Source organism: Marmota flaviventris, chromosome 2 (assembly GCF_047511675.1).
Source record: "Marmota flaviventris isolate mMarFla1 chromosome 2, mMarFla1.hap1, whole genome shotgun sequence".
NCBI lineage: Eukaryota > Metazoa > Chordata > Mammalia > Rodentia > Sciuridae > Marmota > Marmota flaviventris.
This window is the reverse complement of record NC_092499.1, coordinates 72615171-72736297: the sequence shown is the minus strand read 5'-3', so window position 1 is coordinate 72736297 and position 121127 is coordinate 72615171. Positions and strand designations below refer to the sequence as shown.

Genomic DNA, 121127 nt, shown 5'->3' with positions numbered 1-121127 from the left:
CTTCTATCCAAATTACACACTATATTAAGCCAGGCCTGAGACCAAATCCAAACTTATGCAGAAAAAGAAATTATAAGTTCATGTCATTGAAAGTTTTGTGGGTAGTCTTTGTTTCAGGCTCAGTAGACCAAGGTGTTTATCAGGGATTGGGATTGACCTTTATCCCTCAGATATTTCCCCTGTGATGGGGCAATGAGCATAGACAGATGACAACATCTAGCCGATTGATTTAGTTCAGAAGAAATAGAACTATCTTTGCTGAAAGCTCTGAGAAGGATGTCCTGGGAAGGATGTCCATCGGCCCAACTTAGGGTACCATATGCATTCTTTTACGGTGAAGGTGGTTTTATATTGTGGGAAAAGGTGACCAACTCATTCCAGTTTGCTGGGATTCTTCCAGTTTTATAAATGAAGGTCCTATGTCCCAGGGAACCCCTCAGTTCCAGGCAAGCAAGGAAGGTTGGTTACCCCAGATAAGTCCAGTCTTACTTTTTTTTTTTTATGAAAGATGAGTTCTCCACAGGAAAGAGTAATTTTGTTACAAGATAAAGAGATAAGAAGGGCTGAAGGAAAGGGGATATTCACTTTTCCCACCCATGTCATTTCCCTCTGGTATAAATGGTAAAAATCACCATCCTGCCCCCTTCCCTGCAGCCACACTGGGGCAGATTGTTTTCCAGATCAGGATGGGCCTAACTGAGTGGCACAGGCTACCAACCCAGAAAGCTTCATCCCCATGAAGCTCAACCAGGATCTGAGACTTCTCTTCAGGGTCCTTTGTACCTTCTTCAAGACCTTAACTGATCCTACTTTCTGGCCTTGATCTGACTCTCCCCTCTATAACCTAGCAGCTTTTTCTCTGGCTTTCATTCCTGGGTTCACCCTGGTTTCCGGCTTTTGTGTCTCACCTCATAGTTGCTTTGATCTGTCAGGTTCTATGACACCACTGCTGCTTCACACTTGCATCTGGCGGGATGTTCTCTCAGTAGGGTCTATCAACCATCTGCAGCTAAGGTTTGCCCAAGCTGCCCTGCTCATGCAGTTCACCACTGCCCCCACCAGGAGGAATTCAACATAGCTGTCCATCAGTATCCTTGCTAATTAGTACTCTTAGTCATAGATATTATTTCTCTTGACTTCACACACATGTACCATAATAATTCTGTCAAGTAATATCATGGTGGTAACTAAAGTAGTAAGGTCAGAACTGACAACTTCTGAAGACTATTTTTAAAAGTTCCGTTCTCTCATGTTCTCTCTCTCTCTCTCTCTCTCTCTCTCTCTCTCTCTCTCTCTCCTGTTATTGACACTCAATAAGAACAAACACATATGTGGTATTTTTCAGAATTTTAAAAAACTAATCTCTACCTCTACAACTTCAACAATGAAGAAATATTTTCATATATTTTAAATTATATCCCAATAACTAATGGAATGTCTTCTAAGACTTCAATTCTAAATTTGTTCACATTCAGTCATGAATATTACACTTATTTTTTTTTCTTTTCATGGACCAAATATTGTTCTAAACTAGTGGTTCTCAGTTTGTGGCTGGCAGCTTTCAGGTTTCATGAGAGCAAAGCCATTCTCATAATAACAGAGGTCATTTGCCTTTTTGCTCTGGTACTCTCATGAGTGCACTAGAAGCTTTAGAGGCTGCAGGATTTGAGATTTTTGAATAAGTTGACTGCAAAAGAGTAGTATGAGAATCCAAGATGTCATCTCTTAAGTGAAATATTAAAGTTTTAAAAGGTATAAATCGATGTCATGTTCTTCCCCAAAATTTTGTTCAGAAAATATGATTTTATAAGAATATGTTATTTGGGTCAACACATAACAAGTTTATTAAAGTGACCTTCTGCTTCAGCTTCCTGAGTAGATTATTTAAAACTAAATAATAAATATTTTAAATTTCTGAATTTTACCCATGAATACAGTAAATATCATTTGCTTGTGCTTACATAAACAAAAGCTTTTTGGGTTCCTCAATAATTTTTAAGAGAATGAAGGAGACCAAGAAGTTGTTATAATCAAAAGATTTTAATGGTAAAATTCTGAATTAAAAACACCTAGTAAGTGTGATTTGATATTGTAAAAAACTGGATAGATAGGGATATTCTACAAATTTGGAAAGAAATGTGAATTAGCATTTTTTTAAAAAACAATAAAATTGATATTTGAAACAGTTGCCAGTCATTCATTATAACTGTTCATCAAGGTTCTTCTCTCACAGTGTATACTTAAGTCCCTGTATTATGGTTGAAATAACACAATGTATGCTTAGCGACTCATGAAAGTAAAAACAACTGATGGAACAAAGTCTGTGACAAAATGAAACACTATTTTAAAATCCTTGAAGAAACGAGCTTTTATATTTCATTAAATGTAGCATCCAGTCGGAAAATTCTTAAGTGGATCCTAAATCTTGAGACATGCACAACAAGAATTGCAAATTATATAATCTCCATGGCTGAATAAGGGAAAAGCAAAAATTATAAGAATTAAAGAAATAAAGTGCATCAGGGGTAAGAACAAATGTCTACAACTGTAAAAAAGAAAAATCTCACATGCAATTTATTTTATCTTCTCCATTCTCTGCTCCACAACTTAGAAGGTGCTAATATCTTCTCCAGTTTACTTTCCCCTTTGAACTCAATCAAGGGACTGCTGAAATAAGTCTAAATGGAAAACACGATATGATTAAATTATTAAAAATAGTTTGATATGGGAAGGACTATTGTGATTTCTTTAAAATCATTTTTGTTCAGTTATCTTTTTAACTCAACCAACTTTGGTTGGTAAAAGGAAATCAGCAGTATTTCAGGGTTATTTCCTGGGTCACTGTCATGAGGAAGATGAATAATTGTTCTGTAATTTTAAAACTTAGGTTTGTTGAGTAAACAAGTGGCAAGAGTATTCTGAGACCTGAGGACAGAAGACAGATGGGACATCACCCAGTAGAGCAGAGAAGACTGAGGCTCAGAGGGACATGGTGAATCTTTCCCATTGATTTGATTATATGACATCTTACCTACTCTCATTGGTAGCTCTCTCCCGCTCTCTCAAACAAACCAAAGGACTCCCTGTCTGCTAATTAACTCAATTCATTTTGAATATTTTACTGTATCTTCTTAGATTATTGAAGTCATGCTAAGATGCCACATGGAAACCCGCTTATTTATCATCAGTCTCAAATCTCCACAAACTTACATAATTGGAATGGGGACAATGATACTTTTTGTTGGGCTAGAAGTTAAGAATATTGATAGAGGAAAGGAGGAAGAGAGAACTTTGACTTCAACTTTTAGTATTTATTATTAGAGAGAAAGCAAATTGGCCTTGAACAAAAGCAGAAGGAGCAGATTTGAGTTTTTTGCATTCGCTTCCACATATCAAAAAAAATCAGTCTATTAATTCCTGGATATTTGCCTTAGATTCCATAGCTTTAGGGTAGCTGTACATTTGATTAGAAATATCAAAATCTGTTTATTCAACTACTCTGTCAAAAGTTATGTCTAAGAAACACAAAAGCATCAAAACATTGGCTTATGCCTTCTGGCTTTTTATAAATATTTATGAAGAGAAAATACCTGACAAAATGGTTAAACTGCAGCAAAATGGGTCCAGAAGGGGGAAATAGAGTCTACTAATCATTCAACACATTGTCTCTCCAGAAGAGAGCTCCACATTTAGAGAAACTCTCAATTCAGTAGGACAATATTTCTTGGACACATAACAACACCAGTAAAATAACAGTATTTAAATATGTACATGTATGAACACGAAATTGGAGAGCCTGGACAAAAAACTGTCATGTGAGATGACCTGGTTATAAACCAAGATTGTGGGAACCTTCCTACAGTGGCAGAAATCCCTCTGATGGTTATCTAAGCATCACCCAGTCCTGAAGACATGCAGAATCCTTTTTCTTCTGAGACATTAAATGACAGTAGATTTGCCAACAAACTAACAAATGCCTAGGTTAATTCTATTAAAGTAGGTTTAGCTTAGAAATGTGTTGTTTTACTCTGAAATGGTAATTGGCATGTTTAAGAATAGTTGGAGTTACAGGCTAGGCACCACCATGCCTGACAATAACCATATATTTTGATTACATATTGATTTGAAAATATTATTAAAATCAATTTCACTTGTTTCTTTTTACTTTGGTTTATGGAACATTTAAAATTATCTCTATGGTCCACATTTCCTTCCTATTGAACAGCACTAATCTAGAATATGTACAAACATTTAAATATGGAGATTATTAATCTTCATTGAAGATCAAAAAACGATAAAGAAAACAGACTATAACATTTTAGATTTATGTCAGGCATAGGATGAATATATGCCAATAGGAACCTTTAAAATGAGAATGGAAGATTAATATATCTTTCAAATAAAGAGATCTCAGATGAGTTGAAATGTGATTTTATTTCAAGACAAAAAGTGAATTAAACAAACACTCATGGTCTCTGAGGTACACTGATTTAAAAACTTGCATAACTTTGATACAAAACCCACTGTAAGTGAATCTTCAAAGAATATATAAATATGTGTACAAGTGCAAAGACATGCGAGACATTCAAATTGCATATGTGCGTGTTAGCTTTTATTTTACATTACATATGTATGTGTTAGATTTTATTATGTGTTGCTAATGCTTTCAACAGCATGAGTGGATTTTTAATTTTTGATGTCATGGGTCTAAAGTTAGTTACAATTTAGTGCTGTGCTTGATGTTCATTTTGTATTTACATAGTTAAATTCTGCTTCTCAGGTGCTGGGTTTGCAGGTTGGCTAATGTAATGGATCATTCTGTCATGCTAGCACATTGTGACTGGGCACACCCAGCACTTGTCTCAGAGCTCTGTGTTTAATCACAGCGCAGCATCTCCTTCCTAAGGCTTTTTGTCAAGTGCACAGGTATACGCATTAGCCATGGTGTATACCGCAAGTATTTCTAGGGAGACTAGTTCCAGTTTCTAAAGACACTGTCATCTATGTATATGTGCTAAGAGGTAGATGTTTAGTAACAGTACAGAAAGCTTAACTTTTCCCAAAGGGAAAAGGAGAAAAGAGTTCTTTATTCTAACTAATGGAATATTTGGGGGTTGCTTTTTTTTTTTTTTGGAGCATCAATGTACATTCAAAATTTCAACATTTGAATTATACAAAAATCAAATTTAACCCAAATTACAGTCAGGCTTAAAGAGTCAAGCTTAAAGTAACTGGAAATAAGACACAAAGTATTTTTATAGATATAAAAACATTAGTTTTATTACTGAAAGATCATTGGGAAAGTATGACTATAAATCTATGGAGAAAGGCGCTCTAACATTCTGTATTCCCATCATACCTATGACAGCCCACAGGAGGAAAAGTTTGGATCTATGCAGGAGATTCACTTAGGCAAAATTGCTGCCTCCAACTTGTCTGGCACATAACAGATGAAAATAGGAGTGAATTCCAACATTTTCAGTCATGTAGTAAATTAGCTTCACCACATCAAGATACCTGGGTCAGTGAGGTATCACATTCATTGTTAACTTTCAAATATTTTACTGTAAAATTATTTTATTGTTAAAAATGCTACAGATGGGAAATAAATGATGATGAATATATAGAGCAAGGTAGTACTGATTTGGGACTCTGAGGAATAAAACTCACTCTACACACTGTGATGTAGGGTCACTAGAGTAGACATCTACTGTGTTTCCCTTTTCAGCATTCTATATTTCTGGTAGGAACACCTTAATTTTCCTTCATGGAATCTACCATCTTCCTCTACTGTAAGAGGGCCACCTCTTACAGTAAATGAGATTCTGGTGGGCCTGACCCCACCTTAGCCCAAGCCAATTGGAGCATTCTGTGGAGACCCAGACCCAAATTAAACCCTTTATCCTGAACCCTAGAATGTGTGTTGATGCTCCTGGGAAAAAAATCACCCTATTTTCATCAGTACCTGTAAGCTAGAAGAAGGTAAGCCTGGACAGCCTGGAAATAACTCTCTCCAAAGGGAAACCAATGAAAATTGACCAATATAATGGAGACACCAAGTCTTCACATTTTGTTTGAATGAATGTTGAATATGCAGCTTTGCCTAAAGTCTACTCCTGGGCACTGACCTGTTGCTTATGAAATTCAAAGGTTTCTTTAAAAAAATCTTTTTTTAGAAAACTTTTTCAAGTTCAGTTTTCTTTATTTAACATCAAAATTATTTCCCAGTTAATAAATAAACTCACTGATACACACATAAAAATATCATTCCCCCCAATTTGTTATATAGGCTAAAATTATACCACAGGTGTAAACTTCTTCTAGAAGTACCATGCTGTCGATTAGAGCACCTTACTGTTCAGCAATTTACTAGTTTGGGAAGAAAAAAATAGTGGAAAATTCATATTTTTATCAAAGAAACTTGCATTTTTTTTCTAAGGAAAATATAAAGATAAATTTATTTCTTCCTTTTTGAATCAGCTTCTGGTTAAACATTGATAATTAGCAAGGATATCTTAAAGAGGATTCATAACTAAAAGCATCTGGGGAATATTTTACAACATAAATTTATAAAGCCCCCTTTAGTATAATGAATGATATTCTTTGAGATAATATTCTTAGGATCTTAAAGTTCTGAAAGTTGCAATTGGCTTTTATTATTTATTTTTATTTATACATATTTGGTTAGTTCTTTCTAGTTATATATGATAATATAATGAATTTTGACATATTATATATATATATATATATATATATATATATATATATATATATGAAGTGTACTTCTCATTTTTCTGGTTGTACATGATGTAGAATTACATTGGTCATATATGCACATAGGATAATAATGTCTGATTCATTCTACTATCTTTCCTAATCCAATTTCCCCTCCTTCACTTCATTCCCCCTTGTCTAATCTAAATTACTTCTTTTTTCCCTACCCACCTCCTTATTGTGAGTTAGCACCCACATATCAGCAAAAACATTTGGCCTTTGGTGTTTGAGATTGGCTTGTTTCACTTACCATGGTATTCTCCAGTTCCATCCATTTACCAGCAAATGTCATCATTTCATTCTTCTTTATAGCTGAGTAATATTCCATTGTGTATATATCACATTTTCTTTATCCATTCATCTGTTGAAGGGCATCTACATTGGTTTCGTAGTTAGCTATTGTGACTTGAGCTACTGTAAACATTGATGTGGCTGCGTCACTTTAGTATGCTAACTTTAAGTCCTTGGGGGTATATGCCAAGGAGGAGGATAACTGTGTCAGATGGAGGTTCCATTTCAAGTTTTCTGAGGAATCTCAATATTGTTTTCCATAAGTGGTTGCACCAGTTGGCAGCAATGTGTGAGTGTACCTCTTTCCCCACACTCTTGCCAACATTTGTTGTTGCTTGCATTCTTGATAATAGCCATTTGACTGGAGTGAGATGGAATCTCAGTATAGTTTTAATTTGCATTTCTATAATTGCTAGAGATGTTGAACATTTTATCATGTATTTGTTGACCAATAGTATTTCTTCTTCTGTGGAGTGTCTGTTCAATTCCTTTGCTCACTTATTGATTGAATTATTTTTTATTGTGAAGTTTTTTGAGTTCTTTATATATCCTGGAGATTAATGCTCTATTTCAAGTACAGCTGGCAAAGATTTTCTCCCACTCTATAAGCTGTTTCTCTTCATGTCTGTGAGTGTTTCCTTTGCTGTGAAGAAGCTTTTTCATTTGATACAATCCCATTTATTGATTCTTGATTTTTACTTCTTGTGCTTTAGGAGTCTTGTTGAGGAAATCGGTTCCTAAGCTGACTTGACAGAGATTTGCACCTACTTTTTCTTCTAGTCGGCACAGGCTCTCGGGTCTAATGCCTAGGTCCTTAACCTACTTTGAGTTGACTTTTGCACAGGGTGAGAGATAGGGATTTAATTTCATTTTATTAAATATGGATTTCCAGTTTCCCCAGCACCATTTATTAAAGTGGCTCTCTTTCCTCCAATGTATATTTATGGTGCCTTCGTCTAGTACGAGAGAATTGTATTTATATGGGCTTGTCTCTGTACTTATATCCTGTACCATTGGTTTTCATGTCTGTTTTGGTGCTAATACCATCCTGCTTTTGTTACTATAGCTCTGCAGAATAATTTAAGATCTGGTATTGTGATGCCTCCTGCTTCACTTTTCTTGCTGAGGATTGCTTTGGCTAAACTTGGTCTCTTATTTTTCCAAACAAATTTCATGACTGCTTTTTCTATGTCTATGAAGAACATAATCAGAATCTTAATAGGAATTGCATTAAATCTACATAGCACTTTTGCTAGTTATGGCCATTTTGACAATGTTAATTCCGCCTCTCCAATAATATGGGAGGTCTTTCCATTTTCTGGTCTTCTTCAATTTCTTTCTTTAGTTTTCTGTAGTTTCATTGTAGATGATCCTGTAGTTTCATTGTAAGATTGAATCTCAGATAGTCTTTGGCTATTGTGAATGGGATAGTTTCCCTAATTTCTCTTTAGTAGTTTCATCACTGTTATATAGGAATGCAATTAATTTATGGGTGTTAATTTTATATGCTGCTACTTCACTGAATCCATTTATGAGTTCTAAAGGTATTCTGGTGGAATTTGGGGGGTCTTCTAATCATATCATCAGTAAATAGGGATAGCTTGAGTTCTTTTACTAATCATATCCCTTTAACTTTTTTCTTCTAATTGCTCTGTCTAGAGTTTCAAGGACAATGTTAAATAAAAGGGATGAAAGAGATAATCCCTGTCTTGTTTCAGTTTTAAGAAGGAATGCTTTCAATTTTTCTCCATTTATAATGATGTATAATGATATAGCTTTTACAAGGTTGAGGTATGTTCTTACTAGGCCTAATTTTTCTAGTGTTTTGAACATGAAGGGGTACTGTATTTTGTCAAATGCTTTTTCTGCATCTATTGAAATAATCATATGATTCTTATCTTGAAGTCTATTGATATGATGAATTACATTTATTGATTTCCATATGTTGAACCAACCTTGCATCCCTGGGATGAACCCCTCTTGATCATGGTGTACTATCTTTTTAATATGTTTTTGTAAGCAATTTGCCAGAATTTTATTGAGAATTTTTGTGTTTATGTTCATCCAGGTCATTGGTCTGAAATTTTCTTTCCTTGATGTGTGTTTGTCTGATTTTGGTATCAGGGTGATATTAGCTTCATAGAATGGGTTTGGAAGGGTTCCCTCCTTTTCTATTTCATAATTTTTTTTTTTTTTGGTGCTGGGGATCAAACCCAGGGCCTTGTGCATGCAAGGCAAGCACTCTACCAACTGAGCTAGATCCCCACCCCCTTATGGAATAATTTTAGGAGTTTTGATATTAATTTTTCTTTGAAAGTCTTGTAGAAATTGGATGAGAATCTATCTGGTTCTTTGGTTTTCCTTGGTTAGTAGGTTTTTGATGGTGTCTTCTATTTCATTGCTTGAAATTGATGTGTTTAAATGGTGTATGTCCTCCTGATTCGGTTTGGGTAGGTCATATGTTTCTAGAAATTTGTCAATGTCTTCAAGATTTTCTATTTTATTAGAGTATAAATTTTCAATATTATCTGATTATCATCTTTATTTCAGTAGTTTCCATCATGATATTTCCTTTTTCATCTTGAATATTAGTAATTTGAATTTTCTTTCTCTTTTTCTTCATTAGTGTTGCTAAGGGTTTATCAATTTTATTTATTTTTTCAAACAACCAACTTTTTGTTTTCTCAATTTTTTGAATTGTTTCTTTTGTTTCAATTTCATTTATTTCAGCTCTGATTTTAATTATTTCCTGTCTTCTACTGTTTTTGGTGTGATTTGTTGTTCTTTTTCTTAGACTTAGAGATGTAACATTAGGTTATTTATTTTGATATTTTCTATTCTTTTAATTAATGAGCTCAATGTAATGTATTTTTCTCTTAGAACTGCCTTCATAATCTCTCAGAGATTTTGATATGTTGTGTCACTATTCTCATTTACTTCTGTTTTTTTTTTTTATTTCATCCCTGATTTCTTTTGCTATCCATTGGTCATTTGATAGCATATTATTTAGTCTCCAAGTGTTAGAGTAGCTTCTATTTTTTATTTCCTTACTGATTTCTAATTCCATTCCAGTATGATCTGATACTGGAGGTATTATAATACTGCAAGGTATTATCTCTACTTTTTTTTTTTTTTTGCTAGAGTTGCTTTTTGGCCTAAGATATGGTCTATTTTAGAGAATGTGTATACCACTTAGAAGAAAGTGTATTCAATCATTGATGGATGAAATATTCTATATAAGTCTGTTAATTCTTCCTTCAGGCAGCTGGAGCCTCAAGGCTGGGTGGGGCACTGGTATCTCTTTCTACCTCCAGGGAGTTGCCTTTGAACCAAGGGCTGTCTGAGCCAATGAATTCTGCAGTATCACAGAATTCTCTTTGAGCAGAACATTTGCCAAGGCAAAAATCAGTCTCAGATTGGTGAGATTACACAAAGAGTTCTCCAAGGGGCACACCTCTGCTTAGAGATGTCTTAAACACACCCATAGTACATTCACGGCTTCACACAGTATAGGATTCTTGGTTGGCATCCATTTTTTTTTCAGAGTTTGGTATACATTGTTCCAAGACCTCCTAGCTTTGAGGGTCTGGATTGAGAAATCAGCTGAGATCCAAATTGGTTTTCCTCTAAATATAATCTCACATTTTTCTTTGGCAGCCTTTAAAATTTTAACCTTATTCTGTATGTTAGGTATTTTCATCATAATGTACCTTGGTGTGGGTCTATTGTAATTTTGTATACTTGGGGTCCTGTAAGCCTTCTGTGTTTGATTTTCTATTTCATTCATTTAGATTTGGGAAATTTTCTGATATTATTTCATTAAAAAGATTGTTCATTCCTCTGGTTTGTATCTCTATACTTTCATCTATCCTAATGAATCTTAAATTTGCTCTTTTCATGTTAACCCACATTTCTTGAAAGTTCTATTCATGGTCTGTTAATATCTTTTGTCCATGGCCATCTTATTTTCAAGATTATATATTTTGTCTTCATTGACTGAAACTGTCTTCCAAATGGTCTAATCTGTTGATCATGTTTTCCATTGAAATTTTAATTTGGTTTATTGATTCCTTAATATTAAGGATTTCTGCTTGATTTTTTTAAATTTCTATCTCTTTATTGAAGTGATTTTTCTTTCAGCTCCTTACTTTTCTGATTTCACTCCTCACATTGTCCTTTAGCTTGCAGATAAGTATAAATATGTACATTCTAAACTTCTTCTCTGACATTTCTTCCACTGTCATATCAATGGATTCTATTATTGGAGCATCTTGGTTTGTTTGGGGTGATTTGTTTCCTTGTTTTTTCATGTTGTTTGTGTGTCTGCCCAACTAGCAGTATGGAGGTGAGGCAGTACAGTTTCTACCCTGTAGATTTATTATTCCTGAAGGTTTCTAGAGACTTGCTGTTAAGGGGGAGACAAATAATAACAGCAATCAATGCAAACAATGTACAGCCTTAAGCCAAATAGCCCCTACTAAGATATCTACAATTTGTCTCAATAAACAGAAATGATATGTTCAGTTATTTCCTACAATAAAATGTAAGTTTGCAAAAGGGTTTATAATTTCAAGTGGTGGATAAAGAGAGAACACAAGTGTTGTAGGATGTGATGTTTATGAGGAAGGAGGAATAAAGATAGAAGTAAAAAATTAAAGAAATAATGAAAGGGAATTATAGAGATTGGCTATTATTGAGAGAAAAGGGAGAAAGAGAATCAATGGAAACAGATGAGAGAAAAAAAATATATATAAAGTAAACATTTTTAAAAATTAAAAAATAGAAATAAAAATAAAATACAAAACAAAACTGAAATATACTAATCAGATATCCTAGTCCTCAATATGCTGATGTGTGAAAAATAATTGATTTCAAAAATGGTAGAAATGTGAGAGAAAAAAATAAGAAAAAAAGATCTTGATGAAAAATTGAACAATTGTTACCATTGGAGTTCAAAAGCTTCCCTTATGTGGGGTTATGTGGGGTTATCTGGAGCATCATGTTTGCTCCACCCTTGGATGAGGTTTCTAGGGTGAGAGGGTTAATCCTCAGGGTGGAACTCCTGGAGGCTGGATCTAGGCTTACGTAAACTCCAGTCTCTTTATTGAATGCCAACTTGTCTGGAGATTTTAAATCAGTGCACCTCCTCCAGGGCCCACCAATTGTCAGTCCACACTGGAAGACTACACCCCGGGAATCTTCTTTGGCTTCCAGTCATGTGGCATAGGAGTCTGTTTTTAACTTACTATGTAGCCTGAAGACCATGATTCCTGGTCTCTGATTCCAATCTCTCCCACCACCTGCCCTTTTGAATTCTCAATCAGGCACTTCTCTCCTGGCCAGTATTGCAAGCAGCCAAATTGGAAGGGCAGGGGGAAGCCAGGTGGGTTTCCATGATGAGTATTCCCCTGTGTAAACCTCTTTCCATGCTTGATTTTTCTTCTGGTCACTTAGGCACATTCTCTTTCACACAGTGTGGGTTTGCCTGGTTTCTATTTTGAGCCAGGCTTGGGTCTGCCAGAAATTGGCTCCCCCAGCTGCCAGCCCCAACACCGCAGCTTCAAAATGGTTCTTTCTGCTGTCTTCCACATTCTTCCAGGATAGATAATGGCTTCTTTCCTGTACAAGAATATTGTGCAATGCACCTTACTGCTTAGTTGGGCAATGACTGTGATCTCTAAACCTTCTGTACTCTGACACATCTCAGTCCTCCTGAGAATGGAGGTTTCTTTAATTCCCTTATTGCTTTACTGCATTTTCAGAAGGACCATTCTAGCTTGTGCCTCCAGCTGCTGCCGCGGCTGGGGCCCTGGAAATTTCTTATTTTATTATATTCAGTCTCCTTAGTTTCTGATCTGTTTTGAGTGCCCACTGTATAGCACGCCACACACAAATTTTGTTCATTTACTCACCTTGCTGAAAAGCTACCTGTTTTCTTGGTTTCACAGCATCAAGCCACCAGGGAAGCAACCTCTCTATTTTGCCATCTTCCTCCACATGACAATTGATTTTAATAATCATGTTTACAAACTGTTGGTCTAGATGGTGGTGGTGATAATTCACATTGATAGTATTCATTCAATCATTTATTCATTAAGGTATTATTTATAGGTTTCTGTTTTGATAAGGGATGAATGATATATAGCCCCGCTTCATAAAGAGCCACAGCCTGACCCCATGGACTCTAAGAAGCATGAACCATGGTCTGGATGGGAAAGTTGGAAGGGAAAAAGGCTTACTTTGCTGCGATATTGAGAGAGGGTTCTGAAAAAGAAGGAACCGTTGAAAAGAAGTTGTAGGAATACACATCAAGAGAGGGTAGAGAAATTTGAGACCTAGAAACTAGTGGATGTGGATATAAAAATGAAATGTTTGTAAGGACTTGGAATATTCTGGAAATGATGAGTTTGATGTGAGTATAATATAAGCAATTCCTGCAAGGTGGGGTGAGGGGATGAGGAAAGCAAGAGAGATAATTAGGCTTATAATTTTGTGAAATACTAAAATGTGAGATATGTTCTTGTGTTCTTCCACTTGTATGTGCATCAACCCTAACTTACCCTTTAACCTTTTTCAAGAAGTCACATTCCTGCCAGACTTAAATCCCAAGTCAATCATTATTGAATTTCTGAACATACTATCAACATTTCCATCTCTCTTTCACTGTATTATGCTCATTTTGTTAAACCACACTTTGGTTAACACAACTTCCCAGTCCTCTGTGCTAGCATGTACACAGCTGAATGTCGATGGAGAATTCACAGCTATACTGCCTTGTCCCACCTTATACTGCTGATCACTAAACTCATGACACAGTATTGCTGCCTGTCAATTATACTCTATTGACCTAGTCCACTCACTCTCCCATTCTCCTGAACCATTAAATCATAATTTTACCTCTCTTTCGTCAAATCTCCAACTCCTCCTGCATCCTTACTCTCAGATCATCTTGCTTTCTTGGCTTTCACTGAAAAAAACTGAAGCCAGGAGAAAAGGATTTCCATGTATCACCACCATATATACCTGCCTAAAGAGTCCAGTGTGGCAAACCCTATGGTTCAGGTATCATCTTTGGCCTCAATTGCACCACCTAATGGTTTTCCCATATAAGGTATTCTTGGGTTTTCAGAAACTCAAATGGGCCCCCAGTCAGTCAGCAATGGCTACCTTCTCTATTTTCCCTGGGACAGGGCCACAGCTCATGGAGGGCGACCTGAACACTATACAAGGGCACTGACAGAGGCGGACTAGATACACCATGTCTCCATGCACACTAATTTTGTCTTCCAGGAGAGAAGTTCTCCTTTTGCTCAAAAGTGCTGTCCTTAAGTTGTACCTTCCCAGAAGAAATAGTTTTTCTAGTTTCTACAAAAGTATTTACAGGTTACTTTGAGCAAGTTACTTTTCCCTTCCTAAAAGTGCCTTTAATAATTTATTAGGGTTCCTACTACAAATTACCACAAACTAGGCAGCTTAAGACTGCAGAAATTTATTATTTCACAATTCTAGAAGCCAGATATCCAAAACAGGGTATTGGATAAGTTATGGTCTCTCTTGGTGGCTCTCAGGAAGAATCCTTTAGCTCCTCCTATATTCTGTTAGTGGTTGGCAATCCTTGGTGTTCTATGGCATGTAGCTACACCAATAAAATCTCTGCCTTTTGTTTTCACATGGCTTTCTTCCCTCTGTTGTGTCTGTGTTCTCACGTGGCCTTTCTATATGGACACCAGTTCTTGAATTTAGGGCCTATCCTAATCTAGTATCACCTCATCCTAAGAATTTTATATTTAAATCCTTTATTTACAAATAAGGCAACATTCTAAGGTCTCAGATGGACATAAATTTTGGTGGAGACACTATTCAACTTGTACAAAACATAATTTTCTCTTGGAGAAATACCTACTCCCTTTCTGTGCCCCCCACACAAAAACACACTGTTATGGGTCCTTCCACCAGATATTCCTTCTTCTTCATCCAGCATGATCAAGCATGTGACCTAACCTCAGCCAATCAATTTTATTTTCAATCACCTTGAATCTGGAAGCTAGTAATACATGGTTGGTTGAGAAAAAAAAAATGGAATCAATATAATTTTCCTCAATAGAATGAAAGCTCCAAGAAGGAGGGGATTTTTGTTTACTACTGTATGCTCATAATCTTATAATCTAAAATAATAAGTGACAAGTATTTATTGAGTAGTGGGATAGAGTACATAGGGAACTGTCTGAATGCAAGCCCTTTGAATCTTCAGCCATAAACAGTACTAATACTCATAAACTGACCATAGGGCTAGTCTGTTTCTGTAAAAGTCCAAAGAGTATATATAAATTTTGCAGGCAATACTGTTTCCATTTTGTAATTACTCAACTCTGCCATTTTAATGGAAAAATTAAAATTTGACTGTATTCTAATAAAAACTTACATTACAAAAACAGGTGGCAGGCTGGATTGGCTCAAAGGCCATAATTTGCCAACTCCTGCTCTAGACAAATAGGGTTATTTACACTTCTCTCCTTCTAATCCCTATCTTTCCTCCCCTAAAACTCAGTCATCAGAACCTCACTGAAAATGTCACCTTTTCCTGGAGAAAGTGTACAGAAGCTGCATCTACACTGAAAATAAAATTTGGTGTTTGCTGAATAAATGGGTTAGTTCACAATAACTTTGGGCCTCCAAAAATACAAAGTCTTACTAGGGCAACAGCCAGAGGAGAGGTATGCAGCACCAAACTGTAAAAGCTATGTCATGGACTGTGCCTTGCAAAGCCATGGGAGCTGGACCACCCAGAGTTTTGGAGGACTAACCCTTACCCCTGTGAGTCCAGAAGGCAGGGTACTGAGTCAAAGATTATTCTTGAGCTTGAAAATTTAAATATTTTCCCGTTGAGCTTAATACATATTACCTTTTTCTTGTTTCTTATTTTTCTCTTTCAGAATGATAATGTCTATCCTGTACCTTTTGTTTTGCTTGGATGATTTCTCAGGTTCACAGCCTAAGTGGAATTTGTCTTAAGATTAATCATGCCTTGAGTATCACTTAGGTCTAACTTGGTTGCTAATTAGATGAGACTCTTGACCTTTTTGAGCTGATGCTGGACTAAGTTAAGATTTGGGGGGTTATTGGAGTGGAATGACAGTATTCTGCATTTGAGAATGTTATGAATTAGGGAGAGTCAGGGGTGGAGTACACTGGTCTGAATGTTTGTTCTTCCTAAAATTTTTATTTTTGGAACTCTAACCTCCAACATGCTTAGAAGGTAAACACTTTTGGAGTGGATAAGATCATGAAGGCAAAACACTGAAGAGTGGGATTAGTGCTCTCCTAAAGGAGGTCCAAGGGAGCTCAGTCACCCCTTCCACAAGGTGAGGATATAGAAAGAAATCAGTACTCCTCCATCTTCCTGAGAGGAATTTCTCCAACATGGAAAATATCATTGAGTATTTGGGTTTTATAAATGCCAACCTTCATATTGCATTTAGTTTGCTTAAAGTGGAGAAAACAGAATGCTCTAGAGAAAAAAAGAGTTGTCTGCTACTTCTTGCTTACCTAAAGAAAATGGTCAGAAAAGCTGCTGTGGACATTTCAGAGGTCCAAAACAACAAATTGATCAAAATATAACATGGTTTATATAAAACTTACTTGATAAGCATACATTTGACCAATCTTTCCTTAACACTTGCTATGACAGCCACTAAACTAGATGCTGGAAATGCAAGGGTGAATGACGGTAGGTGGTTCCTACCCTCAAAAAGGGCAAGGTCTAGTAGTAGAGACAGGCATTATGCAAATATTTAGCAAAGATGAGGGTAAAAGAAATACAATATTTTTTTTTAAATCCATGGTACAAGAGAAACTTATGCCCCCCTCTCTTTCTTTCAGAACACTTTCCTTAGAAAATATGCAATTGTAAATTTTCTGTCCCATCAATATGTAAATCTTTTTAAAACCCAAGTTTCTCAGCAGCTTTACAACACAGGAATAACTTTAAAACAAATTTTTTGAAGTTGAATATAGACAAAATGCCTTTATTTTTGTACAGTGCTAAGGATCAAACCCAGTGCCTTACGTGTGCTAGGCAAATGTTCCGCCAAAACTTTTGATGACTTGGGAATCTCTTTGAAATGTATCATCAAGAAAACGGCACCCCCTCCCAGTTTCTGTGGGACAGTAGGACCCTAATTTGCAGGTGCCTGGTTCCTAAACTGTCTCTGGTCATGAAGATATAAGGTGTTTCTTTTCCTTTGGATAAAACCATTTCTCTAACATGTATGGACACCCCCAATTAGTAGGATGAACTTAATGCTCATCCTAAAGGTGTGACATTGGTACCTGTCAAGTTCTGTTACTTGAGGACTAGTTATTGTTTATTTTGAGAACATGTGTGCCATGGGTTGCATTTGCTTGGCTACATAAAAACCCAAGTTTTCTTTCTGTCCTTGCAATCTCCTTGGGGCCTTGCCTGTGATACATATCACGATCTAGTTTTATGCTCATTCAATAATAGAATTGTTTTATTTTACTTCTACCTATTTTCTGTGTAGACAGGAGATTTTATTTTCAATTATACTTCCCCGACAAGGCAAACAAGAATTCTCAAGTACTGTTGTTAGGAGGGAAATTCCAGATAGCCCTTCTGGAAAGTTATCAGATGGTACTTAGTGAAGTCAAGTATGTTTGTTTGGCCAATAATTCCATTCCTATTATACATTCTAGAGAAACTGTCCTTAATAATTACAAGGCTGTTAAGTGTTGTTTAGTCAACCTAAGTGCCCATCTCTAGAGAAACACCAAAAAAGACAAAACATGGTTGGTGTATATTAGGGAATATTATGCAGAATATAGAAACAATGAATTGGACATACATATATAAAAAGGACAGATCTTAAAATAGCATGGGATAAAAAAGAATAAGAATAAAAACTATATCATGATACAAGTTATGTAAATTAAAAATATACACGGGGCTAGGGATGTGGCTCAAGCGGTAGCGTGCTCGCCTGGCATGCGTGCGGCCCGGGTTCGATCCTCAGCACCACATACAAAGATGTTATGTCCACCGAAAACTGAAAAATAAATATTGAAATTCTCTCTCTTTAAAAAAATATATATACACAGAACCACTGTTTGATTTTTAACTGTAAAGGTACAACTAAAGGTTTATAAGGAACATTAGATTGGGGGTAAGGTATAGGGAAAAACTGGAGATAAAAGTAAGAGGAGGATCTTATATGGTACTAGGATGATAATGTGCTTGGCCCTGAAGAATACAATCAATTCTTTAAGCCTCAGGTATAAATTTCTTCCACATAAGATATGATCATCTCTCTAGTGAATTAAGACTAGTTAGCCTACTTAAATTGACTGTCCCTCAATGTGCTGCCTTGGGGCTAAATACACATATATTTGGGATATTAAAATAAGGTTAAATTGTATGATACGAAGGAAGTAGCTTTTAACAGTTTGGTACTTAAAAGTACCTTTTAAGAAAATCTTGTCCATTGATTATATACCAACAAACCTTGGATGAAGACTTACATTTTTTGATAGAATCATTAGAAATATCATTCAGTGGCCTGTTTAAGTGTGTTTCAGAATGACTGCTAACTTTTAAATGGCACTTAGTATATTCATTTCATTGGATCTTTATATTCATTGCTAGTCATTAACAGATGGGCCTCTGTTGATGTCTTAATAAGCACCATAAAATTATTTCTTCCACTGTCAAAGTAAATACTGAATTCTGCTTCACTTGTGATTTTTTCATAATATATTAAATTCAAATGTGAGATAGGGCAAATTTTTACAGATAATTTAATATAATAATTAGGTAGAAAGTACTCACATAAACATCAAAAATCTATAATAATGTAAAAATCAAATTAGCTAACAATTTTCCAGACTTCTGCATCTTCAGACTTTTGGTTCTCTGGAATTAAATTTAAGGGATTACAAAGCAGAATTTTAATTAGATATCTCCTCAGTTCTCTAACACTATGAATATTTTTTTTTTCATTTTGAGAAATAAATTTAACAACCAATTCATAAATTGTAAGCACACACAATAATAGTACGTTTTTACACTGTGATGTGGATATTGTTACAGAGAGCACACAAGTGGTTCCTGCCATTGAGCTCACAACACTAGTAAATGTGTGGTCTATGGAGAAATCCCTAATAATGCTGTTTGTCAAAAAATAAATTTTGAATGCCCCCCCCCCAAAAAAAAACACAACTAATCCATAAAGTTTTAATAAATTTGTAAATTCAAAATTTTCTTATTTGAGCCTGCAAAGCCACCTGTACCTTGTTAAATGATTCTTCAATCCAAGTGGTGATACAGTAAGCTTGAAACTCTTATTAGTAGCATTAGATCATCCCAATTGTTTTTGGATTAAGACAGCTTTACCAGCTGGGTGGCACATACCTATAATCCCCGAAGCTCTGGAGGCTAAAATAGGAAGATCATGAATTTGAAGCCAACTTCAGCAACTTAGCAAGGCCTTAAACAACTCAGTGAGACCCTGTCTCTAAAATAATATAAAAAAGGGTTGAGGGTGTGGCTCAGTGGTTAAGACTCCTGGATTCAATCCCTGGTACCAAAAAAAAAAAAAAAAAAAAAGATAGTTTTACCTCTAAATAAACAGATTTAACTTTATAAGGATTGGCCCTTCTCTCACTCAGCCAGCCTCAGGAGAGGAGCTGTGCCCAGCTACCTGCCTCACACCCGCACCACACCCCCCCCCCCCCGCCCCCCGCAAGGAACACTGAGCAGCTGTGATCCCTTCCTCACTGCACCAACCGTGACCCAGCATGAGTACTCCCTTCTGCTTCTGCACATCCCCTACCACTCAGGCCTTTCCCTCACAGTAGGCCTGGCACTGCCACTGCAAGGCACTTACTCTCTTTGCTATGACTTCATCATCAATTCTGAGCCCGCACCTGACCAACAGTGGTGTACAGTCCAAGGCCGGGTAGAGTAGAAGAATTTTCTCTCCTATGAATGTGGCATGGACAGGGTCAAATCCTTGAGTGCACAGGGAGAGAAAGTGAGTGCTACAATCACCTGAGAAGAGCAAAAACACCGTGCTGAGAGACATGGGGGATATGCTAAAACAGAAACTAGCTGATATTAAAGCAGAAAATTACATGGCCAGAGGTCTTCACTCACTGGAGGGCAGGATGTCTTGTCAGCATAAATCCAACAGCTCCTGGCAGTTTGGCTTCAATGGACAGACGTGGCTCCACTTTGACTCAGACAGCAGGTGTACAGAGGTTCATCCTGGGTCCAACTGGAAATGACAAGGAGGTGACCTTGTTCTTACACAAGACCTCAACGGGTGACTGTAAAACCTGGCTTCAGAAGTTCTTGGTGCAATGAGAGGCAGAGCTGGAGCCCACAGGACCTTTAATTGCCACCCTCGACAAAGCCTTTCAAGAATCCACAGCCATCACCCTTATTTCCTCAGCCCTGCTGTTGATCCTCACCTGTTTCATCCACCTAGGCCTCCAGACCTTCCTGACGGGTTAAAGATGCCTCCAAGAAGCTTCTGAAAATGTGAGTCAGTGAAATAACAGTCCTTACTGATCTTCTGCCAATGTACTACCTGCTACCATAGAGCAAATGAAGATGAAAACACAAATCCAGAGCCCTCCAGGATGTCAGTGAGACTTTGTCACTTAGCCTAGAGCTCGTCTGCTTATTCAGATCTAGTGAGGATTTATAAGACACTCTGTATTTCACTTCTAGGAATACCATGAGCCATAATCAACTTCTGCAAGAGTCCAACTATTATGATTGCTGCTTTCCCTCTATCATCCATTGCAGCAGCCACACTCAGCTTTGCTTTGCCTGTGTCAGTTTTCTTTTGTCCTTTACTGTTTAGGAAAATCACAACAGATTTCTAGACTTTAGCCTCTGCCACCCCAAGATCTGATGACCTCCATGAAGATCCTTTAACTTCAACTTTGAGCTCTTTATTCTGTTTTGTGATAGTCTAATTCTGCACTTTTTCTTAACATGTTTGACCATTTCCTTTGCTAATCTATGGAATCATACACTTAGCCTTTGACTGCTGGAACAAGAAATCTCAAAAAAGAGTTTTAATCTTGATTGTGTTATCAAATACTTCTCTGCACCTTGAGCTGACCTTTATTATAGTTTGGATCTGGAATGTCCCACAAAGATCCATGTGTTGACTATGATGCTATTGAGAGGTGATGAAAACTTAGGAATAGAGGTATTGAGTCATGTTTCGAAGGGCTCTTTGTGTCTCAGGCCCCTTCCCCATCTCTTTAAAAGAATAAATTATTTATCATTGTTACAATAAGGAACAATCTCTTCTGCTACAGCTCCTACTGCCATGATATTCTGCCTTACCTCAGGCCCAAAGGCAATGCAGTCAACCAAACTTGGACTAAAACTTCTGCAACAGTGAGCCAAAAATTAATTTTTCTTCCTTTAGTTTACTGGATTCAGATGTTTTTTGACTATGATGAAAAGCTATTATAACATTGATGGTGCAATATTGTCTATAAAATACAATGACAGACATAATTTATAACTTCAGGAACTCTTGTATGTTTTGTTGTATTTAAATAAACATGTTTTGTAAACAAATCTAAAAAAAAGGATTGGACTTGTCTAAGAGCATCTATGAATGAAATGAAGCCTTATTTCACTTAACTTGCTTGATTTTTTAGTGGCTTAATTTCTACTTTTGTTTTGTACAGACATAAAACCACATCATATAGCTACTTCAGATGAAGAAAAGGAGATCTGACAAAAATGGTCACTGTTTCTGTGTTCCTCCCATGGCTTTTAACTACAAGTATCCTTTGCTCAAATAAAATCTGGAATATGTGTACAGACAATTCTCTACTGTGGGCAGGGCCCTGGAGTTGTGGCTCAGTGGCAGAGCACTTGCCTAGCATGTGTGAGGCTCTGGGTTCGATTCTTAGCATCACATATAAATACACAAATAAAATAAAGGTCCATCAACATCTAAAAAACAAAACAAAAAAGAATTACTGTGGGCAAAGACTTTAATTCAGCAAGTTACCAGTGGTTATTAGTCTATAGCTATACAAAAACTTGGATTCAATTTTTGACAAAAATTCTTGAGCTTTACCTAGAAATAGTAACATTCTTAAAATAATTTGTTTACATAACAAAGAAAACCCTGCATCAGCTCTCTTCTGTCCTTTACTGTTTAGGAAAACCACAACAGATTTCTAGAAATATACAAGACAATATACTTTGACAATCTTTATATTATCATCCCAAAGCAGTGTGTTTCCTGAAATGAGAAAATTGATGTAGATAATTCATCTAATTGATTCATATACTTAAACTATTATCCTCTAATTAGTCTATTTTCTAAAAGGAACACTTTTCTAAACACAGGTCATGATGTTCAACTAGATTTTCAGAGGATAATAGTAAAAGTCAAACTATGAATCAGATTCTTTCTGGCATCAGTCTGAAATCCCTAAGCCACAAATATTTTTTTTTATTGGTTGTTCAAAACATTACAAAGCTCATGATATATCATCTTTCATACATTTGACTCAATTGGGTTATGAACTCCCATTTTTATCCCAAATACAAATTGCAGAATCACATCGGTTACACACTCACATTTTTACATAATGGCATATTAGTGACTGTTGTATTCTGCTACCTTTCCTTTCCCCTACTATCCCCCCTCCCCTCCCCTCCCATCATCCCTCTCTACCTCATCTGCTGTTGTTCAATTCTCTCCCTTGTTTGCCCCCCCTTTCCCCTCACATCCTCTTCTATGTAATTTTGTGTAACATTGAGGGTCTCCTACCAAGCCACAAATATTTTAAATAATTTATTCTAACCTATCAATGATGGAAATAATTTTATATGAAATAAAAATATAGAATGAAAATAAATCTACCTTTTTCTATGTGTTTGTGTTTACAGTATATATTACTGATAACAATGTTAACTGAATCTCAGTAAATGCGTATAATTCTTGATAGTTGTTAGATAAACACATAGTTCTAACAATTATTTTTCTTGATAGAGCCATTTAAAACTAGTCTGTTGAATAAGGAGGCCATCTGGTGAGAGAAAATAGCACTACAGACACTATTTTACATGAAGTGTATCCTCATATTCTACACAAACCCCCTGAACCTCAAAGGATAGAACGACGCTCTCCAAGAGAAACCTAACCCAAATCATCTAACGCATGCAATTAAAATTCTTCTGATAGCCGTGTTTTCAAAGAAGAAACAACAATTTTGATATATTTTTATTTAACCCAATGTATCAACAATTATTTCAACATGTAATCAATATAAAAATTATTAGCAAAATAGTTTACTTTTTTTCATACCGAGCTTTCAAAATACTATGCATATTTTATGAGCATACTTAAGTTCAGACTAGCCACATTTCAAGTGCTCAACAGCAACACATGGCTGTGGCAGTGGCTTACCTTACCAGACTGGGCGGATACACACAATGGGAAGAGAGCTGCATTACTTTGTCTTTCACTAAGGTCATTCATTCATTCCTCTGCACACTCAGAAAAGTCCCTCCCCTTGCCTCTTAAACTGTATTTTGCAAATGTTTTTTCTTGCCTCATGAACATTTTGGAAAACTTAAAAGGCACTTTAAGAGCCTGTCCGAGAACAAGACCCTGGGAAGGCTAAGTCATCTTCCACGGGCACCGGGGCTTTGGTTCATGGGCGTGGTCCTTCCATTCTGCTCGCTGGACGCATAGTAGCTTTGGGCGGTGGTCGCAGGCCGGGGAGAAAGGTCGCCCTTGAGAATCGGGGCGCCTACCAGCCGTCAGGCCGCCTTGTGACATCACAGCGCCATGGCTCTGGCTTCAACTCAGCAAGCCTCCATGCTTCCCTATGAGTCAAAAATTGTCAGCGTGAGAGAGTCGGGAATGGAGGCGGCAACGAGGTCCTCGCCACTTTGCCCGCAACCTGTTGCTTGCGGGGTCTTGGGAGCCAGCGAAGGCAGATGAAGAGATGCGCGGCGGTACCAAGAGACCCGCAAACTAGATGCTCCCTTTCTCAGGAGCACTAAAGGGTCTTCCGGGTGGTCCCTGCCTCTGCTGATTGGTTAGAGGTTGCCGCACGTGACACAGACACGCGCGGGCCGCTGTTTTCTCCGCCCCGTTTCACCCCTTCTCCAGCCAAGGTCTCTGCTGGTGGAGAGCGGGTTTCCTAGGCAACTGCAGCGGGCAGTCTGTACACACCAAGCCCGCAGCTAGAGACGGTGTCGCGTCTGCTATCACAAGAGAGGAATTGGGCAGTCGAAATAGCTCTGACCCGTCTCGGATTGCCCCGGAATCCCTCCTCTTTCGGGAATAAGGTGAGTGACTGTCACCTGGTGACACACCTGACGAAGGGGGCCCAGAGAGTCGGCTCCGCCCTCCTCCTCTCAGCCACTCCTGAAGGAAGACGCGAATGAAGCAACATTGAAATCTAGGGACCTCCCATCCCAAAACGGTGCATTGGAAATGATAACAATAATGAGAGATAGTGACGTGGTTTTAGAGACCGTCAGGGAGACTTAAAGGGAGGAAGGAAGACAGAGTGGCCCACAGTCACCTGTGCAGCTTTTTAAAGCTCCCAGTTAGGTCCAGGACGGGAAGAACCAAATTCTCATTGCCCAACCTAATACTGCTCATCTAGAGCGGAAAGAATTTATTTGAACCTTCAGTGATAATTGATGGATTCTAATCTCTTTATATACAAGGGAGGAAATGATTCAACCATATAGGATTTTCACTTTGCAGAAAAGAAATTTCGTTTTCTCAGAATTACTTCTTATGCAACTCTCATGACAGAAACTTGGTCCTCTATAGTGAGATTATTATTATACTCTGAATGGTCATGTAGAAGAAATTGTTAAAGTTATACAGTATAGGAACCTGTGGCATAGCAATTAATTCAAACCTCTTAACAAAAATTCACTGAACACCTAGCATGTGCCAGGCATTGTGATAGGTTCATAGTTTCTTCCTTCAATGAACATGTAACCTGGTATGGAGGAAAGACCTGAAAGCATCACAATACAGTGTGACAGGTGCTGTATTCAGAGCATGTGCCTACCTAAATCTGAGTCATAAGAAGAGTATGCTTATATTATGACCAGAGAGAACTGGTCTTCAGAGAAGATTCTTGATTAAAATTTGTAGGGGTGCATAGAATATGCTGTAGAGATAAAAAGACATTTTAGGAAGAGAAAACAATATGCAAAAGTACAGAACATCCCAGCCAAGGATAGAACTACACTTGTGGCTAGAGCTTGGGGTACTCTGTGGAGGTTGTGGTTAATGAGGAGCTTGAGAGTTAGGCAGGAGTCAGCTCATGGTGACTGTGAATAGCAGATTTACCTTTTAATGGTATAGAGTATGGACTGAAGGGCAGTGAGACAACAGGAAGGGCATCCAGTTAGGTGAAGTGAAGAGAGCCTAAACTAAATCAGAAGCAATTAAAATGGCACAGAAGAATGTATATACATTCATGAGGTATTTACATAAGAATTTAAAGAGTGACTAAACCTGGAGAAAAAGTTGAGGATAAGTTCCAGGTTTCTGACTTAGATGATAAGAGGGGTATCGTTTATCCAGAGAAGGCATACATTAGGAGAAACATAGGAATTGGAAAATATAATTAGCCAGTATTGGACAAACTGGTTACTGCTTATAACACATATAGATGGAGTTTTCCATGTAGGCAGTCAAATTTGTGTCCCAGGAAAAAAGACAATAAATATTAGTAATTTTTCACTTAGAACAAAACAATCGATTTGAAAAGTAGGTTTGAAATAAGTGGAGAGAAACCAAGGAGAATAAAATCAAACCAAAGGAACAAACAACAGTCATCAGCATTGCCAAATGTTATGTCAAGGCTAAGTTGAGAGTTGAAATATGTCCAGTGTCTTTGGCAATTAGAAAATTATTGTTGAAATTGTTAAAATAAAGAAACAGAAGAAGAATTGGAAGAAGAATAAAAAGGAAGAGGAGGAGGAGGAGGAGGAAGTAGAGGATAACAGCAGCAGCTTCAGAAGAAGAAGAAACTGCAGCATCTTCTGCACAACTGCTGCTGCAGTGCAATGAGGTATCTTCAGTTAGTTTGTAATGAGTTGACTATTGAATGGAGGTAGCGAAGCGTTGCTCATGATTACCTAGAAACCTTTCTGTGAAAATATTTAAAACAGCTATTCATAAAGGAATACAGGATAGAAGGGAATTTTTTTTAAAGATAGGAAACCTAATGTCTATACACAGAGAAGATCTTAGAGAAGGAAAGTAGGAATAAATAAGAAAAATGAAAATTTGATAATGCAATATTCTGAAAGAAAAGATAGGATCAATACATAGGAAAAAAGAGATTCAATTAGGAGATAATGAAGAATACCTCTAAGACAGGAGTTATAAGGGGGGAAAGTACTTATTTAGGAGGAAAGAGAATTGAAGGAATGAACATCCAATGATATATATCACTATTCTCTGTGAAGGTGCAGACAAGATCATCTTTTGAAAGAGACCCTGAGAAGAGATGTAGAATAATTAATGTATAATAAATCCTAGACCTTTATCTTTAGTCCTACTCCCATAGAGGAAATTGATAAGGAAAATACAAATAACTGTTGCTGAAGATTCAGTTGTAGAAGCCATATAGTTGCAGTGAGTTCAACTCCATACTGGTTTAATCTAAACTGGAAAAGAGTTGTGATTAGATCAATCCAAGATTTGCGTTTTGAAGGGGAAAAGCCCTAGAAACCTTGGTGACTTCTGGTTCCCTGGGAAACTAAAGATGACCTTTAACCTCTTAAATGGGCAGGACCCCAAAAGAGCCTTCCCAAATTGCAGGAGAGTAGCCAAGCTGGCCAATAGGACATTTACCTCCGGATGGAATCAGAAACTTCATCTTCATCTGGAAACACTGAGTACATTCATGACTGAAGAAAGCACATGAGGCTTATAAGTACCAACAAGGTCTAGGTTCCAATTTATACATAGTTTTGTAAAATATAGCATTTAGGGTTTAAATTAATTTTTTGCCAATTAACTATTGAATTACAGCAAGACTGTTTTTTTTTCTAAAACTCAATGAAGAGAAAGTAAGATGAAATGAGAGGCAATGAGCATATTTATCTACCAAGAAAAAGTTGTGTCCTTGAATAGACAGAGATCCATACCTTGTTGTAGAAGAAGACTCAATACTGTAAACATGGACCTTCTCTCTCTATTAACCTTTATAATGCAATTTCAGTTAAAACCCAGCTGAATTTTAAAAATTAGTTACAAAATAAAATCATAAAACTCATTTAGAAAAGTAAATATGAAAGAGCAGCTGGGAAACTTCTTTAAAAAGAATCCAAGGTGAGGATTTATAATATAAATCCAAGTAATTAAAACATATTGATATAGAACAAAAGTAGAGAGTGTTAAGGAAGAACACAGATTAGAAAGTACAAAATTAGGACAAGCATCTGTGATCATTAGTGTATACTGAAGGAAACACTTTAACTCCTTCTGGAATAGATACCTTGGACATAGACGACATTACTTGGATCCCTGTTGGGTGACTTGGGAGACTATGAGGTCAGGCTGGCATGGTAGTGGGCAGCTAGGCTTTCCTTTACTGCTCACACAAAGGGGTTCAAAACAGGGGCTTGTATTCCGATGAGTAAAGGGGTTATAAAAGCTTCCCTTACTTGGTGTACCATCCAAGGAAGCTTAGGTAGGGAAAATTGTGGCCTGCATCTGTACTTGGGCCTTTGTGAGAGTATCTTTCAGGTTATTCCTTACAAAGTGCTCCTTTGCTTCGCCACTCCTGCACTCAGTGCTGCAACATCTTGGGGTTGTTTAAGATTGAGGTAAAGATGCAGTTGCCAGGGGAGGAATGAGAAGCATTTCCTTCCATGTAGATTGTCTTCTAACCACTCTTATCTCCTTTACTACTTCTCAACTCCAACCAACGTTCTCTCTTACTTAGGTTATTTCAACTGCTTCTTGGCTAGTCTCCTTGCTTTTACCTCCGTAGTCTTTATTCAACAAAGGAGCTAGAGGGATCCTTTTTAGTACTAAATACAATTCATGTTATTTTTCTCCTCAAAGTCCTCATTCAGCTTTCCGTTTTATTCATAAGAAAATTCAGTGTTCACAAGGACCCACAAGATAGCATGTGATCTGGCTCCATGGTATCTCTCTGATCTCACATCCATTTTTCTCATTATGCTACAACCACGTGACTTTTCTTGCTATTTTGCAGACATGCCAAGTTCACTCCTTTATTTAGCATTTGCTCGTTCCTCATCCTGGATGCACTTTCCCCAGATTCTCTCATGGCTCACACTCCCTGATTTATATCAGTTCTTTTCCCTGATTCCTCTTCATCAAAGAAGTGTTCTCTTTCCTCCACCCCATCAGTGTACTCATTAGATCCTCAATATTAGTGACAGTGTCCAGTATATTTTGATGATTTTTAATGTTTTTTTTTTTTTTTTGCTAGCTGGGGTCTCTCTCCCCTCCTATTTACTCAGTGTCTTTATCTGTTTTGTGCTGCTATAATAAAGCAGCATAACCCATAGCTACCCTTATGTATGACCCACAGCTACCCTTTCACTGACCACTGCTACTCTGAGTTGAAGACATTTTTAGAACTTTTCCTCCTGGTACTTTGAATTTTGTTCTGGTTTGCATTAATGGCATTTTTCTCAATCTGATGTCATCCACGTCATTCTTAAAAGACCTTTATCAGTATTCTGGCAATTTATGCTCTTTTCCTAGCATGGCTGTTCTTTTTATTTTTTTTCTTATTTTCATTTCTTCAACCATTCCAGTGGGATTTGAAGAGGGAAGTTAGGTAAATACAGGACTCAAGTCACCATCTTTTTTTAAAATTTACATATAAGTTGTGCTTATAAATAAATATTTAAGTGTAAATTTTTTAAAGTATAGACATTTAATTTTTTCTCAGAGTGAGCATATCGCCTTACCCAGCAACCAAATAAAAAAAAATATCATCAGCAGCATTTTAGAAGCCCTTTTTTTGCCTCCTCTTAGTCACTCACCCCTGAAATATAATCATTTTCCTGTCTTCTAATACTATAGTTTGTTTTCATATTTTTTATGAATTGACTCATATAGTATGTACTCATTACATGTGTATGTGTTCTTTGGTTAACATTGTTCTCTGAGAATCATCTTCATTATATATAACAATAATTATTTCTTTGCCATTTCATTCTCTAGGTTAAAACCCCAAAGAAATGTGTGGTTATATCCCACCTAACAAAATATTCAGAGAAGCACTATTTAGCCACCAACTGGAAACAGTCCAAATATGTACCAATAGTAGAATGAATAAAACCATGTTTATACATCAATAATTTATAATACTAAACAGTCTTTTTAAACTGTCATTTTTTTTTTCTTTTCCCTCTTTGCCTAAATCAATCCTAACTTTTCATTCCTATTCTAACCACATCAGCTTTTACCTGCATCCAAGATAACTTATGTTAACAACTTAGGATACATATTTCTACATTTTCTTCCTACCTAATCACACAGACACAGAATCTCACACACAAACACACATATCTATGGGGGAGTTACTATTGTAACAAGTGGGATTATAATATAAATAGTTCTCTATGTTTTGTTTGTCATATCATAATATTAGAAATAGGATTTTATACTTTTTAGATAATGAATGTCCAGAATTATATAATGAAAATGTTAAAAAACTATGAAAATGGGGTTAAATTTTATCAAAATAATTTAGGTATTAATTTCTTCACATTATCTACAATGAAGTTGTTGAATTCATTTTAATAATATGCCAGGTAAGCTCTCTAAGTATAAAGAACTGTGCTCAGTTTGGAGCACCACAGTTTAATAAGAAGGATAAGCTGGAGGCTATTCAAAAGAGACAAAGAATGACTATCAAAAGAACTAAAAGAATTGAACTCAGAGCAAGATAAGGGTGTAGATGAAAAATGACTCTTTTCTTCAAGTATTGAAGGCTCATTATACAGTAGAAAAATTATAATTATTTTATTTGAACGAAGGATAGGATGGCAACAAAAAGAGAGGAGTTATGGAGAGACAGAATTAAATTCAGAATAAAAAATAGCTTTCTAACAAAAAACTTCAGAGATAAAATAGACTGTCTTGGGGCCCAGCTGTCTGGTAATATACTATATGAAGATTTCAAGTCAGGTTGGGTGGTTCAACTTAAGTTAATTTTAAGGTCCTTTTCAGTTTATAATGACATGACCTGAGTATTCATTTGATTTCCTTAATAGATACATTATTATGACCATTATTTTTAATGGAAGATGATTGAAAGTGAAAATCTACATCAAGAAGAAATAATTAAAGAACTGGTGAGTCAAATCTAAATTTCTTTTGAACATTTGCAAAAATATGAGAGGGAACATTTTTTATGCACTTTTCTGGAGCTGAAAGGAATATCTAGTGATTTCTTCTGCAATATGCCTTTTGGAAACACAGAAAAATCACATATGTGGTACAACTTACTTTCTTGTGAGAGATATAAAAATGGCACCAGTACTATTGACAATTTGTAATTTCAAATGACAAAAATCATTTTCATTATTTAAAATAGTAATAATTAAATTTATTTTTGTAATAATTAAATTTCTTTTTGTTTTTTAAACAGTGTTTGTGCAATGGTTTATCTTATGAGATAGTTGGAAAAGAAGGATCAAATGCTTCAAAACTGGAGATGTTTTTCTCAGGGTATCCCCGTATAGTTGGATTATCATTATTTCCTAATTTAACAAGTCTTACAATTGTTGCTCAAGATATAAAAGAAATTTCAGGGTTAGAGACTTGTGTCCTGCTTAAAGAACTTTGGATTGCTGAATGTTGTATCGAGGTAAGCTTAAATATATAATCTTAGAATGGAATATTTTATACTGAAATCTTGACTTTAGAACAATAATTCATTGAAATTATGATGAAGCAGAGCAAAACAGATAAGTGGCAAAAGATAGAAATTGATATTCAAAAAAGAAAAATTAGAAATAAGTAATCAAAGCATAAACATATTTTACTTTTTAGTTATCAAAGCTAATCAAATCAGAGCCAGCACTGCTTAACAGTAAAATTGGTTTACTTACACACTGTTGATTAGACATCAATTTTGAAATTCAGTATTTTAAAATACCAAAAGCCACAGAAATGTACACATATTTTTACCTCAGAAGTCCTGTTTTTAAAATTTTATCCTAGAGAAGTAATTCAACAGCAGAAAACAAATGTATGTATGAAGCTATTTGTTGCAGTATTATAAATAGTAGCTAAGAATTTGGAATGTAAACATTTTACTCATAGAGTAATTTTTTAAAAAATTACTATAAACGTCAAGAAATATTCTAAAATTATTATGTATTATAATTTGAAAGATTATAAAACATTTTAGATGGTCTTCAGTAAAAAAGTCTTCACCAAATTACATAATATATCTATGATTATAGTTATAAAATAGAATTGATTAAAAATTTAAATAAAGTATACAAGACTAAATAAAATTGTATGTAGATGGAGTAATTATATACTTTCTCTTTTAAAAATTTAATTTTTTGAACATTAATTTCACAATAAAATGTTATATTTAATAAAAATTTACTTAGAAACTTTCTTTATTGGAAGGGTTAATGGCAAAGCATAATGTAATACAATTCAATTTCCTTTTAAACAGAAAATTGGAGGTCTTCAAGAATGTAGAAATTTGGAAAAATTATATTTATATTATAATAAAATTTCTAAAATAGAAAATTTAGACAAATTAATTAAATTGCAAGTCCTCTGGCTGAACCACAACATGATTAAAAATATTGAGGTAAGATAATTTCAATGATTCATATATAAAACCAGTTACCTCTGTAGAGTTTAAACCACAGTGTCTAAGATCTGATTATGATTAGGGATCAAAATAATTATCACTAGTTTAATTATTATGATTAAAATAACTAAGATGAACACAGCATTTTATAATGCATGGAGGGCTTCATATTCATCATCATCATTACTTCTCTCAACAAACCTGAGAGGAAAGATAATGTTGTTATTTGAAGATTTTTTAAAAAGATATTTAGAGGAGTTATATGACTTGTCTTAGATTATGAACATGTGTGTAATGTGTTCTTTTTCCACTCAACTCCTCCTCTTTGGTCTCCACTTCCCTTCTTGTTCCCTCTTACAATAGTTCTCTCCAGGTTCCAATATGGAGAAACAAAGATGGATTCATTGAGATACCCACTTCCCTCTGTGCTTGTGAAGTACACAGCACCCAACAAACAAAACATCCAGAGAACTTATCAGATTAATCAGGGATGACTTGGAAATGAAGATTTTAATGATTTTTTTCTAAATAACATATTGTCTAAATTTTCAGGGCTTACAGACTTTGAAGAATTTAAATGACCTCAACCTTGCAGGAAATCTAATAAGCATCATTGGTATGTATTGTTTCATTTGGAATTTGAGAGAAAACTACAACAGTTATTTATCAATATAAACATGTATATGGATAGATTTCTTTCTTTTATATTTTTTGAATAATATCTTTACAAAGTATTTCTTATCTCATGTTTATAGGATGTGAAAATATTAGCTGTTAATGGTACAATTAATCTTGCTGATATGTAGGAAATGATGGCTGTATATAACTCAGAGGTATGATAAGATATGAAAAGGAGATAAAACAAGAGATTTGATTTTTCTTTTGTCTTGTTAAATCAAAGGTCGGTGTCTTGACATCAATGAACAACTGGAGAAGCTTAACCTTTCTGGTAACCAAATATGTTCTTTCAAGGTATGTTTAAGTAGAATAATTTGTTTTTATCTGAATCATGAACCATATAATTGCAGAAAAATTGACTAACTAGTCCCTTTTAAAGGAACAGATTCATTTTTTTTCAGGCTACCTTATACTTCAGGGAATTTCAGAGTCATCTGACTAAATTGACTTTATGATCTGACAGTATTAAAACCAAAAAGATAACTATTTACTTGACTCTTAGAGTGTCAATTTTCTCTTAATTTTCTCTCAGTCTTTCTGGGAGTCTCTGGGGTTTCATCTTCTCCTAGCATCAAAAAATGGAGTGTCCCTGATCAGTCCTGGGATCTTATTTGTCTGCACTCATTCTCTAAATAATCTCATCATGTCTCATGACTTTAAATATTTTTATCTATTAGCTACTCCTAAATTGGTACCTCTACTTTTCCTGATAACTCCCTAGAATTATCCTAGCTCAAATTGATTTCTCCTCCAATAAACCTTCTACAGGCTTCCCGACTTCTCTAAATGGCATTTCCGTTCTTCCAGTAACTTAAGCCAAAATCCTTATAGCAATTTTTTTTATTCCTTCATATCCCACATCTACTTCATCAGTGAATTCCATTGGTCCCCCCTTCAGAATATGTCCAGAGTCTGACCATTTCTTATCATGTACATCATTGTCAGTATAGTTAAGGACACCATCATCTCTAATCTGTATTATTGAGAGAAAAAAAATCCTAACATCTCTTCCTCTCTTTTTCTTTTCCCTATTGTCAATCTCTTCTCCACACAGAATCCTGATGAAGCCTTTAAAAATATGCCAGATGAAATCACTCTTCTGCTCACAATCCTCCCTTGGCTTCTCATCATTTTCACAATATCAGACAATTCTTACAATGGCCCATAGGACTTTATAAAGTCTAGTTGTTCTCTCACCCACAACTGTCTCTCTATCATTATTGAAAGGAAAATGAGAAAGCAAGATACAGGCCAGCGAGAAAGGAAGGACAGAGACCAGGCAGAGATCCACACAAAAGTTTATTTGTCAAAGCTGACAAATAAAGGCCATCTCTCTATAGAGAAGAGAGAGGCCCCAAGATGTTTGGGTGCTCAGCTTTTGTGAGGTTGGGGTTTGGAGTTGTAGTTGTGGTGCTATGGGATAGGCTCAGGGTTGCTTGCGTCAGAGCTAGGCAGGTGGGGAATAGCACGGTATTGGCTTAGGTTGATGGTCACCATGGGGCTTTTGCAGAGGAAAGGGATCGCGTCCTTCTGGAATTGGCTTGGGGTTGTGGTTCCATGGGGTAAGTCACTAATGGGGGTGGGAGGAGTTTGAGTAAGAGGAAGTACAGGAAAGCAAAACTTATCTCATAAGATGGTGGTTAACATTTAAGATGGCTGCTCAAATGTTAAATGAATACCCTATAATTATCACATTCATTTATTCTATTCCATCCATTTTGGTCTCACCATTCTCTGAATATACCTAGTACACTCTTAACTTTGGCCTTTGTACTTGTTGAAGTATTCTTTCCCATGTACCTGTAGGCCTCATTCCCTTTTTTCATTTTGATCTTTGTTCAAATATTATGTTCTTGATGATGTCTTTCCTGCTGATATAGGTAAAATAGCAATAAGTCCCACTACTCTCCCCAGCACTTCAAATCACACTTTTCAGTTTAATTTTACCTCTCAGCACATCCCTTGCTAGAATAAAAGCTCCATGTATTCAGAAATTTTGCCTATTCTGTTCACTGCTTATCTACAATGCTTAGAACAGTGCTGTACATGTAGTAATTAACAGTAAACATTTATCAAGAACTTGAATGCCAAAGAAACAACCAAATTAGGGGTGTTATGTTTATTACATATAATGTGGGTTAAATCATGTAGCATTCATAATTTTGACAGTGAGCATATTCAAGGTGCATATTCAAATTCTTCCTGTGGAAAATATTGGATAAAAATGAGTAGGAAATAACTTTGGATTGATCAGTATTAAAATAGGCATTCTTTTACTTAGATAAAAATAAAAGAAGATTCCAAGAAGCTACAAAATAAAGAACAATAACTGCCTTAAAGAGAAATTTTTTTTAAAAAAAATTATTAGTCAAATTCCAGAGGAAATACTTTTTATGAAACTAAAATTCTGTTAAAGCCAACAGAATTTTAATAGGCTTTGTAGGTGGCTCTTCTGGGCAGCAGGGGATGGGTATTCTAAGAGGGAAAGAACAATATGCACAAAGGTGTGGAGGTAAAAAGTCAAAGAGTATGTTTGAGTATCATCAGCATTGTTATTTGACCAAAGTAGAGTGTACATATGAAAATACTAGAAATTAAAATTGGAAAGGCAAACTGGGTCCTGATATGGTCTGTATGCTATGGACAACAGAGCACTCTCAGAGTCTTTGAGAAAGGGAGTGATATAATCAGAGATGATCCTTAGGACTCATAATCTGAAATTAGTATTTACTGTTTGGGTGCAGCAGAAAGCAGAAAAGCCAGTTAGGAGACTATGAAACTTGTCTGAATGAGATATTGTAGACAAACCAAAGCAAAAAACAGAAAAAAAAAAAACGAAGAAGAAAGTGAAAGAAGAAGAGGAAGAGAAGAGAGAAAGGAGAAAAAGAGAAGAAAAAGTAATACATGAGAGAGACCTTATGTTTGTTGAACTTGCAGCATTTGTCACCTAGTAGAATGTGAAAAGAGAGTACAAAATGGATCTGTAATTCCAGTACTTAGCATGCTCAAGAAATACTTGTCATGTATAGCTCAAGAAATATTTGTTGTAGGACTCCATGTATAACAAGTATTTACTCTGGAATTTGACTTATAAAATAAAATTGTATTTAAATTTCTTTTTTTAAAAACAGCTTTTTAGTTGTAGATGGACACAATATCTTTATTCTATTTATATATTCATATGGTGTTGAGGATCAAACCCAGTGTCTCACGCATGCAAGGCAAGCACTCAACCACTGAGTTACAACCCAAAACCTATTTAAATTTCTTTTTAAGGTACTTATTTTGCTTTATTTTGTAGCTTCTTGGAGTTTTCCTGTATTTTTCTTTGCATAAAAGAATGTCTATTTTAATACTGATCAATTCAAAATTATTTCCTACTCATCTTTATCTAAAATTTTCTAGTAGCTAGTTTGGAATGAAAGAGAATGTATTTGATCCGGATATGTCAAGTTCAGTGTACTAGTGTAATAATCAGGTGAAGAGCTTGTATAAGTGGTTGGAAATGAGGGGCTAAAATTCATAACTAGAATAGTCAATTTAAGAATCGGTAGAATACATTTCCTATTGGCTAAATGGCTATGAGTAATAAATCTGTGCCCTTGGAACAAAGCATATATTTGGGGGATTTGGAGAAAATGGGGAAAAGATAAAATTTGTAAACAGAGCTCCAAGAAAAGTTGAAGACTTATTATTATCAGAGACGTTAAAGGATAAGAGAACTTTAAACAGGATAGTCCACAGTCAAATTAGATAGATAGATCAGGGATGAAGAAAACTTCCGTAATATCTGCCCTAATTTGTCATGGAAACAAATAGGCTTTTGTCAAGCCATGTCTTGAGAAAAAATCTTAGTCATGGGATTCCATCTGGTAATCTAATATGTTTGGCAGTATGTTAGATGACCTGCTGATACTTAACTGATTGGCTAAGTAGGAGCTGGGCTGGAAGCACCTGGTCAAGCAAGTCAGAGGTTGAGACTAAAAAATCTGTGACCCTAGGTGGAGTCAAATTGTGGTCTCTTTCCTTAACTAAACATCTGCTGCTAAGTACTTTACTGAATGTAGAGTAATGAAGTCAGCTGAGTGAGCAAGCTAGCCTGTCACTGTTTCATGGATGTTGGCAGAAGAAATGATTCCTGGGTCTGAGACAAAGGACTAGAAAGCAGCATGAGCAAAATATTGGTTTGCTTCAGTATCCCATGCTCTCCAAGTTCCACAGGGTAACTGATGCACCCAAATGAATACTGAACAAAGACCGGGTTTGCAGCATATCACACCTAAGGAACACAGAGCTACAGGAATCTACTGCTTTAGAATCAGTCCTACTTTCTATAGAGGAATGTGAGGCTGGAGAAGGGGATTGCCAGGTTTCTGTTCTCGAGACTAAAAGGCTCAGGGGTCACTCCAGGTAAACTGGGTTAACTGGGCTGCGCAAAATAACCACACAAGAGACACAAGTACCTTTTTCTTTGGGGTCACTCCTCTGACCTTAAGGGTCCGCAGGAAGAGAGAGAGCGAGAGCACACACTGACATCTTTAATTGAGGAGAAGCTATTCAAATGAGACAAGGGGTCAGGGGGCTGAGTTTATCTTCATGATGTCCACTGTCAGCAGGTTGACTGGCATCTGGGTGGGCCATACCCAAAGGCACAGTAAGAGAAGGGGACACATACAAGGCACTTTCATGAAAGATTCTATCCTAAACAGGGCAAGGGGTTATATTACAAAGGAACAGGTGAGCATAGCTCCACCCATGGGGCTGTAGCAAGACACACCCATGCAGGAGACACCGTCCCTCTCCCTCAAATCCAAGAAGGGTGGGGAAAGCTCTGTCACATTTCTGTGACTGAGCACCTCAGAACCCAGCCAGGGAGTGTGACTCAGTCATGTGCAAGGTTGGTCTCCCACAGGGGATATTAATTCATCTCTCAAGATTACTCATTGCAAACACATGCTGCGGAAATGGATGGGAAAAAAAAAAAGGCAGGCCTTGCATTCTTTACATACTGAGCAAGAGTTAGAAGAAATACATAGGGAACATGGCAGATTGCCTCTTCCACTATTGAAAGCGTCAGATGAGGAATCAGGTTGAACACATGGGAAGTAAGTTTGTTATTAAAACTAGAAACATTGAGAGGTTGGTAACAGTTGTCACAGGGTTGGGATGGCCAGTGAGATAGATAGTGGGGTATATATGTGTATTTGTCTTTGTCCCCTTTAATTCTGCTAGTTTAAGAATACACAAAATGTTCAAGTCTAACTACATGGAAATTTTAAACTTAAGTATGTTAAACATGTTGTAAAATTAAAAGGCAAAAAATGTGGAAAATTATTTTTACAGAGAATATGGTAGGCTAAAATTGAACATTCTTACTGTTAAATCCATTATAAACAACTAACTTAACATACCCAGTAGAAGAAAGAATAAATGATTGAATAATTCACAGAATGAATTCTAAATGCCTAGTAAATTCATAAAAGAATTTTTCAATCTCATTGAGAATGAATAGAATGCAAATTAAAACATGTAACTTTAAACTGATCATATTTTAAATAGGCAATTTTAAATAAACATAGTACTCTATATGCTAGAAAGACTAGGGTAAAAAGGACAATTATATGATCTTGGGAGTTATTTAAATTGATAGAGCTTTTCTAGAAAGCATTTAGACATTATATGCCAAGTCCTATAAAAAGGTTTCTATCCTTTATCAAGTCTACTTTTAGGAATCTATTCCAAGAAAACAATGTGAAATATGGATAAAACTTTAGGTTTAGATATTTTTAAATTTCGGAAGAAGTCAGAGAGAACTGTGAAAGATAAATTTAGAGTGTGTGGCAACATATAAAAAGGTGACCTAGCCTTGTGGAGTCATCCTTGAAGGGGGTTAGTAATATTTAGTTAATATGTGAAATCTGAGTAGGAGTAGCTGAGGTAGAGCATTCCAGGCAAAATTAGAACATGGATGAGGGCCATAAGTGGTGGAAAGGAGCATGGCCAATTCAAGAAAGTAGAAGTCTTGTACTGGGGTTGTTGCTCAGTGGTAAGCTCTTGCCTAGCATATATGAAGCACTGGATTTGATTCTCAGCACTGCATATAAATAAATGAATAAAATTATGGTCCAGCAACATCTTAAAATATATTTAAAAAAGAAAAGAAACTAGAAGTCTTATGTGACTGGAACAAGGCAAGGGAGAGATTCATGAGATTGAGGCTGAAGGAGATAAGTGCAGAATGCTGGGAGGCTATGCAACTGCCCTGCGAAGAAGCCATGTGGAAGTTTATCTTACTGTAGTTTGCCATGCAGCCTTCTAGTGATTACAGGCACAGGCTGAGTAAGCAGAGAGATCTGTTAGTTCTAGTCCTGACCTATACCAGAGGTAGCATAATACAGTTGTAGCATAAAATTTCAGTGAAAAATAATGTAAAACTACTAGAATAGTGACTATTACATACTAAGGGCTCAATAATAAATATGTGTTGTTTTATTGCTTGTATTGCTATTATACTTATATTAGCCTGTTATATTTCTATGTCCTTATTTTTTTAAATGGTGGTAAAGTAGGACTATTGTGAAAATTCATTGTAAGCTATAATATTAGAAAGACTATATATGATAATGCTAGCAACTTACCATAAAAACATTGAATATGATTCACAGGAACTTTACCATCCTCATATTAGAAATGTTTCTGCAACACTGTTACCTAGATTTTTATCTTTAACCTTTTGTCCCACCCTAAAAAGATACTATCCTGATGGTGATGGAATAACTTCTACTAGGCACCATAACACTAACTTTCAATGACATTTTGTGCCTTCATGGATTCCAACCTCTTCTGACTTTTGAGTGTAGGTAGAGGGTTCCTTAGTAGGATTTCTGAGTTCACACCCTCTATCTCCTAACCCATACTGATGGTTAAAAGCAACACAGCCACTCAGTAATCAAAAGGTATCTTTATTTCTTGGGACATCAGATGGTTTATCTTCCTTGCCCCTGCAGAATTCAGTCAAATGATTATGTGCATAGCTCTGTCCATAAATCTCCCTTTTAGAGAAATTCTTAGTCCCACTCCACTTGTGGGCCCAGTTCTAGCCTGAGGTCAGGTCAGTGAACCATATTCTTACTTGTCCAGAGAGAGTTTGGGCACATATTGGTAACCTGACACTGTTTTACTCTTCATTTTAGCATCCTGACTTCATTCTCTCCTTCCCATTCTATTTGTAATTTACCTTTTTTAAAATTATTTTATTTTTTATTGATTTTTTAAAAAAATAAATGACAGTGGAATGTATTACAATTCTTATTGCAGTTATACAGCACAATTTTTCATATCTTTGGTTGTATATAAAGTATGTTGACACCAATTCGTGTCTTCATACGTGTACTTTGTATAATGATGTCTGTAACATTCCACCATCCTTGCTAATCCCCTGCCCCCTCCTTTTCCCTCCCACCCCTCTGCCCTATCTAGAATTCATCTATTCCTCCCATGCTCCCCCTCCCTACCCCACTATGAGTCAGCTTCCTTATAGCAGAGAAAATATTCGGCATTTGTTTTTTGGGGATTGACTAACTTCACTTAGCATTATCTTCTCCAACACCATCCATTTACCTGCAAATACCATGATTTTATTCTCTTTTATTGCTGAGTAAAATTCCATTGTGTATATATGCCACATTTTTTTTTAATCCATTCATCCACTGAAGGGCATCTAGGTTGGCTCCACAGTTTAGCTATTATGGATTGTGTTGCTAGAAACATTGATGTGGTTGTGTCCCTATAGTATACTGTTTTTAAGTCTTTGGGGTATAGACCGAGGAGAGGGAGAGCTGGGTCAAATGGTGGTTTCATTCCCAGATTTCTAAGGAATCTCCATACTGCTCCATATTAGCTGCACCAATTTGCAGTCTTATCAAAAATGTATGAGTGTATCTTTTTCCCCACATCCTCACCAACACTTATTGTTGTTTGTCTTCATAATAGCTACCATTCTGACTGGAGTGAGATGATCTCTTAGAAGTTTTGATTTGCATTTCTCTAATTGCTAGAGATGATGAACATTTTTTTCATATATTTGTTGATTGATTGTATATCCTCTTCTTAGAAGTGTCTATTCAAGTCCTTGGCCCATTTGTTGATTGGGTTATTTGGTTTTTTTTTTTTGTTGCTTAGCTTTTTGAGTTCTTTATATACCCTAGAGATTAGTGCTCTATCTGATGTGTGAGGGGTAAAAATTTGTTCCCAGGATGTAGGCTCTCTCTTCACCTCACAAATTGTTTCTTTTGCTGAGAATAAACTTTTTAGTTTGATTCCATCCCATTTATTGATTCTTGGTTTTAATTCTTGCGCTATAGGAATCCTATGAAGGAAGTTGGGGCTTAATCCCACATGATGAAGATCAGGTCCTATTTTTTCTTTGATTAGATGCAGAGTCTCTGGTTTAATTCCTAAGTCCTTGATCCACTTTGAGTTGAGTTTTGTGCATGGTGAGAGATAGGGGTTTAATTTCATTTTGTTGCATATGGATTTTCAGTTTTGCCAGCACCATTTGTTGAAGATGCTATCTTTTCTCCAATGCATGATTTTGGCAACTGTGTCTAATATAAGATAATTGTAATTTTGTGTGTTAGTCTCTGTGTCCTCTATTCTGTACCATTGGTCTAGCAGTCTGTTTTGGTGCACTAATACTTCCTGGGGCTGGAACTGTAGCTCAGTGGCAGAGAACTTGCCTAGCACATGTGAGGCACTGGGTTCAATCCCCAGCACCACATAAATAAATATGTGTGTCCATCTATAACTACAAAAAATTTTTTTTTAAAAAACTAATACTTCCTGGTTCTTCCTTTGAATTTCTCCTAATTAATGATTCTGATTCTACTACCTATCATCACATCCTTTCAAGTTTCACCCCACCCTAGTACCCTCCTACCTCAGGCAACATCCTAGAAATAAGGACATTATAAGGATTTCTTGGAAAGAAGTTGGTAGAAAACAATGATTCAATTTACATGTTTATTTAAAGCCTTCTGTGTTCTACATGCTGAGTATTGGGAATACAACAAGGTACAATCCCTGAGTTTGTCTCAGTGGAGACAGGAAAAGTTTGTCTCTACTTTTCCTGCAGAAGGCCAGATAGAAAACATTTTAGGTTTTTTGGATCACAGATTGCCTTCTGCTGCATATTCTTTTTTATTTTTTATAACACTTTATAAATGTAAACAATTCTTAGACTATAGATTGAATGCTAAAGCTCATATAGACCCTTGGCATATGACTTGCTGGGTTCACAAGCAATTGTCAATTCAGACTGATAAATTCTATAACAAAATTAAGCCAAGTGGCTAAAAGAACTCATAGGTCCTACTCATCTACTCTAACCTTGGGGTCTGAAATAAGGTTCCCAAAGAAGGTGAAAACTGGATTGGGCCTAGATAGATTAATATGCAAAGCTGGGTGAAGTTCAGTCAACTCAAAATGAACTGTATATGAGTAAAGGTCTAAAAATAAAATAGGTTCTGGCACATTCTGAAGCTACAAGTAATTCAGTATGGCCAAAACATAAAATGTCAGAATTTAAGCAGGGAGAGGTAAGACTGAAGAATTAAGCAAGGGCCAGATAACAAAAAAAAAGAAAATATAAACAATGACTTAAAGATCAGAATAAAATATGTTAAGAAGAAATATTGATCTGGAAATACATGATCAAGCCTTCCGCCTCCATAGGTTGTGAGGAAACTAGGCCCTCCAAGAAAGCTAGCTTAAAATTGATCATAATAGGTAGAAGGGGCATTTATAGAAAAAGCAAAGCAAGCAAACAGAAAACAATGAGAAATCAAGAATTCCATGGTGATTGTAACAGAATGGGTTCCCCTAACCTTTGTAAATATGTCAGATCTGGGGAGCAAGGAAGATGGAGAGCAGTGTTTCTTGGTGGTAAGTGTAGGACATAGAGGTGAAGGAAGCAGAGCACTCCAGGAACCCTGGGGGCAATTGTTAGCAAAAGGAGCTGTGCAGAGGTGGCAACATGTGTGATGGCTCCAAGGTTCAAATTGATTTATATGGTTTGGTAAATATAGAAAAAATATAGTTGTACAAAGTCTGATGTTAGTTATTGTTGATCTTTTCTTCAGGAATTTAACATGTTTTTGACTAAAGAATATTTTAGCCCTCTGAATTACTTTAACATATTTAAGTATGTAGTTAAAATGTTTTACATTAACTTATAGATGACCTCAACTTGTTCACATGCCTCCTTTAGAAATGGATATTCACACTTAATTAACTGAATATTATTATTACTCTTTGTTTTAGGACCTCACTAACTTAACCAGGCTGCCTCACTTAAGGGATTTGTGTCTGAATGATCCTCAATATAAAACCAATCCAGTTTGTCTGCTGTGTAATTATTCCACACATGTATTGTATCACTTGCCTTGCCTTCAAAGACTTGACACATTTGATGTGTCAGCCAAACAGATCAAGGAACTGGCAGATGTAAGTGTATTCCTAATTAACTATCTGTGACTTAAGTTTGATAATTAACTTCTTTCTGTCTTTGTCTCATTATTTTTTGTCTCTAATTCTTCTTTTACCCAGTAAACAAGATATTTCACATGAAAGCATACAAATAATAACATTAATACTAGAATTTGATGATAATACTGGAAGGTGAAATACTTTAAAAAAATTGTTTATAATCTGTACAAAATTTAAAGAAGGAAATATGAAGCATCCATTAATGCTAAACTAACTGAACTATTGCTGAAAATAAAAACTTAAAATATAAATAACAGTAAAAATATAATAAGTAACTACCTCTCATCTGGAATATTACATATAGAAATAATAAAGTATCCATTGATGATGGTAGTATGCCAAAAATTAGGTAGATTTTAATCTAATTAAAAATGGTTTGAGAGTCACTCAGAGTAGAAGTGGCCCTCCACACTGTCATTACACTCTTGAAATCATGAAGAGAGTAGTTCCTGGGCTGTTGCTGACAATGAACCTTCCTATAAGGGAAATTTTCACAAGTCACCAAGGGATCTATAATTTTACACTGGAGTTCATGGGAATTCTCCATGCTCATTACTTGTATTTCTATATCATTTTTCTACCTCTCTTTTAGGCCAATGCCACTGCCCTTGCAAACATCTTTGTTTTAGGACCTCACTAACTTAACCAGGCTGCCTCACTTGACGGATTTGTGTCTGAATGATCCTCAATATAAAACCAATCCATTTGTTCATTCAGTTAATCATAAATTGACTTTGAGTATCTATAATGTGCCAAGAATGTGGATGCCCCATATAAGGGACCTTCCACTTTGTGGCCCATGCATCTTCTCAACATAGATAAAGAATGTCTTTATCTATTTATCTTGTTTCTCTTTTTGTGCTATGAATTAATTCTCAAGTTCCCCCTTTTTCTTCACTTTTATTCTAACATTGAGATTATTCTCATTTTTAATCTGAGAAGTGAACTATCTTGTAATATGGAGCAAAAAGCTAATGCCATTGTCTACTGGCAGATGTTCAGAGTCACTGGAGGCCCAGGGAGGAATGTTTTCTCTAGTAATGCTTAAAAAAAACACTGCAAAACTTCACAGTATCAACCATATTTTTTTAAATTTCTACTATCTCTAATTTTATATCAGAGATTTCACAAAAGTAAACAGAATGAACATGCTCTACAAAAATTAGTTGGTTGGCTCATTAATCTAACAAATATTTAATGCCTGTTATATTCTGGCCACAGTTTAAGTCACTAGAGATGCAGCGTAAGCAAATCAATCCCTGCTTTCTTGGAGCATATAGTCCAGTGAAGAAGGCAGATAATAAGCAACTGAATTAAATGACTAGCATGTTAAATGCTGATAAATGGTATGGAAAAAAGATAAAACAAGGGTAAATGAAAAGAGGTTGTTAATATGGACAGAGAAAGGGGTATTGGCTCTTTTATTATAGAATTGTCAGAAAAAGATTTTCTTATAATGCAACATTTGAGCAGAAACCCGAAACAAGTGAGGGAGCAAGTCATGTGAATATCTGGGGAAGAGCTTTAACAGGGATCACTAAGTACAAAGTCCCTGGTACAGGAACATGCCTATTTAAAGGACAACAAAGAAAGCATATGGCTGGAGCTGAGTATTTGAAGGAAAGAAAACTAAGGGATGAAGACAGGAGTGGAAGGTACCAGATTATGTAAGACTCTGTAGAATGCTGTAAGTACTTTGGCTTTTACTTTGGAGATAGGGCCACTGGAAAAATTTGAGCAAAGAAGGACCAAGATATGTCTTAAAGGAATTCTTTGGATAATTGATTAAGAATCGAGGATTAGAAAATTATTCCAGTAACTCAGATGAGAGATGCAGATGTTTCAATACAGGGTGTTAGTGGAAGACAACATAAGAAGTAATCAGATTCTGTTAGTAGTTACATCTGGGTTTGCTGATGAATTTATTAGGTATGAAGTACAGAGGAAATAAGTAGAGAATAATTCTAATTTATAAGCCTGAGCAATTAAAATTTATTTGAAAAACAGAGGAAGAGTATGGGAGAAGTATATTTAGGAGGAAGAATAACAATTTAATTTTAGATACGTAAAGTTTGAACAGCCTTTGAACATCCAAAGGGATGTGTGGGTCTGCTATTTTAAGAGATTTTCCCAGGTAGAGAGATAAATATGAGAATTGCAAGAAGAAAGATGGTACTTAAACTTGTGGGCTAGATGAATTACAAGGGAATGTTGTGGATGAGTAGTATGTCATTTGGCATTTTGCTGAGGCTAGTTTTGAACTCAGGATCCTCCTGCCACAGCCTCCTGAGCCGCTAGGATTACAGGCATATGCCACCACTCCCAGCTTGACACAGATTTTTTTATTAATTTATTTATTTTAATGAGGTATATATGACAGCAGAATGCATTTTGATTCATTGTATACAATTGCAACACAACTTTTTATTTCTCTGGTTGTACATGATGTAGCGTTACACCATATGTGCAGTCATACATGTACCTAGGGTAATGATGTCCATCTCATTCCACCATCTTTCCCCACTTTACCTACCCACCCTCCCTCCCCTTAGCCTAATCAGATTTCCTCTATTTTCCCCATGCCTTCCCCCTTCCTGTTATTTATCAGCATCCACTTATCAGAGAGAACATACAGCCTTTGGTTTTTTTGAGATTGGCTTACTTACTCAGCATGATATTCTCCAACTCCATCCATTTACCTGCAAATGCCATAATTTTATTTTCTTTTAATGCTGAGTAATATTCCATTGATATAGATTTTTTAAATGCTTTCTTTATTATCATTCATAAGATGTCAAGTTGCAGCAGTTCTCTGTGGTAAGCTCTTCAACAGAGTGCTGTTGGTTCTTCATATTTTTACCCATGACTATGAAATAGTTTGTGCATATGACAAGTGACAAGTAAAGACAGAATCTTCCAGGGAGTCAGCCTGAGATAGAAGAAGAAAATGTGGGTTCAGATCAAAAGACTTGAATTGAATCCCTGCCTTTTCTTAAGGTAGATCCTTCAACTCACTGAACTTCAGTTTTCTGAACTATTAAAATAATGATGAGAAATAAAATATCTATTCTTCACCACTGGATTATTGTAGGGATCCAATGAGTTAATATGCATAAAAGTCCATCTTAATTGTTAGGTTCTATAAAAATGTTGCTATGAGGGCTGGGGCTGTAGCTCAGTGGCAGAGTGCTTGCCTAGCATGCATGAGGCACTGGGTTCAATCTTCAGCACCACATAAAAATAAACAAATAAATAAAGGCATTCTGTCCATCTACAACTACAAAAAAATTTTTTTAAACGATTGCTATGAAACCATACTCAAGTATACGTCTGTATGATTTTTAATTGGTTTTGACCATCAAAGAAGCAAAGGGACCAAAGTAGTCTTAGTACACACACGCAACTGAATTTAGCATTAATTAGATTAATTTTGTAAGGAAAACTTTTAACAGGCGAGCAATTATACCAGAGTTCTTGAAAATGACTTTGGCATCAATTCTTAAAAGTTCAAGACAAAAAGAAAATTACATGCAGTCATCCTACAAAGTTGATTTGCTGTCAGATATTCATAATTCATAAGGATATACTCATAGTTTAAAGAATCTTACTTTTCCAGAATCTTAATAAATATTCTTAAACAACAATCCCTTACAATAAATGTTTTATTGTTGTAACACACAAAAGTGATTTTGAAAAAGTTTAGGAATAGTACAATATCACAATTTATAAAGACATGGGTACATTCTTAATAATGGAAAAAATAGAAGACATGTGAAAAATACATTAGAAACTAAAATAAGTGATTACCTATGAAAGATGAGGCAACTTGGAAATGGGACATAGGTGTGGGAAGTATAGTTTTCTTCATATCTTTTGATATTTTTGTTTTTGATACATGTGAATATATTGCTTAATCAAAAAAACTGTTTTAAACAAACTAAGTGTAATATTTTGAATCCTTTTTTCTCTAACTTGGGGGTATTCAAGTTAAATTTGAATTTCATAGAAATGATAATGAATGTTTTAGTATCATAAGTATGTCTAGTAAGTATGATATTAAAACATTGTTGCTTATCTGAAATTTAACTTTGTCTCTTGTGGGTTTTTTTCCAGGAAAATAAACTACTTCCACCCCATCTTTTTATTTGTTTGTTTTGTTGTTTTAGACTTAAGAATTAATTATAAATTCTTTTTAGCTGTTACTTACTCAAAGAATTTTGCATTGGATTTTCCATTCTCTCCATACATGGAAAGAAAAAACATCATTTGCTACTTCTTAAGTTACAGTTTTTTTCTTCTGATTCAGTTGTACCTCAGAAATTAAGTTCATCTTAAATCAGGGGTTTTTAAATTAGTTTATTATCATACTAAAACATTTTTCATCTGTCCTAAGTTATGAATGCCTTATTTTTAGCAAAGGAATTTAGTGATTTCAGTTGCAGACTTCTTATGCACATGGAAAGGAAATTCTTTTGGCCTTCTCAGCATACCATATATTATTTCTATTCTGTGTTTTATTCCAAATAATTCTGTTGGGACTAGATTATATACTCTGTACTAAAAAAAAATCATACAAAAGAGCCTTCAGTCAGAGAAAATACACGTCTACAACTGTGAGTCTTCCAATTTATTCTTGGTAAAGAGAAAACACTATTATTTCTTGGTAAAGAGAAACACTAAACCAGGTTAAAATCATTTTTACAGAATACCTAGTTGGTTTATGTTCTTCTCAGATGGTTCTTTTCGGCTACTACAACTCGCAAGCACTGTTTCATAATGATGGATTTAATTAAATTATCATGTTTAGCTTATTAATAACTGGATGATCCACTAGTATTAAGGAATTCAAAATGATTGGGTTAGATTGACATTTTAGTCATTTGCTTAGTCTAAAACCAGTTCATGTAAAGCATCCTTTTATAGATATGGAAAAAAAGAAATTAAATTCAATTTCTTAGCATTTTACAGAATGAATTAATATTACATTTACTTTTAATTCCTTTGTATTTCTTTATTTTTCCCTAAGTTATTCAGATAGGAATAATGTTGCTATGTTTTCTTTAATAGTACTGTACCATTACTCAAATGATTCTCTTATAAATTTAATTCTATCTATAATTTTGTGTGTGTGTGTGTTGTCATACTGAAAATAAAGGTGAATATGCCTCCCACATAAATATTATCCACAAAAAGAATCTTTGGAATTTTATATTCTGCATATTAAATTTAAATATAGAACCCTGTGAGCTGTTGTCATTGCTGCATTGTTATTAGTGATTAAGCTAACAAAACTTTCAAATTGTTATATAGAACAATTACCTATAATTTGTTTTTGCTGATCTCTTTCTTGCTTTTAGACCACAGCAATGAAAAAAATAATGTATTACAATATGCGTATAAAAACTGTTCAGAGGCATCTTAATGAAGACCTTGAAAAACTGAATGATAGAAAATGCAAATTGCAGAAATTGCCAGAAGAAAGAATAAAATTATTCAGCTTTGTGAAAAAAAATGTAAGCCTTAATAATGTAAAATTTCTTAAGATAACTGACAGATAAGATAGTAAAATTGTATATGTGTATATACATATATGTGTATATGTATATAAAACGTTAATGCTGAATTTCAAGTCAAGTTTGCCCTAAAAATGTTTTGATTCCAGACATTAACTAAGCTGAATTCTGTTTCTAGAAATCTGCAATTCAAAAAAGATATAGACTTACATAGTGATGAAATTTTTAAAAAGCTATGTGATTCAATATGAGTTGGAGATATAGAGAACCCTTAGACTTATTTCAGCCGCATTTCTCTTAGACACCAGCAGGCTGTGCTCAAAATTCATTTTCTTATTTTTTTGTGCTAAGGTATTCCTTTATGAATACTTTTAAGCCATACAACACAGTGGAAACTTTAAATCATGCCATACTTTAATAGTAAATTATGGGTGGCTTTTATCTAGAATAAGTTGGATTTCCTTTTTTAAGCTGGATCCCCCAAATTAAGGATTATTTCCCTCAAAACCCCCTTGTATATATAAAAATTTATTGAACATTTTAAAAGTATAAAGAAATAACAGATTGTTCAACAAATGGCATTAGAAAAATAGTCAAGCTATGTGGAAGTAGGGGAGCTGTGTTCTTAGTATTATTTTACCAAAGGTAAATGAGGCAGGGGTGATTAAATGTAAAAAATGAAAACATGAAAAAATTCAAGAATAAATATATAAAGTCTTTAGCTCACTTCAGCCTACCAAAAAGGAATACTAGAAATCACAGTGAAACAAAACGGAGATTAGTTATAACAAAGTAAAATGATTTTTGTACTTAAAAGCATTTTAATTAAACAGCAAATGATAATCTGAAAAAATATTTTCAACAAACATGATGGACAAAGGGATTTTATCCTTAGTAAAAAAGTACTCATAAGTGAAACAAGATGGAAAGTAAATATCCAAATATAAAAACTGAGCAAAATACATAAAATAGCACTTAAGAGAAGAAATTTTAAAAAGACTTTATAAACACTTGAAAGAAGAGTTCAGTCATTAATTTCCAAGTGCTAATTAAGATATCAAGAAACATTTTTACCTATAAAACTATCAAAGCATAAGTACATGACAGAATGCAGGCTGGTGAAGGTGAACATGATACACAATACACCATCAAAGAGAACGTAACTTAGGTCACATGTATTAACAGCCTAAGAATACTCACAGCCTTTGGCTTAGTAAATCTACTGCTAGCACTCTATTCTGAGGTTATTCATCACTATGCTATTAATAACAACAAAAACTTGGAATCTGCATGACTGTTTAACAAGAGAAAAAAAGTTACTCTTAAGATAGAGTAATATGTAGCCATTAAAGGATTTGAAATAGTTAATATTTTTTCTAAATGAGCAGGTTTTAATTTTTATAATCAGAAAAATATTCTTAAAGTAAACCATTAATAAAAATTTAAATTATTTGAATAAAAAGCACAGAAAAACAATGTATGAAAGTCATATTTTCCATTTCCTTATGTAAATGCACATACAATGTAGAATATCCCCTATCCAAATGCTCAGGATCAAAGTGTTTTAGATTTGGAATATTTGCACAGGCTTTACTGAACATCTCTACTCTGAAAATCTAAAATCTAAAATGTGCCAAAAAGTTTAAGATTTTATAGTGTTTTGAGATTAATTTTCAGATTAACAGTGCTTCACTTGTATTAAGTAAAATCTTCAAATGTAAAAAACAATAGCTATTGATTATGTAGATTATTGACACTTCTATAAATATGCCTAATTTGTTTTCAATAGGTAGATATAGCTGTTTTAGAAAAGAAATATACATAATGAATAAATTTTTTATTTTATGTACAGTACAATTTATCCTGAAATCCTATGAGGTTGGAATTAGAGTGAGTTAAATGAAGCTCTTGCCTTGGGCCCAAAATTTTGAGAGTGCTCAAAGCCTAAGTAATCAATATAAATAATATTTAGTACAATGTTTTTACATATCCAAGTTAATGCAAAAAATTCATTATGAACTAAAGCTACAATATATCAAAATCTGAAAAAAAAAAAAAGACCATTGCTGTTTTGAGCCATAAGGGGACTGATGCAAAAGGAAAATGGTGTACTGCTGTGTACAAACTTTGGGTTTTTTTTATGGTTAACCTTTCTTCCAGAGCCCATAATTGGAAAAATATTGAAAATTGAAAAGGAGACATGTTAAAAATTATATTATTTGAAATTTAATTTTTTATTTATAACAAAACCAGCATTTATTTTTATTCTTACTTTGTCTTTAGCATAAGAAAATTCAATAATATTTCACAATCTATTTCTTTCAATTGCGAGTTGTCCTATTTCAAGTATCTAAGGTCAACATTTGTTCAAGAGAAATTAGCTGACCAAACTTGCATCAAAGTTGAAATCATGTGTTTGACATTCGTATATGAAGCTTGGCTTATTTATTACCTAGATTTCATTGTTGTTAATTTAAGTTGACTGCTTGCTATATCTCACTAGAAAATTAATCTGAATTCAGACTTTGCCTTTGCCATGTTTTATCTTTATTTTGCTCTCTGGCATTTTTTTTTTTTCCAACAGTTGGAACAGGAACTGGCTGAACTCAAAGGATCTGGCAAAGGGCACAGTGATAGATTCAATAACAATAAATTAACTGAGGTTGAAAAGCCAAAAAATCATGAAACTGTCACAGAAGACCCAACTCTTCATCAGAAGATACTGACCAAACTAAATGCCTTGACTGAAAGGGTAACATTCTGGAACAAAAAACTAGATGAGTATGTTTAATGAATTGTCTAGTTCAGATTTGAAACATGAGAATAAGAATGTTTGGGCCTATGAATTGAGCTCAGTTCCCTTATTCAGGATGGGAAAGAATTATAGATGAAGTAAAATATGAAATGTGTTCTTAGTTCCCATTCCTTGTATATATAAGCATTATTGGTTCACAGCTGGCATACACTGTTTTGCAGCTTTTAATTAGAAAAAACGAGCTTTCTCTGAATGACTGTGTGATGTTGCTCTTGGGGCTCCAAACTAAAAGCAATAAAGCATTACTTGTGCAAAAATTCACCAAATAGATGAGACCCAGCAAAAGAACATATATAGTCCTTATTTAGTTCATAGTTCTTACTTTTTATAATTTTTATTTGCTAAGGTAGTAAGTATATTAAGTGAGTTTGCCCTATAATAATTTTAATGGCAGCATGTTAGAATCTCTTACTGAGAGTTCTACATATAATCCTCAAAACAGCCTTTTAATATATAGGTACTATCAACATTGCTATCCAACTGAGGCATAAAAAAGGCTAAATGACTTGTCTAAGATCTGAGAGCTGGAGTATTAGAGCCAGGACAGTCTTTTCACCCTGGAATTATTGTTCTGAGGCTCATAAATTTCAAGGTGATTTTAATTGCCAAAAATAGAATATCCTGGACTTTATTTAACAAGTTAAATATGAGAGTTAACAACAGGTTTTCTCTCATATGTGAAGCCGAAGAGAAAATGAATAGAGTAAAATGGGACGTCACTAAAACAAAAGGGATATCAGTAGAATAGAAGTGGGAACCAAGGGGGAGAGAGGGAGGGAAAGAAAGAAGAAGAACTGGAGAATGAAGCTGACCAAATTATGCTAGGTGATGTATGAATATATCACAATGCATCCCAATTTTATACACAAATTTAATGTATCCATTAAAAATAATAAATAAATAGAAGGAAGATCTATACAGTAGAGGAAGGGGATCAGGAGGTGGGAGGAAGGTAGGGAAGGAGTAGTACTAGGGATTGAAATGGAATTAAACTATGTTATTTGCATATAAGAATATGCCAAAATGAACCCCACCATTATGTATAACTATAACACACTAAAAATAAAACAAAACCACAAAAATACTTTTAAAAGGGGAAATGTATATTTTAACATTTTTTAAAAAGCTATTGTGAATTTTAGTGTCGTGATTTTTAGATTATTCCAATAGTTGATATATCTATTTTTCTTTAATAGAATTGAGGCAATTTATCGCATTGAAGTAAAACAAAAAAAGAAAAGTCATGGCTTATTGATCCCATTTTTGCTAATTGAGTTGGAGACTGTGGGAAACATCCATTTTGAAGAAGGCACTCGATCTGATGACTGGTAAATCTGTTTGAAATTTAAGTATAACTTTAAAAAATAACTTTAAGTACATAGGATCACCAACCAGAATATCAATTTATAATTTAAAAATGTCCTATTTTCAAAACATTTCTCATACAGCATATTCAGCTACTAATTGAAACTAGTCAGTTTGGTTTTTTGTTGTTGGTGGTAGTGGTGGTGGTGGGTTGTCTTTTTTTTTTTTTTTTTTTTTTTTGCTGCTATAGCAAAAAACCTGACAAGAACAATTTTAGAAGAGAAAAGGTTTATTTTAGGGCTCACAGTTTCAGAGGTCTCAGTCCATAGATGGCTGACTCCATTCCTCAGGGCCTGAGGTAAGGCAGGACATCCTTATGGAAGAGTAAGGTGGAAGTAACAGGCTCAAGACATGGCTACCAGGAAGTAGAGAGAGAGCTCTGCTCAACAAGGACAAAAATATACCCAATAGGCACTCCCTCATTGACCTACATCCTCTAGTCCTATCTGCTCACAGTTACTACCCAGTTAATCCCTATCAGGGTATTAATGCACTAATTAGGTTAAGATCCTCCTAACACAATCAATCATTCACCTCTAAAGTTTCTTTCATGGCTCACACATGAACTTTTAGGAGATACCTCATATCTAAATCATAACACTTATTTTCTTACCTCTATGTTTATCTGCTTACACTATTGCCACAAGCCAAGGTTGAAGACATTTTAATAGTATATCATTGCTGCATGTAGCAGGTTATCAGAATTTGTTAATCAATCAGAAAATACTCTGTTAAAAACAAACCAAACAGGGCTGGAGATGTGGCTCAAGCGGTAGCGCGCTTGCCTGGCATATGTCGGGCCCAGGTTCGATCCTCAGCACCACATACAAATAAAGATGTTATGTCCGCCAAAAACTAAAAAATAGATATTAAAAAATTCTCTCTCTCTTTCTCTCTCTTTAAAAAAAAAAAAAAAAAAAACCTTTGTAGTATCTGCCACCTTCCAAATTGCATTCAGACCTTCTACCTACAGTGAAAGATTCAATGTCTCTAAATTACCGTCAATGCTTTTAACCTTTTCGAGTCAGATAAACTGTGTGCTTAACTGTTCTTAAAGCATGCATGATACCATGTAAATGGTTTTGCTCTGCTTCCTTTACCCAGTATAACTTTGCATTCCTCACCCTTACTATCACTTCTAACATACTGTGATCTCCTCTGGTATTGGTTTGGTTTGAGAAAATCATTTCTCAATTCTAAGAGAGGAATGATGGTCAGCTCCTGGGTACACTAAGTAGATATTTGTTAGTAAAACAGGTAGACTAGGAATTCAGATATTAGGGTCATGGAGAAACCACCCACAGGAAAGCCCACTTCTGTGACTTTAACTCATGCTGACCCTGATTATATAGGTAAGGACCTAGACATGTCATTGAAGGCAAATGTATTCCATTCAGGATCACTTACTTCCTTGTCAAAATAATTTAATTTTTCAATTTTATCTTTATCTAGTTTCAGTCCTACTTTAAAAACAGGATTATAATCTTATAATTAACCAGGTGAGGGAAGCAGAGAGCTAACAAGCACTCCAGTACATACTTGTTCTTGGGATTTTCCCATAACTGGCCCTTCCTTCTCTTCCTCCTCCTCCTCCTCTTGCTCTCAAGCCAACTATCTTATCTGAAAGATCATCCGGAAGACCTGATCTTAAGTAGGGCTCTCTCTACATTCAAGCCTCTCTTTCTTTAGAGCTCTTATCAGTTTATTAATTATTTTACTTTTAGATTTACTAACATTTTGTATCTACTCCCCTTGGAATAGGGGACTAATAGAGGCAGAAAGACTGCCTCTTTTTCTTCTATATCCCTAGTTAGGAAATTATTGCAATAGTCCAACTGAGACATAGTGGTGACTTGGGCTTGGATGGTAGCAGTGTGATAAGGAAAGAGGATTATGTTCAGCATGATATTTTAGAGGGAGACATAAATTGATATGCAGAACTAGATATTGGTAAGGCTTTGACCTAAGCTATACATTGTTGTGCCATATTCTGAGATGGGAGAGCATGTTTAGGATCTGGTGATGGATAAGTTAGATTTAAAAGACATCTTACATGAGTGGAGAGTGGATCTATCAAGTAGGTAGCTGGATATTCAATTCAAGTCTGGGCATATCCAGTTAAGTTAGATAGAGATAAAGGGTTAGAAATAAAATGTTGTAATTTATTATCATGTATATAAAACAAATGAAACAAATGAAGTTATCTAGGAAGAGTGTTTGTCGAAATAAGAAAGCCAAATATTGGTCTCTGAGGAAACCCAACATTTAGAAGTCTGGCAGAGTATTAGGAGCGTAGCTCAATGATAGTATGCTTGCCTAGCATGCTAAAGCTATGGGTTCAATCCTTAGCATGAGAGAGAGAGAGAGAGAGAGAGAGAGAGAGAGAAAGAGACTTTAAAAAAAGGATCATCAGTTTCAGGAAGGGAGAATTACTCAACTAACATGCCTTTTAGGTCAAAGAAATATATAATAATAATAAAAGAGGTTTTTTAAACTGTATTTGAAAATGTAGCATCCTTTTATTGACTGAATCAGTATGCCCAGTTTGAACCAAAATAGATCTACTCTATGTCATTTTTTAAAATATTTATTTTTTAGTTGTAGCTGGACAAAATTACCTTTATTTATTTTTATGCGGTGCTGAGGATCGAATCCAGGGCCTCGCAGGTGCCAGGCGAGCACTCTACCACTGAACCACAACCCCAGCCCCTACTCTATGTCTTTAGCAAAAAACATAAAATAAAAGCCATAACTTTTATTATATGTAACTTTGTGTTCTTAAGTATTTTAAGGAAAATCTGTTATTTTCTTCATGTATGTTTTTGTATTCTCATATAGGTTTAATTCCTGCTATGAATTAATTCTATCACGCTTCTGTACATGGGACTTCAGAACTTATGGTGTTACAGGAGTAAAAGTAAAACGTGTTATTAAAGTTAACAACCGTATTCTGAGACTAAGATTTGAAGAGAAATTTCAAAAGTTTTTGGATCACGAAAGCATGCATGATTCAGAGTAAGAAGTTAAATTTCGTAATGAACAATTTTTAAAAGTCTGGCTTTAGTTTGTAAAAATTCTTTATTTTAAAAGTCCAAGAATATTGATGATATACCCTTTTAGTAAACACTTCCTCTTAGTGCATTTTCCATGGGTAGGATGACCTCATAATTTATCCACATTGGGCCTCCTTTTGAGAGTAAGAGTAGTAAGGTGGAGGTATTAATAATGACCCTGGAATATCCATTGTGAACAGAATATAACCCCATGGATAAACCATTGGGTTATCTATGACTAAATGTTTGTGAAATCAATTCTCAACCTTTTTTTAAATTTTTCTGTTTCAATTATTCTTAAGGACTTATCGCAAGATGCTGGAGTGCCTTTTTTATGTTTTTGATCCTGAAGTTATGGTGAAGAAAAAGCATCTGCTACAAATTCTTGAAAAAGGATTCAAAGAGAGTGAGACAAGCAAGGTAGCATGTCACTTAGAACAATGTTTTCTTCTTAATGAGTGCAGCTCTGCCACTGGTTAAGCATGATTCCCAATCCTTTCATCCATATTTATAGCAAACGTCTGCTGTTTCACAAGCTTAATGACATCATAGAAAGTATAGCATCTTTCCTTTTTGGATTAAAGCATAGTAAATCCATTAATTACTTTATCTGCCTGATTCTACTTAATCCCTCTAGGCATCTTATTTTTATGTTGTGATCCTTTTGTTGATGATTTTTGAAATATCCTTTAATTGGCTATAAATCCATTGTGAATCTTTAATCTATTGTAAACTCTCCAGGGTCTTCTCTATATTTAAATAATCATTACCTTAACTCTACTGTGCTTTCTATCTATCATCCTGGTTTATCTTTCCTTTTACTGCCACCATTTCTTTTACTTCACTTTTCCCACATTGCTTTTCTCAGTCCTCCACCCTCTTAATGAAGCAGCAATAGCATATCTTCATAGAACAGTACTTTCCAATCCTTTTCATATCATGCTGCATTTGAATTATGGCCTTACTACTCAACAGCTTTGACTTCACATCTCTGTGCCTATTTCTTCCTAGCTGTAAAATGTGAATAATATTGCTATCTATTTTGCAGAGTTGTTGGTAGGATTTAGTGAAATAATGCATTCAAAAGTTCTTGGATGCTTGTACACCAGTGTTCATAGCATCACTATTCAAATAGCCAAGAGTAAAAACAACCCAAATGTGTGTCCACGGATGAATGGATAAACAAAGGTGGCATATACAAGTAATGGAAAGTTATTCAGCTAAAGATACTCAAAATACTGATGCATGCTATAATATGGAAGAAACTTGAAAACATTTTGGTAAATGAAATATGCTGGACGCCAGAATGAAAATATTGCATAATTCCATGTATATGAACTACTTAGGATAGGCCAATCTAGAGACAGAGGTAGAATAGATGTTACCAAGGACTGGGGGAGATGAGAGAATGGGGGTTTAGTGTTTGAAGGATATAGAGTTTCCGTTTGGAATAATGAAAAAATCTGGAGCTGAATAGTGGTGTGATGGTTGCACAGTAATATGTATATACCTATGCCACAGGATTATGTGCTTAAGTAAAATGGTGAATTTTATCTTGTGTATAGTTTGTCACAATAAAAAATGCATTCTGACTGCTCAGTGGAGAATGGAGGGAGTAGGGGCAGACATGGCAGGGCACTATGTGGGAGTACTATTGTGGCAGCTAAGGCCAGAGATGTGATACTCCTGGCAGGATGATGGTGGTAAAAATGCTCTTGTACTCTCTGGAAAGTAAATAAGAGGTGAGGAATTCAGGGTCTTAGAAGACAAAGTGTTTATATTCACTTCTGAAAATTATAAACCATCTTGTCAAAGACGGTGGGGAAAGACAGAAACAACACTTCCTGTGTGTTTTGTACCCACCAGACTCTGTGTTGAGTGCTTCATCTCCTGCCATCTCCTAAATGAGATGAACTATCTATTTTAATTCTCCCAATAGTTCTCTGTGCTGCTGTGTTCGCTAGAACAGCCACCTGAGCATTAGAAATAGGGATAGTCTAAATTGAGAGTCTGATAAGTGTGAAATAAACACCCACCAGTTTTTAAAAACTTATTGAAGAAAAAGGACTAAAATTTTGGTCATAAATGATAATATTTTGGTTATATTAGATTAAATAAAATGTATTATTAAAATTACCCCAAAAGTTCTTGGACCAGTGACTGATACATAGAAAGTTTTTATATTTTATCATTATTGTATGAAACATTTGATGCTATTGATTGTACTTACATTCTCTTGTATGAGCTCTCTCCCTTTCAAACTCTCCTTTGGCACTCATGAGATTACACTATTGCTCTCCTATTTTTGTAATTGTCCTGTAATTGTTTCCTTTTTGTTACATGTCTTACCTCTTGACATTCACTACCATGAGTTTAAAGTTGACTGATCTGCCCTTCTTTCTTGAAATAATTTTTTGAATTTTATTTATTTTTTATTTATTTGTTCTAATCAGTTATACATGACAGCAGAATACTCTTTGATTCATTGTACACAAATGGAGCACAATTTTTCACCTCTCTAGTTACCCACAAAGTAGGGTCACAACATTTGTGCAATCATACATGTACCTAGGGCAATGATGTCTGTCTCATTCCACCATCTTTCCTATCCACTTGCCCCCTCCCTTTCCCCCTCCCTCCCCTTTGGCCAATCCAAAGTTCCTCCACTCATCCCATGCTCCCCCCATTATTGATTAGCATCCACTTATCAGAGAAAACATTTGGCCTTTGGTTTTTTTAGATTGGCTTATTTCACTTAGAGTGTGTGTGTGTGTGTGTGTGTGTGTGTGTGTATATATATATATATATATATATATATATATATTAGTTGTAGTTGGACATAATACGTTTATTTCACTTATTTATTTTTATGTGGTGCTCAGGATCGAACCAGTCTCGCACATGCAAGGAGAGCACTCTACTGCTAAGCCACATACCACAGTTTCTTTATCCATTCATCTATAAAAGGACATCTAGGTTGGTTCCACTGTTTGGCTATTGTGAATTGTGTTGCTATAAACATTGATGTGGCTGTGTCCCTGTAGTATGCTGTTTTTAAGTCCTTTGGGTATAGACCAAGGAGAGGGATAGCTGAGTCAAATGGTGGTTGCAAGAAGAGTGAAGCAGGAGGCATCACTATACCAGACCTTAAACTATACTACAAAGCTATAATAACAAAAACAGGATGGTTTTGGCATCAAAATAGACATGTACAAAATAGAAGACACAGAGACAAAACCACATAAATATGGTTATCTCATACTAGACAAAGGCGCCAAAATACACACATTGGAGCCTCTTCAACAAATGGTGCTAGAAAAACTGGAAATCCATATGCAGAAAAAGGAAACTAAACCCTAATATCTCACTATGCAAAAAACTCAACTCAAAGTGGATCAAGGACCTGGGAATTAGACCAGAGACCCTATGCCTAATAGAAGAAAAAGTAGGCCCAAATCTTCATCATGTCAGATTAGGCCCCAACTTCCTTAGTAAGACTCCTTGAAAATGCAAGAAATAAAATCACGAATCAATAAATGGGATGGATTCAAACTAAAAGACTTCTTCTCAGCAAAGGAAAACAGTGTGGTAAAGAGAGAGCCTACATTTTGGGAGCATATTTTTGCCACACACACATCAGATATTAATCTCCAGGATATATAAAGAACTCAAAAAACTTAACACCAAAATAACCTTAAAACCCAAATAACCAAAAATAACTTAAAAAATAACCAAAAATAACTTAAAACCCAAATAACCCAATCAATAAATGAGCTAAGGACCTGACCAGACAGTTCTCAGAAGAAGATATACAATCAATCAAGAAATATATGAAAAAATCTTTCTTTTTTTTTTTTAAAGAGAGAGAGAGAAAGAGAGAGAATTTTTTTTTTTAATATTTATTTTCCAGTTTTCGGCAGACATGACATCTTTATTTGTATGTGGTGCTGAGGATCGAACCCAGGCCACACACATGCCAGGCGAGTGTGCTACCGCTTGAGCCACATCCCCAGCCCTGAAAAAATCTTTCAACATCTCTAGTAATTAGAGAAATGCAAATCAAAACAACTCTAATATTTCATCTCACTCCAGTCAGAATGTCAGTTATCAAGAATACAAGCAACAAAAAGTGTTGGCGAGATGTGGGGGAAAAGACACACTCATTTCATTGCTGGTGGGACTGCAAATTGGTGTAGCTAATCTGGAAAGCAGTATAGAGATTCCTTTCTTGAAATATTGTCAACTCCTCTCAATGTGAAATCCTAGAAATGGGGGAACCATTATTGAGAAGCATATAGAAGATCAGATATGCTAGATTTCTATGCCATGAGATTCATCCAAAGAGTAAAGATAAATACACATGTTTTGCATTCTGAGATGGGCTCTGAGTCACTAGACAGCTGTGTAAATAGTTTAAATGAGGGATTTGGCTTTGGTTGGCTGTCTTTGTAAGGTAGAGGGCTGGCTGGAGTACAGAGGACACTAGCTTCAGTGTAGCACAATCATAGAGCACTTGCCTAGCATGTGTGAGGTCCTGGGATCAATCCCCAGTGCTGCTGAAAAACAAAACAAAACAAAACCCTGTTACCAGATAGATTAAATGTTCCAAATGAAGCATTGTGATTCTCCTAAACAACTCAATGTCATGTTTCTTTTTAATAAAATGCTATTTCCTTCTTTTTCCCTGTGGCAAACAACTCATCCTTCAAGTTAAGAAATTAAACTAGTCACAATGCAAACTAGAATTTCCATACATAAGCACAATAAGAAATGTTTTGTTTCTGGAAAACAATGTAGGTTATTAGACCAAAAAATTATTATGTAAATAAAGCCTTCACTGATGTAATATCTCATTCTCACAGGACTTTGTTTTTGGAGTTAACAAGATTGCTAGTAGAGTACTCATTGAAAGCTGTTGCCCCTGCACCAAAAGTGTTCTCAATCTTGACCTTGGCTACTTTTCCAGGAACAAATTTTGTTCTTTATCACTTTTTTAATAAGTCTATTTACATATGAACTTATAATATTTAAATGACTTTGCAGAATGAAGTTGCACCTGGAGGTTATCTACTTCTTTTCAATGAATCTACCCTGTAGGTTTCTTTGCCCAAACATAAACAAAAAATACTAAGCCATCTGTATTGAAGTCAAAAGTATTATCAATTTTGTAAAAAATCAACTGTATTTTCTTTGCAGCTGCCTCTCAGAAAAGAAGCTGTTATTCTTGCTAATAGCCTAAGTTTGTGTGAGTGTCCTCGAATTGAGTTTCTACAGCAAAAGTACAAAGATGAGAAGAAAAACTCTCTTGAGCATGAGCTCTTCAGACACGGTAATACAAACATACAGTGTCTCTAAACTGTTAAGTTCTAAGTCTTCAAATGCATTACTTTCATAACCTTTTTATACTTGCTTTTATCAACCAAGAGATTTTCTTCAAACCATTTTGATATTTATCAAAGTAGTAATGCATAATTTTCTCATTCATTAGGTTAGCCACACTGTCAACAAATACTTAATGAGTGATTATTATGTGTCAGCATCAGTAGGAAGAGACCCATTTGTTACTCAGATATTTAATCCAACTCGCATATATTTTACACAGCCTGCTTTTGTTCATTATGTTGTGTCATAAAAATAAACTCAACATATATATGTTAAATATACACCAAACTCACAGGAAAGAGAAAACAGAATTTGCACTGTAAATATTATAATCAGAGCACTCTAGAAGGTATGATTTATTCATGTGTTGAATCATTATAATATAAGATGATAAGAAAACCTGGTCTAATTTAAAACCAGCTATAGATAAATTGTGAAATGTACGTATTACTTTATAAGTTGTCTTATAGAAGAGTTTTGGTATTTTAATTTATTCACAATTACCTACTTTATTTGCAGCTTAAATACATAATGTAATTATATAAGTACAAGAATCAATTTATAAGACATTTCTGAGTTTACTCACAGCTATCCTGTTCTCTCTTGCCTCACTTTCTTCCACTGTTCTATCTTTACTTCTACAAGTATTTATGGAATACTTACTTTGTGCTAGGCACAGGTAGGTCATAGGGATACAGTCTATGCAAACCAGACAGTTTCTTCTTTATGGCGGTTACAAAAATTAATAATCACATAAATAAATGTAAAATTACAATTTTCATAAGGACTATAAACATGAAATATTAATGAGTAGTACCAAAGAAATTATGGTAGGGAGACTAGATGAGATCAGGGAGTAAGGGGCATTTATTCTTTGGTCTTAACCATCAGACCTACTGAATATAGGATACTCATAAATGTAATTCTGTAAAAATGACAGTCTAGATTCCAAACTATAGCTCTGCTAAAGTGATTCATGTTGAATTAAATGATGTGTATTTTGTAGTCCTTCATTTGGTTAATAAGAAATTTAAGCTGATTACTGAATCAAGATAGAACTTCTTACTTTGCAAAACCATTTGCTGCTTTTTATCATTCTTCTCTGTTTCCATCTTTAAAAAAATCTCATGACGCCAGGCACAGTGATGTATACCAGTAATTTCAGCTACTCAGGAGGCTGAGGCAAGAGAACTGCAAGTTCAGAGCCAGACTCAGTAATTTAGTGAGATCCTGTCTCAAAATAAAAATTTAAAAAGGACTGAGGTATAACTTAGTCATAGAGCTTTTCCAGTGCCACACACACACACGTACATGTACACACATTAACACACACAAAGGAAAAAAACTAAGTTCTCGCAATTTATATTTAATATCTTGTACATAGTAATAAAAACATTTCAATGTTTTATGCACAGTGATTAGAAATTATTTTCAGATTCACTGATTCTCGGGGATTCATGTTTAGTGAATTGAATTCTAAGGATCATAAGAATCTAAAGGGAAAAGAAATGATTATCCATTCAGTAGATACATACTTGATATCTTCTATGGATTTAAGGTACATGTCAGGTGTTACTTGACACAGAGATGAATTTTACTCATTTAACAACAACAACCAAAAAACCTCTTATTTTAGATTACTTAATAAAAAAAATGCTAAATTATTATGTTGTTTCTTTCTTTTTCTTTTCTTTTTTGGGAGGTATCAGGGATTGAACCCAGGGTGTTCAAAACCCACTGAGCCACATCCCCAACACTTTTTATATTTTATTTTGATACATAGTCTTGCTAAGTGTTTCTTTTCTGTAAAGCCTTGCTTGGCATAATCACCGTACTCTCTTATAACCAATTTGTTTATTCAACAAATATTTATTGAGCTCCTATTTTATATCAACTATGTACTTTATGCTATGCAGTATCTCTGCCTTTACAACATATGTCAAGTCAATTAAGGTGATTTCTTGTTAAAAGTGATTTATGTTTTTTCATATTTAGGCATCCTTCTCATTACGAAAGTTTTTCTTGGCCAGAGTGTTCAGGCTCGGGAACAAGAAGCTATCAATCAAGCCAACTATCCAATGGTTAACTCAGTGTTCATTCCTCGGAAATATTTACTAAGTATGTCTGCCATAAAAAGAAATATGCTTTCATTACTCTGAATGCAAAACATTTATATTTAATGCACACACTTAAAATTTAACGTCCACCTAATGAGATTTGTAAACTTTTTAAAAAACATTTATTTTTGGCTACTAATTTTTCTATTCCATACCGCAAGACATTTATTTTTCTGCATGCATAGTTTATTTTTGCAAAATTTAATTATATATTGCAAGTGTACACACACACACAGAGGATTATCTCTCTCTCTCTCTCTCTGTGAGTAACCTATTCTAGGACCTTCACCTGATAGATACCAAAACTCATGGATGCTCAAGTTCCTTACATAAAATGCTATGGAGGGCTGCTTTCAGTGGTAGAGCATTTGCCTAATATGTGCAAGGCCCTGAGTTCAATCCATAGCACCCACAAAAATACAAATAAAATGGCATAACATTTGCAAATAAACTATGCAACCTTCCTCTATACTTTAAATAATCACTATATTACTTATAATATCTAATACAATGCAAATGTTGTGTAAATAGCTGTTATATTGTATTGTTTAGGGAATAATGACAAGAAAAAGTCTGTACACATTCAGTACAGGCAGTTTTTTGAAAGTATTTTTGGACTGCAGTTGTTTGAATTCGTGGGTACAGAACATGTGGGTATGGAAGGTTGATTGTATATGTGTGTATGTGTGTTTGTGTACATAAATGTATTAGTTTTCAAGGGATAAAAAAATTAACTTTTATCATTAGATTTAGAGTAATACATTTGTGAAAAATACATGGCTATATTTTCAATACTAAAGTAAAAGTATAAAAGGGAGCAGAGAGATGAATAAAATTGAGGCTTAGTTTATGTAGTGAAAGGATGATAGTAAGTATTTATAGAATAAAAAAGTTATTTGGGGGAATGGAAAGTTTAAAAAAAAAAACTTTGGAAGCTATTGATAATAACTTATTATTAATCTATGTAAGGTTGAAAAGGTGTAGGCTGTTTTATTTTGAAGACTTTTCACTTGGTTTTGTTTTTATTCTAGATTCTATTGTGGGACAAAGAAATTGTGATTGTGGCTTTAGGCAGTGCAAGTGGTTTGTCTTTGATCATGACCTTGTCTTGCCAGAATACATCGTTGAATTTGAGTACATTACAGTGGTATGAATTGTTACATTTTTTATAAAAAAAAAACTCCTTAAAATGAGGACAGAATAGTAATTTGAAGTCTAATAATGTTTTGCCAAGTTTATCCTATATATATGGGTGTGTGCATGTGTGTATGCATGTATAATGGTTATTCTGTGAAGTAATTAATTTTTAAAACAAGTCATTATAATACCTAAATATTTTTTCATCTGGTGATTTAATTCTTTATTCGCTTCTGGGAAGTTTTTTTCTCTTAGTTTCTTATTTCTTCTCTTCCATTCTATTAAGCCCTCCCTGTCTTCATTTTTACTCTTATATCTCATTTATTAATTCTTTGTTCTTGAAGATTTTTCTCAATATTAGCTTCCAGATTGCTTATTTGGTCTGCTGCCCATCTATTTTGTTTCTCAGCATTAATTGTATACTTTTATTTTTATGATTGCATTTACTTTAACATTGAAACGTATACCCTCTTGTTTTCTATAGATGCTTTATTCTCCCAGATTTTTAAAAATTTTCTAATAAACTATTTTGGTTTTTTCTAGAGCTAGCTGTTTGTTCATGTAGCTCTCGTTGATTCATTCACAATTCTCACTGTAATTACTTAGTTTCCTGTAATTACCTAGGGTATCCTCCTGCTTTTTTAGTTTTTCACTCTGAATATCAAGTTTCTCTGGATCTGATTTCAAAGTGATTCTCTCTTGCATGTGTTGGTTAGAGGTCATATTCTGCCCTTATTTGTCTTTGTCTGTCTTCTGATTTGTGTATCACAATTTCTAGTACGTTTGTTAGAGCTCCTTCCATTGTTAGAAAATATTTTGAAGTTACATTTTGCCAGTTTTAAGAAATTTTTAGTGAATGAGAATGGACACACCCATACTTGGCCTATAGTTTTAAGCTACTCTTACAGATTTTCTATTGTGATTCTGATCATTGTAGATATTGCTGATAATGGAAAGAAAGCAAATTCATCTTTTCTACATAGATTGTTTTTCAAAATGATAAATACAGCAACCAATTTTTCAACATTTTTAATAATTTTTTAGGTCAAGGCTCACTCTTTATTTTCTTCATTCAACAATGTTATTCCAGAAGAAAGCAAAAAAATTTCAGAAGGATCAATATTGTCCCAAGATTTGAAAGTTGATGATGATGTTATGAAAATGGAACCCAAGATTAAGCCCCAAGCAAAACTTATTAGTTTGGATGATAAAACAATACTTTCCCTTGCCAAGACTAACATTTACAGTCATATTGTGGTGAGTATTAAGAGTAACAAAACTTAGAGACAGGAATCTTGAATTTAGAATCAGAATCTAGCATATGAATTCTAACAATACTAAACTACCTACCTGATGGTGCTAGCTAGGCATCATACTGTCTAATTTAAAAGTGTCTAGACTTCTACTTCTAAGTAAACTAGATTAGTACTCTTGAATAGAATTGTGACAACTATATACATAATTTTAAGATTTCTAGTAGCTATGTTAAGAAAGACTTTTTAAAGTAATCAATTTCAATAATATATTTTATTTAACCCAAACATCTAAAATATTATCATTTCACATGTAATCAACATGAAAATTCATTAATGAGAGTTTCTAAATCTGAATTATGGAGTATATTTTACACTCACCACATCTCAATTTAGTCTAGCCACATTTAATGCTCAATTACCACTTGAGGTGGCTTTCCAAATAACAAATGATTTTATTCTGAATAATTAAAAGCTCTCTTTAAATGATTAGGATGAAGGCAAATAAGTTTCAAATCCGTTTCTAGGATTAATCAAATAGAAAATGGGACCTCTATCTTTAAAAAATTATTAACAGAATTTGAATTACTTGTTAACAACTTTTACTTCATAGTGGGGTAATTCTAATGAGTAAAAGCCTACTTCCATATCTGACTTTCAGGTCTGTCAATTTCTGATCTGCTGCTAACACTCTGTTCAAACTATCATAATCTACTAGATTAATACTATAACCTTCTAACCACACATTCTGCATTTTGCCATGGCAATATTGCACAACTCCAGGAGACACCAATCACATTATATTCCACTAAGTGCCCTTTGGAAAGAATTCACTATATAATTGGATAATCCTCAATGCAGAGGGGTTGCCTTCTAAAGTTATGCAACAGATATCCTATCCTGCCCCGACTTCTTTCTCCATGTTGAAGCTGGAGTAATCCTTTCACAATACAAATCTGATTATGTCACCTCAGTCCCCTCTCAGCACTCCTACTTAAAATCTACATGGCTTTCCATTGCTCTAAACTAAAACCAGCATCCTTAATAAAGCTGATAAGATTTTTCATGGCCTCACCCAAGGCCAACTTTTCCAGTCTTCTTTCACCTTATCTTCCCTCTACTTCTCCAGGCTCAGCCTCTTGCTTATTTCTTGAATACATGCTTTCAGCTAACACAAGGCTTCTGCCCTTACTGGTCCTTCCTATATTGATCTCCCCTTACTCCCTTTTCCTAGTTAACTCAAATATATCTTTTAGATGTTTACTAAGTGTTTAAAGCCTTCTATTACCTCTGAACCTAGGACAGATTTCTTTGTTTTATGCTCTGTGTCTTTCCTATGCTATAAATTCTGTAGAAGCAAAGACTGTTTCTAGTCACGTGTCCTCAGCATCAAGAGAACAACATAAGGTTGTACAGGGTATATTGCAGATAAAGTCCACATCTGAGGAGCACTTTTTAAATCATATAGTGCTATATTTAATACAACTCTTTTCTAATAACTTTTGGCAAAATTTATTGTTCTAACGAAAGCATATAGTGGCATTTTTTTTCTTTTTTGATATTAGGGATTGAACTCAGGGGCACTTGACCACTGAGCCACATTCCCATTCCTATTTTGTATTTTATTTAGAGACATGGTCTCACTTAGTTGCTTAGCCCCTTGCCATTGCTGAAGCTAGCTTTGAAGTCATGATCCTCCTGCCTCAGCCTCCTGAGCTACTGGGATTATAGTCATGCACCACCACACCTGGCATATAGTTGCATTTTTTTTAAAGAAAGCTAGACATAAAAGCATCTTGAGGAAAAAATGGATGTATTTTCCTAATTTGTGTGTATAAACCTTATGTGGATTAGCATCAACTCCACTAATACCTAACACAATACCTGGCACACACTAGATACCCTGTAGCTACTTGATTAAAATTAAAAATAATATATTTACAAATGGCATTGGTTCTTACAGAGAAAGTTGATCATTTGCTTCACCCTGCAGAAGTAATAAAAAAAATTGATGTGTCTTGAGGAGAAAAGTTATTTCTAAATGACACTATATTTCTATATGTGCAGTGAAAGCTGAGATACAGATTAAAACACAGAAATTATATTTTTAATCTTGCAAATCAACCATATTGCTCCATTCTCACATTTACAGATCCATTGTATAAGAGGACAAATTTTTCTCAAGTGACTGTATAAAGCAGAAAGAGAATGTAAAGTACTTTCCAAAAATAAATAAAGTCAATAGTTTTAAGTCTGCTTCTGAAATATTCAGGAAAGAATCTGTTTTAAGAAGTTTATGGGATTTCATTGATGAAATTACCTCATCACCATCCTACTGCATCTTTAAGTCTAGGGTATAAAGTGGTGAATAAGTCTTTACTTAAGCCAGTTATCATTATAAAAGGAGAGAAAACTTCATAACATGGCAATATCACCTTCTTTATCATAAATGTACAGAATAGTGATTATAAGAACAATCTTCAGACTGGAAGTACTCAGAAACTATTATTTTTTCTACTATTATGTCAAGATTTAATATATAAGTGATAGATTTTATAATAAAGTTTTAGTAATGAAATGATTTTAAAAAATAGTGTGCTCTGATTTGATTGAGTTTCCACAATATGTATTTCTGAGTTTAAAGCAATTAAATAAAAATTTAAACATAGCAATAGAAAGTTGCTGTTCCAAGCCAAAATAAAAAATGGAGAGTATAAGACTTTATAATACATTGGCCTTCTTGTGACCTACCTGATTCTGGATTTATTTGATCAATTCCCATGATATATGAATAGATAAGATTTTCTTCTTAAATTTGCCTATGTTGCTTAAAAGTCAGCAAATTTCTGTCTTCTAGTAAGAAGATTAGATATTACAAAAATATTTAGACATCAATAGCCCTTGCACTTCTTCCTTTGTACCACCACTTACACATAGTAAGATAGTGTCATGTAGAAATACCTTGTCTCCTTAAGAAATATCAAAATCAAGCCAAACCAAATAAAAACCACTAAAACTCAGAGTTCTCAATTATAAGTCTGGCTTTTGCATTGATTTATTTACCTATAATTTACTGAGGATTTGCTATGTTTCAGGCAGTGAGGTAAGTTTTAGGGGTTCAAAATGAATAAATTATTTTCCTTGCCTCAATAACATCAGTTTAGTAGAAGAGATAGATAGGTGGTGGAGTTGGTGGGAGAGCCTCACAGAGGTGAGTTCTGAGAGGATATTTTGTGTGTGTGTGTATGTGTGTGTGTGTGCATGCGTGCGTGCGTGTGGTGCTGGGGATTGAACACGGCCTTGTGCATACAAGGCAAAAATTCTATCAACTGAGTTATATCCCCAGCCCTTGAAAGGATTTTTTTTTAAGATAAGAGAAATGCAGTTGTTTACATCTTCCAGAAGGAGAAAATATTATTTTTATAAGCACTTGGTTTTGAAAGATACTTTGTTTCAGGGAACACTGAGAAATTCAGGAAGATTAGGATATATATTGTGATGGTGGTAGATCAAGATAAAGGATGGAATTCAAGGAAAACACATGAAGCTGAGGCTGGAAGAGTAGGAGGTTGTAGTCACATTAGGGTGGATATTGGAAGCCAAATTTAAAAGCTTAGTTTCTTCTTTGTAAGGAACACTCACTTGGCAGCTGGTGGAGTCTAACTGAAATCAGACTGGTGGTTTGGAGATGCAGTGGAAACCCATTGCAGTAGTTCAAAAAAGAAATAATAGTCTATACTAGGACACTGGTAGGAATGGAGGTTTGAGAAATGTTTCTACAATCAAATGTACATGGCCAAAAGGGAAAAAGGGGGTTATCAATAGACAGTAAAGCTCTTAATCAGGACTGAAAACATAGACTACCCAGTAGAGATACAAGGAAGATGATGAATTCAGTTTTAGTCATGCTAAGTGTAAGTTATCTGTAGATTGTAGCATGGTGATGCCTATATTCATAAAATAATTAGTCTGCATAAATTGGCCCTTCTTCACAATTTTTGCTAGTTTGGAGTACTATTAGAAATTTAATTGTTTTTCTCTTTGAGGAATGCAGTGATTTAATATGATGGTGATGAGTGAAGATGACTGGGTGTAGACGCTTAATTTGATTATAATAATGCTCATTTGTGGACACTATAATCAACTGAACTAATATATTTAAATGCATCATTATTTATTTTGTAGGCTATACATAAATATAGACTTAACTTGATATCATTCACAATAGACAGAAAAACATGTAGGCGTCAAGATCTCCCCTAAATTTAAAATTGTAAAAGCATTCACTTTTATAAAGTTTAGGATGAAACATACAGGGAAAGTCTGGGACAAAATCCGACATAGGCATTGCTTTAGATTGTTCTCCCACCATGTTCTTTTATGTTTTGTCCTGCTGTTTTGGTACCTTTACCCATTCTTCATTAGTCCATATAGTTTTTTCCTTATAGTTTCCTTCCATGAAGGGTATACCTTGCCATATTTTTGCTGTGAGATTTACTATCTGATACCTGAAATCTTGAGAACCCCATTGTTCACTTTCCAGCCTGAGAAATAAATCATCCCTAATAAATATCTTAACACATATATTTAACTATTTCCTAAAAAGAATGTCATATCAATTATTGATAAATTTAGACCCAGTGGTAAATCATATCAATCAATAATCAGGTCCAAAGATGCTTTTTAACATTTTAACATCATAGATTAGTTTTTCTTATTGACATTCTCCTAATGTAATTTAAAATAAGCAGTTTCTTATTTTGTGTTATATTGGTTCAAGTAATTGTCTAAACAGTTTAGATATTCACAGTATGATATAGAATGTAATCTCTTTTATTTTTTAATTTTTATTGTATTTCAGAGTCTGAATCTACATGGAAACAGCTTGAGTAAATTGAGAGATCTCTCCAAATTAACAGGACTTCGAAAACTGAATATTAGTTTTAATGAATTTACTTGTTTAGATGATGTATACCACTTGGTAAGAACTTTCCTTTTGGTATCTAAAAAAGTCAAACTCATAGAAGCACAGGGTTCAATGGTGGCTACCAGGACCTGTGGGGAGGGGGGATATGATAAGATATTGGTCTAAGGTAGAAACATTCATTTAAAAGATGAACAAGCATGGGTGGTAATGATTATGTTAATTAATTGTATTACAGTAACCATCATACAGTGTATAATATACCCAATCATTACACTATACACCTTGAATAGAGTCACACTTAATCTGTCAATATAATATTTTTTAAAAACCATTGGTACAGCAAAAAATAAAAAGATAAATGATAAATTGAAATAATTTTTTAAATAACCACTCCTTTGAAAGGAAAGTTTTTTTTTCCTTTTGAAAACATTTAAGTAAAATTAAACAATTAAAGGGTAAATTATCTTTATAACTATGACTTCATACATACCATATGCAAGATTATATGGCCTAAATTAGGGATAAAGCACACATTCACTACATTCTGGTGCTTTCTCTAAAATAGATCTTAAATTTAGATTTTATTTGCACATCAAAAATATACCTATGGTCTTATCTGATATCTAGCTACTTTAATTAAATGTATCAATATATCAAAATGAATTCTGAATGTTCTTGTGTATCATTCCATTTCCTTCTGCTCTTATTTTCTCACTCTTCTCCTTCTTTTGAGTCCTGTCTTTTTCACTTTCCAGTTTACTACTGCACATCTAATGCTGTCATTCCTTTAAATCTTCATTATTCAGGTACCTGAATGTCATATGCACAGATCTTATCTGATTTGCGTTTGCCTTCTGGTATATCATAGAAAATACAATAATGTCTGTGTCATGGGCATGAATGTGTGTAACTTTTATAATTTAGAAATTCTTATCAGCCATGTGCAATAGCACACACCTGTAATCCAGTGGCTTGGGAAGCTTCGCAGGAGGATCAAAGAGTTCAAAGCTAGCCTCAGCAAAAGTGAGGCACTAAGCAACCCAGTGAGACCCTTTCTCTAAATAAAATACAAAATAGGGCTGGGGATGTGGCTCAGTGGTCGAGTGCCCCTGAGTTCAATCCCTGATACCCATATAAATAAATAAATAAATATTGACTATTCCTATTAATAATTCTTATTTAAAGTTGAAAAAAAGAAAATTATAGAGTCAAATTCATAGGTTTAATTTCTACCCCTGAGGGTGAACCTTTTAAAACCAGGTTGTGTTCAACAGTATAAACCAGAAGCTGCCTAATTAGAAGTATATTTTATTTGCTGAGGACAAATCATCTTTTCTATTTCATTTTGCTTTCTCTCCCATGAAAGCAAATATGTCTGATCTATGTTATAAGAGTTAAGTGTGAATTAAGAGAGAATTACCATCAAATGAAATACCCATAGCTCTTTAGGAGAATAAACATATTGATTCCATTATTGTAGCTTATCTACTGTGTCTGTTTTCTATGAGGATTATAAGAAAGCATGCAAGGCATTTAAAGAACCAGAGAAAAGAGCTGTGTAAACACAAGCCATGATTCTGACCATCACTTTTGTTTGTCTGTGCTACAGTATAACCTTGAATATTTGGATGCAAGCCACAACCATGTGATAACTCTTGAGGGATTTAGAGGTCTGATGAAACTAAAGCACTTGGACTTGAGCTGGAATCAACTAAAGAAATCTGGGGATGAAATAAATGTGTTATGTAAACACACCACAAGCCTTCTCACTCTTAATATTCAACATAATCCATGGCAAAAGGTATGCAACAGACATGTTTTTGAAAAAGCAAACACTTAATAGTATCCAGAAATGGGACAACTATCTTTGTTTTTCTGGACTTAAAATCCTTATAAATTGAATTTAGCGTAGTAATCAAATGTATCAGATGTTACCATAAGAAAAGGCTATACTTTCATGTTAAGTTTTTTTTTTTTTTTGTAACCTCTAACAGTTTGAAAGCATTATTGCTTTAAGAATGATTGATGTCACTGGCTTCTGCACGCCTCCAGAGAATTTATAAAGCTGTGTGCCAGAACCCTACTGTAATGAGGCACGGGAACCAAAAATAATATGATACAGTGAGGGAAGTATACTATTAAGGAAGAAACATAGTTTGATGTGTAATATATTCTAATCTGTGTTTGAGAAACATGTTTTACAATTATACTTAGAATTTTGCATTGTTCTCTATTTTAAGTCCAGAAATCACCTCCCCTTATAAAATTGCATTATGAAGTCTTAAGTTCTATTGTGAGATGAAATATGATTGAACAGTATTTTTATCATCATGAAATATGTGATTTCAATATTCAATGATTAGATTTAAGGGTATCTCCAAATATTTTAAATAATGTCCAAGTTTATAATTTCAAGAATCTTTCTTTCTCCACCTCTGAAATGTGTTATGTTCAACTTTTTATGGGGGACTAAAGAGTGATCAGTTTATTAAGTTGGCCATATTTCTGAATTTATATTATTATATTTCTTCTTTTAAACTTGCAAAATTTAATCTTTTTCTTTTGCCAAAGCAGACCTTCTGGATGATCACAATACAACTCTCTCCCTGCTGCCAAATTGGATGTCCGGGGCTAACTGTCCATATTGAATCACACATGGAGCTTACTAGCTTATTGCTCATCTAGAAAAACAGGAGTCATTGCAGTTGTTCTTTTAACTCTTTTCACCACAGCCAATTTTCAACAGTTCATAGGACTTCTCCCCTTCATAAGAATGGAATCATCCATGTGAAAATGAAACAGATTAACTCTTCAATATAATTTAATTTCAACAATCTGTATATGGGGTAAAAATGGGAGCTCATAACCCACTTGAATCAAATTGTGAAATATGATATATCAAGAACTATGTAATGTTTTGAACAGCCAACAATAAAAAATTATAAAAAAAAAAAAAAAAAAAAAGATTAACGAGAATTCAAGGCCACATGTGATTAAATGCTCTAGGAACTCAGAGGCAGAATGGCCTACATTTAATGTGGTCATGAAAATCTTCAGTCCAGAAGCAGAGGTTTGAGTGGAACCTGGAAGGATAAGTGATATTGCTATGAGTATAGGTATGATGACATGTCATCTTTATTAGTTTCTAAAGGACTATGTCATTTTTTGCCCAATTCTATCCTACAATAAATATTTGTTGAATTGAAAAAAAAAAAAAAAAAAAAAAAAAGAATTAAATGAAGCCTTTGTTTTTAGATACATGTAAGGAACAAGGAAATGGATAATTTTTAATTATAAGGAAAGAAATGAAAAAATGTTCCTTTCTATACTATAATATATGTAATATTTTGTGAAAATTAACTTTTTGTAATTTTTCCCAAGCCAGCCACATTGAGGCTGAGTGTCATTGGCAGATTAAAGACTCTTACACATTTAGATGGACAACTAATTTCTGAAGAAGAAACAACAGCAGCTATGAAATTTATTACTGGAACAAAGATTACTCAGGTTAGATTTTACTGTTTAATATTTCTTGTACTATTGGAACATATATATATTTCCTGTACTCACTTTTAGTTGTTAAGATTTTATATTCCCTCTTACCATATTAATAAAAAATAATATGTAGCAATTATACCACTTGGTTGCTTTCTGTTCATATGAACCTCATTTGAATACCATCTGGTTATATGGACTCTTTTGATATAGCCCTGTATACAATCCCACAAATACCTTTAGGGTTACATTTTTTTCCCCTAGTTACCTCAACTTAGCAGAGTCTGTTCTAAAGCCTATATAAGGAACTTTGTGAGAATGAGGTAAGCTTAGAGGCCTTGAGAAAGCGTTTAGTGAATTATCTGCTTAGTTTTGACAGATGAGCCCAGAGATGAGGAGAGAGAAAAATATAGCTATATTATCCAGATTAAAAAATGCTATACTTAAAAAAAAGACATACTAGAAACAGATTTATCAAAAATAAAAACAGTGATTCTTTTATGGTTAAAAAAATGCTATACTTTAGCCAAAATAGCTTCAACCTCCTAAATATCACCACTATATCTAGCTATTTAATTTCTGTGGGGTACATGAATATTAATTCCTTAAATAATGTAAAGTTTAACTTTGGATCTCTTCAAGATGAAGGGAAGAAATATTTTGGTGATTAAAAAAACACTCTATCAACACTCCTAAAGACTTGAGAATTAGCTCTACCAGAAATCAAAGTTTATTAAAAATTTTAAGACAATGTTATATTGGTGCAGTTAGACAAACAGTCCAACAGAACAGAATAAAGATCTAACCGAGATCCATACAGCTATGGAAACTTGATAAATAACAGCTACCTTTTGCATATAAGAGGCTATTTGGTAAAAGGCATTGACACAAGTACATTAAAGACTTCAGTGCAAAAAGCAAAACCAACCATGTTTTAGAAGAAAAGATCAGATTTATTATGACCTTGAACTAAGGAAGAATTTTTTAGGAAAGAAACAAAGAGCATAAACCATAAAAGATTGGTTTTGCCTATATCAACATTAATATGTCTTTTGCATAAGATACCATAAAGAAAGTAAAAAAGACAACCTACATACTAGGGAAAGAAATTTGCAACATGCATGTCAAAAGATATTCTTTATATATCTAGAATGTGTAAGGGAAAAGACAACCAACTGAACAGAAAAATGAGGAAAAAATTTGAACAGACATTTCACTAAAGAGGAAATCAGAACAGCCAGTTAGGAAAAGATGCTTCACCACATTAGTGTTCAAGAAAATGAACATTAAAACTACAATGACCTACTATTTATTAAAGCTGACAATAACAACTTTCAGGAAGAATATAAAGTAACAGTTATAATTGGTACAATTTGGTGCTATTACACACACACACACTCACACCACCCCCTAAAGTCCAGCAGTTTTACTTACTGACATATACTCTAAAGAGCTCTTACATGTATGTTTCAAGAAACATTTACAAGTATGTTTATGATAACAGTGTTCAAAAAGGCAAGGACGCGGAATCAACCTGAGTGTTCATTGGCAGGAGACTCATTATGGGAATACAGGAATACTGTACAGCAGGGACATATGAATGAACTACATCTACATAGAGAAGCACAGATAAAATTTCACAAATAGGATGTTAAGCAAACAAAGCAAGTCATAGAAAAAGTACATTATTTATTTTTTCATAAAGTTCAAATATATTCATGACAGGGACCTTATAAGGTATTAGTAATATTCTCTCAAGCTGCTTTAAAGGTTGGATTATATTGGTGTTTGTGTTATAGTAATTCTCTTCAAGGTTTTATAAATATTATCTTCTAATAGTTCAATATTTGCTAAAATGAAAAAATGAATACTTAAAAATACATCTAGATATTGAAAATATGTTAAGGCAAACAAATTGTCCTGTTTAAAAATTATGTATTGTGCCATTTACTTTTCCTAGGAAATAATACTTTTTAAATATATATAAATGAAACTCTGTATGCTATTTCTTTTATTCATCATGTTTTTTTTTTTTAATTTTATTAGCTATCTATCTTACGGCATTCTAGTACCAAAGAGGAGAGACCACGGATACTTAGTATCTGGCCTTCTGCCAAAATTCTGACACAGATTTCAAAATTTGGACCACACTTACATCTGAATGGAAACTGGCACTTGAAGGTATAGGCTAATTCTATGAAACTTAATATAAAAGCTTAATTTAAATTGATGTTGTCAGTCAGTCTTGGTCTATCATAAAGAGGGCACAGATAGGTAAGGGGAAAAATTGAAAGAGATGAATTAAAATAGGGAAGGAATACTTAAGATGCACCTTCTTAGCAAATTTCAAGTATATTATACAATATCTTTAACTTTAGTCACAATATTGTACATTAGATTTAATCTTGCATGACTGAAACCCTTTGCCCCAAATCCCTGGTAACTACCATTCTATTCTCTGCATTCATGAGTTTGACTATTTTAGATTTCACATATAATTGAGATCATGCAGTGTTTAATCACAGTGTATGTATATCAAATGAAGTTGTACACATTAAACATATACAACTTTATATTTATATTTATACTTCATAAAGTTGGAAAAATAAAAAGGCAATGTTATTATTAGAAAAAAAAGGTAATAAATTTACCACATTCCAAAACATAAAAAAGGTCAAGTTGTAGATAGATGTCACTGTTGTGATAGATTTTGACTATTGTTACTGTAGAATTAGAGATTTAGGACAAAGGTATGTTGCAAAGTAAAGGATAGATTCTGATAATATGTCACAAACAGCCAGCAGACTTTAAAGGATTAGAGACAGGGATCAAGCCAAAATTTTGGTGATAAGGATCATGAATCTTGGCAAGGGGATAGAAGAACTAGTCAGAATTCAGCCCAGGTAAGGGAAAGGCCATAGAGCACTAACAATATCTTGTTACATTAGGTCACTAGAACTCACCAGAGTCCTTAATGGAGCCTACAAGACAGATAAAATTGGGCTAAGAAACGATTGAAACTTGCCAGAAATATATACTTGGCTAAGGGAGTCCTTGAAAATGAAGGATAATGGTGGCATCGTTTTTATTATGGAATATATACTGATTCTGAGCTTCAGTACAGGTCCAGTGACAGCTTTGGTCAATTCCATGGGGAGTCCTGGAATTAGAAATGTCCTTTAAATTTTTCCCATGTCAGACTGAGATGCCCAGGTCTTTATTTCTCTTCATTATTGGATATGGGCCAACATGGGAAGGAGAGTGACCTTGGTCAAGGCAGCTGTCTGTAGTCCCTAGAGGTGATAACAGCTTTAGGCTTTCTGCCAATAGCACTGCCCACAACTAGGACAAGTCCTTTACTGTAGGAGGAATCTGACTGGCACATCAGTGCCCCTAATATCATAAAAGTCCCTATTGGACTCACAGTCTTCAAATTTTATTTTTTTCAAAATTAAGAATGTCACAATATTTTTAGTTTCTGAAGGAATTTTGAATTCTATTGTTCAATTTTTTTTTAACTTGTAACATTGATTGAATTTATTTACAAGATTCAGAAGTAACATATAATGTGAATTATTGTATAGATAACTGCCTTAAATTTAGATGGACAACATCTCTTTGAAATCACAAATTTAGAAAAATTGGAAAATTTGAAATGGGCATCATTCAGCAATAATAATCTCACTAAAATGGAAGGCTTGGAATCCTGTATCAACTTGGAAGAGCTCACATTAGATGGAAACTGCATCTCAAAGATAGAAGGTAAGACACTCAAGAACTTTGAAGTCTCAAAATGTGAATGTCTAAACAGTAGGAGCAAAAAAAAAAAAAAAATTGGTGACACTGAGGACAGAATCTCTGAAGAAGATGATCACTAGAGAAGTTCCAAGAAGGTTTGCAGCAGATATTCTAAATACCTATTAAGTGAGATTGTTGCAAGCGGTATACTATGCATAATGAGCCCAGGTGGACTTTGACCTCTTCTTCTACTCTGTGCCAGTATTTACCAATTATTACTACTCCCTAGCACATACAAACTAGGGAGTTATTAATATCTTTAAATTGAATAAAAGGATAAATGATGTATGTTAGGTGCAGGACAGGCTGAACTATGTTATCTGCAGGGCAGGCCGAACAAATGTTAGCTGCAAGATGGCCCACGCACTCAAACCCCCCTCTGTCTGGTCCTTTATCACCTATTTGCATCAAAGCTGAACCCTCAACCCCCACTCAAGGCTGAACACTCAACCCCCCCCCTTGCCAACAAGGCAGCTTGCAGACCCAGAGGCCCCATTAGATTTGGGCTATAAAAACTCCCTCCTGCTGGGCCCCTCTCTCTCTTGTTCTCTTGCTCTGTCTCTCTCTCTTGCTCTGTCTCTCTTGCTCTTGCTCTTGCTCTCTTTCTTCTCTCTGTCTTTCTCTTTCTCTCTTTTCTCCTCTGTTGCACTGCTGCAATAAAGCTCTCTTGGTTGCTCCGAGTGTTGTGGTCACTTTCCTTTCAATGTATATCTTGAAAAAAACAAGCTAGTTTATTTTGCAAAATATGGAATTAAGTTTGTATTTGGAAATTTTAAGACTTCAACAAATATAATTACACTTAGTATAGAATGAAAATCAAATGTACTATTTATAACCTTTTAATGGATCTACATACAAGTACAATTAAGCAACTTTAGTAATGTCTCAAAATAAGAAACCAATGTAATATGTTTTATTTAAATTTTTAAAACTCAGTATTAAAACATTTTTCTGAAATGAACAGAATAAGAAAGACTATTCCTGTCTTCAGATTTTCAAGATTCTTTACTTCATTTGGGTTTGTGCTTATCTGTAGCTAAAAATCTAGAGTTTGGAGGGCTTCTTCTAGAATATTCCAAGTTATATTTTCTGATTCCTTCACAACTTTACTTGTATTCTCCTTTAATGCTTTGAATCTGGAAAGAAATTGAAAGAAAACTTCTATAGCTTGCTAACAACTCCTCTTATTCTTCCTCTCCAAAGATCATTGTCACTTAATTCCACAACCCTTTGGAAGTAGATTTTAGTATGACCCTTTTATGGATGAAGAAACTGAGGCTCAGAAGTTTCAAAATTTACCTATGGTCCCAAACCTAATAGTGATACATTTAAAACCAACTATGACACCATCTTTAAACTGAACTATCTTGCCCCCCACAATTACAGAGTACCTATAGCTGCAAAGGTTACACAGGGGTAAGATTCTAGTTAGAGGGGCCATTTTCTAAACTGTCTTAGAGCGTTTCTGAATATACCATGGGGAAATTAGGCCAAATGAGTCTCTTAAGTACAGATGATTCTATAATTAGTAATCCTTTCCAATTTCTTACCTTAATGTTTTAAAATGAGGGATAGGTGATTATTGAGTTTTGTGTATAGCTTTGTGTTGTCTTGAAGATGAAAGTCCTGATTAATTATATCATTTTAAGGTTATTTGGTGGATAAATTAAGTATTTGCTATGTGGTGCTTTTCCTTAACATCTAAAAAAATGAATCTAAAATTAGAATTAGATATTTGAAAAGGGATTTTATTTATTTTTGTTTCCCTCTAAAAAGCAGTGATGGTTACAGAATCTTTAAAGCCATTTGAACTTAAATAAAGAGAAACAGTAAATGGTCAGTTATTTTTAAAATTCTCTTTTCAGTGCTGTCTGAAGATTTCTTGAATTTATTTATTTTTCTAGGCATTTCCAAGCTAACTAAATTAACTCGCCTCAGCATAAATAATAATCTTCTAACTGGTTTGGAAAAACATGTTTTTGATAACTTGCTTCATCTTCACTCTCTTTCTCTTGAGAACAACAGAATCACTTCATTGAGTGGTTTACAAAAAACTGTTAGTCTAATTGAATTGTACATAAGCAATAACTATATTGCTCTCAATCAGGAGATCTACAATTTAAAGGTAACTGGGGTATTTATTAACTTTTGTTTCTTTAAAACATTTATTCATACATTGGAAGCAATGCATGTTAGCTGTAAAGAATTTGAAAAATGTAGAAAAATCTATAGAACTAAATTAAAATAAGAATAATAAGGTTTATTAAAATACATTTGCATTTAATTTGTGTACTGAACAATCATATATGTATGTGTAACCATAATGACCCCAATTTGATAACTTTTTATTTTAATACTTTAATAAAAGAACCCATGCCCATTCCTCTTCATATATGCTGCCTTCAGTATTTCCAAGAATTGACTGACCTGGTAGGGAAGTAGGATTTCTTAACATTCTCCTTTGTCAGTACAAATCTTGATTATCTCTCTGTTTTTACCAATAGTTCCAATTCTTTCTTTTCACTTTTATTCAGATTTGTACTCTTTAATTCCCCTAAAAGAATCACTAATTCAAGGCTACTGTGTAACACGCTTTACTAAAGGTTTGGAAGAAATGGAGGATTTTTATAGCACAGAATAGGAATTCACTGCAAATGTAATGTAACAACTTCATGTTAAGTTCAGTGGCCACTTTCTACCACTGAGAGTCTTACACTGGCCTATCCTTTTGCTGATACCATGTTATAGGACTTATACTAAAATTTTGTGTCCATTTCCTGTTTTTCCTTACATCAGTGTTCTTCCCATCCTATTCCCACAAAATAACTTCTAAAGTCACCCAACCAACCTAATTAACATCAGCCACCAAATAAGCCATTTTACATTTTGATGCAGAAAAATTTTACTTCCTATTGTTTTAACTTCTATCCTCTCCTACTCAGGGTCTTTCCTTCATAGCACAACTAAATGTATCATAGAGTAAGAAAGCACATTTTCCCTTAAGATGTGTTCTGTCGCCCTCTCATTTTTATCTCTTTTCAAATGGCAGTGTCTTTTCATTTCTTTTATATCCGTATATACACATACATACCATTTGATAGGCCATTATTCCATAAACAAAATATATTGTCTTAAAAGATATCAAAGTTCCCCTCTAAGCCTTTACCATTGAAAGAAAACACTGAAAGTCTAGTGTCCTTAAAAGATTTCTGATCAGATAACATATATCAAACTGAAATGTGGCATAAAAATATACCTTAGTGGTCTAGAAAGGTAACCCTTGCATTTAAAGTTATACCTAAAAACACTCAAATTCTATAAAATTATAAATTATTCAAGGGTGTTTAATCTCATAGTGGAAAAAAACTTTCTGGGTTATGATGTATATCTTCTGTTACCTAGGGTTTATGCAACTTGGTCATTCTAGACGTGTACGGAAACATTATTACATGGAATCAAGAAAACTACCGATTATTTGTAATATTTCATCTTCCAGAATTAAAAGCTTTGGATGGAATCTCAATTGTAAGTTGTTTGATGACTCATAGCATTTGGTTCAAGCAGCAAATTCGTATACTCATAGGCCATAATCATTTATTTAGAACACTGACTTATCACTAGCATACCAAAACTTACTATGTTTATTAAGATCTCAGTCTCCAAAACTCATTTTAGATCTGGATTTTAAATTTTTCTCATCTGGGCAATTTTTAAGTGTCTAAATTGAGATGGAAAGGGAGGAATATGATGCTTACATTTGTACCCACTGAGATCAATGTCTAAAAAGTAAAGCATAATTTTGTGGAACGGGATAGGAAAAAATATGCCCTGGAGCCTTGATATCTTTTTAGACCTAAAACCAGCTTTGTATTTCTTGGAAAAATATGATTGTTAGTAATTAAGGAAAACCAACAAGTGTAGTATGACTATATCACTAGTAAATGGTAAAAATTTAAAAAAAAAACACACAGAGAATTCATGGCTGAATATAAAAGCAACATTTGGAAACTTGGATTCTATAAAAAGCAAGTTCATATGAGGCTCATGATTTCCATGGGACAGGGTAAAAACATGACAAATGTGTGAAGAATAAAAGGTTTCCTTGGGTAATGTTGCCTAACTCCCATTAGTCAATAAAACTTACACAATTTTTAGGAAATTGAGAAGGTAGTTCATGATTATTTGGTACTCAGGTGCTCTGAAAAAAAATTACTAATCCCTTTCCTTATTCTTAAAGGGTCCTCCTGAGAGAATCTAAAACAGTTTCACTTCAATAAATACATATTCTCTAGAATCTCGTGTACTGGGTTTTACTTAGTTGTTAGCTTTCATTGAGAACTGCTTAGTAAAACAGTCTTATGAAACTATTCTGCATTTGCTGTAAAAGATGTTGAGAATCATTTCTTCCTATCTCTCTGTGACCTCATTCAAAGGACCACATGAGAAAATACTTTTAGAGATAAGTATAGAAAAAGCCTTTTTGCCTCTAAGGAAAAGTTTTATTCTCTCACCCATAATGAGTAGTGTTCAACTATTTTTTTTCCTCACTTTGACAACTAAAAAGCTCAGGCCCAAATTTTATAACTCAGTAGGATCTTATGGTCTCTCTGTCCCTAACCCTGGTTTTTATCTATTTTAACTTATATTTTTCTTAGTCTATGTCTTCATTATTTGTGATTTGCATTTTACTATTTTATTGTATGTGTTTCCTATAAACTGCCACAAGTTCTTTACAGAATGGGGTATGATACAAATTTATAAATTAATAATTTTACATGAAGACTAGACTGAAGAACTTAGACATTAAATGAGAAATAATAGAAATGCATTAGATTTATGAGTAGGGAGAGAATATATTCAGCACATATATATATGTTATGAAATTTCATCTATGTTCATCAGAGATATTATCCTATAATTTTCTTTCCTTTATGTGTCTTTGTCTGGTTTTGGTATCAGGATCATGCTTCACAAAATGAATTTGAGAGTGTTCCTTCCCTTTATACCTCATAAATAATTTGAGGAAGATTGGCATTAGTTTTTCTTAAAGGTGTAGGAGAACTTGGCTGAGAATCCATCTAGTCCCAGGTTTTATTTTGTTGGAAGGCTTTAAACCTGTGTGTTTCATTATATTTGAAGTGATTTTCTGTTTACAGCAGATAGTTGGGTCTTTTTCTTTTATTACTACCAATTTATATCTTGGATTGATGAATATAGGCCATTTACATTTAATGTAGTTATTGACATGCTAGTGATAAAGTTTGCAATTTTGTTTTTATTTTCTGGTTTTTTTATATCTTTTTTTCTGTTTTCTTCTGTTTTTTTATGAGCTGATTGAACATATGTCAAATTTTTTATTTATCTGTAATGGGTTTTTTATGTCTGTTCACATAGACATTTTAGTGATTGTTCCAAGTACTATATAACATATACATAACTTAATGAGCTCTATTGTTGAAATTTTTACCCGTTTTAATTAAGAGTATAAATCTTATTTCCATTATTTCTCCTCCACTGTTAATAATTATCTTAAATATATTCTCTGTATATACTGAGAACCACATCAGATATCCCTTTATGCTTTAACCAAACAAAGATAATTTGGAAAGTCTATTGTACTTGCTTCTTTCCTGGTATTCCAAAATTCCTTTTGTTGGTTAAGAATTTCCATTAGTCATCTTTTATGGTATCTCTGATGATGATACTTTGCTTAGTTTTCTTTCATCTGAAAAATGTCTTAATTCCCCTTTTCATTTCTGAATGACAGTTTCTCTTGATATATAGGATTCTGGGTTGACAATTATTTTATTTTGCCACATCCTCTGTTTATTGGTTGCTGATGACAAATATTTTGTCATTCAAATTGTTTCGTCCTCCTAGGTAAAATTTTACTCTTCCCTGACTGCTTTTATAATTTTTCCTTTATTAGTTTTCAGAAATTTGATTGATTTTGATTGTGTCTATGTGTCATTGCATGAATTTGGGGAATTTTTTCTCTTCTTGGATTCACTCAGCTTTTTAAATCTGTAGGTTTATGTCTTTTGCTAGATTTGGAGGATTTCCTGCTATTATTTCTTCAAATATCTTCTCAACCTCATCTGTTTCTTCTCTCCTTATATGAATCCCATGGTAAGAAGAGTGTTTTATTTTTTTTGTTTTTGTCTGTTTTTCTATTTTTATTATCTTCAATTTCACTGATTCTTTCCTCTTCATTCTTTTATTGAGCATTTATTTCCATTGCATTTATATGTCTATTGTATTTTTCAGTTCTAAAATTTCTATTTCAACCTTCTTCATATTTTCTACTTCTTTGCTGATAGATTCATTTTTTTCATTTGTTTTAAATACATTCACAATTGCTTGTTGAAATATTTTTGTGATGCCTGCTTGAAATCTGTCAAATAATTACAAATATGTGTTATTTCAAAGTTGTTGTTTGTTGATTGTGTTTTCATGCTTGAGTTTAGATTCCATTAGTTTGGCACATGGTGAGAGCTTTTTCTATTTTATTTTGGATGTACTGGTATTATGTCCAAATTTTCTTCTCAAATCTTCTATTTTAGCAAACCTCACTTGATAATACTATACCAGTGAGAAGTTGGGCTACTACTTTGTTGTTTTCACTAAGAGACAGAAATCCAAGTTCCCCCCACTTGGCTTCTGTTAACAACCTGACATGAACATCTTAATTAACTGCTAGACTGCAGTAGGAGTTTATATTTCCCACCAGGCTTCCATTGATTCTCTCTGGCTAGGAGAGGAAGAGAGAGACTCCTTGTTACTATTCCCCATAGGCCTCCACTCATTCATCCTAGCTGACAGAGGTAGGAATACCTCATTAATTCTCCACAGACACCTCATTATTACCAAGTAGAAGTGGGAATCCAGGCTCCCCATGTGGTCTGAAGTAATACTTTTTTTGGGGGGAAGGGGGGGTGTATTACTGTTAGGAGCTGATAAAAGTCCAAGCTGACAAGTCACAGGGGAATGACAGAGGAGTGCTTCGTTACAACTGGGCAAGTCTGAGCAGCCCATTCTGCTTTTACTGGTGGGGATAAAGTTAAGACTACAGTATATTTTGTGGTGTTCACCTGGAGTAGACATATTATTATTTAAAAGTTTTCTGTCTTCTGAGGCTTTCAGTATCCTAGAGAAGACAGACTGGTTTTTTTTTTTCCTATTGTTGACATTTTGGCATTTATATTTTCTCCAGCACCTGAATGACATAAATGAGGCAAAAAGAAAATCCAGATTATCATTCTTCAGGTCCCAAGGTCCCTAGCTAGTCTACCTTCTCTGCACCATTTAGTATTTTCATGTTTTTTAAATATATAATGAGCAGGGGTTAACCTGTACTTAGTGGAAAGAATACAGTCCACTCCATTTTTACCTGAAACTGGTATCCTATATAGGAACCACCAGAGACTGAGAGTGCAAAAGATTTGTTTGGTGGAAGACTTACCTCTGATATGATTATAGAACGACAAGGACATTCAAACTTTTCCCAAATGCAGGAATTAAATTGGACTTCATCATCCATAAGGTATAATCACTTTATTAGATACCTTTTGATATTGTAATTAAATATATAATTATTATGATGATTTTTCTGAATCTCATACATTTATACATCTTATCTAACCATAACCAATAAATCATCAACCCTATTCCAAAATTCATGCTAACTTTACCATTCTTTGAAATGAATTAATAATTTTTTATTATATAAGACTATGTTTTCAAATATCAATTTCTTTCTTGGATATTGTGATTTTGCTTTTCAACCAAATATATTAGTCTCTCTCTTTTATTTTTTTAGCAAAAACTTAAATGTTTTAGTTAAGAAAATCTTGAAGATCAAAATTTTTTAAATTAAACAACACTTTAAATTGCAACTTATTAATCACAACAGCATCACCAAAGACATATAATAGACATGAAAGTAGTATTCTTTTTTCAGGCTCCAGACTTGTCTGATAACATGGATTCCCAGGTCTTCACTAATAACTCTACAGCCTGCAGTTGCCAGAGTGTAGAGCTCAATGTGGAAACCATGATTAAGTGAAACCCATGGTGAAAGACACGGGGGAGGGGGGTTGGGGAGGCGGGGTGGGGGGGAACGACCCAACAAGGGAGGAGACCTGCCCAAATTACACAAACTAATAAACAGTGATGTCAGATTGGCAACCAGACCAATGCTAGGAACAGGTTATGCAACTCATATCTTATCCCTCTATTCCAATGCAGCAGTACTTCCACTGGCACATTTTTTGTTTTTGTGGATTGAATCATCAATGTTAAGCAAGTTCCCAACCATATACCATTCCTATGATAAACTGTTTTCAGTTCTTATCAAACTTGACCCCTCTGAGGGGCCAAGAATGCTGATTCCTCTTTCACTTCGTATATCCCCTTTTTTTTGGGGGGGGGGGAGTTAAACTGGGGGTTGAACCCAGGAGTTCTTAACTACTGATTCACATCCCCACCCTTTTTTAATTTATTTTTAAAATTTCACATAGGGTCTTGCTAAGTTGCTTATGGTCTCAATAAATTGCTGAGGCTGGCCTCAAACTTCTAATCTGAATCAACGAAAGATGTGAAAGATCTATATAATGAAAACTACAGAAGCCACTGGGATTATAGGCATGCACCATCATGCCCAGCATTCTTATCTCCCTTTCTAAACCATAGTTTCACATTCTTGGTTTTACTATAAAATTCTCAGATTTCTTTATGAGTTCTTAACTTTCTGATGATCTCTGAATTTCATCCTTAGTCCCCCTTCTATTCTATCTTACTTCTCTTTTATAATCCCCTCTCCTTTGCTCTCATCTTTTTCTTATTCTGTACTCTTCCTGAGCAAACAAGATTTAATTTTTGGTGATGATTCCCAAATTTACCATATTTAGCCCAAACTTATTGTCACCTGAGCATACAATTGCTCTGTAGATAGTATCTAAAAGGCAGCATCTACCCAAGCCAAAAAAAGAAAGAAAGAAAAATTTTGTTTTCCATTTTTAATTCATCACCATCTTTGTCAATAGATCCATGTTTGAATTTTGTCTCAAAATTCCTTTGTCTTTCCATAGTCACTGCCATTTGCAGTAAACTGTTTTAGAAACTCCTTTGGTGATCTTTTTGTTTGACTTACATAAACCTTCCCTGAAAACCCATTTTGTTACCCATATTGCCTTCTAAGATGCAAGTCTTATCATATCATTTCCTTTTTCAACATTGTCAGTGGATTTCATTGTCTACAGAATAGAATTAAAAATTCTGTGTAGTGTAGAATAATTTTTATCTTTTGTAATTCTTACCTTTGCTTCTCATGACACTTTATACTTTAGAAACTCTGAAATATTCTAGCTTCTAAATCTTAATCATAAGATACTGTTTTCATGTTTCTCTGCCTTTGTGCCTATTGCACTGTCAGCCCTACTAATTTGCTTAACACCTACGGGTCAAATCCTCAAAGTCTCACCTCAAGCTCTTTCTCTTCCTATAGGTTTTCTTTCCCTAAAACATCATCATACCTAAATATATTAGGTGTCTGTTTTCCAATGCCATAACTACTTTCTCCTTTTCTTTACTGTCCCTATCCACTTCCTGTCATTTCAGAAATAACCTGATTTACATATATAGTCTCTGAAGTTTACAACCTCAAAATCTTAAAATTTACCTTATCAATTTCACCATGGTTTTATGGACATGTAGTGAATTTATAAATGAATTACAGATTTTTATTTTATAGGTTTCTTTTGCAATAGTGTTATGTTTATGTGGTAATAGGCATTCTTAAAACAATCAAATTCTATCATTTTCTTACACATGTGCCCAACAAAAATATGTATTTAACTGTTTATTTTGATTCCTACATTTTATATTAAGGCAATTATTTTTCATAGTATTTGTCAGATATCTTTTAAAAAATACCCTTAGGAGTTTATATATGGAGGAACTCAAAAAACATAGGAAGTTTTTTTCTCTGCCCTATTAAAATAATAACTATATTTGCTTTGTTTAAATTCAGAACTGTAGATTTGATTCCAGTTGACCAATTTAGAAATGTGAGTAATGTGAACCTACAGAACAATAATCTTACCTCTTTCAGTGGACTAATCTATCTGCCGAATGTGAAGGTGAGTCACCTACAAATCTTCTCTCTTTTTTGTTTTAGGTTTTCAATGCAAATTGTAATCTTCTTTATTTTTAATTAAAATATATTTCCATTTACTAAAGCAGAGAAATTATTCCAAAGGTTTTTGTTTTGTTTTTATTTATTTATTTTTTACTAGTCAAGAAAAAGTATTACCTCCCAAAGTTATTTTGATTTGACCTCCATTCATTGATTGTCTTGCATGCAATAAATCTTACTCTGCAGGAGGAGAGGGGATAAAAGGCTGCCTCCATAGTGAGAAGGTATGACATGAAGTTGAGAATGCTAAGGTTCTTCAAGCAGCCTCATTGTCTCCTTTCCTGTTACCTCAACTCAGCCACCAAATAAGGCCTAGCCTAAGGAGTTATTCCATCGACATCACACCTTAAGAAATCAGAAGTGCAGACTGAGAAAGCTGTGTAGCTTTCTCAAGTCTTTCTTGTTTTATGTGTGGTGTTATGATTTTCCAACATGTAAGATAATTAAAAACACATCTAAAACTAAATCTAAATAATTTGGGTTATAAAAACTTATCTTTAACACTAATATTTTATTAAATTATGTTCATATTACAAGTTTTTCCTTATAATTTTAATAGTTTGTAGGATATTGGATTAATAAGATATTCTTCCCATAGGTCTTATGCCTCAACTATAATCATATTGATTCAATCATGCCTAGACTAAAGCCTCAGACTCACTTAACTAATAGACAACTACTTTACCAGAAAGTACCTTCAAGTGGTTATGGACAACAAGGAACTTCAAAAATAAATAGGTACAATTCTTTTTTAAATTACAAATAATTTTTATTGGGAATTTTAAAGTAATATGTTTCAGTACATACATTTAACTTATTTTATTAATTATTTTATTCAAAAGCTATATGTCAAAAGTGAACTTCTCAAATAAAAAGAAAATACTTAAACTATTCTTTGCAGCCAGGCATGGTGGCACATACCTCTAATTGCAGCAACTCTGGAGGGAAGGCTAAGGCAGGAAGATCACTCAGCAACTTAGTGAGACCCTGTCTCAAAATAAAAAATAAAAAGGGTTGATGATATAGCTCAGTGGTAGAGCAACCCTGGGTTCAATCCCAGGTACCAGTAAACAAATGAGAAACTATTCCTTTGGACATTTTATCCCTGCTTCCTCCATTTCATACTTAGATTGTAAATAAAGAAAAAAAATTAAAAAAAAACTCAAGGTCACTGTAGATTCAGTGACTTTGAGTTTTTTTTTTAATTGAGATACAATTCACATACTAAATATAATTAACCCTTTGTGTACAGTACAAGGATTGTTTGTTTACCATCTCCACTATCTAATTCCAGAACATTTTTATCATGCCAAAAAGGAATCCTTTATTCAAGTAGTATGGGCCTAGGTTTCTCTTAAATATATTTGCTTTCTTTTTATTTCTAAATTATTTATCTGTACATTTAATGCCCCAATATCAATGGCAAAGATAAAAAGATACTTCATGAAAATGAGGACACATCTTATTTATATTTATATAAATATATATATATATACACACACACCTATATGTATACATAAACACACCTTGTATATATATGTGTATATGAACTTCATAAATAGATACTTCAACTTTATGTATATAATTTAATATATATGTTCATATATATGAATAGGAAAATTATATATATGTATATATATATATATAGAATATATAATACATGTATCAGTCAGAATACTTTCATTTACAGTATTCCCAATTAAGAACATTCCTTGTGCTTATCACTTTTATTGAAGTACAATTTGAATGTAATAAAATATTCATTAAGTGTACATTTAATGAATTTTAACTAATATATTCAGTCATATAATCACTATCTCAATCAAGACACAAAATGCTCCCACCCCAGGAAAATTCCCTTTTATCTCTCTGCAATCTCCTCCTCCCACATCCTCACCCATGTCAACAATCACTGATCTATTTTCCACTACTATTATTTTGCCTTTTTTTAGAATTTCATAAGATTGGAAGTACATAGTAATTACTCTTTTGTGTCTTGACTTCTTTCACTTAACACAGTGCTTCTGGGATTCATCTGAATTGTTGCAAGTGTCAGTAGTCCATTTTATTTTATTGATGAGTAGTATTACATTATATGAATTGAATCACAAAATTATACAACAAATTGTTTATCTATTTACCATTGATGGGCATTTTGAGATATTTCCAGTTTGAGGCTATTATTTTTAAAGTTACCATGAACATTTATACACATCCTTTATATTGGAACTATTCGTATTTAATTATTCTAACATTTTTATTGAAGTGCATGTATATGCCATGTTAATTCATTTTAAATGTATAATTCAATGATTTTTACTAAATTTATAATTATGCAATCATTTCTGAAATAGAGTTTTAGAACATTTCCTTTACACTGAAAAGGTCTCTGGGGTCCATTTTTAGTCAATTCCCTTTCATACTTCTCACTTCAGCAATCTCTAATCTATTTTCTATGGAGTTGTGTTTTCTAGTCATTGCATATAAGTGGAACCATATAGGGCTGGGGCTGTAGCTCAGTGGTAGAGCACTTGCCTTGCATGTGTAAGACCCTGTGTTCGATCCCCAGCACCACATAAAAATAAACAAATAAAGATATTGTGTCCATCTACAACTAAATAAAAAATAAAGTGGAACCATATAATAAGTGGTCTTGTGCATCTCATTTCTTACACTCAGAATAATGATTTTGAGGTTCATCCATTCTGTGGCATGTATTATGAGTTCAGATGTTCTGTTGTATGTATATGCTACCTTATGTTTATCCAGTCACCAGTTAATAGACATTTGAATTGTTTCCACTTTTGGCCTTATGAAAAATAAGCATTTGTGAACAAATGTTTATGTGCACTTATATTTTCATTATGTTCCCCTTGGTTAGACACTTTGGATAGATAATTAAAAACAGAGGTGTTGTGTTATATAGTAATTTAGTGTTTAACTGCTTAAGAAAATGTCACTTTTCCAAAATAGTTGTACCATTTTACATTATATTATGTATTTTAATTTTTCCATATCCTTGTTAACACTTGTTATTGACTGTCTTTTTCATTACATCCATTCTATTGGATTTCAATTGGCATTTCATTGAGGTTTTAATTCATAATGCCCTAATGAGTAATATAGTTGGGCAGATTTTTCACATATTTATTTAAACCCGACATATATTTTCTTTGGTGAAATGTGTGTTCAAATCCTTTGCTAATTTTTTGATTATGTGGCTTTTTTATTATTTAGTTCTTGGAATATTCTGGATACTAAGCCCTTTTTCAAATAAATTATTTACAAATATTTTTCTCAATATGTAGTTTGTCTTTTTATTAAGTGGTGTCTTTTGAAGAAACTTTAATTTTGATAAAATGATTAATTTTTTTCTTATAGATTGTGATTTTGATGATTTCTAATAATTCTTTGCCTAACCTTAAGTCACAGATTTTTTCACATTTTCCTCAAAAAGCTTTATGTTTTTGTTTTTCATTTAGACCTATGATCTATCTTGAGTTAATGTTTGTGCATATTGTGAGATTAGGTATGAGGACTAAAATCCATCATTTTGCATATAGAGATCCAATTGTCCCAACACCATTTGTTTAGAACACATCTTTCCCTTCTTGAATTGCCTAGTCACCTTTGCTGAAAGTCAGTTGATCATAAATGTGAAAGTGGATTTCTGGACTCAATTCCATTCTATTGGTCTTTGTGTCTATCTCTGTGCCAGTACCAGATTGGTTTGGAATGCTGTTTTACAATAAGTTTTGAAATCAGGGATTTAAGCCTTCTAACTTTTTTCTTTTTCAAGTTGGGTTTGGAATATTATGGGTTTTTTGCATTTCCTTATAAATTTTAGGATTATTTTCCATGGGAATGGAGAGCTGTTGTGCTTTTAATAGAGATTGTATTGAATCTATTAATCAATTTGAAATAATTATTATCTTCTAATGCACAAACATGAAATATTTCTTCATTTATTTAGATCTTCTTTAATTTCTCTCAGCAATGTTTTATAGTTTTCTGTGTACAAATTTTACACTTCTTCCATTAAATCTATTCTGAAGTATTTTATTATTTTTATACTATTGTGAATAGAATTGCTTTCTTTATTTCATTTGCAGATTATTTATTGCTAATATTGGAAATGCAATTGATTTTTATATATTATTTTATCTTGTGATTTTGCTGAACCCATTTATTAGTTCAAATAGTCTTTTGATGTATTTCTTTGTATTTTCTAAATACAGAGTCATGTCATCTGAGAATAAAGACAATTTTACTTATTTCTTTGCAATTGGCTACATTTTTTTCCTTTTCTGATTGCATTAGCTATCACTTTTCATTGTGACTTTCTGTACATCTTTATTCTTTAGCACATAAAACTAAAAATTAATATTACATAAAATATAAGATAATACATATTATAGCTCAACTCTGATATATTAATCTATTCATTTTTCTCTTATAATTTGAATTTATACTAAATACATATCAGACTATCTTTTTATGATAGCTGATTTGAAATTAGGTTTATGTTCTGAAACTTATGTGTTTCAGAGATACAATGAGCAGTGAAAATTTACCTCCAATAATGCACAGTTTAGAGGTTCTTCATTTGGGCTACAATGGAATTTGTAACTTAATCCAGCTACAACTTAACAGACTAAGAAATTTAAAATTCCTCTTTCTACAAGGTAAGTAGAAACACTTAATATCAAAATGTTTTAAATCAACTTGATCTCATCTTGTTTTGATAAGTAAATTCCAGTATCAACATTTATTTAAATATTTATTAGCAAAAATATTTTAATAATCACACATGGATTTTTCTTTGGTTATCTGCAGATTTTCAAAACCATTTTTTGAAGGAAAATAGAATATTCTGGGGCTACATACAGTATTACATCATAATTTACTTTTATATAATATTCTATTTAAAAAACAATATAAAGTAACCATTAACACAAATATTTCCTAAGTCAAAATTGTTTCATAAGTACCATGAAAGTACTGTATTATTGTAATTATACATAACAGAGATCCTCAATCTGAGGTAATTTAAGATCTACTTGAGGAGATGTACTCAGACAAAGATGAATTAAGTTTTAACTATGTGTTACTAAGTAAGTGCAATAGAAGTTCAGAGAAGGAGAAACTGAAAGATTAACTCCTCTACAATTTTGATTATAAATGATCATTTTTGAGAGCTTTGCAAGGGAGGAAGAAAAGAGTCACAGGACACAATTGCAATGTCTGTGGGCCAACACTTAAAAAGGGACCAGCCTGATATGAGTTATTTGTTTTATTTAGTTTTTTAAGTAAGCCTCATCACTTTATAGTATCTTTTTTAATTTTGTGGAATAGTGAAGAATTGAAGTTAAAAATACTGAGCAGGACCAAACTAAGGAAAGCCAGACAGAGAAATTTAGACAGAATATAGTCAACAATAGATAGGAATTGTAAATTTTTTAGAAAAGTGGCATTAAAAAACCCATGGAGTTTGGAACATTATCTAACAATAATTATTTAACATCACACAAAATTCATTATGAGACATGGAAAGAAATTTGGATAGTTACTTTTTTTCAGGAAGACAGGTTTTTCAGACTATATTCTAAAAACTTAATGTATTTTTTTTTTTTTTTTTTGCCTATCAAAGGTATTTTTGATTTGGGATCGAGAATATGGAGACTTAACCTTAAAGAGGAAAAAAAAAAAGGAAAAAAATCAAGAAATTGACCATAATAATGACAGACCTTTTAAAAGATACATTGACATAGCAAAAAGTGGAAAACCTAACCATAGAAGGTCTATTTTAATCTAATAATGTAAAGGGGGAATTGTGCAGTTGCCATGGTTAGCATGGCAAATCCAAGTGGGACAGTTCTATATAAGGAGTGAGACAACATACTCTGACAATGATAGCTGCCACTTATGGAGTCATTGGGCAAAATGTTTGTCTACATATCTCATTTAATATTCAACTTAAAAAGACGAAATATTAGGTCAAAATGACTAATTAGATATATAAGGAGATCAAAAGAATCCAAGATATTTTCATAATTTCATTGCAAAATTGCATAATTGCATTTCATAATGGCAAAAGGACATACTAAAGCTATCTAATGTCATTTTGAGGAAGTTGCTATCTGGGGTTAGAGAAAAATCAGTTTGTAAACCTGTTGAGACATAAAAATGAAAATTACCTTTTTAAGTCATTTGATAAAAACATTTAAATGAGTCAGGCATGGTGGTGCGCAACTATAACCAGCAGCTTGGGAGGCTGAGCAGGAGGATCTCGAGTTCAAAGCCATCCTCAGTAAAAGCGAGGCACTAAACAATTCAGTGAGACCCTATCTCTAAATAAAATACAAAATAGGGCTGGGGATGTGACTCAGTGGTCACATGCCCCCGAGTTCAATACCTGGTACCCCCCTCAAAAAATATAGAGAAGAAGGTAGATAACTTTTAAAATTTGGGCTCACTTCATATATCATGACTTGTCTTTTTTTAGGGAATGAAATCAGTCAAGTTGAAGGGCTAGACAACTTAGCAGTCCTTCAGGAATTGGTGGTAGACCATAACCGCATCAGAGCATTTAATGACAGTGCTTTTGCCAAACCAAGTTCTCTCTTGGCACTTCATCTGGAGGAAAATAGACTACGAGAGCTGAGCAAATTGCAACCTTTGGTAAAACTAGAGAAACTCTTCCTAGGATATAATAAAATCCAGGTAACATTTTTGTTGTTGTTGTTGTATTGAGATTTATAAGCTTTAATTCCTCTAAACACTAAACATAAAGCTTCCAAACATACCAATGAAATTTTTGCTAGTATGTAAATGTTATTTATCATTTATATACATGTATATTTTGAGGCATATAATTTGTGATGTAGACATGTCCACCCTACATCTAGACTTATAAACTGGGCAAACCCATATGCATCCACCCATTGATAACTGTTGGCTCTAAATGTTCTCAGGCTTGTCTCATCAGTCCTCTCCTAGACTTATCATTTGTTCCTTGACTACTATTGATTCAGCTGGGTTTTGAGTCTCAATTTCAGACTTCCTCTTGCTCATAAAATTTGGCATACTTGTTCTATATGTATTTTGATTCAACTCCTTATAATGACTTTGATATTCCAACTCTTCCCACTCAAGTCTTCCTTACACAGATTCCCTTTAGTTTTACTTATTTAGGCCACTTCTACTTTTAGGCCACAGAGTCTGCTTAGACTCTCTCCTGAGATACTGTACTAATAGAGAGCTGAATACATTATCTTATGCAGTCCTTATATTTTTCTTAGCATTTCGGTAATGTTCTGTTAGCTTCTTTTCACTCTTCTATTTCTGTCCATACTTCTAAGACGGCCTCAACAACAAACTGAACTCTGGAGTACTTCTCTAGGTCTGGGGAAAAAAATTATATTGTTTACATCTTTATCAGTATATAGCATATACATGGTACAGAGTAGATGCTTGATAAATATTTATGGTCTTCTTTGATATAGTTCATGAAGCCTTTTCTGGGTGATATAAAAGCTCTCTCCCAAGATTAGAAGGAAATCATAAGCAGTGCCCCTTTCTACATAGCAAGTAGAGAATGTACATACAGAGAAAAACAATATACAACTAATTTACCCAGATTCAAACATTCATCTGTGAAAAGCCTACCAAACTGGTGATGATTCTTCCAAAGATTTACTTAGAAGAAATCTAAATTTGGAAAATTGCTATTTTATTGGAAATATTTCCAGTGATAACAACTGGGTTAAGCATAGGACTGAAAAATTGGACTTATAGCCAGGAGTGTAACTCAGTGGAAGAATATGTATTTAGCATGTGCAAGACCTTTGGTTTGGTCCCCAGCATGAAAGAGAGACGGACAGACAGAGACAAAGAAGAGAGAGGGGAGAAAGAAAAAGGAAAAGAAAAAGATCTTATATGGCATCAGGCTTTACTAATAATTTCAAGAATACTATAGGAACATTCCAATGCTTTGCAGATCCTTTATTCCCACATCATACACATTAACTACACTAAAAGATGAGGTCTGAAAGTCAGATTCTGTGAAGTAATCTCATATAGCAAGGGAGTGTTTCATTTATGAAACATTTCCATTTTATAACTTGAGCTTATGTGACATTATATAGGGAGCTACCTTATAATTCTAAGGACTCCAGATATATTTACTGTAAACAGTCCTTAGCCAGGCAGATCAGCTAAGAGAATACTATAAAGACCTTCTTCCCAACAAATATCATTGTTCTGTTTGGCAGGATGTCCAGTTACCAGCATTCTTACAAGATTATACCCGGTAATTGGGTTTTCCCCAGGAGTGTCCCCCTACCTCACCAGCCCCCTGGTTCCTCTTAGGGGGCTGAATAGACAGGTCAGCTAGTATGGCAACTTTCTCCTTGGCAACTTAAACAGAGTAATGCTTAGTCAGGCTTACTATCAAATCTAATAAAATTAAATGATAAACTATATTTTAAATCATGGGGAATGACATATTTATCATTGAATGAAAGGATGAGTTTTATTGATTATTTAATGATATCAGCCCTTATTTTCATCCTTGAAATGGTATTTTCATTGGTTTAGATTGATCATTTTGCCATTAAACTTATTCTAACCATTAATATTATAGTACCTTAATGTGACCATACATTTAGCTAGGAGGAAAAAAAAACAAACCCAGAGGAATACAAGGGCAAGTTGGAGATTCTTTTGAAGTTTTAAAACCATGTTCTTCAAAAATTTTTAACTTTCATTTCAAATTTTTTGAGGGGAGAATTTTGTCTCTAGATTTATACTGACTTGGACAAGCTGATACCAACATTAATTTCCACTAAACTGTTAGAGTACAACCTTTGGATTGGTGATGATTCATAGAATAAGAGGGGAAAAGCTCATAAAAATTAGCAGAACAATAATACTTCATGTGAAAGTATATGCAGTCCCTAATTTGATCTAATAGATTCTGGTGTGAAGGTTTTGACCTAGCCTTAGAATAAATTAGCCCTAGAATAAATTATTCAATGTCCACTAATGTAAATTTGGAAAATTGTGGCCTATAGTCTTGCTTATAAGAATCACAGAAACACAAATGAAGATGAGTTCAACTCTATAGTCCCATTTGATTCCTGCGTCTGAATGATTGCTCTATCATGCATCCAACTACTTTGTCTACTTTTAAACATCTGGATAATAACCTGAAGCCATAAGTAACACCAGAAAAACAATCTTTGGTATTTCTTGACCTAAATGAAAGCCCCAATCCATACCTTTACTGTGACTGTTTTAAGTTCTTATCCTGATAATGTACTCAAAAGCTAATAACCACTGATGTGCTGGTGATTAATGTATAACTTTTAGAAGAAAAAGCCCTAATTAGTAGCATTTGCAAATTTCCCCATGGTATAATTTCCTCTACCATGGTCAATTGCAAGCTAAAACACCATCCTGTAAAATTCCTGAAAATATACCAATCAACTTTTATAAGCCAGTAAAAGTTAACTCCAGCACAGTACTGTAAAAAATGGCCTGTATAAAAAATGGAAAGCTCTCTTTCTGTAATTATGGACATATTAGTTTGCTTGTTATCTCTTTAAAATTTTATGCCACAATTATCCTCTAAAAATTTAACATACTGTTCTTGCATTAATATATTTCATGAGAAATGAATATTTCAATTAGGGATAGTTCACTAATAAGTACTGCTGTACTTTGAAAAAATAATGTACAGACTTCTCATGTGTTTCTGACTTCTAATCAGACTTGGATGACATAGATAGGAACTGCCTGTGGATAAAAAGGCACAATATCTATAGATCACTAGATGTTGAGTGTTTTCAAAGCCCCCCTTTATGATGTCTCCAAAATCAAAATAATTTTTAAAAGATCAGTCATTTTAAAAATCAAATTCCACTTCCAAGTGAACTAAAATAGGTCTAAATATAGATGAATTGGCTGTATGTATCCACTTGTAATTCCAAATATAAATTTAGGTATATCAATAACTTCATTGTATTAATGTGAACTAGTAAAAATCTTAGGTGAAGTTTGATGGTTAAATTTTGGAAATAGCAACAAATGTAGTCCACTTGATTGTTCCTTTGTTGTTAAGATTATATTTAAATGTGTATCTTTGATATTGTTTTTTTTTTTTTTACTGTATTCACCTTTTTCCACACTTCTGGATTAATACTCTGGAGGAATTAGCTAAATATAATCTAAACCATAGAATAAATTATAACTCTTCTGAAAAACTATTTGGTCTTTTCTTGTAAGCACTGCTTACATTTTCCATGTTAAACTAATACTATCTCTTTCAATCATATATTTTGAATCTACAGTACATGGATCTCCCTTTATTCAACATGCAAAAAATTGTCACTCAGGCTCACTTCATAGGGTTTAATTATGAGCTGCCTGCAATCCAGAATTTACATAAAGTAAGTCCATATTTTAAAATTTGGGGTCTAATCAAATAATTTGGTTGATTTTTTTAACAGGATATCACAGAACTAGAAAAACTTGATGTCATCTCTACTCTCAGGGAGCTTACAGTTTATGGCAATCCAGTGAGTATGTTACCTTTCTAATTTATTAATTATGTATATAATTTATTTTTTGAGAAAGACTTTATAATATTAATTTTATCTGCATAGCCAGTTAATTTATTGATTAATGTAAAAAAAACTATTGGTCCAGCACAATTTATTGAATAGTGTCATCTACCTGATTACAGGGAAAACTGCTACTATCTTATATAAGAAGGTCTGTTTCAGGGTTCTACATTGTATTCATTTGCCTGTTTGGTGTTGTGCTAGTATTTTTATGTTGTCTTAATTACTAACATTTTATATTGTCTTAATGTCTGTTAGAGTAAGAGATTCCAAATATTCTTCTATTCTATCTCCTTCTCTTTCTCCTTTTGTGTTTCTCTTTCTTTACTGCCTTAGTGATTCTTGGCCCATTAAAATTTCCTATGATTTTTGGACAAACTTCTCAAATTATATGAAAATTTTGTTAGTATTTTAATTGGAATTGAATTCATTTCTAAATTAATTTTGAGGGAAATTTGCCACCTTTCTTGTTGGAGTCTTCAAGAGGATCCAATAAGTACTACCTTTGTTTACCTAATATCTGAACAAACTGGAAAAAATGACAGTGAAGAAATGAAAATATCTTCTTAGCTTAGTGGTCTGGATATGGTATAAAAGAACTGATGGCAAGATTCTGTGAGACTGAAGAAAGGCAAACAGATCTCGTATTACATGGAGTGTAATTTATTTGGGACTTTCTGGCAAGTATGGTGAAGGACGCAGCAAGACCACTGGATCTCTGTGATTTGGGTCAGAGGGGAAGGGTTTACATAATAGTACAACAGTGACTTTCATCTGAGCCAAATGTCCTGATCTATCTCAAGCTAATATCAAAAATATAAGGCACATTCCTGGCACTGTAAAGCCCCATATAACCCTCTAAAGTTTATTGTTCATTTAGAGTATGCTGGGAAATTATTTGGGGAAAACATAACAGGGTTACATAGGGATTCTCATAGAAGTCTCAAGATGGTTGCATTCAGTAAAGCAGGATCCCTTCAGTGAGAAAGCCAAATAGGCATGCTATCTAATCCCAGAAATAGGCAATCCTGATCACTCAGAAGCAGAAAATACTAGACTGAGACTTCTCTACGTGGGAGGACACATTCTCCCAGCAATAAACTCTTTCCCAAGAAGAAAGGAGGATCCAAGAATGCTCAGTTCACTCTTCCCAGATCTACCAGTTAAGTCACTCTGCTTTTACTAGTGGAGAGGGAGTGAAGAGGTTGAAAAAGCTACATCAAGGAGCTATAGTACTTCTACCAAGAAGAAAACATTCAAGGGACTAGGGTTGTGGCCCAGCAGTAGAGCGCTCGCCTAGCATGTTCAAGGCCCTAGATTCAATCCTCAGCACCACATACAAATACATAAAATAAAGGTATTGAGTCCAACTACAACTAAAAAAATAAATATTTAAAAAACAAAAAAGAAAAACAGTCAATAAGCAGTCTCCACTAACACAGCATTCAGCTTTTTCACTCATAAAACACATGTATCTTCCTTTTGTTTGTTTGTTTTTTGTCTTTCAATTAAGATTCATAATTATCTCCTTAAAGATTTTAATCATTTTTGGCTAGATTTATTCTGTTGTTTTAATTTCTATTTTAAATGGTACCTTTTTGTATTTTTATATTTTTGGGGTTGTAGAAGTAAAGAAATTCTGGGTTTTGTATATTTCTCTTTGTCTAGGAAACTTGGTGAACCATTTTTCTAGTTCTAATGGTTTGTAAAAATTCTTTGTAAAAATTTACCTAAATTTTTACGTATTGTTATCATAGAACTCATGAATTTTTAAAGTCTCCCCTATGTATTTTTGTCACCCTTTTTATATTTAAAATTGTCAATTTTTGGTTTTTGTTATTATTGATAAATCTTGGTAATGGTTTGTCTACTGAGTCATTTACTTCAAAGAATAAGATTTTGGTTTTTAAGTCTATTATTTCTTTGCTGTTTCACTAATTTCTACCCTTTTTTTTCTTTTAGTTTTTTGAAATTTTCTTTTCAAAAAAATTCTTAAATAGGATACCTAGCTCAATAATTTTCAATACTTCTTCTGAATCAATAAATTTTAGGTTACAAAGTACAGCAACATTCTAAAAGTTTTGATTTGTAGTTTTTTTAATATTTATTTTTTAGTTGTAGTTGGACACAATATCTTTATTTTACTTATTTATTTTTATGTGGTGCTGAGGATTGAACCCAGGGCTTCGCACATGCTAGGCGAGCACTCTACTGCTGAGCCACAATTCCAGCCCTAGTTTTTTAACTATTTTTTATTCTTAAAATCATCTGTTTTCCAAAAGATTGCTTATTTAATTTGTTGTGCATGTCTTTGTATTCATTTCAAATAAATAGTGTGGTTTTAGTTATCACTTTGTCATTTATTTCTGATGTTCTTTTACTTCAATCAAAGGAAATATTCTATATTTTGGTACTTATGATACTTGGTATTGTGGCCTTGAATGTGGTCAGTTGTTTGGTGTGTTTGTATGTGTTTTAAATCAATCACATATGTTAGAGATATTTCTCCATTAGTGTATATGTATCTACCATCTTCTTTTAAAATAGTTAATTACAGTGATATGGTAAGAGTAGGATATACATGCAGATGAAAAGGGAAAGTCTGGAGGAATCTACATGCAGACTTCCTCATGCTCATGCCTGTGAGAAGATTACATGGAACAGAATTTTGTTGGAAACTGATTACATAATCACATAGGGACCCTCTCCTAATCATGTGCCAAAATTCCAGATTCTCAGAAGGGAAGCAGGTTGAGTACAAATCATATTGCACAGTGAACTACCCTTATCAGTTAAGGAATGGTGGGAACACTCCAAGTACCAAATACCAGGCAAGAGCCATCTATCTGTACAAGCACACCATTCTAAAGTTCAGGCCTACTAAATTTAACACTTTCTACATACCCTCTTGGGCATGTTCATAATTTTTTTTTTTTTTTTTTTTTTTTTTTTGGTGAGGGGAGTAGTTTGACACTAGGAAGAGTTGGTGCATATGGACCACATATAGATATGTACTAAATTAAATAGGATAGTTCCTTTTGGAAAATATCATGTAAGCTCCAGAACTTTCAACAAACTTTCATAATGTAATCCTGTCCAAAAATTAAGATTGCCTGTAATTAATAACAGTACTTTACAAGTATAGCCTTAGTAATAGCCTTAGTTTTTTTCTAAAAAAAATTCTTACCTGCATTTAGCATGATATGAAATTAAAAGGGGCTCATATGTATAGTATCTAATACTATAAATTGTTACCCATCATCTTTGCTGTCTTTGTTAAACTGCCTTCTTTTAAAGGTTAATATTTGAAGTAAAAGTGATTTTAGTAATAAATTGTTATGTTTAACTTTCTTTAGATTTGTAGAAAAATGCTACATCGTCATGTGCTCATATTTCGACTGCCTAACTTACAGATGTTAGATGGAATTCCTGTAAATTCAGAAGATAGAGTAAAAGCTGAATTTCACTTCTCTGAACTACAAGCAAAGAAAAATATGGTAATTATATTATTGATACTTTTCCTTTTGAAACATATATATTATTAGTAAATGAACATTATATCTTATACATTGTGACTTAAAATGTTTAAATCTATGTTTTTATAGATTATTATAGTATCTATTTTGTGATAACTACCTTTTTCTATTAATGTACCTTGACAAATTATTTAGTATCTATGTGCTTAATATATCAGATTATGCTTGAAGGTAAGAAATTATAACAACATTATTTCTTATGAAAAGAAACTAACAATAAAATTGTTTCCACTTAGGCAGAGAGGAAGAGAAGGAATGAGTTCTCACCTCAACTCTGTATCATACAGTTCACATAACAATGGAGATATGTGTCTCTTTTCTTGTATGCTGGCAGAATTACTGGGCCTTTTACCTGTGGGCCCTAAAATGAATTGGCTATGGTAGGAAAGAGAGACAGAAGAAACCACAAAAACATATCATTAGGAAATTCTATCACTGACCACCCCTTCTCTTAATGACTTTGCCCTAATGACTAAATTTAACACAGAAAATCAATGGCTTTTGAACAAGACCAAACATTATTAGAGGTGAGCCTTTGTAAAATGTGAGGAAGAAGAGACTGGGGGAGATAGGGAAACCAGTTGAGATTTTTAAGAATAATCCGAGAGAGAGATTGCAAAGACCTGGATGGATGTGGATGAAGAATATAAGTGAGCCTCTATGTAAGTGAAAACCAGAGACCAAGGACATTAAAAAGTTAAGGAACAGAGGTTATTTTTAAAAAGGCATCTTGCAGAGGAAAGAGATATTTACTGTAGAAGCCCTCCTAATTGGCTTTCACTTAACTCACTAGAAAGTCTGGATAAAAAGCAAGCACACACACACACTATTAGTATATAATGTCAAATTAGGTATGGAAGAAAAATTATAAAATAAAGGAGAAAATTATTAAAATTTAGAGAAAATATATGGGGAAATTATTTTTTAAAATCTAGACAAATTCTTATATTCAAATTTTCCTCACATATCTTTAAATTCTTGTTATTTTAAAGAAACCCAAACTGAAAATTGTAGGAAAAACCTTAAAGGGTATGTTTTATCCAAGAAAAATCAGATAAAATACCAATCAAAAGACCCTTGCTTACAGAAAAGAACTTGCCCCTTTATCAGAAGATTGGTGAATGCATGTAATTTTATGTTATAAATGCATGCAATTTTATGTTATAAATTTTTTAAAAGATATTTACTATATATTTTTATGACTTCCTGACTTTTTTATTAATCCTAACTTTTCTGATTAATATTGACTTTAATTAACAAAGGAGTTTCTACTATAGGTCAAAGTATCCACAGAGACTTGTGAAACAAAGTTGTTTAATGTTAATAAAAGTTATTAATATTAATAAAAATGATTTGTGGATATCTACATTTTTTCTAAAATATATGTCTTATAAAAAATCTTAGCCATCAATCTGTATGATGTAGATAAAGAAAAGCACTACATGTCTCATGTACTCAAATTCTTGTCACAGGCCAGTCTTTCAAAAGAGAAAAAAAAAAAAGATGAAATAAAATATAGTTCAGTAATTGAAGGTTTCTTTCCCTTTCTTGATTTTATATTCCTGGAGCAAGTCACTTCTTGAAAATTGTATGCCTCAGGAATTAGTTTTTTATTCCAAATGCAATAAATTATCACAAATTTTGTGCCTTAAAACAATAAAAATTTATTATATTACAGTTCTGGAGATTAGACATCTGAAAAAAGCATTGGCTAGGCAGCATTCCTTCTGGAAGTTCCAGGAGAGAACTTGTTCTTTGCTATTACCAGTTTCCAGAGACTATCTACATCCCTTGGCTACTGGCTTCTTCCAGCAATGTATCACTTAGACCGCATGTTTCCATCATCACATCTCTTCTCTATCAGATCTTTCTGTCTCCCTTCATCTAGATACTCACAGTAATCTCCTCATGTCAAAATCCTTAACCTTATCACACCTGCAAATTCGTCTGCTATGTAAAGTAAAATATTCACACGTTTTGGAGATTAGGATATTGAACATCTCTGGGAGAGAGAAATTATTCTATCATACCTCATGTAAGGGCTCTATTGAGAAACCTATAAAAATTATCATATTAAAATTTATAGATTCTATTTTAAAGTAATGTTAAAAAATCATTTAAAACATATTTAAAGATCCCAATTTCCCTAGGTAATTTTTAAAAATTGTTTTCATATAGCAGAATAAAGTACATTAACTTAAATTTCAGTCAATGATGAATATTTCATTGAAAAGTTTATTTATTGTCCATTTTTTTCTATATCTTACATAGTGAACCCAGATTTTTCCCAATGCTCTTCTATGATGTAATCTTAGTCTATATTCTTGCCATTTGAATCAGTGCTCCATAAAAGAATTTAACTATCTTTCCACTTAGTTTTTCTATATGTAAACATTTTATTTTAAATTTTGTTTTTGGTTCATCAATACATGGTTAGTAAAACAAAGGGTGTATTTGAAGTCTTTATTCTGGAGATATATATTTTGATTCAACAGTAATTCTCATTTTCATGGCAAAAACAAAATTGAGCCATTATCAGTTCAGTCTAATATACTAATCTTTGTGACTGCTATTCTTGCTTTTAAACACCAGAAAAAGGAGAAATGAACTCTAAAAGCTGTCTTTTAAACCAAAACATTTTGAAATTAGTTTTCTAATTCCTAATAGAATGCTGTTAAATTTTAGCATTCTAGATTAGTGATAGGAAGTAACTCCCACAAAGGAATAAGGGAATTTGAGACTGGCCAGCTTTAGTAAAAACCATTCATTTCAAAGCTGTCTTCTTGGTAACAAGAAAGTATGAAGTAAATCAGTAATTTTACACAAATGGCAAAGGCCTATGTCTCTAAATAGGTTCAATAATATGTTCAGAATTCATATCTTTAAAAGTATAAACAATTCATAGTATTAAGGACATCAGAGGGGTCATAAATTTCTAGGGACAGCAAGAGTTTCCCTCTCAAAATAACTTTTCTTCTCCATTTGCTGATTCCTGAAATTCTTAAAAGTCTCTTAATCCTTGATGGTTTACATTGTAAATACTATTTAAAGCTTTACCACTTTCATTATAATTATTGTAATTTGCTTTTCTTAGTCCCTATTTTATTAACTTGGTTTTGAAAAACTAAGTACCTGCAAGGCATCTGATGAGGTAATATGAAAAGGAAGAAACATTACAAATGGAGGAGTCTTAATTCTAATTTTCTTAATTCTGCACTTACCTTATTAATACACTTTGAAAAGAGGAAGTGCCATGAAGCACCAGCTTCTAGTGCTGAGTGCAAAAGCAGTCTGAAGAAACAGAACATAAGGTTAATCACTCAGAGAGCTCTGTGGATTCTACAGGTTTTAGTTAGTACCAGTTCTGTGTTTAGGCAACCATGTTAACTGCTGACTAAGAAAAATTTGATTGTCATGTGAGGTTTGTGGTGAAGACTAAACCTGTTGATCTAAGATTTGGAGGTAAGATGTTTTTAATTGTTTTGTTTTATTATGTAGTTTACTCCTGTTACCAACTCTCCTATGGATGGTGGATCATTCTGCCCAATGAAAGCATCTCCCATTAAAATAACAAATGTAATTCTGCCTGGTGGATTTAGCCATTACTTGGGACCCGACTTCACTTTAACTCCTGAAGTTGAAGGTATTTTGACAAGAGTTTCAGAGAGTGTAAACAAAACACTTCATTTGAAATGAAAATCTCACTTTAATCTTAATATTCCTTAAAATTGGGTGTTTTTAATTTATATTTCTTAAAATTGTATGTTCAAGTTTTCTGTGGCCATTCTGATTTCAGAGACTATGGTAGTTTTTGTTCTACTCAACTACTAAACTAGCTAAACATTTGCTCTCTCACAGTGTAAACTTTGTGATACTTGCCCTATTATTTCCTGACTTTTTCCAAAACTTTAATTTTCTTTATATTGAAGCTATCTTAGGATCATAGTTCATTAGTAAATCCTGTTAACTGTAGAAATCAGAAAATTTTTAATATAACAACAGAGCTGTGCACAGTAACACATGCCTGTAATCCCAGCAATGAGGTAGGCTAGGTAAGGCAAGAGAATCACAAGTTTGGAAGCCATTTTGGGTAACTTAGTGAGACTTTGTCTCAAAGCATAAAAAAAGGGCTGGGGATGTGGTTCAGTGGTAGAGTGTCCCTGAATTCGATTCCTAGTACCATAATAAATAAATAATAACAACAACAGAATCTTTGGGAATAGAGGATATCTTAGAAAGAGGTCATATTTTTTCACTAAAACCACTGGTAAATTTACGAAGCAATTAGGGAAGAGTTTCAAGAGGTAGAGCTTTAAAGGAGGGAATATACTAAAAGAACAGGACAAGGAAATGATTTTATTATACACATTTTAATTCAGATTTAGAACAAACCTGTTCCAGAATTCCAGATCTTAAACTGGCTATCTATTATTTCAGCAAAATTGGGGATAGCTAGTCTTTCTTCAGGGCTCACCACTTCCATTCCTTTTAACTTTCCCTTGTCCTTACACCACTGTTAGATAATAAAACTCAACATCACAACAATTACAAAATTATCTTAAAAGCCTACTATATAAAAGTAGGCAATTACTCAATATGGTTACAGTTTTAAAGTAAACACAATTAAAAGACACCTAGATAATTTATTGTTAGATTTATCTTATTTTTCATACTTCCACATATTTTATGACTTTTCAGTTTTAGTAAAAATGAGAACTGTTTTTGTCCAGTAGGTAGAACTATACACAAAATTGGGCACACTAAATTGTTTTTAGCTTCCCTAACAGTGTACTATCATTTTCAGGAATGTCTTTTCCCTATTAGTTCAATCCTCAATTCATCTTCATAACTTCCTTTTCATATATGCTTCTTCAAGATTTGTTAGTATTTCGTGGAAAAGTCCTTAATTTCTTTCCTTTTTTTTTTTTTGTTCATTTTGGTGTCCTAAGTTGTATTTTGAAAAGTATAGTTACTTCATCTGTACATTTATTACAGCATGCAGATCTGGATATTTGTATTTTAAAAAAATTACCCAGAAAGGATCAAATTGATCCACTAACTCACAAAAATTTAAGCCACATTAAGTGCTATATGCCAATTTTATATTTTTATTTTAAATGTTTAATTCATACTATAAAACATGTACAACATATTTTCGTCTTACCCACATCCAAACCTTATTACTTAATGTTTTTCATTGTTTCATAATTTTAACTGTCTGAATTCCTACAAATTCAGACAAAAAAGACAAGAATACAGGGATCCTGACAAGTAATCCTCGGAGCATCCATGCAGAAATAGCTTTTCGGCAACTTAGAGGGATAAATCTCTCTCCTAATCTTCTGTCACATCCTAATATTGCATCTCCAACTGCACAAATGTACCAGAGCAACCAAAATGAGGGAAGGTAAGCTATTATTTTTTAACGTTTTTATTAGTAGTTGATGGACCTTTATTTTATTTATTTATATGCGGTGCTAAGACTCAAACCCAGTGCCTCACACATGCTAGGTAAGTGCTCTACCACTGAGCCACAACCCTAGCCCCAAGCTATTCTATTTTAATACCATCATTTTTCACCATTTTAAAAAAATTCTCCATATTTGCCAGTCATGTATAGAAGTGTAGTAAATATGTTGTGTATTATTATTTATGTACACTGATAGCTGAGAAAAGTTATCAACATAGGGCTTCTTTTCACCCATTCACCAAACCTTTCCCAAAGTTCAGAGTATTCACATCATAATTCAAAAGATTCGAAATGACAATCAGGGTTGAATAGTCCTCAAGAAATTCCAAGTGCTCACCAGGGAGGTAACACTGAAATAATTACCTGGGAACTACTTTTAATTGTATTCTTTCTCCACTCTACTCACTGAATTTGGAAAGTAGTTTACTTAAATTTTGAACAGCAGATAAATTCAATTATGCAACTGTGAGGGTAAAGAATTCTCTAAATTCTTCAAAGCTTTTTTTCAAGTTCCCACTTATTACCCTTTCTAGGCTGGACCCAGCCATACAGCCAGCTCAATCCTAAGAACATTGTTAATTCTCATTCAGAGTCCAAACTTCCCTGCCTGTATTTCTCAGTTGCCTGCCCCCAGATATTTTGTAGTTATACCTTCACTCTCCAATAGCAGATCTAGTATAGGCATGGCTCTTTCTGCATTGACTCTCCTGCTAGAATCAGTTGTGTTTCAGTGAATTCTCAGGATAACCTATTTTTCAAAAATAGAATCATTTTCTCCTTTATATTATTTTTATGAAATTGCATGCATATAAAATGTAGAAATTATGGGGTTGGGGTTGTGGCTCAATGGTAAAGTACTCGCCTAGCATCCATGAGGCACTGGGTTCAATCCACAGCACCACATAGAAATAAAATAAAAATATTGTTCCCACCTAAAAAAAAAACTAAAAAATAAATATTTTTTAAATGTAGAAATTATTTACTGTACAATTACCTTAACTACCTCATTAAGATAATAAGTTACCATTATTTGACTTATAAATATCCTACTTCTTACAGAATTCCTGGGAGCACCTTTTCAAGATCAAATCGAATGTAACTGCCTACACAAATGAACATATGCCAGGAAACCTATTCCTTTTGGGAGTTGTGCAAAAGCTAGCAGACAGTAGTCAGTGAAAAAAAAAAATAATAATAAGAGAATCATGTTACTCATGTTACTGAAGCACTTCAGTGCCAACTGAAGATGATCTATCACTCCTGATGAATTTGATTTAATATCACCTCTCTTAAACTTTCTTTATGGTTATCTTAATTATTTGGATTTCTATATTATAAAAATCATGAACTGTTAATAGCATTCAATAATTTGAAAAAAATGAAAGTCACATAAAACAAAATCCAGAGAATCAAATGCCTAGTTCTGATATTCAATTATTGTCTGTCATCTGAAATTATTAGGAAAAGGTAATTTTAGGAAATAAGCACACTTTCATTCATAGCATATTCATTTGAAATTACTAAACTAAAGCATACATTGCTTACCAAACACAACCATTGCTAAAGCTAGTTGTTTGTTACAGATTTTTAGGATTATACCTGGGAGAAAAAACAAAAAACAACAAAATCTCTAAAACCAGATCTTCCCTCAAACTTGTTTAGAGATGCAAATAGTAAACATCAATACTGGTTCCTCAGAATGAAAGAGTCTTTTTTTTTTTTTTTTTGGTACAAATTGAATTGTGTCTACAGGGAAACAATTTTCAAGTAGTTTGTCTGAAAACATACGTTCAAACTGAGTGAACAGTTCTGATCTTTAATAATTATATTTCACTGGAAAGAATTTTTTCCTAACCTATTACATACCTAAAATATCATAAATCAATTAAATATGGTTTTAATTTCTTAAGTACAGTTCTTTAAGTTGGTGACCAAATTATATTTTGATATAAAAGGGCTCCATGATTCAGAAAGTATCCTATTTTTAAAGTATTGGTTCAATATATATATTTCATATAGTTTTCATGATATTTCTTTTAATAAAAATAAATTGTTTTTTCCAAAATGTTTATACTTTAATAAATCTATCTGGCAATAATTTCAAAGAAATTTTGCAAAGATAGCGTTCCAATGTATATGCAGTGATTTTGTATTTTTCTTCCTCAACTGTTGTATGTTTGTAATTTAATCATGTAATATTTAAAATTTCAAACCTAATTATAGATTGATTTTGCCCTTCTTAATGTGTGGTTTTTAAATAACTATTACACAATGGAAATAAGGTCCTTTGTTTAAAAAATAACTATGCAATTCTTAAGATGTCCAGAAGATGTCTTTGTTGCCCTTTAGTTTTGCAACTGCTTTTATTACAATACTGTGACAATGTCTACACTATTACTAAGCTGGTATCATTTGCTTTTTCTTTCATGATTATATATAATGAAATGCTGAATATATGTCATTTTAATAACAAAAGTATCTTTAAATATGTAAGTGGAAAAGTAAATATAATAAGTTTTCACTGGAGAAAAGTGTTATAGAAAAGTAGGAAGCAGAAAAAAATATACCACATACAGTTAACATTTTTGCACATTTTTAACCATTTTTCCTATGGATTTTTAAATTATATTTGAGATTTTTCATTTGAATTGAAAGTTAGTTCACATCGCTAAATTGAGATATTTTGTAGTTCTTATAAATTTTTAATTACATCTGAATTGCTTCTTGAAAATAATTTTAATACATAATTTGATAGCAACACTAATAACAAACACATATTTAGGCATTGGTAGGTATTACACCAAATATAACTATAGACCCAACCTTTAAGAACCTTTTAATATAAATACACAATTAAGTATTTTCATATAAAAGTACTGAATGGGTGATTGTTTACATGATTTGGCATAGCAGTTTTGAATTTTTTCTGTTACAACAGCAGATGTTATTAACATGGTATACAACTCCCCTGGAAATACCTAGATAGGCTAAGCTATTAGTATACACAATTCATAAGGCAAAGCTATACCTCTATTCCATCCCTATTCAACAAAACAAATTAAAATGTTATTGAATGTAAGTGATTTTTATAGGAGTGATTTTTAAATCTGCTCTAAGTGATTTTAAGTAAATAATTCACAAACTGAAATTTAAGTTATAGTTACAAATTATACCAAACAACTGATTGCAAAAGTGTTATAAATTTACAAACCACTAACCCACATTTTAAGTGATTTATAATAATACTATGAAATAAGTATGACATGTACTATCTTCACTTACATAGAAACTGTGACTATAGATACATATCACACCTAGTTCTACATTTTTTTCAATTCCAAATTCATTCTTTTTTCCATTACAAGTTTATTGGCAATTAATTATTAATAATGTGCTGTTTAATCATTTATTGTAGACCCCTAATGTATGTAAAGACTGTCAACTATTCATTTTCTTCCAGCATTTAGATAAAATATATAATTTCTGTACCTGCAATACAGCAAAAGTATTATTTTTTTGCTTCCAGCAAATGTCTTGATAGATTTATTTTGCTTGTAATCATATGCAGGATTTTATGACTTGTTTTCAATTTCCAATTCCACAAACAACCTTGCAAGCTAGAAATTAGGACACTTTATAGATTAGAAGCCTACCAAGCTGAAATGAACAGAGATAATGTCATACTGATCTTCTGATTTCTATACATGAAGATTTATTATAATTAATTGTTCAATAAGATCTTTGTTGCTTACTCCTATTTTTATAGCCCTGGATTTTTCTATTGGCACAAAATTAACTATGGTTGTGAACATGTTTGTTCTAGAATTTAGATTATACACTGTTATCTATGAATTTACACTGCATGTATGTATTTATAGTCATTAATGACTAGTTTTAAAATAATCCTGCCATGTCTTTTTATCAAATGTTATGAGAATGTTTAATATTTTTAAAAATTAGAGCTTAGTCACTTTCTAGGCTCTTGGTTTCAATTAAATATTACTTACAAAGTAAATCATTTATAGTTCTTTATGAGTAGAAGCAAGTATTTATGGCCAAGTTCCATTAGTTATTAAATAAATCTAACCAAATCAATTTGTTTATGGACTAGAAATTGATTGGTTTTTCTGATGCCATAACTTTTTATTCATTTTTCTACACTTCCCTACATTACTGAAATATTTTAAAAGAAAACCCTATACTAAATTACAATTTAAATTCATAGCTGCCTTTTAGTACTAGTTTAATAAGGAATACAATGTTATTAAAGTTTAATAAAAAATACTTTGTTTTTATCTTACAAAATATTAATTATACAATTATACCATTATTCTTTTGTGAATAAAAGTGTTTTGAAAACTACTCAAAGATATTTCTCAGTCTATGCATTTTTATCTTAAAATTTTGTTTTGGTGATGATTTTTCCTTATAATTCAGATAACATTAACAATTTAATAGAAAAAATGTGAACTAAAAAGAGAATAGCATATTCAAAGAAACTTAGAAGTACTTTTTAAATATTAATAACCTTAAGATAAATTATTTCTTTTATATTTTATTAGGTCTTAACTATATGATATTTTAGGTAAATCAAAAAATCAATTCATCAACATTGCCATGTTCCACAGAAGACAGCAATGATTCTGAAATAACTTTAGATTCTTCTTTGCATTGTATCATTTATGAATAAGAATCCATCAGGATAATATATTTTAGTGAGCTTTTTAAATGAATTACATTTATCACGCTTAACAGAAATAGACATAAATTGTCTTTCACATAGTATTCTAAGTTTTTTCCTGGCATTTAATTTTACAATTCTAATTTCTAAATGTTTAAACTATTTCATTCCAGCAGAGTTAAATATTATAGGCAGAAAAAAGATTAATGATGTCCTTACTACTTTGCAAACCATAAAATAACAATTATATTCTAATTAGAAAAAAAGTTATATTACTCATGACTTGTGTGTTTTATATCTTATTGTAAAATTAGGTTTTTCTTTTCTAGAGAATGTTTTTAATAATTTTAGTGGTTTGGCTCTACTATTTGTTTCGTCTTTAATTATAACCTAATGCTCCCTCTCCCCTCCTTCCTAGAATGTTTTACAAGTATGTCTCCCAAAAAAAGAACCAAAAACAAACTAATCTATTTGAAAATATATATCAATAACATTTTTAAGTTTCCAATTATTTCTTATTCCTTCCTATCAATTTGGCTTAAAACACATATTTACAAACACTGGTAGCCTACTTTTCTATAGCCTTTCATTTTTTATGAAGTGTTTTAAAAGACTTCAATCAACCTTAATGGTACAGTTTTAGTTAAGGAAATAGAGTGAGGAGAAGTCAATTTAAGCTCCCAGATGAACAAGTGTCTTCAGAAAGAATAGGCATAAATGGGTTTAGAAACCAGGAGTACAGTAAAATGCAGTGAGCAGAGCACTCAGGGAAGCCAGATACAATGGAAAGAGTAAAATACTGCAGAGCTTTTTAAGCTGCATACAATTGGAACAATGGACTTGATCTAGCCATCTATGTTAAACTGTTAAAAGATAGGTGAAAAGCAAGCTGGAATTCTATATAAAAAGTGTTGAGGGAACAGTAAATGAAAAGCTTTAAATCTAAAAAGAATGAATGCAGTCATTCAATAGGATGGAAATGAAGTCCAAATTGGCATATTTCCCTGGTTAATTTTCTGCGTGAAGGACTGTGTTCTATTTTAGGCATTAAGCCACTATTTGCAACAAAATATCCTAAAACTACCACCACTGGAGTTTTTAAACAACATTATATACATGCACATACATGTTCATTGACAAATGCAAATAAAATTATAGCATACAGGTCACATGTAATTGTAACAAGTTAGTTTTATAGCCTCAACAAAAATTACACTATGTCAAACTTCTTACACTACAAAAAAAGACACAGAGGCACAAGTGTACAATTATAAAAATTTGAAATAGAAAACTAAATTAGATAACGTGTTGCTCATAGATTAGAGAATTATTAAATGGTTTAATTTTTGATTAATAAGTCATTCAGAAAATTTTGGAAAATTTTTTTCTTAAATGTATTGATATATTTTCCTGCTTTAATAAATAAAATTAATTCCATATCTTTTTTAAAGGGGGCCATTAAATGTAAACTCTAGAATTTGAAGCTGCTAAGTATTTAGAAAGATGAAAAAAATCATACTTCTACCCATCAATCATTAGCATTTTAGAGAAAGTAATTGTACATCAAAATAATTGCTAAAAATTAGCAGAATATATCAGGGGTTTTTGGTTATGGAAAATTCCATAAAGGAAAGGGATTCAAATGTTAAACCAAAAGGAGATATTTTAAATTTAATATGATTTAAAATATAATAAATCAAACAGGAACATAGGTGTTTACTGTATCTGGAATTAAAAAAGGAGTTGCTTCATTATAAAGTAGGAAAATATTAGTTTAGTGGACAATGAGAATTGTTCCTTTTTTCCTGCCTAGTTAATTTCCCTATCCCCTTTCTGTAAATTCCTTTGGAACACCCTGCCCCAATTTTATGTGTTAAAGACGGGACTACCAGTCATAGGAGTGGGTGGGTACACAGAGCCTGATACTAAGATATGGACATCTGGAGAGAGTTCTTTGGTTTATTTACTTCATTGCAATTGTTAACTGAGAGGATGAGAGTAACTGAAGTCTCTGGCAGCCATATATTTGTCTGCCTCTAGAAGAGTCTACTTGAAGAATAAGGCAATACAAAGAGAAACTAAGTTTTACAGCAGTATTTGAGCCTCCAGATGCAGTCTTTCTTTAAGGTGTACCCTTGGACTTCCCAATTACATGAGCCAATGAATCCTTTGAGAGTGAATTTTTGTCACTTGAACCAAGTGTTCTGATTTCATGCAGTGCATAAACTTTAGGAGATTAAACTCAGTATCACTTCTATTTTGAGTCTCACAATTACTGATGAGAAGGGAATAGTAAAGATATTTAGGCTATAGTTTGTAAACTAGATTAAAGTAAAGAAATGCAACCTCTCAGGATCAAAGAGGGAAAGTTGTGAAGTTAACCAATTCCTTGAGAATATTTTTTAAAAATCAAAAGTAGGAGTGTAAGACAAATATTGCACAGGAACTTCATGTTTTGACATAAGACTACCCAGTAGAGAAGAAATAACCAAATGTTTCATAAAATGATTTTTTAAAATTTAAGACTAGAATCTGGCCTGCTTGTGGTAGTATAAAATCTAAATAATACTATAATAAGTCAAGGTGTCAGTTCTATTCAGATCTGTTATCTGTTAAGGTTTGGATGTGAGGTGTCCCCCAAAAACTCATGTGTGAGACAATGCAAGGTTTAGAGGAGACATGACTGGGTCATGAAAGGCTTAACCCAAGCAGTTAATTAATCATCTGACAAGATGAACCTCAGTGGTAACTGAAAGTGGGTAGAGTGTGGCTGGAGGAAGTGAGTCATTGGGGTAGTGGGGGTATATAATTTTTATCTGGCAAGTAGAGTCTCTCTTTTTGTCTCCTGATCATGTAAACTGATTCCCTCCGCCACACTCTTCTGCCATCATATTCTGCCTCATCTAGAGCCCTATGGAATGGAACCAGCAGTCTTATCAACTGGAGCCTCTGAAATTATGAGCCCCAAATAAACTTTTCTAAAATTCTTCTCATTGGATCTTTTAGTCCTAGAAGCAAAAGAGCTGACTAAAATACTATCTGTATAACTTCTCTGACCCTCCAGTTGTTTTTTTAATTGTAAAGCAAATATCTCATCTCTAAAATTATAATATTCAAAGTTCATTTTAGTCTGACAATTACTTTTTTTTTTACTTCTCCTACCAACATGGGCTTAGAAAAAAGCATGTGACAGAACAGATTTTAATCACAAATTTCAGTTTAACCAGACTGTAATTTGGTGACATTTATCTTTAGAATTCTCTTTCAAATTGCTTTATGAATTCCATTTCTTCACTGCACTGTACTAATACAGCCCCCCTAATCTAGCCCCCTTTCAGCTTCTGAAATATAACTACTGCATCTTGACCACTTTAAAAAAAAATGTTATTGCAGTAAAATATACAGAACATAAAGTTTTACCATTTTAACCTTTGAATTTTTGTTAATTATGGTCAAATGCACATAACATAAAATTTATCATCTTAAACTATTTTTAATTGTATAGTTTGGTGGCATTAAGTATATTCACAATGCCATCTCCGTAACTCTTTATCATCTTGCAAAATTCTGTACCTATTAAAAAATAACTCCCTACTACTCCATCCTCAAATCCTTGGTAACTATCTCTATATATATAGTCTTTATTTCACTACTCTAGGTACCTCATATAACTATAATCATACAATATTTGTATAGTAATTTTGTGAATGGTTTATTATATCTAGCATAAGGTTTTCAAAGTTAATCCATGTTGTACTATGTGTCACAATTTCCTTCCTCTTAAAGTATAATAATATTCTATCATATGTATATATACCACATTTGGTTTATTCATTCCTCTGTTCATGAATAATTATTTTACTTCTACATTTTGGCTATTGTGAATAATGTTGCTATGAATATGGTGTACAATTATTTGTTTGAATCCTTCAGTTCTTTGGGGAGACACTTAGAAATGGAAGTGATGAATCATATGTTAATTCTCATTAATTTTTTAAGGAGCCATCATATTATTTTCTATAACAACTTCACCATTTTATATTCCCACCAGCAATGCACGAAGCTTGCAATTCAGAACTGTTATGCATTAAAACACTTTATTAGTTATTTTTAAAAAATATATTTGGAAAATGGATATAAAGATTATCATCTAAAACACCACCATGCTAATATAGCTATCACTTTTTAAACTTTTAATTTCTCATTTGTATATTTTCATAGAATTAAAATACATTACACATTTTTTTTCACATTACATATCTAAACATTTTCCATGGTAATGCAAAGCTAACATAATTATCATTTTCATTTTTTATAGTTAATCAAAGGTAAACGTATAATTTTCTTAATCATTAAATCATGAAACATTCAAGTTCCCTCAAATTTCCTAGCATTAGATATACATAATAAACACATATGTACATTAGTCCTTTTTCTTCCTTTGAGTACTTTCCAAGTATTAATCAGTTAAAGGGCATGCAAAGTTTTAGACACTTTCTAATAAATATCATTCAATTTATTTCTGAAGCGATCTTATAGATTTGTGTTATCCCAGCACTCTCACCAGAGGAGCCCACTATAGGAGCTACTGTTATTCCTCTATGTATCACTACTCCTCTAATTTTCTATCACCTAGTAAGCAAAACATAAATGACCATTAATTGAAATGAACCAGGCATGACAGCACATGCCTATAATCCCAGCAGCTCTGGAGGTTGAGGCTGGAGTATCACAAGTTCAAGGATAGCCTCAGCAACTTAACAAGACCCTAAGCAACTTAGTGAGACCCTGTATCTACATAAAATATAAAAAAGGGTTGGAGGATGTGGCTCAATGGTTAAGTGCCCCTAGGTTCACATCCTGGTACAAAGAAAAAAATATAATCTTTATTTAGCACTTTCATATAAACAAAATAGTATCTGCCATGCTCAATTTATCATAACTGAAATTTTATATTTATTTTGTGATTTTATGTCTATCAAACCACAGACTCTTTATGTTAAATGATTTTTTTTTCATTTCTGTAACTGCCAAACAGATAAGCAAAAATTTTGTATTTAGTAGGCATCAATAAATATTTCAGATTAAATTTATTAAACTATGTTTTTTGTTTGACCTAATGAGAATAATTTTAAACAATCATGATAAAAGTAAATTATATATGCATTAAAAATACATACAAGGATCCCCCTTTATGTTAAAGAATAAAATTAGTATGTAAAAAGGAAGCCTTAAACTATCCTGATAGTCAATGTGTAGTACTCAATTTTTCAGATTGTAAATTATAATGGGAATGTTACTAGAACTGTCAAATTCTTCTCAAAGCAATCTTCAAGGCTAATCAACATAGACAATCACTCTTTTCATTTCTACAAGAAGAAAATTTTAAGCAATATCTTTTGATTGGGGTTGTCTTGAAAATTGCTTAGTTGGAGGCCTTATTTTAAAATGCAACAAGCCTGAAATATTAGATGTAATTTGCCATGCAGCCTCCAAAGAGTGAGGCATTTGGTACATTTTTCTTAATTGTTTCTGATTGCTGCCTGGGTGGCTCCAGCACTTCATCATCTTCAAAAATCACCTTCCAGGGCTTCAACATCTTTTGACCACTACTTTTAATCAAAAAGGGGCTAAAAATAAAATAATTTGATTATTGCAAGGTAGAAACCTTTACAAGACTTGCTTTCACATTTTTATTTAATTGACCTTAAGGAAAGAGCTTTCAGAAGGTAAATTGTTGGTACATAATGAAAACCGATTAAATTGACACATTACCTGATGTTAATATTGGCAGAATCACTGTCCCAAGAAAAGAAGTCAATGCTGAAGTTATCAGAGTTCAGTTTTCTAATGATAAACTTGTCTTTCTAATGATAAGGTCTGCTTAGTGATAAATAAAGTCCACTCTTAAATGTTTAAGTATGTTATTTAGAAAATTCAAGCAAATTTTTACTCGCAAAAAAAATAAGTTTTAGAGCCTTTATATCTACCCATAGAATGATAAATTTTATACAAAAATACAATAGCAGAAATATAGAATTATATGGAAATTTAAAGATGTAGCCCAGTTTCTTAATATTACTGAAGAAGACAGTGGGATCTGAAAAGTCTTAAGTGACTTGCCCAATGTCAAATTACCAAGTTCCTTGCAGATACTGAATTATAATTTATATATCATTAATACTAATTAAATGTTTTCTGTACTCTATAAAAATCATAATCTTTCACAGTGAAAGTACCGTTTTTTTAAATTACCATTATTATAATCTGGAATAAGGTTCTAATGTTCCTTTCTCCATGGAAGAAATCAGTTATTGAATTCATACTTTGATATAAGGAAAATACTGATCTAGTGAATAGAAAACATGCAAAGAAGACAAAAGTATTTCAGAGTACTCTCAAGTAAGGATGTGTTTGTACCTGAATGAAAGAACCATTCTCTTTAGGAGGAGGCAGTAATGGATAGGGTATAGGTAATAATACCAAAAGTAAGGGAAAATCAGCTTAAGGCCCTCCTCATTATTGAAGATCGTTCACTGACTCATAAGGCAAATACTATTCATTCTGTACATCAGGGGACAAAGGAATAAAAATTCTCTCCGAAAAAGTCCACATAATATTCAGGTTAGTGTTTTTAAGACATATTTTAAAGAATGTCTATACTGAGAAAAGGAGGTATAGAATAAACAAAGGAAGACATTTCCTAAGAATAAATGTAACTTAAGTTTTCATAGCTGATTATTCTACTCTGGAGCGCATTTGAGCATACCAGTGATACAGATCAAGCATCCAAAGATACTGAATTGTGGAATTAAGAGTGTATACTTCTACACTTTTTGAAACATTCACAATAAAAAATTGATATCCTATAGTACAGAGATGAATATTTGTTTGGTTCTATTACATATATTAGGCAAGGCATCTATACACTGAGAAGAAACCTTGCCTCTAAGATTTTATTTTCATTATTATGATCCCAGGAAAAAAAGTTCACAGGGGAAAAATCCATTGGCTAGTTTTACATAAAAGCCACAATAAAAATGATCATTCCTTCTTAATATATGATTATCTCTACAAGTAAATGCATTTTTCTTATACATGTTATTATTTACTGGTATATACTTTTTTTTTTTTTTTACCAATGACAAAGTCTCAAGAAAGAAAAATTTCTAAGTAAAAACATGAATCCAATATCTGTCTTGAAATTCATAAATAGCAGACTTTTTTTAAAGTTCAGTGAGATTAATAATTATTCTAATGTTCATTTCTATACATTTGTTTTCCTTTAAACTAATTGCCTTAAAAAGCATCTCTGGTAAAATAAAATTTTAAAAAATATTGGCATAAATTTCATTAAAATGACTATATTTAAAATTACATTGCTAAAGACAAACCACATATGAAAATTTATTCCCATAGGTCATTGCTAGCACAACAAAATAGAATTCCCATGTATTTTGTTTTGCAAGTTATATATAATACACATTTTACATATGTACAAATATTTTACATACATGCATATCTGGATATATACACTAGTGTATATTTTACATAAATTCCAAAAATCTGAACTTTGTATACAACATTGGAAAAAGATCTAATAATCTTGAGAATGCATACATAAATTCGGTACATGTTCTCATGCACTATAAAATGAACTATTTTTATAGAGTTCAAAGAATGACCTATTGATCTAATACTGCAGTAGTATAGAATCTAGGCAGTCTCTGCTTATCAGAGGCCCAAATTTACCAGTATGTCAAATAACTTGCAGTAATTTTAAACTATAACACTAATTATAGTTTATCTCTTCCTATATACCATAAAGTATTTCTTTATTCAGGAAAATTAGTATCTTCCAATTACTTTCTGTGTAAAAGTAATATGAAAACAAAAATCCACGATGTCAATTTTTGGGGGGGTGTGGGGGCGGGTGTACTAGGGATTGAACCAGGGCACTTTACCACTGAGCTACATCCCCAACCCTTTTAACTTTTTTAGAGGTTCTAAGTTGCTTAGGAACACTAAGTTGCTGAGTCTGGCTTTGAAGTTATAATCCTCCTGCCTCAGCTCCCAGAGTCGCTAGAATTACAGGTGTGTGCCACAGCACTGGCCATTGTCTTTTTATTGACTACACAATGGCTTAATAATTTAATAGTTTGGTGGGGTTTTTCAAAAAAGGAATATTTTTTGTTAACTTAATTTTTTGTTTGAAGTTTTTATGGCTTAAAGATTATAAAACTAATAAATTACCATGAATGATGGCACCTGACTATAACCACAGCAAATCAACACAGTGAGAAGCAGAAAGATCACAAGTGTAAGGCCAGCCTTGGCAAAATAAAAAGGGATGGAGATAGCACACATGAGTTCAATCCCCAATACTGCAAAAAAAATAAAATTTAAAAATAATAAATATTGTTTAAAAATTTATTAGCAGCACAAAAGAGTACAAGCAAAAAGTAAAAGTTGCTCTTCCAATCAAATTCCAGTTACTCTCCTGAGGTTAAGGGCTGTCATATTTTCTTCTGTAACCTTCTTAATAAGCATATAGAAAGCATATTCATATTTACAGTGATTTTTCATACAGATAAAATAATA

The 121127-nt window shown here is 33.4% G+C and overlaps 1 protein-coding gene across 1 annotated transcript; it reads left to right on the top strand.

Moving 5' to 3' along the window:
• Positions 1-30409: 30409 nt before the first annotated feature.
• On the top strand, positions 30410-109705 carry Lrrc9 (leucine rich repeat containing 9). Its single transcript, XM_027929789.2, has 32 exons — positions 30410-30457; positions 30754-30972; positions 31798-31938; positions 32494-32557; positions 32843-32913; positions 42940-43122; positions 48522-48677; positions 51262-51458; positions 52689-52820; positions 55696-55872; positions 56213-56330; positions 61107-61239; positions 63288-63410; positions 64441-64556; positions 65591-65803; positions 70661-70780; positions 72336-72527; positions 74108-74233; positions 76268-76402; positions 77806-77983; positions 79924-80144; positions 81422-81544; positions 85432-85562; positions 88050-88158; positions 88813-88952; positions 92763-92899; positions 94720-94937; positions 98726-98794; positions 102196-102336; positions 105874-106018; positions 107614-107782; positions 108905-109705. Exons 1-32 carry the CDS (start codon positions 30410-30412, stop codon positions 108942-108944), a joined length of 4485 nt encoding a protein of 1494 aa, XP_027785590.2. The 3' UTR covers positions 108945-109705.
• The last annotated feature ends 11422 nt before the right edge of the window (positions 109706-121127 follow it).

Bases quoted from the DNA above. Each gene is read 5' to 3' on its own strand.
- Lrrc9 (XM_027929789.2), top strand. From the start codon at position 30,410: ATGATTGAAAGTGAAAATCTACATCAAGAAGAAATAATTAAAGAACTG. The intron at 30,973-31,797 runs GTAAGCTTAAAT...CCTTTTAAACAG, and splicing joins TTGCTGAATGTTGTATCGAG to AAAATTGGAGGTCTTCAAGA. The intron at 55,873-56,212 runs GTAAGAAGTTAA...ATTATTCTTAAG, and splicing joins GAAAGCATGCATGATTCAGA to GACTTATCGCAAGATGCTGG.